We start from the raw sequence: 144,179 nt of genomic DNA, 5'->3' as shown, positions 1-144,179 counted from the left end.
CGAAGTGTAATATCTGTTGGGGCCCCATGACGGGGCAAGAGAGGACAATAATGGAGCGAGGGCGTGGGTTTCTTGTAATAAAAGTACTTTGACCCCGTGCCTCTGGACATAAGCCATGACCTTACGTGCCTTTGTGTAGTTGCTGAGCCCTCTGATATTCCAGGACATCAGCCTAATAGCCATTCAGTAACTATTTAGGGGGATCCGAGTAATGCGTGTCATACCTTGTCAAGTGAGCGTAGGTCACTTGCACAGCAACCAAATGTGTAATACCAAAGGCTGCCGCTATCTTGCCATTTTTGTTTTTATAACATCCCACAACAACCCCTCCCCCTTCCCTCACTGCCATCCCCAACATAACAGTGCCCAAGGACCCACCCAGAGTCACATGGCTTTTGCGCCCAGCCCAACGGGGCTGGACCAGTCCCCAAACCAAACAGGGGAACAGCCACTGAACTAAAGAAGCCAAACAAGGCATTGCAACTGCAGCGGGGGTAGCTGCTGCCGTGAGCCCGGTTAAGATAGTTGAACGGTGGAGTGCACCAAATAGCGTACAGCGGTGCCTAAGTTGAGTTCTTAGAGGAGACTACACAGTAGGATATAGTGAGCAGGGGCTGCATGAAAATGATCCAATTACAGGTACCATATTCAGTAAACCATACAGCAATGTCCCGTGATGCATTTCATGAAGTTTCACCATGAGTTACGACTGTAGGAGATTACACGAGGAAAAGGCTAAATGAGATTACGAGGAAATTGCAAATAACAGGTGCGGTAGTAGTACCGCAATGCCACAAGTAACATGTGCATGACAGGCCGGCTCAGCCCTCCTCAATTGGATCACCCTCGGGGGCCTGGAACAGGAATATGTGACTCAATAAATTTCACTGCCTCTTCAGGGACAGTGAAAAAGTACAGTTTGTTACGGTGGGTGAGCTTCAGCCTAGCAGGCAATAACATGGCATATTCCACCCTCCTCTCTCTGAGCATTTTTTTCACACCGTTGAATTGCCTGCGCTCCAATTGAACATTAACAGAGAAGTCAGGGAAGATGCGGATAACCTGGGACTCAAGTCTCAGTTCTCCTCTTTCACGGGCCAGCCGTAGGATGTGGTCTCTATCTCTAAAGCTGAGAACCTTGGCTATAATCGGTCTAGGGAAGTCGCCCGGCTTGGGGCGAGGGGCCAGTGAGCGATGGGCGCGCTCGATGGTAAAGAACGGGACGAGTTGTGGATCCCCCAGAAGATCCCTCAGAAGGGTCTCGACTGCAGGCTCCATTTTGCCCTTAAGGGCTGTCTCGGGAACCCCTACGATGCGAATATTATTCCTGCGGGATCTGGACTCCAAATCATCACACTTCGCCTTGACCTGCTTCATATCTCGCACCAAGTCAGAGACCGTATTCTGGAGCACATGCACCTCATCCTCGGTGGCCCAATCCTGGTCTCCGCCTCAACCAGCCTAGTGCCATGCTGGTCCAGTTTGGTGCGCAGGGAGGCTACATTGGCATTTATATCATCTAATTTTTCATGAAATGACGCAAAGTTCTTGGCCATAGACTCCATGATTGATGTGAGGTCGGGCTGAGGAGGGCATGCGGATGCATCCGATTCGTCCTGCAGAAGGGCAGCCCCAGCTTGGTCCTGCTTGGCTAGGGCTTTGGCAAACTTGTCCATTGCTCCAGCCTTGTTTGCCCCACGTGCTTTGCCGGACATCTTAGGGGGCGCCTTGATAAGAACAGCGAGTGCTTCGTTGAAAGGCAGCAATTGGGGCCAGGGGGTTTAGAAAGGATCAGGGCCCATAGTCAGTGATGGGTCGGTATCTGCCTGGGAGGAAGAAGCAAAGGTCCACCCCAAACTGATGTGCTCTGGGGGTATGAGCCCACTTCCAGGGGTCGAGCCAAGAATCAGGGTGGGAGTATGGTCCGGGGGGGACAGCACTCAGTAGCGCCCGACCCTGAGCCAGGGGGGTCAGGCAGAGGGGGGCAAGTATTGAAGAGCAGCGTGGTGCGTGGGTAGTAGGCACGTAGATTGAGGAGATGAAGGTAGTGCAAGGCGGCACCAGCAAAAGGAGAGCAGTCGCAGGGGAGCCTGGTTAGCCTGGGGGACGATTACATTTTCATGAAAAGAACAGGCGAAGGCCAGGGATAAGGCAGAGCAGATGGGTGCAGTGCACTGTAGCCAGTTAATACCCACTCCTCACCTCGGGGCCCAACAGACCGCAGAGTGGGTGCACATCCAGTCCAAAGCAGGCTTCCGATCTGCAAAGGTAATATCCTGGACCCCAGCTGGAGCCAGCGACGGGGAGGCCTCGGCACAGCCACCCTTCCCAGCCGCCGCAGGAGAGCTGTGTAGCGGGTGGCGGAGCCGGCGTGCTCTGATGGTATCAGTGCGGGGGGCGTTCCAACGGCCCCCGCAGTGTCCCGGAGTTCTCTATGCCCGCCCGGGGCCTGCACCGTCGCACCCACCCAAGGGCAGGGGGTGGGCAGCGAGAGATCCGCGACAGCCCGGCGTGGGGCACGGCCCACTCCACTGGGGGAGCGGGATGCAGATGAAAGCGCCGCCGACACGGGGAGGGCCCAGTGCAACCCCGGCCCGAGCCGCAAAGGGGGACCAGGAAGAACGGTCGGAGAGGCGGCAAGACAGAGTCCACAGGAGGAGGTAGTGCGGGGGCCGCTCCGGCAGCCCCCACCACGTCCCAGCGCGTCCTCGCCCCCGGGCAGGAGCGGACGGCGAAAGGAGCCGCGCCGGGAGATCTAGAGATCCAAGATCCGACGCTCCTCAAGGGGGGAGCGGGCCGCGGCTGAAAGCGCCGCACAGGAGCCGCCGGCAGTGTAGTCCTGGGAGAGAGGGCGCAGAAGGGGAGCAATGACAGAGCCCCAGGCCGGCGCGCCCAAGCCACAGGCAAGCAACCCTCGCGGCCGATGGGAGGGATGGGCCTCAGATGATGTAGCGCGGCCCACAGGCCGCCAACGGCGGCAGAGTGACCTCCGAGGTCCGTTTTCTCCCGAAAACCGGGCAGGATGCAGCAGAGGCGGTGGGCAGTAGAATGCCTGTGGTCTCGGCTCCCGCAAGCACAAAGCACCGCTGATCATAGTGGATATGTAGCACACCGGCCACGGAGCTTATAAGCTAAGCGGTCATCTTGCTGGCTGCTCAACAGCGCCCCCCATGTCATGTTTCCTGTCAGTGTCATCACCCCCCCCACCCAATTTTCATCTGGTGCTTCACTCTGCATATGTGGCATAGATTTTACTCACCCATTAGCCATGTCCATTGTCCTCTATCCTGGCAGTGTGCTGTTGCATAGGACCATGGAGTTGTGGGTGGAACCTGGGTAGCAGGCACAGAAGTGGGTGATATTGAGGTTAGGGCTGCAAGTCATTTGCACATTGACGGACTGGTAGTGCTTCCAGTTCCTGTATACGGTCTCAAGGGCCTGGGGTGCCATCAACACCACATGGATGCAGTCAATGGCTGCAATGACATTAGGTAGTTGTGTAGTAGCATAGAACCGTGCCTTTATGTTGTTGACCTGGACCAGGGTAATGGGCAGTGAGATATGTTGCTGCAGGAGGGCATCCAGCACCTGGGCCAGGACTGCACAGAATGTGTTCTGTGCCATACCGTGTATCATGGCCATAGAGTGCTGGTTGGTGCCTGTCCCCAGGAACTGCAGGACTGCCACCAGCTTCACCAGTGGGGCACATCTGTCTGGATATTGATCCTGCTCTCTATGTCTACCTGGATTGTGGCCAACAGCTCAGTGATGGTCTTCCTGTTGAGGCAGTAGAGGGTGCCCAACTGGGTATCGCTGAGGCCCAGGGTGATGGCCTGACCCTGGGGATGGGTGCCCGCCATGCTTGGATAGTTCTCCTCCTCCTCCTCTTCCTCCCCCTCTGTACTCTCTGTGCCCTGGCATGGTTGTGCAGCATCTCAAGGTGCGCAGCATCAGCAGCTGCCTGTCCCAGCTCACAGCAAATAATGGCAGCATGCTGGAAACAGTGTTTGGGTTGTCTTATGTTACCGTCTGGTGTGCGTTGTGTGCACCTGTGGCTTCATTTCTGACACCTGGGTTCATTTACCTGCAGCTGGAGGCTGGAGGTAATTCTCGACTGTATTAGCGCCGGTTTTCAGTGCTTATATTGCCGTGAATGCACTTGTGATATGGCTGTAATTGCGCTTTGTGTTGTCGCCGCCATTAGCGCCGGCTGTGATAGCGCCAGCTGTAATAGCACAGGCTGTAATGGCACTGGTACGTTTTATGTCCGGCGATATTTGCCCCGACACGTAATCTGGAAGAGTGGTGTTGGTGGCACTAATTCCATTACCGCCAGACTTAAGGGCTACCACCCAACTCCTGATGAGGCCCTAAGACTAGGGCACACTTTAACCTCATACAACAATGTATTGAAATCATTGGTCTTTTGCAATGAGGCAGTATTTGCCATAGTGCTAAAGTCATGACAAAGTGCACTTACACGAGGGCAAGGTTTCTGTAATATGGCCCCAGCTTGTTTTACGATTGTTACTCAACCAAATTTGACTCACCTTTTTCTGCAGTCTGCAAACATTTAGGAGTTACTTAACGAAAGAAGATTTGTGTAAATCTGGACTGTTCCTGGAAAAATTGTGAATTTGAACGTGCGTGAATTACTTCTGATTCTGAAGTGATAAGATACTGGGACAATCATATATATGTAGTGGTGTTTCAATTCCTTTTGCTTTCAATATGCTGGCACAAAAATCACCACAATGAACTTCATGGAGTTCATATTGCAACTTTGTGATTCCCTGTTCCATGAGATAATAGATTGTATTGATGCTGCTCTATTCTGCTCAGGGGTTGTTGTCTGCATCGTTGATGGTCTGTATCAGATCCAGGACACTCCATAGCCAAATAGCAGTTTCCAATCTGAAAAGTGAATGGTGCATTCATTATGGCACAACTCCCAAAAACGCCATGCTTGTCATTTGCCAAACACAGTAGCTTTGTTGGGGGACTCGTGTCTAGTTTCCACAGTGACGTCAGCTACACAATAAACTGCAGATCTGTCTTCCTTCTACAGGAAGGCAGGCAACCCAGCTTCACTGTAAACTAGTAGGTCAGCATGCCCACACTGGTCTCAATACGTGAATAGGACTTTGCTCATTGCATCCTGCCACCACCTTTATTTTGAGATTTGGGTCCTAATTCACAGACGCGTTTTACAATGCAAAACCCCATTGGAAAACGTTCTGTGAATAAGGGCCCAGGAGTCTAAGGGCTTTATTCACGTATCATTTGTGTTACACAAGTGGAATGTCCAGAATGCATGTGAATAACAGCCCACACTTAAGCAGAGTAACAGTGTGCAGTATCCACAAAGGTGTTGTTCTAATTGTAAATTCAAATATACATAGAATTACAGCAACAACAAAAAAAAAAGACAAAGGGAGCCCCATTGTCAAGGCATGCGCATCTTCAAGAGGGACAATGATGAAGAGATGTGATTGTGCACCTAATTTAGAGGGGTGCATTGACAAACCATAAGGACATGTTTGCAACTCGGATGATGGCGCATTAATATGCAGGCAGAAACCTGTGCACATAACACCATTGTTCATATGTTGTGTGCAAAACGTGTGCACCATTGCCAGATGCGTAGACCTACTGCACACCAACTGCAGGTGAAGAAATAAAGTGTGCATGTGCAAAAGATGCACCTGAAGGGTGTGCATGTCAACAAACAATGCATACAAACTGGTCTTGACCTTGGGAAAAGGGTAGGAATGAGGGCAGGAATGCCCAGGTGAATGCCAAAGGAATAAGAACTTCAAAGTAGACGAGGGTAAGTTGCTGGTGGCATTTGTGGAAGACCGTGACGATGAGCTCTTAAACCTAAGTGGGACATGAACCAACATTTCTGTTGAAACACCCTCTGACATGAGGTGCCACAGAGCATACGTGCCCTGGGTGTATTTAAACGCACACACAGAGGGTATAGCACACGTCGAACAGCATTAAGAGGAAGTGCTTGGCTAGTCAAAAAGAAATGCAGTTGGCACCTGGGAAGGTACAAGCGCAGTACGGACACTGACGCAAGCAGAGGCCGACATGGATGCATGCAGCTCTATGGCCGCTATGACTGCTATTGCAGGAATTAATGCAGCAGACATCAAAATATGTACTTGGCCCTCTGCACCCTGGCACAGCTGTCGAATAAACAACTCAAACAATCAGGTTCGACAACCAAAAATATTCCCAGGTCTTGGGATGGACTGTTAGACAAATGTTTTTAAACCCAAAAGGGAGCCTTTCCATTTGTGTTAGAGAATAGTAGCCCAACAGCCCATTCCACGCTTCCCTTGAGTTTCATCGCGTGGCATTCAAATGCATGTCACTCACTTTCCTGGCGTGGTTGATTTTTTTCTGCTGTCATCATGATTACGATAGAGTCTAGACATAACTTTCCAAACTGAAGCACAGACATCTTATAATCAGAAGCATGCTTAAACAGTGAAAATATGCTCTGTGTAAAGAAATCACTTATCTTGTGCTCATATAAATGATGCTCGCCATTTTCTGACGTCGGAGATTTACTGTGTTATTTGGGAGGCCTCTGTTTACGATACATGCTATCTCTGGAATGCAAGCCCGGCTCAACAAAAGGCTTGTTTAGGCTACAGAATTCTCAGAGTAGAGGGGACATCACAGCACGCCCTGCCCTATTGCAGTGTGGCACGCCGTTGACATCATAGGCTTTTCTGATGAATCTGCCTTTTCTGTTGTCCAATTTGTTGCCTAAGACTCTTAGAGTTCTTATGTCTTCTCATTTTAAGCCTTCCATATCTGCTCAAGTGGCTGAATTGTGTGTTTTAGAAGCTGCAGTCAACGTTTCAGCTTCCAAAACGGTCAATGTGTGCAACAGATTCGTCATACAAATTTGATACTTGTCATGACTTCTATTCTCCATGGGTTATGATATGATATGGCATTTGTAACGCGCCTATACACAAGTGTTTCAAGGCGCGACGAGGCAGGGAGGGGGGAACAAGGGGAAGACAGACAACGATCCTACTAGGCCAGGTGTCATTCAGATCGCGCAAGTGCAGGGGTAGGGGGAAGGGAAAAAGAGCAAGGGGGAAGTGCTGATCAGGGTAAGTAGAATAAAATAAATAAATAATAAATAAGTAGGGGCAGGTGGTGGCAAGTGCAAGGTAAGTGCAGACACGTGCTAGGAGGGGGGAACTGTAGGGATGCAGAGACAGCCCCGCAGTGCAGGGGTTGCCAGGGAGGCAGTGCAAGTGGAGAGTGGCTGGGCCAAGGACCGAGGTCGGTGAGAGTGGCCCAGGTGCAGGTTCAGTGCAGTTTCAGTGAAGAATTTAGCAGGGGAGAGGGGGAGAGAAAGCAGAAGCAAAGAGGAAGGTTTTGAGGTGCTTACGGAACCGAAGATGGTTCTCCTCAAGTTTCAGGGAGGCAGGAAGGCTGTTCCAGAGAGAGGCCCCTGCCGCAGAGAGAGATCTCCCCCCAGCTCGTTGCTTCGAGAAGCGGCTCACCCTGAGGGAGTTGGAGACAGATGAGCGGAGGGCTCGGGAAGGAAGATATTTAGGAAGAAAGAGTTGAAGGTATTTAGGCCCCAGGCCCTAGAAGGCCTTGTGGACAATGCAGAGGGTTTTGAACTTAATCCTCGCAGCCACTGGGAGCCAGTGTAGAGATTTCAGTCCTGGAGAGATGTGGTCCCTGGGCTTGAGGCCAAGGACAAGTCTCGCAGTCCTGTTCTGGATGAGTTGCAGAGGGCGGAGAGTGGAGGCAGGCAGATTAAGATAGAGGCTGTTACAGTAGTCCAGCTTCGAGAGAACCAGGGCTCTGGAGACATTGAGCTTCTGGGGGAAGGAGAGGAAGGGAAGAATACCTCTGAGGAGGTGCAGCTGGTAGTGTGACTTCTTAGAGACGTCAGATATATGAGGAGAGAAGGAGAGTGTTGAGTCGAAGATGACCCCAAGGTTTTTTGCCTTGCAAGTAGGAGCAGGAAGCGGGCCAAGAGAGGCTGGCCAGAGCACAACAGGGAAGGAGGGAGTGGGTGTGCCGATGAGTAGAATCTCAGTCTTACTGGCATTAAGGTAGAGGTCATTGGCGGCACACCATTCCTGGATAGCAGACAGGCAGTCAGAGATGAGGGAAGGAGAGGAGGAGGCCGAGGGTAGCCTGAAAATGAGCTGGGTATCGTCCGCATAGCACTGAAAGCTGGGGCAGAGAGTGGCGATGCGGTGGGCAAGGAGTGCCAGATACTGGTTGAACAGCCAGGGAGAGAGATTAGATCACTGGGGGACACCACAGGTAGAGAAAAAGATGCCAGAGAGGAAGGACCCCAGTTGGACCTGGGAGGGTCGATTGGAAAGGAAAGAGGTCAGCCACGCCAGAGCCTGACCAGTGATACCCAGGTTATCACGGAGACGGTTGAGCAGGATGTGACAGTGTCAAATGCAGAAGAGAGATTGAGCAGAATGAGAACACAAGGAGTGTTGGAGTCGAGGTTCAAGAGAAGGACCTCACAGATGTTCAGGAGAGCAGTTTCCGTGCTCCTGGCAGCTCTGAAGCCAGATTGATGGTCATGAAGACTACCAACAGATTCAGCATGGAGGTTAAGCTGGGAGATGGCCAGTTTCTCCAGGAGCTTGCCCAGGAAGGGAGTGATTGAGATTGGGCGATAGTTAGCTGGACAGGAAGGGTCGGAAGAGGGTTTCTTAAGAAGAGGGTGCACAAGGGAGTGCTTAAGGGGGGATGGGAAGACTCCAGAGGCGAAGGAGTGGTTGCAAAAGTCAGCCAAGGCAGGGGCCAGGGAGTCGATGTGGTCCTTGATAGTTTTGGAGGAGCAGGGGTGAACCTGTTTAGACGAGACTTTCATAGATCGGACTTGTCTGGAAACCTCGTCAGGAGAAAAAAGGGGAAAGGCAGAGAAGAAGGGAGGAGGGGTGGCTGCAGAAGGGCCAGAGGAAGAGCCAGGAGGAGATGGAGGGAGGTGATAGGAGGAGAGTGTGGACAGGATGTCCTAAGTTTTAGAGATGAAGTGAGAGGCCAGTGCAGTGCAGAGGGCCTGGGAGGGTATAGGAGAGGTAGAGACTGCAGCAGGGTTGGCAAGCTCCTTGCAGATTTTAAAGAGTTCGGCCGAGTTGTTAGATGCAGAAGAGATGCGGGCTTGGATAAGGGCTCTCTTCTTGGTGAGAACGGAGAGACGGTATTGCCTTTGGAGCAGGCGGCAGGCCAGTTTGTCAGAGGATGTACATGAAGCACGCCATTTTCTCTCTGCCACCCTGCACTTGCATTTTAGGGTGACGAGATCCGAGTCATACCAGGAGTTACATTTGGCTTTGGGCTTCAGGCGGATTCTCATGACATTAGCAAGGATATCAAGAGTATCAGATATAGCAGAGTGGAGCGTGGAGAGGGCTGTGTCAGGGTGGGAGTCAGCCGAAGGGGGAGGGTTGGGCAAGGTTTCCTGGCTACAACAAGCACACCCATTTAAAGTGCCACAAACGGATTCCAAGTTGGCCGCCGACTGACCCGCAACAGATTGTGCGTCTTTGTCTCCACACAACATAAAATTCAGTGGCACCGAAAGCTAAAAACAAAGAGAGCGTCTCCCTCCATGGAAGTGGTGAGGAAGATGACGTTTGGCGGGCACAAGAGGATATAAGTGCTCCAGTCGCTCCCCAGCCGAACGCCGCTATCAGGAAGAGCGAGGCAGCGACAGAGGAAATAACCCACCCAACAGGTGAGGAAGCACCTGCGGAGACCCGAGGATTGATTTGATTTGGTTTGATTTGAATGATTTATAAAGACACACAATGACAAACCAAATCGTATAGAGGCATAGATGGTACCGTGAGATGAGCACAAGATACATACACAATTGTAAAAGAGGACAAACTGGAAGGAGGTACAAAACAGAGATGGGCATCTAGCAGTGAGCATTATTTAAAAAGGAAGGTTTTCAGAGCTCTACGAAATTTACCGACTGATTCCAAGGACTTGATTTCTGGGGTAATCTAGTCCAGAGCTGAGGGCCATAGACAGAAAATCTCCTGTCAACCGTAGTCACACATCAACCCTAGTCACACATTGAGAACATGGACTATTCAACAACAATTAAACCCCTATATGCAGTGGCCTGGAAAGTTGATGTCGACTTAGCTTATTTACCAAATAGGCTAGGGTAAGCAACTTAAGGCTCATACATATATGAGGCAGGCGATCGTAAACATAATCCTGTCTTTCACTGCCAAAAATGGCGTGCACCAGATACACAATCATATTTTTTCAGGCCACAAGTCAATCTAACTGCTGCATTCTGCACCCTTTGCAATTTCTGGAGTTGTTTGGCAGGAATTCCAGCAAGAAGACTATTACAATACTCCTGATATGAGTTTACCAGTGATTCCACCACCATAGCATGGTCACTGCTTGGAACATATTGCAAGACTTGTAGCATACGCAAGGTGTAAAAAACTGCCTGAACCTTGGCACTAACCTGGCTTTCACTTTTGCCAAATACAACCAATATTTTTTATCTTGGAGGAACATTTAAGAACAGCACCCAAACAAAGGATATCCTGGGGGCAATTCGCTGCCCTGAGAAGATGCTGTGGTCCAAAATGGGCAAACTCTGTCTTGGCTGGATTTAATTGCAGCTGGTTTGGTGACATCCATTGGCTAACCTCCTCTAAACAATGGTTAATCCTAAGAAATGTCTGTTCTACATCCCCATTTTGATGAAGACCTGGGTATCATCGGCGTATGAATGAAAATTGATCCGATGCCTCTTCAGAATATTCATCAACAGTCGCAAGTAGAGATTAAAAAGTAAAGGCGAGAGTGGGATCTGAAAGAAAGACCCTAATTTTCACCTGCTGATAACGATCAGACAGGAAAGAGGCAAACCATTTCAAGGCATGATCGGAAACGTTGCCAATTTCCTTGAGGCGGATGAGCAATATAGAATGGTCAACAGTGTCGAAAGCAGCAGAGAGATCCAACATTACCAGTAGTGAAAGATCTCCATTATCTGCACTGTCTGTTAAGCGACTTCAATTCAGTACTCCAACTAAGTCAGTGTCTAGTCTGGGATGCCCAATGAAGCCCTTATTTATATATTTTTATGACAAGTTCATATATCTGGATGATAAACCCTTGTATAACGCCCCTCTCTTTGAATCCCCCTGACCTCACTGAGCCAAGAAGTAGGTTGGTTTTGCAAATTAAAAGATTTATTTGAAAAATTAAACAAGATATATATCACACTTTTATAAATAAATTAATATTTGATAGCACACTTATGAATATGACAGTGATCAACAATGGATAATATTACACTAGCACACTTTTTTAATTACTTAGGAGTTGGTATAGAGAGGATAAAGTAGCTGAGAATGCTTTTATGGTTTCAAGGAAATGCAATGATGGAAAAGAATGCAGCACAGAAATAACTGAGATGGTTTCCACAAGAGATAATATGATCATTTTTCTTTTGACAATTCACTCCCCCCTATGCAATATAAGGAGATGGAAGGGGAGCACACAATTTTCAGGAATACAATCAAATGCAATACCAATTCAGTTCCCCCTTAGCAAGCTTGGAGCAACCGGTATGCTTTTAAAACATGCCAAAATACTTTTAATGTGATTTACAATGAAGTGAAAATATGCTAAAAATGATTTTAATTCCGTATAGGAGATTCAGGGTAGGTGATAGCTACTTAATATTGGTTCAGGTTAACACTATCAGTGATTCTCAGGTTGAAAACGGATTTCAGCAGTTGCAAGCAAAAGACAGCGATTTTTGACAAGTGGAGAAATTTGATTCAAATTGCAATTCACAGCACTTTTTCCGAGTGCGTCGAGCGCGATTATGGAAAGACTATAAGGAGTAGAAAGTGGAGGTAGATTCTCAAAAATAAAGTAAAGCTCAGAAAGACAAATGACACTTTCATAGGTTTGAAATCCCAGAATGGACACACGATTTCTATGATGCAGTTTTAAATAGGTGGAAATGGTTTGAATTAGATTACTTTAAACTAAGAGATGACTATGCACAGTTCTGTGGGTACTCAGACTATAAATTTGAAATAGGCCGTCAAGATCTGGTCATGTTTGGGCTTCACTCGCAACGGACGGTCTCTGGTACCCGGTTCTGCTCACATCGATCTGGTCTGGGTCTCTGGTTTTGGCAAAAGTTCTGACACTGCACAGCGGTCTGGTCTGGGTCTGGTCTTCTATCGGCATTGCACGGCCGTCTGGATACAGCTCTGCTTTCTGGGTTCTGGCACAGGGTTCTAGGACAGAATCAAACAGCTCGCCCGGCTGTTGAATAGTTTGGTTAGGTTGCTGTATTCTGAGGCATCTGAAGGATTCAGCTTGTGGACTAGGCCTCTCTGCTACAAGTTCTGAAGTCTGGATTCTAAGTTCTGGTTCTGGAGTCTTCTGGATTTGAATTCTGGATTCTAAGTTCTGGTTCTGGAGTCTTCTGGCAAAGCGCTTCGCAGGAAATCAGTTTGAAGTGGGAAGTGAGTGTCCCTACCTGGGTCTCAGTGGCTTTTTTTATGTCTTTTGAAAGTGGGTGTGAAGGCTGACTTTCTATGCCCAACCCTCTGAGGATCCTGATAGGCTATACAATTCTTTGTCGCCTGACTGGGGAACAGAGTTGTGAGTCATCCGGCATCCTTTTTATGGCATACAGAAAGAACACTCCCCTTGTCACTTTGCACACAAATCTATTTTTGACTTAAATGCATATTTATCTATGTACAATTTTTCTAATATTATATGTCCAGTTAACATATTTTCTGTAGCGCCAAACCATCCGATCCCTGTCTTTGTAAGATGCTGTGATCACTCCTGACAGAATTCTGCCCTTTTCATCCAGAACACAACCTCTAAACTTTTCCAGAATTTACACAAACATGCACAAGGAGTATGGGCATCAGATGATGAAGTGTCAGATTTTTAACATACATACATTTGAAGTAATACCCTATTTTCCGCTACTACACCCCAGAACATACCACAGAGTCCTAACACCTCTTAAAATGTGCACACAAAAATCACAGGAATCATGAGATTATTGATATCATTTTGACAATTATGTACTATGAATTATCCATCTTTCTAAAATTATGCTCTGGCCCAGAGGGGTGTGGTTTCCCAAAGCATGTAGGGGATTTCTGGTTTGTCCACTTCCTCCAAGCTCAGCTGGCTCACAGAGGCAGCGCCCGTCCCATTTCCTTCCAAGAGGAAGCCATTTACCAACCCCCTGATTTAGCATTTGCCTGAGCCAAGGAAAGTTCATTGTTCTGTTTCCTGCAGTCCCAGGTATTCCTCGCCTAATTCAATCAAAGAGGTGTGATCTCCTTTTGGTAGGAACAGCAGAAGGCAGCCAGGCCTGTGAATGCAGTTGCTGGGCAGGTTTCAACTCCTGTCGGGGGTAGTTGCGGGCAGAATTCAATCTCTTTAAGCCAGGCTTCAGCCAAATGTCACTTTTGTTCCAGTATTTCTTCATTCAAATCAAACGTACAATTTTGACACATGCAGCTAGAACGCTGATTGTAAGTTCAAAACTATGACATTTAAACAGTTGCAACCTATGTGACACTCCAAAGTAAATCCCTCATTTATTTTAAACATTTCGATTTTAGTGGCTTTAAGTCCAATTTCACGTAAACTGCTGACATCCACAGCTCAGCCAGTTTTGTTATGAACATTATTTTAGGCTCTTCATCTTTCCAGATTTGGTATGCACACAAGACTTCATTCTACCAGACGTCTGCTGGTGTGCAGTAAGATTTTTGAATATCTTGCAATGTTTGAAATAGGTATTTTGAGCTTGCATTTCAGAGAAACAAATGTGATTTCAAAGTGCTTTTTGAGCTAACAGGCACTGCTGTTTTTCCTTTGGCACCACGTTTCACTCATGGCGCTTCTGGCCCATCACGCTCGCTCTGGTGGGTGGCAGGTCAGGCGACCATTTTGGTGTGCGCAAAAACTGCACGGCTTTCCTGGATTCTGGCACAAATGTGGGCTTTTCAGCCATCTTGGATTTTCTAAGCCCACAGCACCAAATGTTGTAGCATAATAGTTCAAACGTGGGTCAAGACACCTGACATGTCAGGAGTGCTGTCTCAGTCCTAAATCTGGGTCTGAAATCTGACTGCAGAGGGTCCAGCAAAAGCTCCTTTTCCACAAAAGTCTGCAATTGGTTGGCAACAACCTTCTCAAATAGTTTACCCGGCCATGGAATAACAGCAATCGGGCAATCATTCTGCAAAACTGATATATCTAGATTTGACTTTCTCAGAAGTGGTGTAATAACTGATGTTTTGAGATCTAGAGGCACACAACCTTGCTCTGGTGATTTATCAATAACATTTGTCATAAAAGGACCAACCTCCATTACCAGACCCTTAGCTGCACAAGCTGGCAGTGAAAACAACAAATCATTAGTCGGTTTTAACTATGTAATCAATGCCAATCTTCATCCTCTGACACTCGTTTATAATCAAAAGGCACTGAGACCTCTAAAGTCATCAAATCTTGCAGGGAATCCTGTTCTACCAGCTCTAGGTTCTTATCAAAGGATAGGAGGCGTATAGAGATATTTCTTTGAATCTTTTCTATCTTCTCCTTGAAAAATGAATTGAATATATTGGCCTGCCTCAATGACGTTTAAGAGAGGAAGAGGTACACCTAGGATGACAAATATTTGAAACAAGTTGATAGAGCTCTCTAGGGTGATTCTTTGCAGCATCCATATTTGCATTGATATAAACTTATTTAGCTAGAAAAACTGCCTGCTTAGATACTTTTAATGACATTTTTTTACCCGAGATTGCCCTCCTGAGTATTAGCCTCTCTCCATTTCCGCTCTGCAATTCTACATTGTCTATGTAAAGGTAGTAAATCCTGAGTGTACAATGGTTTAGTTTTTCTTAATTTAGGGATTTTCAAAGGGGCTGCTACAGAACAAATATGTTCCAGGATAGTAACACTGCAGGCAAATAGGTCATCAAATTGCAATGTTGAACCAACAGTAGCTAATGCTTGCCGTACTTCCACACCCAAAATGTTTGCTAAATCCTGTGCACTGCAAACAAACGTTAAGGGAGTGTCATTGAAATGCCCTAAGTTCTCAACGATATGCTTCAGCACAAATGGCCAAGCATAGTGATCTGACCAGTGAACTGGAATTGTGTCCTTCAGAATCACCATATTCCCACGTAACAATAAAATGTCCAGGCAATGGCCCTTGACATGGGAAGAGGAGGAGGTCTAAGAAAAAAGAGTATGATTATCAATAATCTTCCGCAGTTCCATGGCATCCAAATTAGTTTGATCATCCAGCCAGATATTAAAATCTCCCAAAAACAGAATATCTTTATATTTACTAGGTATAGAAAGGAATTTATCTAGCTATTCCAAAAAGAGTTTGACTGGGCCAGGAGGTCTATAACCAAAAACCACTTTCAGGGAGGAGGAGGAGAAGTCCTTGTGACCAACTGACCCACCTGAGACACCCCAACCCACTCTAAATGGGAAATCTGCAGTGAAGACTTATACACCAGAGCTATGCCTCCACCTCTAGTGCCCTCATGTTATAAAAACTTTATTTATTTATTTATTTATTTAGCGCTAAAGCCCACAGGCATCAGAGCGCATTCCAAAAAGACAGGACAGTGATTACAAAAATGGGACAAGAATAGGCACACAGAAGATTATGGGGAGCTGAGAGAGGTTGCTAATCCAGTTTATTTAAAGAGGAGGGTCTTTAACTTCTTTCTGAAGAGTATGTAGTTGGTTTCTAATTTCAAGGATATGGGCAGTTCATTCCATTTATGGATGCTTCTGTTTGGAAAGGCCTTGCCCAGGCCGTTTTGCTTTTTAGCTGGGATTGTCTGGAGAAGACCTTTGTTGGAGGATCTTAAATTTCTAGATGGTTCATGCCACTTGAAGTGTTTTTTCAAGTACGCTGGGGCTTTGCCATACAAGCATCGGTGGACCATTGTGAGGGATTTAAAAGTAATTCTCTCCTCCATGGCCAGCCAGTGTAGATCTTTCCTATCGCCTGTGATGTGTTCCTTCCTTGGCCTACCCGTGATTGTCCTAACGGCATTATTCTGAATTACCTGGCATTGCTTCAGGCATTTCATATTAGCTCCCAGAAGCAAGGAGTTGCCGTAGTCCAGTCTTGACAGTATAGTTGCTCTGGCTATGGTAATGCTGTTTTTTTGGTTGAGCAAGGGTCTAATTTTTCTCAGGAGTTTTTGATGGTATTGACAGTTCCTTTTTAAGTATGCTGTATGGGCCTCTGCTCCTAGTGAGGCTTGTAAGTAGACTCCCAGTGTCTTTACTTTCTCAGATATAGGAATTTGGGCATTTTTTATACTGAATGCAGAGTATGAAGGAGTTAGTTTTTTCCTGCCGTGTGTGGATCCAAAGATCATTAGTTCCATTTTGGTCCCATTCAAACACATCCAGTTGTCTTCATACAGCCCTCGATGATGTTGTATATAGTCTTAAGTTTTTCACTGTCTTGATTATAGTCTCCACTAAGCTCGAAGACCAATTGAGTATCGTCGGCGAAATTAGTGAAGAATATTCCCAGTTGAGTTAGCATGGTACATAGGCATTGCATATACAGGTTAAACAGTAGGGGGGAGATATTAGCTCCCTGCGGGACTCCACAGTCCACCGGTTTGGTTCGGGAGACCTTGTTTCCCCAGACAATCCTGGATTGTCTGCCTTGTAGAAATGATGATATCCATTCTGTTGCCTCCAGTGAGCAGTTTCCTGAGAGTTCTAGGGCCTCTCGGAGCCTCTTGTGATCGAGCAGATCAAAGGCTGCCGAGAGGTCCAGTAATATCAGGAGACCTGATTTGCCCTTGTCCAATATACCTAGCATCTCGGTCTGCAGATCTAGTAAGGCTGATTCGGTGCTGTGGCCTGTCCTAAAGCCCGACTGTTGAGGGTGCAGTAGGTTGCTCTCATCTACATAGTTCTGGAGATGTTCAGTGGCTACTTTATCTAATATTTTCAACAGGAAATTGCAATTTGTAATAGGTCTTAGATTTGCAGGGTCTTGTTGGTCTAGTTCAGGTTTCTTTGGCAATGGGGTAACCGTGACTGTTTTAATTATAGCAGGTACTGATTGATCCCGGAAAGATGCGTTTACCATTTTTCTAAGGAAGGGAGCGAAAATGTCTGGGTTTTCTAATATTAGTTTAGGTGACAGTACATTTTCTGAGCATGTAGTGCTTCTGATGTTAGAGAGCGTTTTCTTCATCTCTTCGATTGTTATAGGTCTAAACTGAAATTTAGTAGTTTCAGTTTCGACCTTGCTTTCGTTAAGTTTTTCTTGGGTCGGTGGGCTATGACTCTGGCAGTTAAGGATATTCTCTCTGGCCTTAATGATTTTGTTTTGGAAGGCCGTTTGAACCTTCTCACAATCTAATTCTGTCGGCGGAAAGGGTGGGGTGAGTGCCTTAGATTTAACAATGGGTTTGAGGATTTGGAAGAGTTTGCCAGTGGAGTTGGTGGCGGTGTCAATAAGTTCACTGTAGTCATTTTTCTTGAGGTCTATGAGTTTTGTCTTGTATCTGTGATCAGCATTCTTCCATTTCATTTTATTTGTTTCTGTTGGTTCTTTTAACCTTTTCCTTTCTAGGTTCCATTTTTCTTTTTTGAGTTCAATAGCTTCGTTGTTGAACCATTTTTGGTGATTTATATTTGACCTGACCTGTTTATTTTTCAATGGGGCTTGGCGGTCGAGTAATTCTTTCATGCCTCGATTATATGTCGATATGATATTTTCACATGAATCATCATCTTTGATTTCAGTCATGATTGTGTCCATTTTTTCTGCTAGCAATGTACTGGTGATTTTTTTCAGTTTCCTGTCAAGTACTATTTTGGGTGAGTTGTCTATTTTCACCGTTTTGTTAGAGTGAGGAGGATTTCAATTTTATAGTGGTCTGTCCATATACATGGGTAGGTTCCTAGCATCGTCACTTCTGCGTTATTTTTGATTATCCAATCAAGCTGATTCCCAGTGGTAGCAGTGGGACCATTGTTGATTACAGTAAAGGCACAATTAACTAGGTAGGTAGGTATTAAGAAGCCAATGGGAATCATATGTGGAAAGATGCTTGGGAGCTATCTGTAAACAAGGTCTCTGTTATAAACAGAATCTCAAGAGCGTGCTCCTCCATGAACTCATGTGCCATGAGCCATTGCCGACCCGGCATTAATCAAGGCAGCCCTAATAGCTCCACTCACAATGAGTATCATGAGCTGTCCCTCATCCGATCTCAAGATCCCTGGGGCAGAAAAACAAGAGAGATAGACCCCTCTCCAAACCACCAGCATTTCTGGCCGAAGGCCAAAACAGGCTTTGCGTCAGTGTTTCCCGTTGACGCAGGCCTTTTATGGCTGTGGTGTGAAGTGTTTATGCCGCAGGCTGTGCGCCGGCCCAGTCACAGCTGGGAAAGGAAGTCCCACGCCATATCGCAGAGTAGACAAAAGGACAGGAAAATGTTCACACGCAGGTGAACAATCAGTCAAAATGACACAAAAAAGTTAAAATCCCTAAATAGTTGTGCAGTGAAAGACCTAACTATATTTAAAATGCTAAAATAACTAAAAAACTGCAATCTAACATTCAGCGTTAAAAACACAGATTAATATAAGATCCTTTTTTACAATTCAAGTAATAGCGTGCTCAGTCAATTTATGCAACAGAACAACAAAGAAAAAAAAAAGATTGCATGGAGAGGCGGGTGCGAGAGTTTGGTCGGCGACCCGGTGGATGCAATACACTGCAGAAGGTGCAGTGAGAGCAGGGCCAGAGAAGGAAGCACAACTGCTGTGGGCACCAGAGCAGATGCGCTCCGGGTCGTGGATTGAGGTGGGTCAAACGGACCGGGGGAGGAGGAACAAATACTGAGAAGCACCCGTCCAGGGTGGATAACATTGTTGCTCTCAACAGCAATGTACTTGGTGCAAAAGGGCTGGCCAAAGGTGACAGGAGACAGTGTATACCGAACTTGCCAGACCGTAAAGCAGGGGAAAGGATCTCTAAGGACACCATCAACAGGTACAGAACGTCATAGCCCACAGCCTTATTAGTATAGGAGACTGAGTGGTGGCTGAGACCTCCAGTGGGCTGGATCAGACAGTGGGATAGAAACGGGATGTGCACATAGTGATTTGGGGTTGTTTTACCGCGGATGAAATGTTCGAAGGAGAAACGAGAAATTATTTGTTCGAAATAATCTTCAGTAGTTTCTCCCCTGAACATTCCTGATGTGCCCAAACCTCTACCCACACACCCCTACCCACCCCACCAACACACCCCGCCACACCCTCACACCTCACCCCCTTACTTACCTTCAATTCCGTCTCGCTGGTCCCTGTGATGCCAGTTCCCTTTCACTTCTGTGATCGGGAACCATTGCTGCAGGGTCCTTTCTTTTTTTTCTTTTTCTTTTTTTTATTTCTTCGTATCAACTGCGGGAGTGTCCCCCGCAATCCCTGCTCACTATACTGTACAGTATAGTGAGAAGAGTGTTGCGAGGGACACCCCTGCAGCCCACGCAGCCTTTATTTTTGTTGGGTGAGCTCCAGGGGTGTCCCCCACAACCCCTGCTCACTATACCGCAGCCCTTGCAGCCTTTTTTTCTTTTGGACTGCGGGACAGCTGCGTGGGACATCTTTGCAACCCCTGCTCACAGTATAGTAAGCGGGGGTTAGGGGGACACCCCCGCGGCCCCCACAGCCCTAAACCAAATCCAATGGACCTACCCAACCAAACTCGGACTTTTGGTTGGTTAGGTCATTTGGATGCATTCATTTTGGCCAAAACCCACGTAGTCACTACAGTTTCACAACTGCAGGCTAATGTTTGAGAAAACCATAGAATCTCAGATGGTAAAGACAAAGGGGAAAGTCACCCGAGTCAATTATAAACCTCACCCCCTCCCACCCACTCTCTGACTGAAGGACAATTAGAGCGCTGCTGGAAACACAAGACATCTTGCAGTTTAACTCCCCATGAAGAACAATAGCATCGGGAAGAATTTCAGGACATAGTGGGGAACAGATGGTGCTCACTAAAGAAGATCTGATAGGATTCCTCAGGCAGGTCGAGGGAAGAATAACTACCACCTTCCAGGACCAATTCCCTCAACAACTCCCTGGAGGAGGTGACAGATGATTTGAGGAGCTTCGGAGATCCGGTGAAAACCAACGAGCAGGCTCTAACGAAAATGGCAGAGGATGTTAAACAGAGCAATGAGCTATTGGAACAAATAGAAAGAAGAACACTGAATCTGCAACTCAAAGTGGAAGACTTGGAAAATAGATCTAGGTAATCTAATGTCTGCATTAAAGGATTACGTGAGAGTATACTTGATCGAGACCTGCAAGACATGATCCAACATTCCTTTGGGGATCTGCTACTGGATAAGGGCATGGAGATTGATAGAATCCACAGGGTGGGTCCTATTTATTGATTTATTTATTATTCGCTTGTTAGGCGCTTGTACAGGAAGTATATACTGTTTCACAATGTCCACAGGGCAACAGGGAGGGGACAAGTGATGAGAAAACAATTAAAATACATAAAACAAATATTAAGTACAGTGGGGGGCCAGCCCACTAGGCCTTGTGAGTGTTCAGAATGTGCAAGTGCAGAAGGGAGAGGGAACGGGGTAGGTGCTGGGGTGCTCATGGGTAAACAACAGGTGAAGTGCAATGTAAGGTAAGTGTGAGTCTTTAAGGGTGGAGGGTGAGCCGAGCCAAGTGCTGACGATAGACAGAAGCTGGGGGGATTTGGTGTGGGAGGCCAGGGTGCTGAGGATGCATAAGGGCCCTGAGCACCAACCAAGCAACTGTGAGATTAGCAGAGGAGAGTGGGGGGAGGGAGAGGTAAAGTGGCAGGTCTTGACAATCTTCCGGAATTTAAGAAAGTTCTGCTCAAGATGAAGGGGGAGGGGGAGGCTGTTCCAAAGAAGGGAGACAGCTGAGGAAAGCGATCAACCTCCTGCCCTCTGTTTAGCAAGATGCTTTACACACAAGGAGTTGGTGCCAGAGGAGCGCAGAGGTCTAGAGGGGGAATATTTAGTAAGAGAGAGTTGAAAATAGTGTGGTCCCTGGCCCTAGACAGCCTTGTGGGTGATACAGAGATATTTGAATTTAATCCGTGAAGCAACCAGGAACCAATGAAGACTTTTTAGGGCAGAAGAGATGCAGTCCCTGGGCTTGAGGCCAGGGATAAGTCTTGCTGCCATATTCTGGATTAGCTGAAGGGGTCACAGAGAGGAAGAAGGTAGATTCAGGAGGAGGCTATTGAAATAGTCAAGCCTAGAGAGAACCAGGGCTTGGGTAACAATGAGCTTCTGGGGGAAGGTGAGAAAAGGAAGAATTCCGTTGAGATGGAAGATCTGAAAGTGGGATTTCTTGCCAATGTCCTGAGTGTGAGAAAGATAGGAGAGAGAGGAGTCGAAGATTACTTCGAAGTATCTGGCTTCAGAAGAGATAACAAGGGGGGAGCCCATGGAAGAAGGCCAGAGTGAAGGGAAGAAGTCAAGAGCAGGGGTCCCAATTGGAAGGATCTCCGTTTTGCTGGCATTGAGGCAGAGATCATTGAAAGTGCACCAGGGCTGGATGGCAGAATGTCACTCAGGGATGATGGAAGGTGCAAGAGGGTCAGTTGGGGGAGAAGCAGGAGATGGAGGAAGGAGGAGGGTAAGTGGCCAAGGGAGGCAAGGGGTGATGGATGAGTAGGGAGAGTGAGTGACAAGGCTGTTCAGGATATCCTGAGTTTTGGTGGTGAAGTGAGTGGCGAGTGTTTAGGGCCTGAGAAGGAATGGGGGAGGAGGATACTTCAAAAGGGATGGCAAGTTCCCTGCAGATTTTGAAAAGTTCAGCCGTGCTGTTGGCTGTGCCCGATACCCATACCTGAATGGTGGCCCTTTTATGGGTATGGATAGAGAGTCTGTATTGCCTTTGGAGCAGGTGGCAGGCCAGTTTGTCAGAGGGTGAGCTTGAGGTTCACCACTTCAGTTCTGCAGCTCTGCTCTTTCATTTCAGGTCTGCATGTTCAGAGTTGTACCAAGTGTTGTGCTTAGAGGCGAGTTTCAAGCAGAGCCTCCTGACTGGGGAAAGAATGTCAAGGGTGTTGGTGATGGACAGGTGAAAGTTTCTGAGAGCAGTGTCAGTGGCAGAATCTGAGTTGGGAGGGCAAGGGGGGATAACGGTGGAAGCAAAGGCAGCAACTGACACTCATTTCATCGGGCAGATGTTTGTGAAATAGGGTGGCAGGGCCTTTGGAGGAGTGGTAACAAGGCCATAGGGACCCAGTTGAAAGGAGAGAAGAGAGTGGTCAGGCTAAGAGAGAGGGGTGAGCAGGGGAGATGAGAGAGGGAGGTCAGAGTGGATGAGGATGTCCAACAGAGAGGGTTGTACCAGAAGCGAGAATTGAGTGGGATAGAGATGTGCAGAGGCCAATGAAAACAGTGTATGCTGTGCCAGGGGACTCCAATTGGATGTTAAAGTCACCCAGGAGCTGCAGGTTGCAGGAGGTTGAGAGTAAGGAGAATCAGAAGTCAGCCCATTCAGAGAGGAACAGGGAGGTAGCACCTGGAGGCTGGTAAATGGTAGCAATGCTCAGGGTGGAGGAGGGAGAGATAACCAATTTGCATACCAGGCTCTCAAAGGAAGAGTAGAGCTGAGTGGGTAAGACAGAAGAAGGAACCCACTCAGTGCCCGGTTAAAAAAAGAGGCCAGGGTCTCCCAGATGCAATGTGCAAAAGAATTCACAAAATAAGGCAGTCTTATGGGAATTGGGTGATACAATCTAAAGCAGCAAGAGAGCAAATCGATAGTGAAGCAATGCCAATGTGCCTAAAGGATAAGAATTCCAAAGCCTTCTGGCAAATAATTAACTCTAGTGCTGCTCCCCAATTACTGCTCCAAATATATGGGGTCACAGAGTCCAAGTGGGTGTTGCACTTTGGCTGGGTCTTCTGGGATAATGGTGGTTAAAACCGGGATGTGCCTCAACTGGAATGGGTCCAGACTGCAATTGCACACATGGCTTTTGTTGAGGACATGATCCTCAGGGTGATTAAATCTATCCGTTCCTCTAGGGCACCAGGTCCTAACGTACTGGCTAATCTTGTATTAAAATCTGACAGGGTTACTTGGGCAAGGACACTTTCAGTTTTGTTTGCTAACATCCTGGCTTCAGGAGTCTTCCCACCCTCATGGTCGAATGCTTTTATAGTGCCCATCTTTAAACAAGGAGATAGAACCAATTCAGCTTGCTAAGTGGGCGATGGGCAAATCTATAATTCCATCTGTTGATTCCCTGGTATATTTGGGCTTACCAGTATTTGCAAGAGCCTGAACTAAAAATAGATTAATTTGGTTGAATAAAGTCACAGAGAAGTTGATATCTCAAACCCATATTAACAACATACAGTTTGGCATGTTCTCCCTCAAACCAGTTATAAAATATTATGAAGCCAAGGTGATACCAAATTACTGTATCATATTGAAACTCATCTGTTTTCTATCTTGGAACACCTGTCTGTGATTGAGGGGAACATTTTGAAACAAATTTTAAGCATTGCTATGAGTTTCCCTATAGCTGCGATCTGCTATGATTTGGGTTTAGTTTCTCTTAAATCTTGTGGCGAGTGGAGAATTCTATCTCTCCTAAGGAAAATGTTTATGCTGTCCGAGAATTCCCTATATGTTGATTTTAAAGTTCTCTATCTCACACAGTGCTGCCCAAGAATCAGGGCTCTTGAAGCACTTTGCGCTTTAGTATTGGAAAAAATCTTGCTAAACACAAAACTAACTATGAAAAGACATAAGATGATCCCAGCAAGCTTGAGGGTGCATATTTTGTACTGTACAAACCACGAAACACGGGATAACAATCTGCCCGGGGCTAAATGCACTTTGTGACATGTATCTTTGGGAAATGTCTTCATTTGGCTGTGGAATCTGAATTAAATGCACTTTGGCTAACATGTCTGGCGGGGCCGCACCACGTCATTTGTATTTCCTCTTTTATTAGAACACTCAATTTAGAGGATTTTTAGTATGCTTAATAATTGTCGTCCGTTTATTATTGCTGTGGAATGTTGTTGATTTAATATGATTTGTCTATTTGCAAACATGTATTGTGGATTTTAAACTCTGTTTTATTGGATCACGCATTCTATGCTTGAAGTTTTTATTAAAGGTTGATTTTTTTTATCAAACAAGAATAATACAAACTAATAATAATAATAATAATAATAATAATAATAATAATAATAATAATAATAATAAGAATACAGGGTTCATCCCAACTAAGTGTTATGACTGTATTCTTAGAGACACCTGTCATCTGTTTGACATTAACCATTGTTCTGCAAATTAATTATTTGATCCATGGCAAGTCTGATAGGTCCCATCTACATTTGTGGAACAGTCTTTGCTTTTCTGTTTTTGGTGTTGCTTTTGCATTTAATTATGACTTTGTTTTTTGTTATACTTGATCAATCTTTTCCGATATTTAATTTTCAATTTCTAAGACTACTCCAGCTGTAAAGGTAACATATTCATTTGATTTTCATATTCTTTTCATATCTTCACATACTCAAAGGGAGATCTATGACTGCTTTTCCTCTATAAATTACTTTACATTTTACTACTCTGTGTCCTTACACTTTTAGGAACACTATTCACTCTTTGACAGGTTTCACTCTCATCACTGTACTCAACATGATCTACCGCTCATAACGCTTCTAGAAACAACGTCCTATCTTCTAACGTGATGATGCTGTGACATACCCACGTCATTCCACTATTTACCTTCTTAAGTTTTATTTGAAGCAGCCCTTTTTTCCAGATCTCTGCATGGAGTGCTGGCATCCTAGTGGACTACCTTTTGGTTACTACATAGAATTTAACTGAGATCAAGTTGTTTTTAGGTGATAAACTTTTTACATTGTTTTCCTTATTTTGTATCTCATAGATACTTAGCAACCAAGAAAACTAATTTCATTCTAATTAGTGTTTGTCTTTTCAAGACCTACTGACACCATGTGGAAGCAAGTACAACATCGAGCTAATTGCCCGAGAACTAATATGTGTAACTTCTCCTTTCTATCTTTATGGTTTTTACCACAAATACATTGTCAGTAACTTTTACATTTAGGCATTGCCCATTTGTTTATTAATTCAGGTTTAATGTCCTGAATTTATAAAGTAATTCAAAGATTTCAGTACCTACTGACACCACGTGGAAGCAAGTACAACATTGAGCTAATTGCCTGACACCTAATATGTGTAACTTCTTATGGGTATAGCTTTATATCGACCTAATCAGAACATAAAATCACATGAAACATCTTTCAGTGCAAATTTTACCACAGTAAACAAGTAAAATCAAGTATTTCATCTAATCAATTGTCCTAGAGAGCGATGTATTTAGTGACTTATTCCTTATGACCTTTTTACTTTTAATGTCCCACAGGGTATGAATATGTTGCTCCTGAAGAAGGGAATGTTCTTGAGATGCATTGAGCTCTACAGTATATAGTTGTCAGAAGATCTGAATTCTTTTTTTTATTAAACATTATTCTGTTTATTATTAAGTATTCTACAAGTCACTGTTTAATGTTACTGAAGGTCGTTGTTTTCAAATATTCTACTATATATTTCCTGGATATTTTTGTCTACATTTTACTGTTATCAGTATAGAGGTGTGCAGGGAATGGTAGAACCCTAACATTTAGGATACTATTACTGTCTAGTTTATACTTCAACTTGGTGACAGAGTTGATCTACCTCACTGGCACTAGGAAATCTATCTACACGTCCCTTAATCTCTCAAACCTTTTCATATAACATAAGGAGCACACCACCATATCCATATTTTCACCTTTATAAAATATAACACAGACCCCCATCAAAAGAAACATTTTCAAACTCTGAACCCCATCTCCTTCGATAGCTGATTCAGTGAATCTCCTGGACAAATACTAAACCAACATAGTCTGATAACTTGATAGGAGCATTCCAACACAAATTAAAAAATAAAATCTAGTACAGAAAATTAAAGGCCTGTTGACTGCAGAGATATTTTTTATAAAAGACAAATGCTACTGTATTTTATTTGTATTTTGTATTTTATTAATATTTTATAGAGCACATTAAGCCAAAGCGCTGAACATTTAAAACAGGGTACGGTACATTAAAAATGGATAATCAATCAAACAATCAAATCCAGATAACAATCAGTCAGGGATGTTGAAATAGGCATGTATTTAAAGCGGCACACAAAAGACAGTAGACCGTGATAGAATAAAGGGAAAGTGGGAGAGCGTTCTAGTTGAGAGGAGCAAGAAGCTCAAAGGATCGAAAATGAGACTGGACACACGATGGAGGAGTAACCACAAGTCTAAAGAGAGAGGAAGACCGGAGAGAACAAGATGGAGTGTAGAAAGATACGAGCACAGCAAGGTAACTAGGGGCAAGACCATAGAGGGATTTGAAAATGAGACAAAGGTAGTGAAATTCTATTTGAAATTGTAAAGGTAGCCAGCCAAGTGTAGCCAGAGAAGAAGAAATAGAATCTCGATAGGGAAGAAGACACAGTAGACAAATTAAAGACTGATCTTAAAGGGGCAAGATGGGAACATGGAAGACCAAACAGAGTAGTAGAGCAGTAAGAGTCTGGAAAAGATCAGTGAGAAAATTAGACGTTTAGATGCTTGGAAAGTGAGGAAGGGATGAGTTTTGTGGATATTGTGAAGATGGAAATGACAGGAATGAGAGGTGAGAGAAATATGATGAGAATCAGAAAGATTTGAGTCAAAGTGGAGATCAAGCTTATAAGCTGCAGTATAAATTGGGAGGGTAGATGGAAGACAGAGGTCATGTTCTTCCCTGCATACACTCTTCCTCCTCCTCTTTCAACCCAGTTCATATCCTATCCATAGGATAGGATATGAACTGGGTTGAAAGAGGAGGAGGAAGAGTGTATGCAGGGAAGAACATGACCTCTCTCGTCCCTGCTTTAAGGGTGAGAAAATTAGAAGACATCCAAGATTTTATGGCAGTGAGAAAAGCTGTCAGAGTGGGATGAATGTCCAGAGTGAAGGAAGGACAAGATAGAAAAAGTTGAGTATCAGCCACATAGAAATGATGTAAAAGACCAAAAGAGGAGATAATAGCAGCCATCTGTGATGTCTATAATGTGAAAAGAAAAGGGCCTAGGACTGATCCTTGAGGTACCCCGTGGTCAAGGGGGAAAGACGTAGATATCTTACCTGCCCAAGAGACAGAGAAGGTTTGGTTAGTCAAATAGGAGTTAAACCAACATAGAACAGAAACCTTAAGATCAAAAGAAGAAAGTAACGCGAGGAGCAAAGAGTGATCCACAGTGGTGAATGCAGCAGATGAATCAAGAAGGATAAGAAAAGAAGATTTTTTAGAGTAACGAGCTGAGAGAAGGGAATTAAGCACAGAGATCAAAACAGTTTAAGTAGAGTGGAGAGGATGAAAACCAGAGTGAAATCGAGGAAGAAGAGGCAGATCAGTAACAAATGACAAAATCTGAGAATAAACACCACGCTCCAAGAGTTTAGACAGATAGGGTAGGAGAATCAAGGAATTAGCTGTATTACTGAACCAGCTAAGCAAATACGCAAACTGTAAAAGAGATGTGTTGTGTAATGGTGTTTATTAAAAACAAAAAAAAACATTGTATTCATTTTGAAATATGTCTTTATGTATTGCATATTTATATCTAATGGACCATCTTTGGAAATGTGCACCAGTTCCCAGAATACAGTAAATAAGAAATCAGCACTAATAAGTCAAATTTTGAAAAGAAGCAGATGCTCTCTCAGGTACATTTGACCAGTTTGGATAGCCAGACAAATTAATCAGCAAGTCTAGGAAAGGGGCACAATAGGTGGAGACTCCTAGAAGAACGGAGTAATACATCAAAAGATGAAAGGCTGGTCTTTTCAAGCAAATACAGCACTAATCACTGCACATCAAAACAATTATAAACCATCATTGGAAGATTCTGAACAGCCGGTGCAGCAAAATTAGTTCCCCTTTATTCATGTTTTCAAAGCAGCACCCAGAAACAGATCACTACTAGTGATGTGAGAACAAAAGCATGCCAGAGAGCCAATCAGAAGTCCATCTCGCAAGCATATATTTCACCAAAAGTTGGACACTTCCCATGAGTAAGTTGTTCCATGTGTACATTCACTAAAAGAACAAACAAGGTTGATATGGGCCTTAAAACACAGTGGCCCTCATTACGACCCTGGCGGAAATCGCGGTGCAAAATGCACCATGGAGCACAGCGGAAAGCTGCCGATAGCGCCATGGGGGTTGGCGGATTTCCCGCCCCATTCCGACCTTGGCGGGGCGGTAAATCCCCAATCCCCATTTTACCCTTCCCCATTCCCATTTTTGCCCCATAGGGTATAATGGGAGTGGGGAAGGCGTTAATTACGCCACCGTAAAATACGGTGGCGTAATTAACATCAAGGTCCCGTAGCGCCATGGATTTCTCCGCCCGGAAAAACCAGGCGGAAAACGGCTCCATGGCGCTACGGGAACTCGTAGTAGGGCGGACGGGTCCGCCGCGAATAACGCTGGCGTAAACCCACTCCGCCAGGGTCGTAATGAGGCCCAGTGTATCCAGCAATAGATCTGGAACTGTAATATACCACGATGGTGGTGATTAGTGCTCTGTACATTGTCAAGACAAAAACGATAATTAACGCACACATTTGAAAACATAGGAGATTTATCAGGAATTAAATAACTACTGTGCCATTAGTACATAATTGTGTCACTATGCATCATACAGAAGAGGAATTGTCTTCACATTCACTTTGCACTATGGTACTTTGCTTCCAATGTCCATAATGCAGCATTGTACTATTTTTCTTTGACTGATCCTAAGTACCTCAGATAACATACCTGTGGATCAACCTTTCAACTTCTTGAGGTTCCTGGTAGTCTGTCAGTTTACCTATCTCTCAGTTGGATTGTATTCTATACTTTCTCTCTGTGCTCTGTATTGGCTGCATTAATTCTCAGTGGTGAGCCAAACATATAGCATAGAAATTGACTGTCACATGCATAGGCTTGCAACACCTGTCTCAAATCCTCTTCACTGCCTCATGCTCCTTTACCTGGCATTTGCCCTCTCAGATGTTCACCTGGGCACCAGATCAATGAGCTTCACAATATCCCTCTTGGATTGTCAGCCACAAGTCAGACTCCGCTCTGTATTAGCTACTTTCTGGGCTATTCAGCAGTGCAATTCATGCATGAATCTCATCTCTCTGATATCCACAGCAGCGGGCCAGGAACCTTTGCTTTATCCCTTCACAATATTTCTTTACTTTGTGCCACTGAGTCTCAAAATATAAACCCTGAATAACCACAAACCATTTTACTCAATGCACTTAATTCTTCTTTTCTGAACATTATCATTCCAGTTTTTCTTTCGTCAACTTTACCCCCGGTATATTGGTGTACATTCTTCTTTGTATAGGAATCAGTGGGAATGAGAAAGTGAAATCATCAGCGAAGAAGACAGGTTTTGGAATTTGTATTTTGTTTTCTATATTTATGCTCAAACATGATAGGTCATCAAGTGCGATTCACTGAGTATGACATGTCACAGATCCCAGATTCCGAATACCTCAGAAACAACAATTGCATTCCTCATTGGTTCAATGATTATCTCACTCCCTTCTTTGAAACCAAGATTGATTAAATCAGATCCACCACATAGTTAAGCCCCACCAAATCTGCATATTATCATATCCCAGAATGATTAAGTATGACTTACTCACATTCTCCCAAATGCACCTCACATAACTCATAAAAGTCCAACACACAATAAAAAACTTAAAAGCTTCAGTTGTACCAGATCGAGCAGTGTTCCTAAAAATAAAAAATCATGCTCCTCGGATGTGATATAATGGACATGTTATTGCTTCATTCACCTAAGCAATCATTCCTAGTGCACTCAAAATAGCTGATTTTAAAGAAAGCAAGAGTAGACACATCTAACTATTGACACCTGTTCATTTCCACGCAAGATCTTGGAAGTTTAGGCAGATTGCAGCTGCAAATGATTATGTAAGTGTACAGCATACTTCCCCATCAACAGTCAGACTCCAGCAGTGCTTGGCTTGTAAAAAACATAAATGCCAGGACCCAAATATTTTCTATCATGACTGCACCATGTAAAAGTGGGGCACACTCTGCCCACTGTTTCCCCTGTACCCCCAAACACACGGCTGTTCCCCACAGTGTCAGCATATATGGGCTTCACAGCAACAACTATAACTGGGCCATTGGGGGAGATGGATACACTGCCTATAGAATAGGTGTGATTTAGAAATATCAATCAACAGGTGGTGCAAGGTGCAGATGAGAGGCATGCTGCTGCCAAATCAGAGTGAATGAAACGATTTAAAAATGTCAATCAACATATAATATAACTAACTTAACATCATATACCAGTTGGGTCTTGAAATGAGACAGCAAATGTGTAGGTGTCCCTTTTAACACATCGTCTTCATCACCATTACCATTGTTCTCTGATTCTGTGTGTGGCAAGTGGAACATGTCAACCATTTATACACAGAAAATAGAGTAAACATGCTTTCACTGAACAGTTGCACTTGCCTGTGAAACACTGCAGCAAGATCTTGGATAGGTTGGTAGTCAGCATAGGCATTCCCTGGCGGTGGTATTTTCCATGGCCCTGCCCCCATGGTTGTGCTGCTGCTATCTTGTAACTGCCATTCTGTTCTCCTATGTTATTTTATGTTATGTTATGTTATGTTACTTTGCATTTATATAGCGCCTTATGTACCATTGGTATGGTCGCAAGGCGCTGGTGGGTTGAACGCCCTTGGGAACCGAAGTTCAAGCCAGTAGAGAGAATAGAGTGAGTCAAAGGTGAGTGTGAGCACCGGATATGTGTGCAGCTGGTGTGGCATTTGTGTGATAGCTGCTTCTTAGCGGTAGGTGTGGTGGTTGGGAGATCAGGAGTTTGTGTTCGTTCTGGCAGGTTTTTATCCACACCGATTCTGGCTGTGTTAGGCCTGAGGAGAACACCTAGGCTGGAGGGTGTGTGACCAGCAGTGTTTAGTTAGGGTGATGGGGAGTATGAGGTAGATGATGGTATGAGAACAGCTATACCAAATGGTGTCATAGTATCGCTGTGTTCTAGTTGAGTGGTGGTGTAAAGAAGAGAGTAAGCGTGGAGATGTGATATGGTGGTTTACCTTAGGTGTTTGAGATCGGGCCCACTCCAATAGTTCTATGTACTCCATCCGTTCCATGTACTTCTACTGTTCCATGCATTATGAGTGTTTCAAGCACTCAATCTATCTTCAAAGTGACAGAATCCGGGCTGGAAATGTGAGTCATTCGCGAATTACTTCCTGGATTCCGTCAATGCAAGGCTTTCCTGTGGAGGTCAGATATGTCCAAAACAAGAAGAGTCCCCTCGTGCAAGGCCTGGCTGACTTGCATGATTGTGCCAGAGAAAACTGTCTCGAGGACGAAAGTCTTAAAATCAAGGACAACATGGAGGCATACCTTAATTCCCCACACAAAGTCTATGAAGAAAACCAGTGTGAGGGAATGCCCACTGTCTGTGTGGATGGATGCTCCTACCATGTTGACAACAACAGGGAAAAGGAACTTGTGGCCGGCGTAGGGAATGCATGGGTGAATGATGCCCCAGAACCCTCTGCTGGGTGCAAAATCGGTCCACGAAGTAGTCAAGTGGCAGAGCTGATGGCTGTGCATCAAGCCAACCTCACTGCTGTCCAACACCAACTCAACAAACTGGTCATAATCACTGATTGATTATGTACGGAACGGGTTCGTGGAGCACCTGGTAAACTGGAGAAACCAGAGGCATGCTATGTGCTAATAACAAACCATTGAAACATGGAAAATTAATACAAAATATTGATGATCTGGTCACCTCGAATGGGATGACCATCTACTGGAAAAAGATCAAGGGTCATTCTAAAGTAGGGGGACCAGACAAAACTGGAATTGACCTAGCTATTCAGCAGGCCAAATCCGGAGCCACCCAAGGTGATCTACTTGAGATAAAGTCCCTGTTGGGGGAAATCCAGGTCACTGCTGTCACTAGGTCCCAGACAAATGCTCACAATGAACTCTCAACTGCACAACGGAGTAAGGGGACCCCAAATGCTGATTTGAATATGACTCAAAAAGGGGATCCAATGATTGTTACGTTTTATCAACACCTTGAGGACCCTGAGAACTTTCCCCTGATGGATGCCGATTACATAGGGAAAGAGGACCTCAGAGTGTTGATGAAATGTCCAAAAATGTTCCAAATCCAAGATGGTTTGTTGGTGAGGAAATCCATATCTGGCCATGACCAGTGGGTGGTCCCTACCTCATTCTGAAGCCTGATGCTAACTCACGCCCATGATGAGGCCACAGCCGGTCATCGGGGGTTTCATAGGACATTAGAAATCTTGTGAGAGGTTGCATACTGGCCACACATGGGGCAGGACCTCGACCAATACTTGAAGGGGAGTCTTGTGTGTGTACAATTTTGGCCAACATCACTCACACACTGTGCTCCCCTCCAAAAGAGGGGGATGACACTGCCTTGGTCAGATTTCCAAGTTGATTTTATCAGGCCTGTGATTCGTTCCTCTAGGGGGAACAAGTACATGTTGACCGTAACATGCTTATTCACTAAATGGGTGGAATGTCTCCCGGCCCCAAATTGCAAGGCAGAAAAAGCAGCTGCCCTGAAGGTCAACCACATCTTCTCACATTTTGGACTACCCCAAATGATTTAGTCAGACCGAGGTAGCCATTTCACCAGCAAAGTAATGACAAAGATGTGGGAGATATTTGGGGTCAAAAGGAAACTACACATTGCCTACCGGTGAGCCTCTAGTGGTGGATTTGAGAAATACAACAAATCTATTGTGAGCATATTAAAAGATTTTGTGGCAGATTCTGGGCCAAGTTGGGACATTCGATTACCCCTTGCCCTGATGGCCATCAGATCTACCCCTTCTTCTGCAACAAAAATGTCTCAGTTTGAGCTGATGACTGGACGAAGGATGGGGCTAACCTGGCATCTGCTCTATAGAACCCCGGAGCAGACCTTGATAAATGCCTCCACCCTCATGAGTATGTTGAGAATCTGAGAAAACACCTTCAACATGCTTTTGCCCATGCTCAGTGGGATCTAGAAAGATCTGCAGACAGTATGAAGACCCACTATGACCTTAAGGCAACTAAAAAAGAATACCAAGTAGGAGACCGGTTCTACTTGTACAATTTCCAAAGGATCCAAGCTAAAAAGCACAAATTCCTCCCAACTTGGCGGGGTCCTTTTGAAATTATAGACAGAATCTCACTAGTCGACCACAAAATCTGCATCCCCAAGGGCAGTTTGGCAGAAGGGGAAGATAAGTGGGTCCACATAAACCAGCTGATCAGTTGCCATCCCAGGCATACTTTGCAGCAAACAGAGGAGCCAACGGGAAACCCAGAGGGGGACATTCCGGATACCTAAAATAATCCACCTTTTAAAACCCTTAGTAAATACAGGAGGGGAATATTGTAAATTGTGTTTCAATGTATGCATCTGCCTCACTACATGAGTAGTTTGTGGGGAAATGTCCATAACAATGCTCATAGCATTGGAACCAATAATTTCCAATTACCAAGGAGGACCACTCGGGGACCGGGAGGAAAGATCCAGGGAGCCCAGAGTATCGCTTCATACTCCCATCCAGAACCGGCAAGGAGAGCATGTCGATCCAGCATTGATGGGAGAAGCAGACGACTTTCTCCACCTGGACCAAAGAAAGAAAGAACATCCCAATCTCTGACTTCCCTTTGATGGGCGTTCGCAATCAAGTCATGAGGGGGGTCTCTGTGGGATGTTTAACCCACTTCTGCTCTGCTATGCTGCAGCATTGTGTTATGATGGTGCCAGAAATAGCAAAATGGCTGCAAAATCCCTGTGCGCCCCAAAACCTCTGAAAATTGCACTTTGCAACACACAAAAAGATGGCTGCCCAATCTGCCACGCATTTGTCAGAGGTAGGGATGTAACGGTATAACGGTATACCGTTAAAGATACCGTGAACCACTTAATAGACCAATACTAACCGTCACATTGTTTATACCGGTATACCGTTTATACCGTTAAGTGTGCTTTTCAGTCTGAGTTGGAAAGGCTGCAGAAAGCAAGTGCTGCACAGTCTTGGTCTTGCACAAGTAGTTTCAGTTGGAGCAGTTTTTAATGCCATTCCATAAACCACACGTGCCTGACACAATCAATATGTTAGCAATAGGAAGAATACATACAGTGCCAAGAAGGAAAAGGGTTTACTTTGGGATGTCGGCTTTGGGGTTTATGTATTTATAATGGATAATGTTTGCTAAACATATGACAATGGGGGATTTCCCTGGTTCTATCATTGAATTTACATATAATAGGTCACACTGCAAAATTCACACATCTCTGTGGGTATTCACTGCTGCCATACCAAAGGTGACATGTCCGTGTTTACTGAACACCTTTTGGCCCACAAGTAAACTAAAGGCTGTCACATAAAGAGAGAGTGCGTGTGTGTGTTCATGCGCACACGCGTATACTACCATCAGCCTCGATTGATCTGTGGCGTGCAGGTTATCAAGATGGCAACTAGTTCATCTTCACCAGTAGCCAGTGGGGGAGCCAAAAGCCTAAATGACCACATAAGAAAAGCTATTAAGTTTGCTTTGCCAGTCGCAGCAGGGCTCTCCCCTCCTCCTCTCCACACGTTTGTTTGTGTTTGGTGGAAGCAAGGGGTGACATTTCAGTGGAAAGTATGTTTGAAAAGCCCAATTCTGGTCCTGGGTGCCTGGTTTTGTTTGTGATGATAAATCTGACAGTTTATGACCTTTTTAGAAAATATTTGTTAAGATTAGTTAACTTCACCTGCTATACCGCGATAACCATGATATACCGTCATTTGGCAAGAAGGTTATCGTACCGTCATAAAACTAATACCATGACACCCCTAGTCAGAGGTCGAACAGAGATCTCACTCCTGGAATATGTCACTAGGCTCCACAACTAGTAAAAATGGAGTACAGAAGAAAAACACTGTTGCTAAATGATACCCCAAAATCTTGCTTTAAATCCTTTTTTCTTTGGTGCTGAAACTGCAGAATGCCGGTACAAAACACCCTCAAACATTCAAAATTCTTGCTGGGTGCTACCATTCACTTAGTTAACAAAGCTAAACGTTTGTTTAAAGAAGGGAAAATGCAACAGAATTAACAATTAAATCAAGCCTGGCTAAAACCTAACAAGTTGGAATATCAGGTTTCTCCACAGAAGGATGGCCTTTGCCTCCAGCAGGAAATCACACCAAAGCAATAATTATAGGGTTTGGAAAGAACTTGGTCTACAGAGGCAAAAGGGAACAATGAACAGCTGCTGCTAAGGAAATGTGAGGTGTGAGGACAGTCGTAAATGGCCTCTGCAAGGAGCAAACATGGGGGATGGCTCCTGGGCTTCCAGGGAGAGACCAAGGGGTGGAGCTAAAACATCCAGTTGTTGCTTAACAAGGACAAAGAACACATTTTAAAAAGATGAATAACTTACTGTTTAAAATTGTGAAAAATATGAAAATAACAGATTTGTGAATCTAAATTTTGGCTGCACCTTTCAAGAGGCAGCAAAGCAGAAACCCATTGCATAGCTGACCCATTTTCAGCTACGCCTCAAAATCCAGAACCAGAACCCCAGAAAACCTAAGGGGACACATCATACTACAGCCAGCCTGCACTGTACTGCTTGCCTGCTAAAAATCAAATTCATCCTAACCAAGAAGGGCAGATCCAATCCAGTCCTGTGCTGTGACCAGTGCCTTTGCATATCCAGTCCAGTCCCATGCCGTGCTGTGACCAGGGCGCCTTGCTGATTGTAGATCCAATCCGATGTGCCCAGCCGTCTGTCCTAGAACCAGATCCAATTCCCTGACCAGAATCTTGACGAAACAGAATCCTGACGGTTCTGTTTAAAAACATATCTAGTGGGTATCTACAGATAGAACTGTGTCACTAGCATATGTACCTAGCTTAGTTAATCCCTATCTTACACCCCATCCTATCTTGTATTCAGAACCTGTGTTAGGAGTATTTTTGAATTGTTTGAACCCTCTATCCAATCCCTCCTATCTTCCTCTGTACTAGTATTGCTAAAACTATCTTTGCACTGATCTTTACTCATCTGAAAAAGGCGAGTGTCCTCTGCAGGCAGGCAGTGGCTGTGTTCCTGTGTGGTATTCGTTTTGTTCATGGTCATTCTCTAGTGCAAGAAACCCATTTGCCATTTTAAAAGTGTATTTCTGTTTTCCCTTCTTGCGCCTATCTCGAGAAAAACGACCTCCACTAAAACATCCATAACTCCCTCAGTTTCTGTTCTAGAAACAACATTTCAACTTCTGCTTGTAGTTAACATCCACAGCTTTAAATTGATTCTGCAACCGCATTCCAAATTCATATGGTACTCCCGTTATCGGGATTATCGCGCAGTGAAAAGTTTGCCACAAATGTTGTTGTTGGGAAATTCTGACACGTGTAAAACAGCTTTTGATTGCTTCCATAAGAATTATACCAATTTCATCAATTTTGACCATATTTAGTATTTTAGCCAGTCCATTCTAAGATAAATTTAAAAGCCATTCTGACAGCTTGACAGTCAATTCCGTTTTCTCTTGTGTTTGATAGGGGAAAGTGGGATTGATATTTTGTTTGAATGTTGCCATTCCTGAATACCTGCTCTCTCCTCCTATCTCTTTACATTGCCTATTGGGGGTTTAGGGGTGTGCAGGGGGACCCTTTAACCACAGTGCTATCTGATCTGAACACAAAAGTATTATTTCTGTGCTGAATTGTTTTGCTCACTATTACTACTTGTGTATTAAAAGAGATTATTCAGTGTTACATCACCCCATTGGTGATTATTTTGTACCCATTAAAACATAGTGTGATTAAATTGTAAATACATAAATAAATATTTTAACTTTGCAAACCACCTTTAGACAAAAATAAATGAGGATTTCAGTTGTGCATTACATGCTACGCGTTGACTTGGATGTGTGCCAGATTGAAATCACTTACAATACATCATTCAATTAGAACACAGCTATACCCTGATTAATTCGGCCAAGCTCTCCACATACGACCACGACCCCATGAACACGTCATCACCCTATAAAACGCAGCTCGCTGAGCACATTCCAATTAATTGCTCACATATGTGTCCTTCAGGCCCAACGCAGGCAGAGCCCAGTCTCGGTGTCCACCTGCTAGGTAAGATTTCCACAGAGCTGGTAAATCTTTCTTTCCTGTTTCAACTTCAGAACTTTTTGTTTTTCTAGTGGGATATTTTTCATTAATACATCAGTGAGTGGGAACCTTTTTCCACACTCACCTGTCTTTAACTCTTTTTATGGGTGTCATTTTTAAGACTCTCCATGGTGTCTTTTTAAAGTTATCATGTCTAACAACTTATTAGTGCCTGTTGCTGCTGGGTTGCCCTAGAGGTTCCCATTTAACTTTCTTGTGCTAACCTTGAGTGAACTACAGTTCCCAAGGGTAGAAAGGATCTTTGGATCCCTTTTACATTTTATTATGTGAAACCAGCACACCCCACCTTATGTGGAGTGCTGGGGAGATACAATGTATCCCTTTTCACATTAAAACTGTAACAATTCTGTTACAGTGACAAGCTTACCTTTAATGGCTGGTGGCAGTGATACTTTTACTAATTTGGTGCACCTTTACCGCGGGCTGTAATCACAGCTGCAGTAAAGACACCTAAGGGTGCTCGTTTTACCAAAATGGCCCCTGTCTTCTTTTTCTGCCATTTTAGTGTTTCTTGTCATTTCTTGTTCCTTCCCCTGACATCCAAGGTGGGAAATTCCTTTGTTTGAGTTTTGTCTTTGGCGGCAGTCCCCTGGACACCCCACCCAGGATCCAGTCAGTCTGTAAGCACAGGAAGTGGGGGAGGAGTCCAAAACTTCCCCCTCCTTTGTCTTACGCCTTCCTTCAACTGGGACAAATCCCAGTGGGGGGTTGGCTGTCCTGATTGGACAGCCAGACGCCCCTTTCTTATAAAATGTGGGGAGAGAATGCAGAGGTTATGTTGTAGTTCCTGATAAATACTGGAAACCTGGAAGCTGAAGTCATGTCGACCACTGGAACAGAAAACTGAGGAGGGTGACGAAGGAAAAGTGGCGGGAATGATTTCCAGCGACCGGAGAGCCTGCTGTGTAACCAGAACTTGCTGCAGGCCTTCCTTCTGATCAACCTGGGGTCTCCGAAAATGACAACCCAAACCCAGAGCCTGGTGAGACCCACTAGACTCAAGACGACCTGCATTTTGAGCCATCCCACAGGTTGCTGTGACCTTGCGTTCTTGCAATACCCCAATAACCTGGGACCTCCAGCCACTGTGCGGTGCATGGTCTCCTGAATTCCGAATCTCGCTGAAACTTCGTGGGCATCCTGGTGTATCTGCAGAGACAGGAAACCAGTCTGACAAGTCCCCTCACAAGAGTGCTGGACCTTTGTATCAACGAGAATTCAACCACGATTTTCTGTCTTCTTCTTTGCTCCTTGAAAAGGCGCCAAACCCACAGAAACACATTCAGCCATGAGAGAAATCTTGCCTAGAGCCTTCTTCAGCGATCCCTGCTGCAAAGTCCCTTCTGAGGTCTTGTGTTCAGTCTCCAGGACAAGGAATCCACTGACCGGGTATTTGGCTGCAGTCCCTGAAGTTCTCCTGCTGCAATCTCTTCTTCATTGCTGAGGTACTGTGTTGGCTTGGGTATATACTTACTTCACGCGTGTTGGGATTTCTGTGTAGCTTTGAGGTGTTTTCTGTAATTGGGAGGTCCCTCATCCAGTACACCCAGTCCCACTGCTAGAATCCTGCTGGGGTGTCTTCTGCGAAGCCCCTGGACCCTCTTCTAACCCTAGAAGTAAAGTACTCACCTGTTTGCCCAGTTTTCCTAAGGAACTCTGACTTTTGCTACTAAAGAATTTATTCTAATACTGCCTGTTGGTCAGTAGACCTAGTGACCCCCCTTCTACCACTGAGAACACTCATGCTCTAAGGGAAAGACTTTGAAGGGATTGGGACTTCTGCCTAGAAAAGATATCACATGTTTTACTTACTTGTAAAGAGTTGGTGGGTAACTTTAATTCTCAGAGTGAACAATTACAAAAGATCTTACTGATCTTGAATGTGTGATGCACTATTCTTAAAAGTATGGTTAACATCTTTCCTTCCTTAGCCACTGTTTTGCCAGTCTAAAAGAAAGCAGATGTGAAGGTATTTTACTCTCCTGTGATTAGGTTGTGCCTCTTTACAAAAGTAATGTGTTGGTTTCACCAGATTATTCCTGTGGGTAATTGTATGAGTGTCCTCCAACTGTTGGTAACACCAGGTTAGTCCTGTTAGGATAACTGTATGAGTGCCCCCCTTGCTTCCCCTGACTTGCTGCTAGCCTGTCCTTAATAAGTCTACATTAGGTTGTTGCGTACCTTGAATAATTATTCAGTAAAGTGTGACATTGGGTTTTACTTTCCCCTTCATTGTGAAGTTAAAGTATGTGGGTTTTACTTACCTTGTTTTAGCTGTGTGCCATCCAAAACAAGTTACCAGAGTTATTGCTTACCTCCATCTGGGGTTCCCTGATTTCCAAAGCATCTGTAATTGTATATTACATCCTGAGGTTTTACTCACCTGGTATAACTGTGTGTTATGACAAAAGTAGTTATAGGTTTCTACTGCACCTAGAATAAGTGTTTCACTATTCACCAAAAGTATTTTGTCCAGTTGACTGTTTATGTGATTTGTTCCAAGAGTCACTGTACAACTGGAAGGGCCTACTGTCCTTGTATTACCAAAAGTAATCTAAAAGTAACCATTGGTCTTTTACTCCCAAAGAATAGGCTTGGCCTATACTAAATGTGTATAACCAGGCTTTGACTTCCCTAGAACTACTGTTAGGTGTTCCAAATAAGGTCTATACTTGGGTATGTGTACTTTCAAGTATAGTGTTGTGTTTTATATTGTGATTTCATATAATGTGTTAGTACTTACTTAGCCCCTAGATTTATCTGGGCCTACCTGTATTTAAATAAATCCTTTATTTTTACAATACATAGGGCCTCATTACACGGAAGGCGGTGGTCCAGGGTGCTATTAGCACCCTGGACCATGCCGGTAAATTACCGGCACCGCCTTGGCGGAAAGGGGATTTACCGCCCCATTCCAAGGTTGGTGGGGCGGTAAATCCCCCTTCCGCCATTGCCCTTCCCCATTCCCATTTCTGCCCCATAGGGCTCTATGGGAATGGGGAAGGCGCTAATTACGGCACCGCAATTTTGCGGTGCCGTAATTAGCTCCGAGGTCCCTTAGCGGGTTGGTTTTTAACGCCTGCAAAAAGCAGGCGTTAAAACACCAACCCGCTAAGGGACCTCGTAGTAAGGCGGTAATGGTTAACGGCCACCGTTACCATTAACGGTGGCCGTTAACCATTACCGCCTTCCGTGTAATGAGGCCCATAGTGTTTCAGTGTTTCTTTGGATCATTTGTATGACAATTTCATTTGTACTGTATCTACTGCCCTCTCTCCCTCCTACAATAAGCCTGGCTCCTCTGTCCACGCTACCCCGAACTCAGGTGGTAAAGCCTTATACTAAGAGTGGAGTCTTGTACTGCCTCAGTTGAATCGTTTTAAAGAAGCCCTTAGTTGGACTTCAGAAAAACTGTCCTAACTCCGCCCACTAGACTGCACACATCTGATATCTTCAGCACCACACCTTAACGCTAGGATGCAGCTACCATCCAGCAATTACACCAGTTGCTCAAATATCTGGTGCACCCACGCAGCCTATGACACTCTCTCTCTACTGACCAGAACTACGGTTCCCGAGGGCGTTCAACCTATTAGCGATTTAAGGTCATACTAATGACATATAGAGCGCTATATAAATGCCAAGTAACATAACTTGAAATCACATTTACTTTCAAAGTTTAAAAATAGGGAGTAAAATACTCCAACCCCAAAATCTTATGTGGAGCACTGGGTGGGGGTTTAAGCAGCTGGAGTGTTTATCTGCCTTAGACACTCTTTAGGCCACAAGGGGTTTCCTCTTGCCCTCCCATCCACACTTAGCTGCCACATGCTGGTGTAGACTTGATGTTCCAATTTTAAGAAGAAAATGCTATATATTCTACGTGGAGAAAAACCAGGAGACTCCCTCAGCCTAGGAGCACTGTCATATTCCTCAAATTCCTTCCTGAGGTAAGCCCCTTTCATCAGCACTGACTGTTGGTTCACCTACCACACTACGTTCCCTGCAGCCTTATGATTGACCGGTTCCCCGCTCTTCTTTTTTAGTATTTGTTGCTACAGATTTGCATGACAGCACCATTTCCACAACCCGCGACCCTATTATTCCACACAAGCTCAAGATTCACACAAAACTAAACAGAGCGGTAAGGAGGTCTGCCTCCCGATAGTAGTAGCATTGATGTACGGTCATAATCCGTCTGCATTAACTCATTGTTTTTTTTGGCCTGTTTTGGGTTGTTTTTCCCTTTAGGTCCCGTCCACTCATTGAAGGGATCTTTGTCCTCCCTGACTGACTGGGCACACCGTGCAGGAGCCTTCACTAGTGCCCCACGAGGTACCACTTTTTCCGTTAATTTCATGGTCCATCTCAGTTTCCAAGAAGGGTCCAATATAACATTTTCGTGACACCAGAACTGCTATTTTTCTATCTTGCAGTTGGAATCTTGATTGTGTTACAGCAAACAGCTAGAGACCAGATGACAGCGCGGTCTACATGCACATGACCTAGCGCTCCACTACTCAAACCCACCAGCTACCTTATTCTTGGTTCACTTACCTTTCAGGTGAGTGGGCTGAGTCGCCGCCCCAATGGCACATGTTAATGGCACTGTTTTTGAGTACTTTAGAAAAGCTGAGCCTTCTGCTTTTTGCAGTTGTGGCAACCAAGGACCCATGTAATAGTCCGACCTTATGCATGAAGCGATGTGCACCCACAAGAACCTTCCAAGGTAATTTCTTACACTTGTAGCTAGGTTCCGAGTTCGAGTTAATGAACATCGTGTGGAATTCTAGTTAGTAATTAGTTTTCTCCTATCTCTTAAATCTAGAGGTTGCATGTGATTCTTCTTTCTCCACTTGGAGTTTCTGAATAGGATCTTGCCCCTGAATACTCTTCTCCTGACAAATGTTCCCTACTAATTTGAAAAGAACAGAAACAGGGTGAGACCCCTCTGCTCCAGATGTTAGCAGAGAGAACTAACATTTTATGATTGCGATTAAGTCGGTTCATGTATACAATGATTGAAATGCATTGAGATACTGCAAATTGATTTTTCGTTACAAAAATCATTGAGTTTGACGTTTTCCAATGTTACCGGTTTTTAGACTCACTACTGATGCTAGTTAGCCTCGGTGCTAACCCACATATATCTAATACTTTTTTTAAGCAATGTTTCAGAACTATTAAAAATATCTTTATTTTGGAATTGGATATGAATGCACTACTTTTGTTTACAGTAAACACTGCTTCCTGTTACTCTATACTCTCTCATTTATCCAAAATTGACTCCCTCAGTCTCAACACGCAGTTAGAATCTCAAGGGAATGGGAGGGATTAGTCTCTGGCTATTCATGGCCCCATTGGTCTGGACCAGAACCACCCAGAACAAGGGTGTTCGGGTACAAATATACGTTTTTTCTTGCTTCTAGCAAGGAAAATCAATAGGTAAGCGAGGATTCCCAGCCTAAGCGAATATTCATAGCATGTGAATCTATGAAAGATCCAATGCTGGCGAAGGACAATGACAGTGGAGATGGTGGCAAAAATCTGTCCAATAAGGCTTTGGTAAGTATTTAGGCTGCGGATGCAAAATAAGTCTGGAAAGTTAAAGGCTCAATTTTTCAAGGCCTCCCAACACTTGGAGCATTGACTGTGAAGGGAACTCCACACGCAAGTATAAGACCAAGGGAGCCCACTGAACTGGCACACACTCGGGGGGATCACTGGCACAGAGGCATCTGTGTGAAGATGTACTAGCATCTCCTGGATGCTCGGAACCACAGACAGCTGATGAATGCAACCAGACCCGATAATGCAAAATCCTACTTTGACAGTTCTTTTAATATGGTGAGACCAGTCCCTTAGAACAGCAACTGCAATGTCCGTACCTATGCTTTTGTTTTACTATAGTTGGACTCAAGTGGTGCTAAATAGGAAGAGCAGCTTTTAGCCAGCTACATGCAGGCAAATCGCAGCAGTGCAAATTGGCAGATTCATAGATATAACCTGAAGCCCTGCAAGCTAAGCGGGCCTCAGAGAGTTAAAGACAGTCAAGTTAACAATTTAGTGGACAAGGGCAAACCCAGCGGGGCTCCAAGAGTCTTCCACTTAAATAGACAGAAGTTTTTCATCCCAAGAGTTTAAGTGGGAACCCTACTTTTGATTTCCAGCATGAACCTTTACCTTTTCCAAAGTAACCCTACAGTTGGTTCCACTGAGAGTGAACATCGCTCATCTGCTGACCTTAGTGCAATAGTAGGAATACCATTTTTTGGTTTCCCCTCTGCTTTCACTTACTCTAGGAATGCCACCTTGTTGCAAGCTTGACAACGATAATTGGGAAGTTTCCCAATAAAACTAAAGTAATAGCCTGTCAGACAAGATCAGGTCTTGCATCAAGTCTGAGGTCAACAAGATGCTGGACCTAGGGATGAGGCACTCTTCTACTCCTTGGTCCAGCCATGTTGCAATGTTTCCCAAAGCAGATTGTCAGGACTCTAGATTCTGTGAGGACTACAGGGGACTGAATGCTGTCACCAAGACAGGTGCTCAATCCATGAAAGTTTAAAGATAAATTAGATACGGCCAAGTACTGTATCACTTTTGATCTCACTAGATAATATTGGCAAATATCCCTCAGAGGGCAATTTGCCTCATCTGCATAGGGAAACATTTCAAGTTGCAGCTACTACCCAGCCGTAAGAAAATCTCTTTCCATCTTAATTCAACAAATACAGAGCATTCGATTTCTCACTCGTCAATAGTCAGCTATCAATAGCTAATGCATAGTGAACATTTTGCACCCCATTTTCTGGATTTTTCACTTGGGAAGGTCATGCTTCTCAGCTTGTGTTGCAGGTTCTATAAAGGCAAAGTGTTAAACATATCGGGGTTCTCCGAATCAAAGCTCTCCGATCTCAATGGCCTACCATTGGTGCGGAGGAATATTCCTTTTTGTAACTTTCCCACTATAATGAAACCCAAAAATGATCTATGATTTAGGATCCAGGCTGCTTTTGAGATGAGGCCCTTTTAGCCTCCCACCTGCTCAACTCACTTTTTGGGGTCTTTGGTGGGTCACTGTTAGGGCGGATTTTCTATACTCTGGAATGGGGGACAAATGTATAGGAGGCCAACCTATATAGTGACAGGGAAACATGTGGGAGCTATAGCCAAACCAGTTCATGGTAGCAGTGATGAGTGGTCAAGAGGTGGTGACCTTGGAAAGGGTCCCCAATGGTCGTTACAAATTACACTTACAGTATGTCTAAAAATAGGGTTATTTAGTGGCCAAACACTATGAAAAATGACTAACAGGTAGAAGTATCAAACACTAAGAGTACATATATACAGTCACTAGAGTAGGCCATAATATAGATCAAACCCCTGCAAAGGAAAGTGTTGATTAGCTTATGCACTACTAACATGCACTACTACTATGTGCTTGCTGCGGCTATGCCCCACTAGTGGCATTGGTTACTGCGTGGTGTAATTTGCAGTTAAATGTTTTCATGTATTTAAGACTGTGAATTAGTGGCCTAGCGCATGTCTGCAACATTGGAGACCCCATGCTGGTCTCAGCCATGAAGGGAAAAAAGGCACTGGCCCTCATTACGAGTTCGGCGGGAACCATGCCGCTATTGGCGGCATGGCTGCCGCCGAAATCACGTCGGGGTCCGGGTCCTCGGAATGAGGACTTACCGGGCCATTCCGAGGTCGGAAGGCCCGGTAATTCCTCCCTCCGAGGACCCGGACCCGGTTCTTCCCCATTCCCATTTCAGCCCTTATAGGGCTGAATGGGAATGGGAGAGGGAGCAAACAATGGGCCATTACAAGTTGGCCTGTTGTTTGCTCCCTCTTCCCCTTGCGGGACCCGCTCTGCACGTCTGGTGAGACCAGACGTGCAGAGCGGGTCCCGCGAGGGGAACTCGGAATCGGGCGGTACGTGGTTGACGGCACCGGCACCTTTACCGGTGCTGTTAACCCTGTACCGCCCGACTCGTAATGAGGCCCACTGTATATACAGAGTGAGACCAATGTCATGCAGGACACAGGAGAAGTGTGCGGAGAAAGCCATTATGAGAGCTCACCATTGTCACCTTCCAACACATTGTTATTCATGAAAATGGCAAACTAGCACAGTAGGACCAGTGTGCGTCATCAGTTTACGGATAATAATGAACCAGTCTGGGAGGCAGAGATACGTGACCTGGGCACACTGTTGTTGCTTGATATCGTTCTATGACAGAAAGATACAATAATAAAGTTGCCAAAATACTGCATCATTATTAAAACCATTGTTGTGTCCTACTCTGGGGGCACCCGAGCAGGACACTCAGCAGCTGGAATGTACCGAACACTTCAGCGGCACCCTGCTGATGTCGGGAGCAGCCGACGTTGACACTGAACTGGGGGCACCCATTGCAAGTGGTCCTCGGCACTGTGGTGACACAGGCCGAGGATCCCCTATGGGCCGTGAGCGCATGGCTACCTGACACACAAGAAAAACAGAGAGTCAGGGTTGCCACTTTCTGGGTCTCTGCTGCAGTGCCTGCATGTGCGCACAGGGGCCTTTTTATTATCTCGAGTCATGATGAGGTCATGACAAGGATTTCTTAAACTGGCAATACGCCCAAGTTAAACGGGCCACACCACACTCCTCCTTTAACTTAACCAAACACAACAAAAACAGCAATACTGGCCCTGCAACGGAGCCGTACAGCTTTGGTGCATTCCAGTCAGCAAACTTTGGTGCTTTCCAGTACACATACCCTCACAGTTAAAATCTTCATGAACCCCAACAACCCACTCGACCATGGCAATCCTACATGCCTGGATCAAACTGTTTGTCTCGGGGACCCATGCTCCGGTCTTCCCGCATTTGCTGGCGATGCCCCTGGTCACTTTTCTGGTTGCTGGACTTGAAGAATACCTTCTCGTTGTTGTCATCCACGACATAGTGAAACTGCCTTCTCCATTGCTCTGCCAGCTGCAACACTGCTGTTTTGGGTGGTAACTTTCCCATTGCTTGCCTCATGTCTTCCTTTGAGGCACTCCCTGCCGCTGGCGCCACTAGGCTGGCTGGTGCTGGGGCGGGGCAGACCCTTGCGAAATGGTCTTCTTTCCCGCACCTCCTGCAAGTATGTCCTTTGGCTGGACACTCATGTGCGTGCAGCAGGCCGCATCCACACTGCGGGCATAACCTTGCGCCCGTCTCCTTTTGTGACCACTCCCCTTTTCTTGCCAGCGTATTCCCTTCCACTTGCCCACGACACACACCTCCAGTTTCACCCATTGCATGGGGGCTTCCAGCTTGAACTGCTGCCTGGAGATGTCCATGGCGGGTGTTCATACCTCTGCCAGCTCCTGGACTCGTCCCAATTCCAGGATTCTTTCAAAGGCTAATCCTGGCTCCCTGATGACCTGCTTCCTCAGCTCGACAGAGCTACAGCCATAAATTATCTGAGCCCTAATCTCATCATCATCAAAGTTGCCCAAAACGCAGGAACGTGCAATGTTCTGAATTTTGTCATTTAATGCATCCAAGCTCTCCCCTTCTTGTCTCGCACATCTCATCCTGAAACGTTCATAGTCACGGCTGATAATGGGCATGAAGTATTCATCCAGTGTTGCAATAGCTACGGCATATGTTTGATCCCTATGCTGCAACGTCTTGAACAACTTTTGCACTGCAGGGTCTACTGCATATAGGAAAGTTGGCCGTTTTGCCCTTTCCTTGATCTTCACCACCTCAAAATACAGTTTCAAGGTTCTCCACCCATGCCGTTCAACAGGGTCCTAGACTGGCAGGTTCTGGCAGGTTCCCCTACCACATCAAATGTGCACAGTGGCGCAAGCTGTCCATGTTGACAATAAGCCAATACGCCACTTGGACGTCATCCTACGCATCTCCCATGACGGGTGCCTGAGGTGAGCTAACCTGAGCACATGCTGGCAGGTGTGCCACCGTAAGTCACAGGGTGTATTTCCAAGAGGGCCGTATGTTGGAATTAGCAATAGATTGGTTGGCTTTTAGATATATTGGTAATTGAAAGGCTGGAACTATTTGCCTTGAGGTACCTGCACATGTGGGTTCTATGTATGGTTCATTTATGTACAATTGTGAGCAATCAATGGTCACTCGTGTGCTCTGCAGACTACAATGGTCTTGATGCTGCTGCTCCCACAGTCTATCAACAACACTAATTGCATGTTCCTTCCTTTAACCACATACCCCTTGCAAGCAAACCCTGTAGTAGATCCAATACAGCTTCTTCACAGATTATCAAGACTGAGGGGATCGTGTTCACCAACAGATACTTCTCGGTCTGGATGAAGAAATGGGGAATTTGATTGTGTTCTCTGTTTCATCCCAAAACCAATAACAGTAAGAATAACAAACAAAAAAGCAAACAATAAAATGTAAACACATTAAGCTGGCCCATTTTAAATCAAAAAGAACATAACATTATAAAAACAGAAATCCTTCACTTTGTCTCTGTTAGTCTCTCTCATCCGCACTTCTATTGTAAAGAGTCATTCCAATAGCTCCCACTTAAGGCAAAAAACAAACCTACATAGGAAGTATATATTTTGTTTGTTTTATACTTTTCCATATATGGGAATATACTCATCAGAATGTGTATTTCAACTCCCCCTGTCAAGAGAATCTGATCTATCATCATGCCAACTGAATGTCAACATTTCTTCTTGATCTTGCCTGAAAGCCCAAAATAGGTTCAGAGAATGTGTTTGATACAGTTCTAAGGGGAATTTTGCAATGCATATTGACTTACAAATAATGGTCACCAGTTACCCAGATGAGACTTTTAACATCTCCATTAATAGCTAATTGATATTCATCCATTGCAAATCCTAATCCTAAGGCAATATATGTAGCTACAAGGGTTCTGATAAATGCATGGTGAACAAGTTTAGTAACAAAACAAACCACCAATGTTTTATGGTTATAGGTCATACACATTTTTCAAACTTTTCCAGAGATTTAGCTCACACATCCTAAAGGGCCCTATAACATGCCTTGCTGCTTTCATGGGGTTTGGAAGTACCTGGTAGGACAGACGACATGTCAAACCTTTATGGTGTTTCCAGTACCCTTGCACAGGAAATCGAAAAACGTGTAAACCTTGGCATGTTCATGAGATTGAGATAACCTAGGTAGATGTGACTGTTGGGGGAAGAGGATACAAAGATGATTTGGGGAATTTAGGGGTGGCATTCTCCAACCCAAATGCGACCCACCATTATGTGTGGGTCACCAAATGGGTGGGTCACCAAATGTTTGGATTGTTGTCTTGTATATTCACAAGCCTTGCGAGGTTTGCTTTGCCTTACATCTGATAACGTAGATATATATACCAATACTGCAAGAAGTAACTTGTGCTTTAGAGTGAAATACCATTTATGAAACTTTACAGTCTCAGAAGTTTATAGTAAGTATTCATACTTTCAGCCAAAACCCTGACATTTATTTTTTAATTCTGAGTCACAGCAGTGATCAAGCTGCTCACATGCCAAACAACGAAACAGATTCTCAGATGCAGTTGGTGTGAAATGACTAAAATGCTAATCAGACTATGTTGTTTTGAATGGTCTTTGGCACAACATGTAGTCAGAAGAGCGGGTTCTGTACAGTAAGTTATGCATTAGCTAGATGCAAAGTCTGTACTGGTGTTTAAAAGATAAGGACGTCTATTTTAATAACATTAAAAATTGGGTACCAGGTTTGCTGCTCAGTCAGTATGGGATCACAGAGATCCAATGCTGCCTTTTAAATATCTCATAATGCATGGTGCCAAAGCTGTTGGAACACTTTCCCTATTTCTTATTCATTAATGGGATTCAATCAAATAGCTGAATAGTTTTAGTGTAAACAGGTGTATACAATATGCAGCCGTTTTCCTTCCTTAAAACATGTATTGGGCAATTCAGTGAATATAGAAAATGAATATGACCGATAAGCAGTAAACATTAAGTCGCATACAGGAGGTAATAACACATATAGCCATTAGTGTGTCAAAATGAATCTATTGATGATTGTTATCAAACCAGATAACTAATTTAGCTCCTGATATCATTAGATTTAGGAGGTAGCCGTGCATTTCCGGCTACCTCCTAAATCTAAAACAGAACTTGTTTGCTGCTACCAAAATCATCAGACTCTGCTTTGTATACTTATGACGTTGAAGTGCAAATTAAAATGAGGACAGCTGAACGAGTAGGCAGGTAGGCTTGTCTGTAATAAGAAAAGACAGTTCATCATTATGAAAATATTTTCACTACAAGAGAATCAATGGGAGGAATGTATAATTGAATAAGAAAGAGGAGAGAGGTAGAACTACTTAGCGTGCATCCACACTATAACAAGGACAGGGTGACAGACTTTACCAGGGCTAGAAGGCAGACAAAAAGATACAATTGTCCACACAGCTATTCATAAAAAACATACACTTCATGTACATACTGGAAATATATACATATTATTATTTTACACATGTAGTTTCCTATCAGTTCAAATGAGTACATAATAAACAGTATTAAAAAATACCCAGTATAAGAATAGAAACTATTATGGGCCTCATTTACAAAATGTCTAGCGCAGCGCAGAATGACTTTGCGCTGTAGAATTACACCCTGCGCCACACTAAAAAACAATTTCTGATTCCAAGATCGGACTGGCCCTTCCCACTTAGCGCTTTGCGCTAGCACTTTGAGCGTGAGGTGCAGGAAGGGCCAGCACAAAGAATAGAAAGGGGGCTGAACATGCAAAATCCTCATTAAACGAGGTAAATGAGGATGAACATGGGCGTGGGGATGGAGGCACCATGCAAACAAACACACCCCATCAAGTGCTAAGTAAACCCTATCCACAGAAGCTATCACGCAATCATTTTGACTCCAAAGGAGTACGATCATCCTGCCATTTTCCCGCCACCTGTTACCCACAGCACAACAAAAGCTCACGCTTAAAAGCGAAATGCAGCCACAAGGAGGTAGCACTGGTATTACCACAAGGAAAATGTAAAGAATCCAAAATGCTGTGGCCTGCCTGATCATCAGCCCAACACTAATATTCCTCCATTGGCTCCCTATTGGTCACACACTACTTTAAAAGCCATCTGCATTACTCACTGCACCATCCTCAACACCAGCCCAGAATTTCTCCAAGACAAAGTCACTCGCTACCACCCCTCAATGACACTCAGATCTGGCACAGCATCCCACCCAGATGTGCCATATTACAACTACACCAGACTGGGTGGATCCTCCTCTCCGTCCAAGCACTGATCATCTGGAACTCTCTGCCTGTCATGGTCACTGGACAAGGGCCCATGTTTTTGCCACCTACAGGGTCCAAATGGACCCAGTCCTGGCACCTCTGGTACCAGGCTCATACAAAAGTGTGCTTTGCACACTTTGTGCCTAAGGCACATGCATCTAGGCCGGGGGTGGCCATAGGAGAACATTGGGGAGCATGTGCAAGAACCTCTGGGAGTGGAAAGGGGGAGCCACAAGGCGGGGCCAAAGGGAGGAGCCAGGGCCAGCCTATTTAAGGACAACCCACCCGACTATTGGCACTTCACGTTAGTCTGCTTTCTGCTGCATAACGCTTACCACTGCCTGCAGAGTTCTTACCTATTTTCCAGCTCATCACCTCGACGCGCATCCTCTGGGTCCCAGTCCATCGCGGAGAGCGCATCTTAACTGGCTCCAGCTACACCATCTCGGAGAGCGCATCTTACCTGGCTCCAGCTACACCATCGCAGGAAGCTCATCTTACCTGGCTCCAGCTACACCATCTCTGTAAGCACACCTTACCTGTCTCCTGTACTCCATCGCCTGCAGCGCATTGCATCTTACCTGATCCCCATAGTCATTGGAGTTGGAGCGCATCCTCACCTGTCCCAACATCCAGTTAGAATAAGCAAGAATAAGCAAACTCACTGTTCACTGATGTACGTGTATGCAATAGACACAAAGCAAGTATGCACTCAACATAAAGAAACTCAGCCACTAGGTTAAATATGCATATATACATGAATAATATTGCTTACAACCATAAAGACATGGAAGCTAAAACTGCTCAATTTATGAAAACACAGACCGGTGCAGGGCAATAGCTGCACAGACACAGCCAATTTTACTGAGAAATTAGGGAGGGTTTGAACGGCTCAGAAAGAACACAAGATAATAATTCCCATGGCACAAGACATATTTCGCTGAGATTAGGTAAAGAACAAACAGCTGCAGGAAAATGTTGTGCCCAAACCGTTATAAAGAATGTGTCGACTATGTCACGAGTGGTTGAGAAAGTAATAACACTTGCACTTACATTAGCTAAAATCTCAATAAGTGATGGTGAAATAATTCAGAACATGGTCCTCTTACATTTGACACATAATTCAAGAACAGTGTCTATTCCTTAGCTGCAGACACAGATAGGCACCTGCTTCAATGCCTTTCATATCAGGAGATGATAAAAAAGAAGGTTACCTCACCAGGTAATGAGAAGATGGACGTATGCTATTTGTAGTGTATTGATATGTGTAGTGTTTGCTAGCACCAGCTGTAGGCTGTAAAATGGTTTAGCTTTGTAAAAAGTGCATTTTTGCATATATTGCTATAGATTGTGGAGGACGTGAAGCTGTGGTTTGGACAAAAAGTGTGTGGTTCAGAGTGTGGGTGGCATTTGTGGTACTTGCCTGGGTAGTTGTTTTGATGTTGAAGGTGTGGTGTTGGGGAGAGACATAGAAGTATTAAGAGCAAAGGGAATGATTGTTGAGGAAAGTGTGAAGAAGGGGTGAATAGAGAGTAAGTGAAACCATCATAAAGTTTTGGTAAGTATTGGCAGACTAAATTGTGTTGTGCAATCATGGGAGATACCCCCCTTATCCATATATGTAACACATTACCCTCATACAAGGGCAAAATTACCCAGTACCACACCCAGTGGGTGAAGCGAACTGCATGGAAGATGCTTATGCCTTGACCGCAGGAAGGCACACTTTCGACATTAGTACTGCAACACATGACAACATGTTTACAATCCACATACAAAGGGAAGAAGTTAGAAAAATGATTAGCCATTCTAGAACTGTGGAAAATGTATGGGGAAGAGACAGAAGAGCCACCTGCTGTAAGAGGATTCAATTCAACACTACAGCTAAGTCAATGCCTAGTCTGGGATACTGAATGGAAACCCTTATTGATATATCTTTATGTCCAGTTCATGCGTTCTGGATGACTACCCCTATATAACACCCCTCTCTTAGAATCCCCCTGACCCCACTGAGCCAAGAAGTAGGTTTGTTTTGCAAATTTAAAAGATTTATTTGAAAAAAATTAAACAATGTATAGATATATCACACTTTGATTATAAATTAATAATTGGATATCGCACTTAATCTGATATGATAAAGATTAACAACGGAGAATCTGGCACTAGCACACTTGTGAATAGGAACAGAAGAAGAAGGTGGTAGAGAATGCTTTATATAAGTTCAGATGGATGTAATGTTGAATGAAAATGCAATACAGAAAATACTCAATATGATTTCAACAAAACAATGTAATCACTTTTCTCTGGCAATCCCCTCCCCCCTTTATGCAATGCAAGGAAATGGAAGGAAGGCACACAGTTCTCAGAAATGCAATCAAATGTGATTCAGTTCACCCCAGCAAGCTTAGACTACAGATCGGAGTTTTAAACACAGGCCCAAAATGCTTTTATATGTGCTGGCAATGAAGTGAAAAATATACTAAACTGCTTTTAATTCCCTCTAGGAGGTTCAGGGTGAGTGAAATATACTTGGGATGAGTTCAGGCTCACTTTAGCAATGCTCTATAATGGTTGTCAGGTTGCAAACGAATTTTTTCTTTAAAGGAAGGCAAGCAGCAGCAGATTTTTACACGTGGAGAAACTTGCAAATCGCGGCAAAATGTCAAATCGCGGCAGATTTTTCCGAGTGCGCCGGGCGCGATTACAGAGGAACTACAAGGAAGATCAATATCGTTTCGGGGTCCTAGGACAGCCTAGGATCTCAGCTTCCAGATGAAAGTTACTGCAAGTCTCTAGGACAAACGGTCATGGAGATATGAGCGAATAAATAAAGGTCGTTTTTCAGATTTGAAATTTTAAAGTTCAAAAAGACAAGTGACAGCTAGCAACTAGAAAATGGCAGGTGACAGGAGGCAGTTCTACTTAGATTAAAATAGAATTTAATTATATTATTTTAACTAAGAGATTGGTTCTGCACAGTTCTACTAGGTACTCACACTATATTCTTGAATTAGAATGGGCCTCGCCACGGATCTGGTCAGGTTTTCTTCACTCGCCCCAGACGGTCTCTGCGCACAGCGTCTGGGTCAGCTCTACTCTGCTGGTCTGGTCTGGGTCTCTGGTTCTGCTAACAGTGATCTGGGTCAGATCTGCTCTCTCTCTGGTTCTGGAAATTTGATAGATTTGAAGTCTCTATGTCTGCTCTCTGAAGGTTGAGGGAGGGAAAGTATGGATTTTCCCGGCAGAGCTTCCAGCTGCAAATGGATTTGAAGGTCCCTATCTGTCCTGTCTGTCTGCTTTTATCTGTTTTTAAAATGGGTGTGTGTGCAGCATCACTAGACCCTACCCCTCTCCACTTGTCATTGGCCAAGCTTTCATTTCTCCCCTGATTGGGGGAGCTAAGTTGTGTCAGAGTGATGTCATTTTACAGCCTGCAGAAAGTCCACTCCTCCTGTCAACTTGCACACAAATCTAGATTTGAACCAAATACATATTTGCAGAGGTACATATTGTTTTAAAATCATATGCACCCATCATGCATTACAGGAGGTATACCCTGTCCAAATCTGCTCTTTCTGGGGGCTTGCATTCAGAAATGGCAACATTTGCACTTTTTAACTGATTTTGCAATTTCGGACATTAACCCAAATTTACACACATGTGCGCAAGGAGTATGGACATTAGGTGATGAAGAGTCAGATTTTTCACATGCACACATTTTGAGTAATATCCTCTTTTCCGCTAAAACCCCCCTGAACATACCACCGGGTCCTAACACGTCTTAAAATGTGGGCAGAAAAATCACAAGAATTATGGTATCATTTAAATAATTTTCACAAGTCCGCTCTATGAGTTATTCATCTTTTTAGAGTTATGTTCTGGCCCCAAAGGGGTGTGGTTTCCCCCCAGCACAAGGTTGAATTTCTGGTTTTTCCAGTTCTGCCAAGCCAGCTTGCTCTCACAGGCAGTGCCCCTCCCCTGTCCTTCCAGGAGGAAGCTCCATTTACGACTCCCGCCAATAAAACATTTGCTTGAGTCAGGACAGGAAAGAGACTCTAGCTCTTTGTTCAGAGCTCCTGTATTCTGTGGGGGCTCCCCTTAATTCAATTATCAGAGAGATGGCATATCCTTAGTGTGGCCAGCAAAAGGCAGATAGGCCTGGGAACACAGCTGTGACTCAAGTTTCACTCCTGATGGGGGGTAGTTGCCAGGCAAAATTGGAATCTCTTTAAGCCAGTTTTTAGCTACATGTCATTTCTGTTCCCCAATTTTCTGCATTCAAATAAAACTAAACATTTTTACATATGCAGCTAGAATGCTGATTCTAAGTTTAAAACTATGACATTTAAACAATTGCAGCCTATGTGACACTCAAAAGTAGGTCACTCATTTATTTTAAACATTTAGATTTTTAGTGTCTTTCAGTCCAAATTTACTTAAACTGCTGAAATCCACAGCTCAGCCAGTCTTGTTATAACCTTCAAGTCACTTCAGAATATAACTTTACATTGGATCCACCTCTCAGTAAGTCTTTCTTTGGCCTGCTTTGTGTTCATTTATTCAGTTTTACACAAAAAAGTAAAATCTGGTGTTGTTTTAAAACGCCGGCTTTCTGATAGTGGTGAGTACTGGTACTGCACCCCTTTTTGGGATTTTAGAAAATGAATTCCCAACAGTTATGGGTTTGCTTTTGGCAATCAGCATTGCCATTCCCAATGGTTTCAGACTACTGTGTGGGTAGTCCAATGGTGGTTTTAGGCAGTGTCCTTCTGTGCCCATAACATCGGCAAAAATGAGTGGCAGCCTATTCTTCATGCATTTCCCTGGGCATTTTCTGGGAAGCTCTGGCCATCATGATGTTTTCCATGTCAGTACTGCACAGTTTTGAGGTAGGGCTTGGATGCGTGGATAAAAACATCCCACACTGCGAAAGAGTGGATCATTAATCAGCATGAAGGGGAGGTCACAGTGCTCTCGGCTCCTGCTCCTCCTCCTCCTCAGAGCACAGATCCATCTCCCGAAACACAGGGACTGATCCCATAACAACAATATGTAGATTTAATTTTGGTGCGCAGTGAGACAGAGGAACAGTGCAGGAAAAACTCAATACAGTTGATGACAGTCTTGGCAGAGAAGGGGTATAAAGTAGACAAGTTAAAATAACAATATTACCAGTAAGTCGTCATGTATGCAGGTCAGTTAATAACTCAAGAAGGAAGAAAAGTGACCTTTGAGAGAGCAGAATCAATAATCATATTTGGGCTTTTGCAATTACTGTAGGGTAGGGGGTCTTCGATTACAGTATGCATGTCAGACAACCTTTATAAAAACACAAGGAAGCACAGAAGGACAACAGTGTCATAGCCTGAACCGGTGAAATGACAGAGGTGTTTGCCTAGTTAAAAATGGCAATAAGCACAGCACCCATGTTAGGGATCCCTGATTATAGTGCAGAATTGTTCTTAATCTCCCATTGAAATGGGGTAGTAATGACAGTGGTCCTTGCACACACAACTACCATGGGACGCAATCCACAAGGTTTTTACAGTGGGATTTTCGATTCAGTAATGAGAGGTCATTACCCATACAAAGAAGCATTGGCGGCAGCAGCCTTTGCAATTGAAGTGTCTGATGACATTACAGGCTGTACAGTAACATTATATGATGAGCATGCCCTATTTGCAATTCTTGAAAATCCTAAAAGCACATTAACCATACAAAGAGACTCTAGCTCTGAGACAATTATATCAAACCCATTGCTCAAACCAATTGCTCTTTCTTTTGTTTATATCTTTATTAATATGTGATTTTAATTTTTCTTGGTATATTTTACCAACACTCTGAACCTATTTGAAAAAAAGATGATTTCAAAATTACTACTCGAGTTTGAAATCCTACGTGATGACTGTGTTCTTAGAGGTTATGGATACTAGACATGATATCATGGTTAGATACATGCCCTTTATGAAAATGAACATATATTGAACATTGAATTATTCTTTTTACAGCGTGGACTATATATACCTTTTGTGATAACTTGGATACACTACCTCCCGGTCTCATTGTTCCTTGATTTCAAGAAATAATGTATTATTTTTTCTTTGTATTTCTATTATATATGTAGTTATTTAATTTGTTTTGGTAGTTTGCTAATTCATCTTTAGCCATCCTAAATGTTCTATTTCCTTTAACAATCATTTGCAATCATGCTGCTTATTGATTTTTTTAATGTCTCCATAAGGAACTAATATGACTGAAACCCTATATTAGGGCCAACTTCAAATGCATATTAATATATGTTCAATCATTGTGTCTTGATATACATTGAAACATTAAAATGAATGAATAAATGAATCTATTTTACCAGGAGGCAGCTACTCTTCAAACACATTGGTCAATACTACATGGGCTGAGCATGGATTGAGTTACATTTAGTGGACTCATTACAACCTTGCAGGTAACCTGGCTGTAGAGCTGCCAGGATACCGACAAAGGCTGTTATCATTTCGGGCACCCAGTCCAGTGACATTACAGCTGGATTATGGGTGCCAATAGAGCGGTGTACATCGCTGCCATTACCACCACGGGCAATGCTGGTGGCCATAACATGGTCTTCTTAAGCTTCTCAGTTCATAATCAGCTTCCCGTTCCCCAAGTTCAAAACAGTTCACATCGCACCAGGGTTCCCTTTGCCAAGAGTTCAAATCTTCCAGCTTTTCAAAATCAACAGAGTTACTTTGGACTCTTCCCAGCTCTTTTGATATCAGTACTTTGTACAAGTTCAGATAGGCAGTTCAATATCTACAGATCAGCTTCTTAACTTGAAATCACAAAAGAGGCTGTTGTAAAAAACAAGATTCTTTATGGCTACTTTCAGTGGTTTTTCCAGAGAGGGGCACTCTGTCTAGGCTCAGTTGTTGGATCACACTGTCCACCCATTACAGGCCACCCAACCAATACCCCTTCTTGACTGCTTTCCATCAGCAATGTGACCGCAATGTTTGGTTTATTCACCTGTGTCACATGCTTCTGACACTGTACCATGGCTTGGTTGGCCATCATGCATTTGTTGCACTCTCTTGTATTCTCCTGGCTCTTGCCCATGTAGGTTTTCCTCATAAAATGCAGTTCCTTGAACTATTTTGGCTGTTACCAAGACTTGTTTTCTCATATATTGCAATTCCTTGAAATCTCTTGATTTGGCTAATGCCTGGCTTCTCATACCCTTCTTGGTGTTCTAATAACTTTGCCAACAGTTGTGCCGAATTCACCAACTTTCTTTCACTCCACTCCATATTCACTAGTGCCCAATACTTGGTTTTACTTTGTTTGGTATTCAAAAGTATTTAAAATGCCTTTAATTTCATTCAGTATTCAAAAGTACTTTGTCATTCAAAACAATGTTCATTGCCTTGTTTGCATATTTGCCTGCCAGCCCGGTGGTTCCCCTTCCCTGCACACTCACCGGTCAGAGATTACGGTGTTGCAAGTCCTCTGCCGCCACGGGTTCTTGTCTTCCCGTGCAATGCCTCAACTTTTCTCCCAGAATTGCTTCCCCAGACATGCTCTAGATGCAGGTCAGGATTCTTGCGACCACTTCGCACGGTCATGCCAGTCTCGCGGTCTGCTAATGGCCTCCAGTCTCCTACAGCTTTGCTTCCTGCTGCACAAACTCCAACTTTACACCCATCTTGAGTGCTCTGTCTGCACACTGCTGCCTCCATTTCTGTAATGATTCTGTCTTTTAAAGTTCCTGCCATCATGATTGAAGCAAACAGGACTAGATCGCTCAATTCTGAAGCAGTAGTCCTGTCTTGCTCTGGCGGTCCGCTTCCACATCTCAGTACTCAGTTGAGCTCTATATCAGCGTGCATTATTAAAATGAGGGTGTGTTGCTCTAGTTGGTCTCTCCTGCCTCCTAGTAGAGTATTGTGTGTCTTGGGGAATGTTTTAGGGGAAGAACGGTGACAGTGTTAACAATAGCCTATGAAGTCTTGTGTGATGGAGGGTTCATTATGAAAAGGAAATGGGGGATACCATGTCTCAACTAAGGACATCCTCTCCCCACATCCCAAGTTCCCTCCACCCAGGTGATCCTCCCTCGCATATCCACCCCCAGGGTCAGGATCCAAAAGTGATAGCCTGTTCCTGGCCATTCGAGAGGAGGATACAGGGGGGAAAAGAAGTGAGGACACCCTTAGGTTCCTCACAATACACAAAATACTATCTCTGAGGGTGATAAAATATATGTTTGTTATATTTTCCACATCATGTTCTACCACTAATTATGTTTTTCTTTTCTTTACAGATGTACTGAAAATTATGTTAGCAGTGCACCTTTATCAGTGAAATCAAAACTGTGGGCCTCATTCTGAGTATGGCGGTAGGGGATTAACAGCACCGGTAAGGATGTCAGTGCCGTTAACCCCCTACCGCCACATTCAGAGGTCGCTTAGCGGGTCCCACCAGGAACGGCTGGACTAACCAGCTGTTCTTAGCGGGACCCGTTAAGGGACCAGAGATCAAATAACGGGCCCGCTATTTGCTTCTTCCCCATTCCCATTGAGCCCTATGGGAATGGGGAAGGGTTTTCTGAATGGGGACTTACCGGGTCCTCATAGGTTGGAATGACCCTGGTAACACCATGGCTACCTCCAAACTCGGAATGACCCCCTGAGACTACAACTTGAAGATGTGTGCAGACAGCAATCACATCATCATCATCAGTGTTGTAAAATATCAAACATTCCAACCAAGAACTTCAAACTTTCGCTACACCCAAACCAAAAACTAGAGCACGGAAAGGAAGGGAAAGGAAGGTCTAGCCCCTGCCCGGCAACTACACTCGAAACCCACTTTTGTGGGTTTCGAGTGTAGTTGCTGGCCCTGATTATAACAAATCCATATCAGAGCCCAGCCAATTTACTTTGTAGAAAGAAAGTGCTCATTTACACTTGCATATCCCCTACTCTCTGCTTCCGCTATGCTTATCTTACAATTCTATTCGAGCTTACGCCAAAAGCCCTCTTATGCAGCTTGGGCTATTTGGTTAGCTATTTTGCAACTCACAACCCGAATCTAAACCTATTCGCCAAAAACATTCCCAATCATGTATGGATGAGCAATACAGTGAACGTCACGCACTGCTTTAACTATTTGGGTTTACGAAAAATGGTAGCTGGGAATCCCATTTAGCAATGTTAGAAAATAAGCTATGAATGGGACTGGTGGGTCTGGCAAGATTTTATTCTAAGTTTTGGGCCATTGGTTAGACAATACCTTGAGGTTTTGCAGGCCAAAATAAATGCCATGTTCTATATGGCTGTGGATTATGGGGCCATTCGGACTTTGCAGTATTAGATCCCATACAGAATGGCTTCCTAAGGAGGATACTTGCGCTCGGGCTCATTATGCTGGGGGGAGGCCCTGCGTTTGGAATTGGGAGTACCCAGTATTAGGATTTTAGTGCAAAAAAATATTTACAATTTGCCATAAAGCTATTCACCTGAAGCTCAGCAAATCTAAATATTATAAATGTAATGTGAGAAATGATGTCCTGGCTCACACAAGTAAAGTATCAGTGGCTCAAAAACTGTATAGCTTTGTGCAAGAGCTGGCGTTGGGATTTTATGGAGCATGCTACTGGTAAAATAAATATGCTGGACTTAAAAAGAGACGTAGGGACCTTGACCATGACATTGTGATAAGGCTTATCTTGACAAAGCTAAAAGAAAGAGGTGATGCTGGAAGGTTTAGAATTAATCTGAACCTCTGCCATTGCTCAGGGCAACCCTCCAGACCATCGTTCCTCACTTGCCAAGCAATTACAGAAGGGAAAAAGGATATGCAAATCAGGTTTGGTCCCATCCCAAAAAGAGCAGTCCAGCCTGAACAACTAGGTCACATGCCAGAGCAATGTCAGAGGTTAGGATTAATTCCAAACCTTCCAGCCATCACCTCCTTTGTTTTGCATAAATCACCCTGAGTGGGACGGGTATGCCCAGACATGGGTCCTGTACCTGCTGGGCCTAAAAACACAAGCTACTTCCACCTGATGAGGCTGAAACATGTTTGGGAATGCTTGTGGTCTCATGCAGAAAGGATGTGACCAAGAAATTTGGGCTGGACGGCCCCTTTTGGGGTGGAACAAATCCTGCTTTGCATACAGCTGTTCCCCTTTCCTAATGGCTTGGCAGGCAAAGAACGATGGTCTGGAGGGTTACCCAGAGCAGAGGCAGAGATTAGGGTTAATTACAAACCTTCCAGCGATCACCTCTTTTGTTTTTCATAAATCATATATTGAACCTATGTTCTCTAAAGAACTTGGTGGCCTCTCACCGGGTCAGGTTTATTTATGTATTTATTGGACATTTGTATGGTGCCTATACACAAGTGTTTCCAGGCACCACAAGACAAGATGGGGGGCATGGGAATCACGAAAGTAGAACAACAAAAAACAGTTATATTGGCCTTGTGACAATCCTACCGTGCAATGGCTTGAAAAGGGAGTAAGTGCAAGGGAGCTGGTAGAGGGAGAAGTGCAGGAGTGGCGTGCCCCCAGGGAAGGGGGGCTGGGAAGTGCTGGGTGGGCCTAGATGGCAAGTGCCAGGGCAAAAGAGGGAAAGGGAAAATGAGTGCAGTGGAAATCGCGGACCAGGTTGGGCTAGTCAGTGAAAGTTAGCCCAAGGACAAGTGCTGGCAACGAATGCTGGGAGACTGGTAGGGCTCGGTCTGGTCCCTGTATGACTCTGAAGGTACCCGGACCCAGTCACAGTGACAGATATAGAGATAGCATGGGAGGGGCAGAGGGAAGGAAGAGGAGAAAAGGAAAGTCTTCAGAAGTTTCTAAAATGTTAGAAGATGCGGCGGGAGGGGGGAGGAAAACCATTTCAGAGGGAGGAGCCAATCAAGGAAAGGGATCAGCCTCCCCCTCTCTGCTTGGAGAAACATTTGACCTGCAGAGAGTTGGAGCCAGGGGATCAAAGGACTCTACCAGGAGGTATTTAGGGAGGCAAAGCTGGATGTAAAGAGGTCCCAGGCCCCAGACAGCCTTGTGAATGATGCAAACGGTCTTCAATTTGATCCTTGTGGTCAATGGGAGCCAGTGGATAGATTTTAGTGCTGGAGAGATGTGGTCCCTGGGCTTGAGGCCAAGGCCATGGATTAGTCTCACAGTGCTAATATGGATTAGTTGAAGTGGGCAAAAGGAGGAAAGAGGCAGATTGAGGAAGAGGCTGTTGCAGTAGTCAAGCTTAGCGAGAACCAGGTCTCTGGAGACTTTGAGCTTCTGGGTGAAGGTGAGGAAAGGTAGAATGCCCCTCAGAATGAGAATCTGAAAATTGGACTTCTTGGAAAGGTCTGTGATGTGTGGAGAGAAAGAGAGTGAGGAGTCAAAGATAATCCCAAGGTTTTTTGCCTCACAGGTGTGTGAGGGGAGGGGACCCAAAGTTTCTGGCCAGAGAGTGGAGGGGAAACAAGGAGCAGCAATGCCAATGAGTAGGATCTCTGTTTTACTGGCATTAAGGCAGAGATCATTGGCAGAACACCATGTCTGTTGATAATATTATTTTAAAACTAGGGTCACCCGAACACAGAAGAATTATTTCAATGGCAGGACGGAATGTTCTACCCCTGAGGGAGCACATCGGTTGGTAAGCCAGTACTAGGCTCTGTTCCTATGGATCGGGGACCATTGAAAATGTGCTTCACTTTATGTTGATCTGCATCTGCTTGTTTCATATTAGGAGACTGTAGTTCAGGGGCCATTTTATTAGCTATAATATTAGAATAACAGCAGAGGCAATGAAGTTCTTACTGCGTATTAATGATATTAATGCTTTAATGGACATTTGTGAATTTGTTAAAACTATGCTTGGGAGACTCGATAGTAAATTTGAATGTATGCTATAATGTTTTATACATTGTGATTAAATATTTGTTTGTACATTGTCTTATGTGTTGTACAATGTGCTTTTTATTGTTTGTCTGACTTCTTAATGTTGAAAGTTGAATGAAAAAGGATATCTCGCTCGGCTTCTGCAGTCATAGCCTGTATTAACCACCACCAGGGAACAACACATAGTATAGTTTAGTTTATTATTTGATAATGCGCTCCAAACCCAGGGGTAGCCGGGCGCAGCAGTCACAAGAATACTTAAGCTGAGGTTACATAAATAGGATACATACAGAAGATACAAAAGATACATTACATGTGTTTTTAATGTATTTGCAATACAGGTATACAAAATATGCAAGCTGTGAATACAAGATAGAAGATACACATGCTCACTAAAGAAACATTACCGTACCACGAATCACATATACAAACAGCATTTCAAAACATGTACTATCTGTTCTGCTTAATCACGTAGACAGATTCACTACACCACAATCACATGCATGCACATATTAATATATTTGCAAATGCTGCTCATGATGCATTACAAGAACAGCAGCAGCACCTCCTCTCAAGTTTCCAGCTCACCTAAAGATCCTGCATTTTAATTTTGAAATTTTGAAATGCTTTTGCGCAATACATTTGACATCAAGTAGGTAATGTAAAAAAGCCCATGACAATCGCACGTCCCTGGGCCACCTTAACATTATGTATGTTCAGAGAAATAAGAGCCCACTTTTCCCTGGACCTAATTATTACAAAACCCACACCAACTACAAAACCAGACAAACAATATTCAGGACCTGCTCTACACCCACACTCCAAGCCCACTTTTCACTAGACAGTATTATAACAAACAGCACAGCATAAACAAATTCACAGGAAATAGGACCAACATACTTTGTAGCTGCAAAGTGCTAATTTACTCTATACCTATTGACTACCACCAGGGAACAGCTAAAAGTATCCATATAATATCTACAAAAACACCACCCTGCTACAAATAACGATATCCGTAAAAATTGTTACAAAACAAAGGGGAGAAAATGATGAATAGGGCATTGATAAAAAAAAAAGAATGCCAAAAATGTCGATCAAGGGGAGTGGGAGCTGCGTGGTGTCCCCTGCTTCCCTTGATTGACATTCCGGGACATTAGGGGTGTCGGCGGTGTCCCCCGCTTTCCGAAAAAGGAAAGCTGGGGACAAGTAAAGTAGAAAAAAAAGCTATGGACCCTGGAGCACTGATTCCCTTCCATGTGCGTAAAGGGAACCGACAGGCATCGCAGAGGGATGGCGAGGAGGCGGGACACTTTGCTGTGTGCTGCCAGAAGGTAGGTAAGTGGGTAGGGGGGAGCGGGTTGTCTGAAATATGACTGTGGGAGGAAAACACAATAGTTTATTTCAAAAAAATGACTTTCGGCTATTTCTCCCTCAGTCATTTCGTATTTGATTATATCATGGTCATCCACAAATTACATATACAAATTTGCTTCATGAGTGAAGTAAATGCTGCCCATCATATCCAAACAAAAAATTCATGTCACCTAATAGTTTAAATTGCACCCTAATATATTGGCATATGGTACTCATATTAGGTTGCACAAACATCAGCACAACCCTTTTTCACGTTACCAGACTAGCTAAAGATCACATCTGCTCATATGTTAGACAAGGTAATGCTTCAATTCACATAAATAAATGATTTACATAAAAGAAATTACCACAGGTGGTGCATCTTGTTGCCAGTGTAGTGTATCTGCAGGCACAAACACATAGCCTCAGATGTAAAACCAGACCACAAACACCATAGAATAAAAAATGTTGAGTGTTCTGTTATTCAAAATAGATATTCTGCTATACCTACCCACACCTCTCCTCACCAGCGATTCTTACATGAGCAATACAAGTGTAATTGGGCGTTTTTAGATGTTTTCAAACCATAGTGCTCGCAGACCATGACCAACAGGGCCGCCATTTCAAAATATTTCACGTATCACAGGCTTCTCAGTTGAACAATCAGTTCATTCACATGAGGTCCACGAATGTCGCACAGCTCTCCTATTGGTCCAGAGGTGTCTATGGGCAACAAATCAGGAAGTGGGTCTGCAGACCCAACATAGATATTGCACATTTGTTTGGCCAGCTTTTTGGAATTTTAGAAAAAATCTGCTTGAAGGATAATCACCAAATTTTGAAAAGCACACTTTTGCAACCAGACTATGATAAGATATGATAGGTTATTTATAACGTGCTTAATACCCAGAGGTTTCTAAGCGTGGACCAGGGGATCGAACCTGTGGTGCTCTGTGTCGTCTTGCTTCCAAGGCAAGCATGTTGCCCCTGAGTTATCACTCCTCGCACACGTTTGGTGCAGATTCAAGTTTATCCTTGACATACATTATGCAAAATCAGATAATTTAGGAGTATCTCCATAAGAATTAAGAGCTTTCCCTCCTAAAATTATTGGAAAATTAACACCATGGATACTTTATGCAAATGACATCGTCTTTTTGGACTTAACCCCAGTAGGCCTACAAAGGAGACTTATGTGTTTCCAACAATGGTGGTAATTACGGGTTTGGAGGCAGCCATGGCGCTATTAGTGTCATGGCTGCCTCCAAACCCGGGTCCTGTCCGGTCTGGTTGAATGGGGACTTACCAGGACATTCTGACCTGTGCAGACCTGGTAAATCCCCATTCAACCAACCATTCCCCATTCCCATTTGAGCCTCCATAGGCTCAATGGGAATGGGGAAGGCGCTAATTACGGGCCCACAAATAGCGGGCCCGTAATTAGCGTCCTGGTCCCTTAGCGGGACCCACAAAGGACGTGTGGTCAGACCACATGTCCTTTGCGGGTCCCGCAAAGGGACCTCGGAATTGGGCAGTAAGGGCACCGGGTTCCTTAACCCTTACCGCCTCCTTACAGTCCAACTCGGAATAAAGCCCAATATCTCGCATTAAATGACATGAAAATTAACGTTCATAAATCCAAAATCTTGATAACAAATCTTGAATATGATATCAGCTGGAGGCCGAAGTGAAAGGAGCAAATCTGGTGGATAAATGATGTGAAGATGGAAGTTGTAGATACAATGGTGTATTTGGAAGTATTGATAAACAAAAACTGCGACGAAAATGCTCACTATTATGCTCTCCGATTAAAAACCAAATGCTTAGAAGCCCAAGGTACAAGACTACTTCAAAAATACAGAAGGTATTCCCTTATATCGCTTGTTTCGTTCTATCGCCAGAAGGTCGCTGCCACCTTGAAATATGGCTCAGAGGGAATGTTATGTCTACCCTGGAAAATCTGGACCCTTTTAGAAGGTCTATTCTGGTGGAAACGTTTGCGTTTACCTAATGCCCTCTGAATGGCGGTAATTAGCCAGGAACTTAGACTACAATAATTTGAGAGCATTGTGCAATGGAAGTCTATCAAACTTTATCGAAAAACCAAACTAGCAGAATCAGAATCTCCTTTGGAAATCTTCAATTGTCAAGAAGAAACCAAAAATATAACGCTGCAGAAATGTTGGGCAAATATATCGAAAATAATGAAAGATTTTGACCTATGCGAAAAAAGAACTTCTCTATAATCACATGAAAATCAAAAATAAGGTAATAGTGCGATATTGGGTTGAAACATAGCATATGAGAAATCTTGATATGAGAAGACCTGCTCAAGAAAAGGATAAAAAGGGCTAAATGTGCTGCCTTTATACCTGAAAAAATGTCCCTCACCAATTTATAGAGATCTTTTGTTGAGAGTGAGATTGAACATCATTGACACTAGAGAGGTAGCCGTAGAGAGAAGATTAATATCTCTAGGTGAAGCAAACTGAGATTTTGTGGATCGGAGGGAAAGGTGGAAACTCTTGTTCACTGGTTAACTACTTGCCCTAAGCTAGCAACCCTATGTACTACACATCTAAAGAATACTCAAAAGATTGGCTACATTGAACTAGATCAGCATTGGTGGGAGTGGATGCTTATGGGGGAGAGCACCAGCCTATGTCTTGAAGTTCTCAAGTTTGTTGAAGCAATGTTAGCAAAGGCTAGAGAAGAGTAATCTTTGCCAAATAAGGAACAAGAGGTTGACCTGGACTTTTAAATTAATTAATGGAACTTGGACCTGATCCCTCCCTTTTTCCATCTACATTGTTTTATTCTCTCTCTCTCAGCTTGCCTCATCTTTGTTACTCACTCAGTAAAAATCCATAGCAATATATACCCTTCTTCTCTCTTTCTTCTTTTTAACCCTTTCACGTCTGTATGGAATGAATGTAAATGGTAAATTTAACTTGTTAAGCTAATTTGTAAACTATCTAAGTTTAACCAATAAACATATTAAAAACAAAATTATGCAAAATCAGATATATATTTTGGTGCTGTTTGAAGAATTTGCACAGAATTGTCATAATAACGTATTGACTGTTTCTGAATTTTTGGGGAACATTTGGTGTGTTTTTTATCTAGCAGAATAATTATGGTCCTGATTAAATGGAATTGGAAACATTTTCTGTTGAACTTACAGCCATAGTCAATGGCTGAATGTTTGCCAAATTAAGGCTAGGAGCCAAGGTCTGGTCTGAAAATGAGATTTTGCAAGCTTGGTGAAATCCGTCCAGCAGGTTTTTTTATAATGTCCCAGAAGTGGACCAAACAATAAGTGTTATCTCACTGTATGTGGATGCATTTTGAGCAATCAAGGAAAGTCTTTCTGTTCATGAACATCAGCAAAGTGCACAGATTGATTTGTTAAGGAACATGAGGAATGACAAAAAAATATGAAAGCGGCACCATGTTGGATCCGAAGCCTATTCAATATTAAAATTTCGAGTTTTAAAAATGTAATATTGTAGTGAGTGTGTGTACTGTACAAGTTCAGGTCGGTTAAGGGTATGTCAGTGTTTAGTGGCATATGTTTACAATGGTTCAAATGAAGAAGCCCATATCATGATGATGTTCATGGTTAAAACAGCTAGACCATAAATATTGCACAGTTCACATTGGACGATGTTTTTATGACCATATTAAAATGATTGAAACTGTCTGGGAGGGTGAGTGCTAATTACTATTACTATGGGTCTGTAGTTATGGCTGAAACATATAAAAGAAGCAGTATTTTTCTTGTGTTTTCCATAATCACCTTCTTGTGTACGTGGACAGATATGGTACAGTGAGCTCAGGCCAGTGATGATGGATAATAATCAGTACAATAAGTAGGGTAATATATGCCCTGCCTGCTGTGATCCTACTGTGGAGTGGGTAGAGGATTTATGGGGGATTTATGTGGGTAGACGCTTCTCCAGTCAGAGAGTAGGGGGTAGATACCTCTCCTCTGCAGGTGCCTCCCTCTGAAATTGCCTCTCTGCCCCTCTCAATCTTGAGCCGGACAACCTGAAGTTCTGGAAGCAGTTCAAAATATTACCCTTCTCCTGTGCTTTCTCTCTCTCTCTCCCCTGCTGACCTACCTGACCTACCTGTCTGCTGTACCGACTGGTTGCTTGGCTACCCTCAGAGTCTCAGTGGGTACCAGGCTCTTCTTTTGATCAGTCACCATTGCACTGCCCCCGGGCCTAGCACGTACTTAGGGGCTGTAACTGTAACCCTACAGTCCCTTGTTCTCCTTGCGCTACCCACAGCTGTGCTGCCCTGGCTGCGCTTACTCAGAGCATTGCTGCCCTGTTTTCCCCTCCCCTCTTCTCCCTTGCACTCCCCCCCCTACATTTCTCCTTGCACATCTCATTCTCGCACAATTTGAATGGCACAAGGTCTAGTAAGATTGTTTGTCTTGTCCTCCCTCTGATATCCCTCCCCTGTCTTGTCACGCCTAGAAACACTTGTGTACAGGTCCATTATTAATGACTTATCATATCATATGTCCAAGTCTCCCAGGGGGTTGGCTTGGTATGTAGGAGCCTGTCACGGACAGGAAGGAAATAAGGGCTGAATGAATTCAACCATTGACTTTCTCCTCTACAAAAAGAAACAGTACTTGGTATGTACATTGCCTCTGTGAGTGAGGGGCCTAGTGATGGCCCTTGTGAGATGCTTGCTGAGGGAGTGCCGCTTAAGTCCCTAGCAGGAATTATGCTCTCATTGTATTTTGCAAAGAAAGCGAGGCTCTGACTTTGTAGATATAGGACATAAAGTAGCCTTGGGACACAGATGATGTTCCAAATCATGATACTCTGTTGTTTGTGAAGATGTTTACATTTTGTCCCTCTTATTACAAGTATTAATGTTACATTTATTGGTGTTTGTGTACATTTAACATTTAAGCTTTGACCTGGCTAGAGACCAAACCAAGGGTCTAAATGTCCCTGGCACTGATGCTTCATCTGTTGTCCATGTACACACTGGGGGAAAAATATACTTTCTAAACTGTGCAAACATGAGATTTTCGGAAGGGGCCAATGCAGGATTAAGGATTGGTGAGGCTTCGTGATCCTGACGTTTTGAGAGGTAGGGTGGTTCCTTTCTCTAGTTCCTTGACTAGCAGTGCAGGAAGCAAGGACAGACAACACTGCCAATGTCAGCCTCTGCCTCCAGTAAGAGGATCAGTGGAGCAGAGGCGCTGAGTTGCAGATGAGCTGAGCAGTATCACTTTTTTTTGCTCCAGGGAAATGCTGCGTGACTGCCCGCAACAGTCCCTTTGCTATACTCCACGGACCGCCCTGTTGGGGGGCTCGGTAGAAATTGCAGCTAGCCGAGGCAGAGGCTAAGGTTGTGGCTTTGTTTGTTGTGGCCAATTAGCCAATTCACATATTTTATTCCATGCATGCCACATTAAGCCTCATCCGATCCTTGAAATAATGTAATGCTTGCTTGATGCCGCGACTCTTTCATTATACTGCTTCATCCATAAACCAGTACACAGTGACTATGGGGACTCTTATATTAGGGCACCCTTGCAGCCATGTGTGCTGCATGAATAGATTGCCTAGGTAGAGGGTAAGGCAGTGTGTAGTTTAAGCGGTCAAAGCAGTTGCTATTCGAGGCTGCTGTACATTATTGTGTTATAGGATCTGAAAGTGGATTAGAGAAATTGTACCCTTAATCTGTCTGGATTTTCACTTATAAGGGTCTTCCTAACTGTGTTTAACATCTGGCAAGTGTAGGTAAACTCCTAACATATAATCTTTCGTGAGAATCTATGCCAGCTAAAAAGAAATCTGCAAAGAGAACATGACTCCTAAATGGACCCCATTGGAGAAAAACACTTGAACTCATTGCAGACGCAGGTGAACGGTCCTGGTACTAAGATCACAACACACTTCCCTGTGGTGGATGTGGGCAATTTAAATCAAATTAGCACAATGGAAGTAATGGGCTCAGATGAGACCAGCCCTCATGATAGTTGAAAGCTGCACCCATTGATAATAACCACTCCTTATTAAATGTGTGCTATTTGTTACAGAGCAATGTGTTTTTTTTTTCTTCTGAAAAGACCTTGGTTGTTCCAGGGACAATTGTTTCAAAATTGGGAGCAGAATTGGAGGGTCACGATGGCTCCTGCCTCTCTGGTATGCCAGATATATTTGGGCAGAGAGCTGATGAAGATACTGGAATGGAAAAGGCTGACACTACTCTAATCAAAGCGGGAAATCTCGAGGCAGTACCGTTTGCACTAAAAATGCTGGAAGATAAATGAGACCAATACATTGCACAGATACAATTTATGTAACATAGAAAAGGGCCACATGGATCAACCACCTTTAGGCAACCTGAAATATCCTCAGATCAGAATGCTGCCCGGAATGGTACATAAGCAGCGGATCCTCTCAAGATTCTTAATGCCTCGAAGGAAGAGCTGCTACACTCGGGCAGTCCAGATATGGAATCAAACAAAGTAGAACCTTTGATTATACACAATGGGGATCCTGACCATTCAGAGGAGTATGTAATCAAACAGGAGCAACAGCACCTTATGAGGCTGAAAAGAATAAAAGCTAAGACCGGCAGCCGAGGGAAAGCATTGTTGGAACAGACTATCACAGTAGCACCAAAGCCTGCAGTAGACACAGCTCCCTCTGAATAAAGGTTTTCAATTCAGAAAGCTAAGTGCAACAAAAAGAGAAAATAGAAAAGGTGCTCTGGCCAAAAGGGAATGCTAACAAGCTGGATAATTAAACCAGCTCCTCAGGCGGGCACTGAGAATCTGGCAGGCAACGAGGCTGAAGAGGCCTTAGAAATCTCTGGAACTGAGGCACCTGATCATAGGTTGGTTTTGCATCAAGAAGATCATCATTCCACGCAGGTGGTGGTGGAAGCTGCCATGAAAACCTGCTCTATCTAATTGACATTTCAAGTTAATGTTTTGGAATACTCAAGGCCATAAACAGTATACTGCCTCAAAATAGATCGTGATCTGATAAGGAGTGCAATATATTCTGTATTCAGGAGTGTTGGTTAACATCTCAAATACACTGTAATTCAGAGGAAAAAAATAGAGAAAGGTATATTTATATGTTATACTTTTCACACCATGGAACCTACCCAAATGCCACATTTCAGGTTTGTAGCATGTTGGGAAGTATGTGGAACATTTCAAACAGACACACATATATATCCAAAAATTGCTGACTGCTTAAAAAAAAAAGGCTAACAAATAAAAATTAGAAAAAATGTATATGTTATACTTTTTACATTGTCAACACCATGGAGCCTGCCCACATGCCAACATTTCAGGTTTGTAGCATGTTGAGAAGTATGCTGAACATTTTGAACAGACACACATACATGTCAAAACATGGTAGAACACTTAAAAAAACAGCTTAAAACATAAATAAGAAACATGCATATGTTATACTTTTTTACATTGTCTACATCATGGAACCTACCCACATGCTACATGTCAGGTTTGTAGCATGTTGGGAAGTATGCTGAACCTTTCGAACAGACACACACATGTATACACACATTTCCCTTCGATTACAGCCCCTATTTTGGGAATAGGTAGGCAGCTCACACCTCTGGTCGCTATTCACAGCATTGTCGCTCCAGCCACAGGTCTCTCTCAGATAGGTCTCCAGCTTCCAGGCAGAAGTCCCCAGCAAGTGTCCCACTGTCTCCTTTTTGTCAGCTCTCTGTTGTTGTCAGTCTCAGTTTATCAATCTGCTCTCTTCTTTGTGTCCTTCTGTCCCTCTTTCGAAGGAAAACTGATATTATATAGTGCTGATGACGCTTATATATATTATGAATATTCTCACGCTACTGATTGGACACCTCTCGTCCTCCCCCCCCACCAATCCGCCGACTGCCAGCTGATAGGACAAGGAGTTTAGGAGGGCTGGATTATGGATAATAGGAGGAGGATAAAAATGCATCATTTAAAAAATGACATGGTTTTCTCAGAATGTCACTACATGGCAACTAGCTGTATTTTTCAGATAACTGCATAAACAGGCACATTTTTTAATTCTGCCTTTTATGGCAAAACAGAGAATACAAGTTCTATTGTGGTACAACCTTCCTGGGAGGAGCTATAATTTTTTGTGGTTTATTCCTGAGCTAAATTAGTTATAAATATCAAACTCTACAAACACACACTCATCTTTCTTTCTATCAGCTCACCAACTTTCAAGTTCCACTGAATTATGAGATGGCAGAGATCATGTTTTTCTTCTTAACTCAAATTCTATTCATCACATAAAATTAAGAGATACATATAACTGAAGTGTCTTATGACCTTCGAGATGAGTCCGGAATGTACCCATCACGATGTGCAGTTCTACTGTTATGAATAAAACAGCATAAAATGTTATTTCAATTGTAATACATTCACATGGAAAGTTGTAGTTTCATATTCCAAGCAGAACCACACAGTTCTGATTTCCTCAGAAGCATGTGACCTGAACATCTGTTTATCAATAAAGGCTGGTTCTACACAGTCTATAAAGATCCATTGGTGGCTCTGAGAAGCAATTAATTGGGGTCAAGACAGTCCTGGAAGGTCATTTCTGTTGGCTGCCTTATCTGAACCTTCCAATATTTTGATTTAACAGTTTTATTTATTTTTTCCATTTTAACATGAAAGGCAGACCTGTTTTCTTGGTGAGCCCAACCCAATGGTCAAATTTCAGAGGAACAGGCCTTTCAGTTTAGTGGGGAAAACAAGTTGCATCCACAATTCTGAAAGGATAGCATTTTAAATCAACACAATGGGCCTCATTACGAGGTTGGAGGTAGCCTTGAGGGTTATACCTACAAACTCGCATCCGGGTCCGGCATCCGCGAAAGGGGAATGACTGGGTCATTCTGACCTCGGCAGACCCGGTAATTCTCCTTGCGCAGGTGCCGGACCCAGTACATCCCCATCCCCATTCCCATTTGAGCTGCCATAGGGCTCAATGGGAATGGGCAGGGTGGTAGCAATAGTACCGTCAATAATGGTACCGTTGCAACCATCAAGTTCTGCTCGTGGATGCCGGTACGGACACCTGGTCACACCTGGTGGCTGCAAGGGCACCCGCGAGCAGAACCCTTAGTATGGCGGTACAGTACCAACGGTGCCGGTAGCGATACTGGCACTGTTGTTGCCTTACCGCCATACTCGTAATGAGGCCCAATGTGTTTAACATGTAACATTTTGCATTTCATCTGGGCCTGCTGTCCATGAATACAGTCTTTCTTTGATACAATAGTTGAAAAAGAGTGTCACTTTCAGTATTATTTACAGTTAAGATAGTAAATCAGTTTTAACTTCTACAACAAGTAGGCCTCTCCTTTTAAATGTATTTCTGGGTCAAAGTCTTGTGCTGCATTGGCATCACTGTAACATGCTGCTTATCTGTTTCTTTAAGTGAAATTGAAGCTTTTTCATATTTTTGTAAACAGCATTTTCAGCCACACATGTCTTCTGCAATGCATTGGGCACATCCAGCAGTTTTAAGTTCTCAGTCACATTTTACTTCACTTGAGAGCCTGCACATTGTGGTAAAGTTGAAAGAATCACATTTCTGTTCATTCACTAGGCCTTATATTGGAAAACAATGTTTTGAACTGGCCTGCATATTCCAATGGGCCTCAACATCAGCCAGCTTCATTCTCACAGATATAGGTTGTAATATTGATGACGGTGTAAGGGAGTTTGGGAACCAGAGATTCTTGGAGGGTGCCAAAATCCCTTAAAATGTCCATGGGTGTAAGAAGAGGGGAGTGAAAGCATATAGCAGGGTACACAAGCAGATAGTAGTGCAGGAGCTGAGAGAACAGACCACAGGATCAGACTAATACAAGAAAAAGAATGGCCTAGGAGAAGAATATTGAGGGGGATGCAGTGAGAGGGGGCACCAGGGATGAAGAGGGCAGAAGTAACAGGGAGTGGGAAAGAGCACAGAGAGCAGGCAAGTCTGGAGTACACAGTTGCTGGCAATCAGAGATACTCTGGAAGCAGTAGAATGAGGTGTAATGATAATCTTGCCTTTGTATATATTGCTTCATATCACATTCCTCCCACCCCTAACCAGTGTCGTGATTTAATATTGATCAGTTGACCTATGAAGAATGAAGGGACCTGCCTGGAATTGTAACGTGCACCTGGTTGGCTGAACACAGATGTATGATGTGAGTTCTTATCTCATTGACCTATGTTGCTGCAGAGCAAGTGGCAGGAGAAATTAGTGATTTTGAGAGATAAAGGATAAAACAACAGCCAGATGTGTGGGGAGACAGTGATCCAAGTGCATGTTGTATGATTTTCATCTTTGCAGCCATAGTTTCTTGAAGTAGTAAAATTATACTGACTCATGTCCTCTAATGACCCTGCTGCCCTCACTATAACTAAAGCCTGGCTCCACTCTTTGAGAAACTTTAATAGGGGTCATTGGCTTTACATAAATGTGTGTCTTTCTACTGCAACCAATGGTGCACCAATCCTAACTCTGGACTGTACTCCAAGAGGAAAGCTGATAGCGATCAAAAAAACACATATACAAGCAAAAAAAAGTTGTCTCAGGACTCGCGTTTTGAGTTTCTTATGCTTGCACGAATGTGTTTTCTTCTTTGAGCTTTTCTCCTAGTATTTCCCTTACTTCCTATTGCTTTCAATACCCTGTTCAGTAGATTTACTACAGATCTCAACTTGAATGGAGAGCATGAGGCATTGATTTTATTCACAAGAGCCAGTGCACTGCTGTGCACCTCTCTGCTTTGAAAAGTGCCAGTCTCTGTTTTGTTGCCACAACCTGAATATAAAAAGGGGCTTAGAGCTATTGTGCTACAGATTTTCAATAAATAGGTATTCCCCTTTCATGTTTCAGTGCTATGAACCAATTTGGTGGGTATGCAGATAACTATCAATTCACACTATCTTACCCATCACCACCATGTACGTTAATTAGCCCTACGTGTGATGTGTGCAAATGTGTGTTTTTCGGGTGAATGGAGGCTTCATTATGAATCATTTAAAATGCCACTACACCTCCAGGAACCACCTCTTCCACCAACACCCACTGTTGCCCAGTCTCTAACTGGGACCCCTGAGGGTCTTATAAACACATTGTAGGCTCTGGCTGCCTAACACTCAATTAGGCTGAGAGGCTGAGAGAAAGGGCAAAGCTTGAAAGAGATGACAGCTGCCAAACCTGGCCACATCCATGAGCTCCAATTCTGGACAGTAGAGTGTAAGGGATAAGGATAGCTGGAACTTCAAGGATGAGAGATGTGGTCCAGGCATTTCTGTTTCTTTTCTGGAATGCATTATGTGTAAACACTGTGCACCAGTGACATATTTGCAAGCTGGAACTGTGAAGCTATTTGATCAACTGTCTGAAGTGGAGATGAGGCTCAAATCATAGCTTCACCTTGTAACTTAATTGTGCATTGTGTGAACATGATTTGAACACACTGTGCCAAATCTCTCAAAATTGGCACGTCAGGTATCTAACTTATGTTTTAAGAGGACAGTGAGTCACAATTCCACATATGGAAAATTGTGCTTTAAAGCACACTGTTTTTAGCCAGTATATTAATGGTGTCTTCGAAGTGTGACTCGAGCTATGTTGCTATGCTTGCTCAGTGCAAAATCGGGGCCACTTTGAAAATAATGTCGATGGTCACGGTTGTTTTCTAGTTCACTCTGGAAGGGGGACATGGTCCTCTTACACTACTATCTTTACAAAGCTACACAATAGACACCAGTAGTTAGGAATGATACACAATAGACATCACTGAAAGAATGGTTCCCTCTCCACTGGCAGCTATAAGGGTGCAACACTGAACAGAATGAGTTAAGCTCGGCTATTATCTACGCATGGCATCACTTCCACTACCACCCAAACCCGTGGCTCCAATTGCAATGGACAGGGGTTGTCATAGAAGGGTACTTCAATTCCCGTTGAATTTCAGCTCCTTTAAGATTTAGTTTGTGCCAGAAAGCAATTAGTCACACATCTTTCAAGATTAATTCAATAATACTCTGTGATTGTTTTAACAGTTGTCACAGCACTCGTAATGCTAACACTGCAGCAGTGAACGCTATGTTGAAATTCCCTGCTATTATACAGGAAACCCTCAACTGAACGAGTGCCATGAGAATTTGATGTGAAGCAGTTAAAAATGTTGTAATGTAATAATTAGCAACTATATTATCAAAGTGCGGTCCCCCTCCCAAATGAATACTCAGCATTGCATCTTTCACGGCTATGACTAAGTTCCACGAACAATCACAGCTAAATCTGCTGTGCTCCGATATCGCTCCATATTGGGAAAATACATGTTGTTTCTTCCGGGCACTGTAATTCACCCATTATTACATTTATCTTTTTACTGTTGTGTAGCCGATTATAATTCAGTCAAAGCAGCCTCAAATGTTGTGCAGTATGTGTCTCTTTTGAAAACAAAGTCCCACACCCAACAATTATGTCAACAGCCTTGTGTCAATACAATACTGACTTTGCAAATAATTGAGGTTGGTTAGTGATGCCTGGTAAATAATTCTCCATGTGTACCATTGGTCATTATTTCACTACATGATTTCTGTAAATTGTTTTGTGATAGCTCCATATGTTGCTATGTAGATTAGGAGGTTGAAACAGACGCCACCATTTATAATGAATGGAAAGGTGATCAGTACTGGTGATATGTCAAAGAGTTTCGGGAGTGTAAGCATCTAGCAACTTGATTGTGGGCCGGAAGATTACCAATATGGATGCACAAAAATGGATTGGCAAAATGGTAAGAACGGAGATCCATTATCATGTCCCTGTGAAGCACTGCATATTGCAAAGAGCAGACAGTTTGGGACATTGTTGGGTTTGGTGTGGATTAAAAATACTCCGATCACAGAGTCCTCAAATGGGGGCTTTATGCATCAAATGAGGTTCTCCAACTGGAGGTATTGGCACAGGCTTACGTTGGATATTTGTGTTATGTGTTGAGGGTGGAAATGTAGATATCATATACATTAATGATGGGGGACTAATACTGGAGAAATATTGGACTAATTATTACAATAGAAATAATACAGCAAAAGAGACATGGAAAGAAGGGTGGAAAATGAATTTAAATAAAAATAAACTGATTTTATGTTCAAAATGACAGTAGTACATTTCAGTGATAAAAAGATCTGGGATTCACCATCCTTCATCTAAGACAATGGGGCTAATTACACGTATGCCAGTCTGGAAACTTACCGACACCATTGTTTCCGGACTGGCATACTACAGTTCTGTCTGCCGGAGCTGCCATGCCCAATAGGTCTGGCCCTGCCGGGCACAGCGGCCACGGTGGGCAGACCGTCACGAAAGGACTGGCACCATTATTAACTGTGCTGGTGCTTCTGTGGTCCCCTCTCGCAAAGAGTCATATAGAACTCTATGGGAATGGAGAACAACATTTAACCGGTGCCTGACTTTCCGGACCACCAGGGTTGTAATCCCCCAGTGTTACCGGGATGTTGGGTGCCGGTAAATATTTACGGGTCTGGTGGCAACCCGCCAGTAGCACTGGCACGGTTACCGCTGGACCCATTATGAGCCCCAATGGGCCTCATTCTAAGTGAGCCGGTCTGGAAACAACCGTGCCGGTAAGCTTACCGGCGCGGTTGTTTCCAGACCGGCACACTACAACTCTGTGGGCAAGTGCAGGAGCACCGACACCGGTAGCAATGGTGCCGGTGCTCCTGTGTCCCCATTCCCATAGAGTCCTATGGGTCTCTTATGGGAATGGGGACTAACATAATTAGCGGTGCCTGACTTCCCAGGTGCCGGACTTGGAATAGCCCAGTGGCACCGGGAAGTTAGGCGCCAGTAATTCTTTGCGGTTCTGGCAGCAACCCGCCGGTAGCACTGGTAGGATTACTGCCGGACCCGTAAAGAGGCCCAATGTTTAGGAAAAATGCCACTTCCGGAATGTGGTTACACCATATTACAAGGCCACAAGTGGAAGACAGTATTATTTTATTTATACGATTAGAATCTTTTAGATAGGAAAAATAATCTGATTGGCAATGTTCATTAAGTTATTTGTCATCCATCCTAGATCCATGAACCTCTTCTACTAGTGGATCTAAATGTTGTTTATCTTCCTTTTGGTTCTTTTTTCCATGTTGGTGTTAAAACTTTAAACAATCACATTAAACTAAATATAATTCACTGCCACAAATAATGCACATTTATCATCTGTATATGATCACTGACAAGGCTGCTGACTCAGTAGCTTTGCACATATCGCATTCTCATGCAAATACTTTTAAAAGACACCTAAGATGAACAGGCATTTTTTATACTCACCAGACGAACATGAAGGTATGGAGAAACGAGGGGATAGAGCAGATGTTGACATCTAACATGTCTCATAGTGACTTTACACTATAATTTGTAGACAATTTGTATACCATTTCAAGATCCATATACTTCCAGGTAGCTCTCCCATGTCTTACTGTATCCACGTCATTGGTTCATAAGAAGATCACTCAGCCAGGTTTATATGCTGGGGTTATGTCTGGTCATTGATTGCCTCAACATCTATCTATTCACAAATAATACCGTCCTCCGTATCCACTTCATGTTTACAGAGGTGTTGTTTTTCTTTGCAAGTAGCAGACACGTGTATTGCAAATGTGCATCCATTCTGATTGGACCACCAATCATTACATATTTCCTCATGTTCTTCCAGAGATCTGAGACATTGATACAATCCCATATCGGTGCTACCGGTCTATCTGGGGGCCACTTCAGTGTTGATAGCTACCCACTCTGATGGAGAAATTGGTTCACTCTGCTTCTTCTCCCACTGAGAGGGTCTTTATGAGTTTGACTTTGGTAATACCACCAGCCAGAATTACTGTTACTAGACACAGGGCCGCATTACGAGTTTGGTGGTAGCCATGCCCTGCCGCCAAACTCGGGTCCGGGTCTGGGTTCCTTAAATGAGGAATTACTGGGCCATTCCAACCTTGGAGGATCCGGTAATTCCTCATTCAGTGTAACCATCCCATTCCCATTTGAACCACCATAGGGTTCAACGGGAATGGGGAGAGAGCTAACAATGGGTCCTTTAATAACGGGCCCGTTGTTAGCTCCCTGGTCCCCTTGCGGGACCTGCAAAGGACGTCTGGTCTGACCAGACGTGCAGAGCGGGTCCCGCAAGGGGACCTCGTAATAGGGCGGAATGAGTTTAACGGCTCCGGTACCTTTACCGGTGCCGTTAAACCCATTCCGCCAGGGTCCATAGTAAGCATGTTGTAATCAGAAGTCTCCCCATGATTTAGAGTTATCCAATCCCTTAGATTTTGGAGTCCTTTGGACTCCATTAGGTACATGCAGTATGACTATATGCCATAATCCAACATTGGCAATGCTGTTGTGTTGAGGAATTTTCCTCAACACTATACCAAACCAAAAAGGAGAGTTACTGTACTTCAGTACTAACAATTGTATGTGGGGCTTATGCCACTTTGTTCATTCTGTCTAGGGTCCACTATCCTCTGAATATAGTCTTTTGTGGTATTATCCTTACGTGTGGGTGTTTTGATTCTCTCTTGATATCCTTTAAGGTTGTCACCCACCCTGATTTAGACATCTCAACTTCTCCTTCCCACTTAGAGGGTCATTATGAGTTTGACAGTATTACCTCTAGCAATACCACCTACAAGAATGATTGTTACTTCATGAAATGTGCATTAAGTAATGAAGTAATGAGAAGAGTCCCCATGATTTAGAGTCAGGTAATCCCTACTGTTATTTCCCATTTGGAGCGCTTAGGACTCCTTTGGGGACATCCAGTATTACCAAATGTCTTAACAGCACATGGGTAAAGCTCTTGTGTGGAGCAATTTTCATCAACACAATACCAACCAGAAAAGGAAAGTTCTGGTACAGAACTCAGAATTTGACAGAGCTGTATATTTCCAAATACCACATGTTTAACCACTACTACCAAACTTGTGATGGGCACCTTAGTGCTTATGTGCATTAGGTTTTTCTCTGTTCGTTGCAACAGTCATTTGCATACCCAGGGCAGTTGCTCATTACTATTGGCAGTCTATTCCATCATTTGTCCAATCAAACTAATTCTACTTACCTCACCGATTTCTGACTGTGCACTACAATTGACTAGTTCAAGTGCTAGTGTTTATGTTCTCTTTGGTAAAGGTATTTACTTTTGACCAGGTTCCAGGGTGCCATTGACATTCCTTTGAGTAGTTCTCCATATCATTAGGCTTTTCTCATTGCCCAACAACTCTTTAATGCCATTATCTGAAGCTTCACTATTATATTCCAGTAGTGATCAGAGATTTGCATTATACAACAGTCAGGAGTGAGCAATCATCTCAAACTTGTCCACTCTTCTCCACAGTGGGAGAGATAGTTTTTTCCATCTGTCTACCTCGACATTAAGTTTCTCAGTCACAACATGAAGGTCTATTCCTATTATTTTCCCTAAGTCTCTCAAGGAGTAAAGGAGTGGCATGATCGAATTCCCCTTTCAAGGGCCACTTTTCTAGGTGCACACTGTGACGGACTCCAGAGATAGCGAGGACAACACATTTTTCTTGATTGCCCATTTATCCTGATCAGCATTCAAAATAGCTCAGAAACTGAGCTCTCTAGGTAATACCTCTATTGTCTGTACTCATTCTTATTGATTTTACCAATGAAACATGTGCCAGGTCAAATAGTAGGAGGGACAACATACAGCACTGACATGCTCCAGGTCTTAATCCAAAGCAGGGAGATTTGCTGTCATTCACATATACACATGCCTCTGGTTCTATGTGTAGAGCAGGTCCCATGCCATACTTACAGAAGGCAGTGAACATGAGCTCCCAGTTTACTCTGCCAAATGCTTTTTCTGCATCCATTTATAGTGTGACCTACGGCTCAGGATTATCTCTACATATTCATTTGCTATATAGGGAATGTTGGGAGTTGTGATACCCTTCACTTCCTTTTAAAAATGCCAACCTGCTCTTCTTTGAAAAGATGACCCAGAACCTTTTGTAGTCTGCTTGCAATGACCCATCTCTATAATTAATGTTGCATCTATATTCAGAAGGGCATTGTTCTATAGCTTGCACATTCATTCTCTGGTTTATCTTTCCTTCTGAATCACTGTTATCCATACCTGTTTCTGAGAGCTAGTCATTTCCTTCCTGTGCCCATTCTCTCAGAAGGCTCATCCCATAGGTTTTACCCTTTTGTTCTTAAAGTGTATGTGGAATTGCAGTAAACCAAGACTCCTACTGTGTTGCATTACTCTCAATGCACTCAGTATCACTCATTGGCCTTCCCAGGACCTCAGTATGTTGGGAAAAGTATGTTGGGAAAAGGTTCGATTTAACGCAAGTGTATTCAGAAACTGTTTCATATGTTTCTTCACTGCCCAGTAAAGATGCTTGTGAAATCTCCTTAACTCTGGGAAAATCTCTGCTCAGGCAAAAAACAACTGTACCCTTGGTGGTTGTCAGCACTTTTACTTGGTTCGCTAACCTTCATTGTTTTAAGCAGTAAGTAAGGAGTTTCAAGATTTTACCTACATGTTCCCAAAAGCCATGATTCAGTCTATTTTAACAAGCTTTCGCTCTCTGTATGGATTTTCATTCGAGTGTTATTTCATCCTCAATAGATTTTGAAGGCTATCCTAAAATGGATTGGGATCCCCCCCCAAAAGCACCCAGTCAGCATTTTAGAGTCTGTGCCAAACTTTTCCCAAGTTTTCTTTATTCTATTATACTAGCTAATGAAATGGCCCCTGAGAAAGATCTTCATTATGTCCTAAATTGTTCCCACTTCATCAACACAGCCCTTATTTGTTTCCAGAAACCGGTCAAACAGTCTTTCAGTTTGTTTAGTAAAGTTGTTGGCCAGAAGCAGATTGCTGTTGAAAGAATGCTTTCTCCGCTGTCACACAGTGTCTGCAGTGCTGAGAGATAGGCTCATGATGGCATGAATGCTACATTGTGTATAATGCAATAATGTTGACAGTCAAGATGAGCCCCACCACCCATTCTGAATGTTTTCAAATACTGCACATCCTTCTCATGTGAATGGTATCCATCTACCACCCTCTACTATCACAACCTTAACTGTGATCCCAAATATTGGGAACACATGTGACGTGACAATAACAGTCCTAAGAGGCCTATACTTCCAAACAATTCTTCCAATTCAATCTGTGTTAAACTTTAGCTTGGAAACAGTTGCCTAGATTTTACCAGCCACAATTCTCCTTCCTAGACTGACCTTAAATGTTTCATTGCAACCTATAAATGCAGAGACACACATTTCTGTACACATTTCAGTGTGTACCAAGTGTTTTCTTTGTATGTTGTCATGATTTGAGTGTAATTGGTTTCAATATTTCTTTTACTGTACCTTTTTTTCATTCCATTTGTATTTATTGTTTTTATAGCACCTTAATCCATATTTATATACCACAACAAAGTTTCGACCACTGATGCATTTTACCATTCCAGAATAATATATTTAATTAACCCAGTAAAAGGTATGAAAACCTGGACTTTGTGTGATTTTGAAACTTGTCTAACAGGGTGTCAGACTTTTCTTTGCTTTCAGCAATACAAAGGCCACATGTTCCTCTTGCCCAATCATGTACACAAACTGGCAATTCGCATACACACATTGTTACTATGAGAACCCTATCCCTGATGTAAGAGAAATTATATGAATACCCAAACTACATTTTTCAGCATGATTGTTAATTGATATACATTGTGTGTTTAATTCTGAATGTTCTGTTTAAATACTGATACAAATAGCCAGTAAACAATGAGACCCCATTTCACCAAATACGCACCGTTCTTTAGAAAGAAAATAACTAATCAAGTAAATGTAGGGCTGCCAAATCATATCTATGGACAGCACGCCATCGCTTCTGTAAGAAGATTCAATTCAACACTACAGCTAAGTCAATGCCTAGTCTGGGATACTGAATGGAAACCCTTATTGATATATCTTTATGTCCAGTTCATGAGTTCTGGATGACTACCCCTATATAACACCCCTCTCTTAGAATCCCCCTGACCCCACTGAGCCAAGAAGTAGTTCTGTTTTGCAAGTTTAAAAGGTTTATTTGAAAATAAATTAACAGTATAGATATATATCACACTTTTATAATGAATTAATAATTAATATCACACTTAAAACATGAGCAGTGATCAACAGTGAATATTGTCCTACTAGTAACTGATTTGGTTACCCAGGAGTAGTATAAGGATGAGGTAGCACACTTGTGAATAGGAACAGAAGAATAAGGTGGTAGAGAATGCTTTATATAAGTTCAGATGGATGCAATGTTGAATGAAATTGCAGTACAGAAAATACTCAATATGATTTCAACAAAACAATTAAATCACTTATCTCTGGCAATCCACTCCCCCCCTTATGCAATGTAAGGAAATGAAGAGTAGCACACAGTTCTCAGACATGCAATCAAATGTAATTCAGTTCACCCCAGCAAGCTTAGACTACGGATAGAAGTTGAAACACAGGCCCAAAATGCTTTTATATGTGCTGACAATGACGTGAGGAATATGCTGAAAATGGTTTTAATTCCCTTTAGGAGGTTCAGGGTGAGTGAAAGATACTTGGGATGAGCTCAGGCTCCCTTTAACAATGCTCTAGGAGTAACTAGCAGGTTAAACGAATTTTTGGCAAAGGAAAGCAACCAAGCTGCTGTTTTCACACGTGGCTGGATTTTTAACCAAATCGCGAATCGCGGCAAAATTCGTGAATGCGTGAATCACGATTACGCGAGTCGGTTCTAGGTTCGTTGAAAAGCTAAGATTCTAAGCTTTCAGAGGAAAGTTAAACCAAGTTTCTAGCCCAAACGGTTCCAAGGATATGAACGATTTTGTAAAGGTCGTTTTTTTTTCGAATTTAAAGTAACTCAAATTGACAGGTGACAGCTTTTAAAAATGACAGGTGACAGCTATGCGGCTGCAGAATTGACAAGTGACAGTTAGGAGGCAGTTCTACTTAGATTAAATAGATTTAATTATATCACTGGAAACTAAGAGATTTGGTTTCACACCGTCCAAGCTGTACTCACAATGTATTTGGAAGGTCTAGGTCTCACGGATCGGGTCAAGATGGCTTCGGTTCTGGTTTCGCCCCGAACGGTCTCTGCGTACAACGTCTGGTCTCTGCTCTGCTGGTCTGGTCTGACACTGCTCCTGGCCCGGCTCCTGGATCTCTGGGTACAGCGTCTGTGCACAGCTCCTGGATCTTTCTGTACAGCTTTCTCTGGACACAGCGCTGATCTGCACGGCTCCTGGATGCTGCTACCGCTGTTAGGTTTGCTGGATGCTGAGGCCTTCTGAGAAGAGTTCTCAGTTTGTGGGTTTAGGCCCTTGCTTTGAGTTCTGAATCAAGTTCTTTGGAGTTTTAAAGTCTAAGTGTTGGATCTGGTATCTTCTGGATGTTGTGTGGTCCGGCAGAGCGCGTTGCAGCAACTGGATTTGAATGTCTCTACCTGTCCCAGCAGTCTCTTTTTATGTGTTTTGAAAGTGGGTGTGTGCACAGCATCACTAAGCCAGCCCCTCTCTCCATTTATCATTGGTCAAGCTTTCCTTTCTCTCTTGATTGGGGGAAAGAAGTGGAGTGTCAGAGCGATGTCATTAAATGGCCTGCAGAAAGGACACTCCCCTGTCAAATTGCACACAAATCTATATTTGATCAAAATACACATTTCTCAAATATATAGTGGTTTGTCATTGCATGTACATATTACCTATCACATGAGGTAGTCTCTGTCCCAAATCTGCTCCTCCTGAGGGCTTGCATTCAAAAATGGCAACTTATTTTCGATTTTAGTGGGTTATGCAGCCTTGGTTCTTCATTAAAAGTTATACACATATACACAGGCTGTCCATACCTACTCCAGTAAATTCCCATATCTCTAGCTCAAAAACAGAGTATGTGGTGTCAATAAATAGCAGGGTTTTGCCACAGAACATCACACAAATTGGAGTTTGGGCTTGAATCGAAGGTACATTTTTTAAATTAAGGCTCTCAAAGTTATACATTCCTGTCATTTGATTACAAAGAGTTATCAGTATTTTTATAAACTGTATTTTTTGCTTTCAATTCAGTTCTCAGAATGTTGGAGTCCGCCTCCAAGACTTGGGTGGGTCAGAAACCATGCCTCTGCTGGCAGGCAGGCCTTTGTTGACAGGAAACAGTCAAAGTCAACATATTCTATTCAAGTGCAAGAGCCTATTGTGTGGTCTCCAGGAGGCTGAGGTCAGCAGACCAGGGGGTCACTTTGCATTTGGTTATTATGACCATGTGATATCCTGGGCTGTGGTGTGAATCTCTTGAGGTGAGAGGATTTCCCAGGCTTCTGGCCTCTGGGAACAGCAGGTGGCTAAATTTTTGATTAAAATGCAGCCTTTGAAGTTAGCTGAGTCAAATTCCTTTGTCAGCAACTGCACTCAGTTCTCCTGTCAAAGTTTAGACCGCTAGCGCCGCCTTGAGGATTTTGTTGGTACTGCATCCATTTTTGGGATCTTTCTTGGATTAATGCATTCCAAACAGGAATGGTTCTTACATGGTAGTAAATAATCCTTGCTTAACATTGTTTTGATGGGGCTCCTTACAGTAAAATGGTTATGTGGAACCCCACAAAAGGGTTGAATCTTTAAAGTGGTCCAATGAGCCACGATTTCAGCAACTTTTTGACATCAGTAACAGTGGATTTTGTTAACAAAGATCTTTCTTTACACTGGTGGGTGGCAAGTTAGGTAACCATTTTGGTGTGCGCACAAACTGCGTGGTTCTCCTGGATTCTGGCGCACATGTGGGCTTTTTGGCCATCTTGGATTTTCTAAGCCCACAGCACCAAATGTTGCAGCATGATAGCTCAAACGTGGGTCAGGACACCCAACAAGGCCCCCCCACCCGACTGCACTTTAAATCTGAGTTGATGGGGAGTCGGGTGCAAAGAGTGTTTTGACCCACGTACTGGTATGTCCGCATAATCTTCTCCCAATTCTGCAAATGGCACAGTTCAGCATCTTTTCCTCCATCCGGTACTGATCGATCGGTTCTCCTTGCCGGTCCACATGGGAATATTGGGTGGTACACCGGGCCCCTTGGGTCTCTGCTCCCAGTCTCCGGATCGTCCTCCCTGGCCAGTCTCCAGGTTTTCTTTCTCCTAGGACGACAAAGGAAAAGCGGCAATACCTATTCATGGACATTTCTGGACATTTCTCCCCCACCATTGACATAGTGGGGTGGCATATATATTTTAGAACTCAACATTTATGAACATGCACATTTTTTTAAATTAAGAGACAGGAACACATAAACTTGAGAAACACAGAATTTGATAGGCTAAATGTAGGATCTTTTAGGGTTGGAATTGAATTACTCTGGAGCGGTACCCTCTGGGATTACAGAGGACTCCTCCAGTTGCTGCAAAGTGTGCCTGGGATGGCAACACTTCAACTGGTTTATGTGGACCCACTTGTCTTCCCCCTCTGCCAAACCGCCTTTGGGGATGCGGATCTGTAGTCCACAGGGGAGATCTTGTCTATAATCTCAAACGGTCCCTTCCATGTAGGCAAGAATTTTTGCTGTTTGGCCTGGTTCCTTTGGAAATTGTATAGATAGGCCCGATCACCCACCTTATATTCCTTTCGGGTAGTTTTTAAATCATAGTGGGTCTTCATGCTCTCGGCTGATCTTTCTAGATTCCGCTGAGCATAGGCAAAAGCATGCTGAAGGTGTTTCCTTAAATTCTCCACATACTCATGAGTTGTGGAGGCATTAATCAATGTTTGCTCTTGGGTTCTGTAGAGCAAATGCTGGGGAAGCACCATCTTGCGTCCAGTCATCAACTCAAATGGTGACATTTTGTTTGCAGATGAATGGGTAGATCTGATGGCCATTAGGACCAGAGGTAATCGGATATCCCAACTTGGCCCAGAATCTGCCACAAACTTTTTTAAGATGCTCACAATTGTCCGGTTGTAGCGTTCCACTGCTCCAGAAGAAGCTGGCCTGTAAGCAATGTGTAGCTTTCACTTGACCCCCAGTATCTCCCACATCTTTGTCATCACTTCACTGGTGAAGTGGCTACCTCTGTCTGACTCAATCCTTTGAGGTAGACCAAAACGGGAAAAGATGTGGTCAATCATCAGGGCAGCTGCTGTTTCTGCCTTGCAATTTGGGGCTGGGAGACATTCCACCCACTTGGTAAACAAGCATGTAACGGTCAACATGTACTTGTTTCCTCTAGATGAGCGAATCACAGGGCCTACAAAGTCGATTTGCAAATCTGACCATGGCAGTGTCATCCCCCTCTTTTGAAGAGGCGCACGGTGTGTGAGGGATGATGGCTGAAATTGTGCACACACAAGACACCCCTTCAAGTATTGGTCGAGGTCCTGCCCCATGCGTGGCCAGTATGCAACCTCTCTTTTCAGTGTTGTGTGAAACCCCCTATGACCGGCGGTGGCCGCCTCATGGGCGTGACTTAACATCAGGCTTTGGAATGAGGTAGGAACCACCCACTGATCGTGGCCAGCTTTGGATTTCCTTACCAGCAAACCGTCTTGGATTCGGAACATTTTTGGACATTTCATCAACACTCTTAGGTCCTCTTTCCCAATGTAATCGGTATCCGTCAGGGGAAAGTTCTCAGGGTCCTCAAGGTGTTGGTAAAACTTACCAATAATTGGATCCCCCTTCTGAGCTGTAATTAAATCAGCATCAGGGGTCTCCTTACTCCATTGTGCAGTTGAAAGATCATTGTGAGCACTTGTCTGGGACCTAGTGATAGCGGTGACCTGGATTTCCCCCAACAGGGACTCTATTTCTATTAGATCCCCTTGGATGGCCCCGGTTTTGGCCAGCTGATCCGCTAAGTCATTTCCAGTTTTGTCTGGTCCCTCTACTTTGGAATGACCCTTGATCTTTTTCCAGTAGATGGTCATCCCATTCGATGTGACCAGATCATCAATGTTTTGGATTAACTTCCCATGTTTCAAGGGTTTGTTGTTAGCACATAACATGCCTCTGGTTTTCCAGTTAACCAGGTGCTCCACGAACCCGTTCCGTAGATAATCCGAATCTGTGATTATGACCAGTTCGTGGAGTTGATGCTGGACAGCAGTGACGATGGCCTGATGCACAGCCATCAATTCTGCCACCTGACTACTTCAGGGACCAATTTTGTATCCAGCGGAAGGTTCTGGAAACTCCTTCACCCATGCATTCCCTACGCCAGCCACCAGTTCTTTCTCCCCGTCGTTGTCAACATGGTAAGAGCATCCATCCACATAGACAGTGGGCATTCCCTCACACTTGTCTTCTTCAAAGACTTTGTGTGGGGAATTAAGGTAAGCCTCTGTGTTGTCCTTGATTTTTAGACTTTCGTCCTCGAGACAGTTTTCTCTGGCACAATCATGCAAGTCAGCCAGACCTTGCGCGAGGGGACTCTTCTTGTTTTGGCCATATCTGACCTCCACAGGAAAGCCTTGCATTGACAGAATCCAGGAAGTAATTCGGGAATTACTCACATTTCCGGCCCGGATTCTGTCACTTTGGAGATATTGCAGGGGCTGGTGTGGAGTCTCCACTATGATGTGTTCCCCCTGGATAAACGGGCGGTAATTCTTCAATGCCCACACCGTTGCCAGGAGTGCCTTCTCACAATCGTTGAATTTTTCCTCCACAGAGGATAAAGTTTTGCTCGCATAGGATATTACTTTATTGACCTTGTCATGCTTTTGGTATAATACTGCCGTCAAGCACGTATTAGAGAACCCCGTCTCCAGGAAGAACTCCTTGTTTCTGACAGGGTAAGCTAGGCAAGGCGCTTGTGAGAGGCTTCTTTTGAGTTGTCTTACCGCCTTGTTCAGGACCCCATTCCCACTTGACCCCCCCTTCAGGAGATGAATCAGGGGTCTGGTGATCTCTGCGTAGCCCTCAATGAACTTTCTTCTGTAATTAGTCAGTCCAAGGAGGCTCCTTAGTTCCCGCAGAGTTGTGGGGTCTTCCACTTTTTTTTCCTGGGGACAGAGACCCTGAGGAGTAATCTCATGCCCCAAGAAATTAACACGGGTTCTACACCACTGTGCTTTCTGAAAGGAAAGTTTTGCTCCGGCGGCCCTCAACTGGGTCAGAATATAACGGATCTCCGCTATGTGTTCCTCCACAGATGAACTTTTGATGAGGACATCATCTACATAAGCCAGGTTACACCTTGCGCCCAGGTCGGGCATGGCCTTGTGTAGGAAAATGTTGAATTCATTGCCGGAGTTGAGGTATCCGAAGGGAGTCCGGGTCCATGTGTACTGCTGGCCCCCAAAGGTAAAAGCCAGCTTGTATTGGTCCTCCCTACTGACAGGCACAGTCCAGTATCCATTGGTCAGGTCTATTGCAGTGAATACCTGTGACCCCTGGATCTGGGCCAGCCCTTGGTCAATGTAAGGCAGAGGCCATCGGGAAGTATGGGCCCGTTTGTTGAGCTCCCTGAGGTCGGCGCAGAGTCTCCACTGGCCGTTTGGCTTCAATATTCCCTGCACCGGGTTATTGAAGGTGCTCTGAACTGGACAGATTATTCCCCGGGACTCCAGGTTCTTAATTAGTTCAGTAAGGGACTCCATGGATGCGAGAGGCAAACAATATTGCTTCACAAACACTGGAGTCATTCCAGGGTCCGTGGGAATTGTTGTTGTGTGGATGTCGGTGCGACCACAGTCATATGAGTCTACCGCAAAGAGATCTTGGAAATCCAAGAAAACTTGTTTCAACTTTTGCTTTTGTTCCAGAGTCACACAAGCATCAGCTCGTTTGACTCTCTCTTCCACCATCTGCCTGAAGCCTGGAAAGACTTCTGGTTTGGCTATCTCAGCGGCCTCCTCCAGCTGGGTGGAGAAGTCCCTGGTCAGAGTGCTGATTTGGACTCGAGGCCTCAGGTGGGAAAGGCAACCCTCATGGACCTGGAAAATCACCTCATCCCTCCTGAAGTCACAAGTCACATCTTCCTTACCATAGGGGCAGGAAGTGTACACCAGGAAGTTCCCCCCATGCCGGGTAAAAATCCTGTCTGGTGTTGTATTGTCATCACTGTCACCGTCAAAACAGTCCTTGGGGATTGGTCCTAACAGTTAATTTCCTAGATCAAAGGAGAAATGTCGGTCATCAACCGCCATTCCAATAATGATGCCTGCGGCTAGAGTAATACTCTTTAAGTCGCTGTTATCCACCTCTATTGGAATGGTGTCATGTTCTAGGTTGACTAATGGAGTTGGGGTTACCCCCAACCCTTGCTGTTGGAGAGAAGCATTTAGATGTATATAAGCATCAGGGCTTTGCAATTTTTGTCCTCTTTTAACTTTCACTTCCAGGGAGAATTGTCGGGTCCTTTCTGGGATGGTGACTTCCTCTTTGATCTGAATTTCAACTGCATAAGGTAGCAATTGAGCGGACCTAAATGCTTTTTCTGGATCATCAAAGCCCATGGGATTATCCGCTAATCGGGACCAAGCTTTGAAGTTTATTAGGTCCAAACTAATGGCAAAGCGATTGAGAATGTCACTGCCTAAGTAAAAGGCGGCAGTGACGTCTCGCACGACCCAACAATTATGGACTATGCTCTTGTTGCCAATGGAGATTTTGAGCATACACCTGCTTGGCAGGAGATGTTTGGAATTAGGTGCTTCCAGGTCCATTTCCCATTTGTCTATCAGTTTGAATGTGGGAACGGCTGGATCTTTTGGGAGTTGGCGGAACATGGCTTCGCTGATGAAGCTCTTACCGTTGTTCACACACACTCGAGCGAGAACAGAGTCCTTCCCATCATTTAACTGAACAGGGATGAACAACTGCTCTCCAATTTGCTGAATATCCGCCAGGCTCTGAGCTGATTTCACATCTTTCTGGACTATAGGAGTGGGAGTTTCTGATTGTGGATTGGTGAAGAATTTCAGAGTGTTTCCTTCCAGTGTGGAATACCACCTTAAACTGGAAGGAAGGTTGATTTTCAGAAATAGAGAGGACCCCCCATCACCAGTCTGTTGTCCTACTGCTATTACTGTCACGTCTGGAGTTTGGTTGTTCTGGAAGTGAAATTCTACGTGGTCAGATTTTTGTTCAACCATGTGGCAGGTGCCGTTTAAACTAACATGGTTGACACTCTGTTTTAATTTTATTGGTCGGCTAGTCTGGGTCCAGAGGACCTTGTTTACACAATCTATTAGGGGTGACAACCTTCTCAGGAGGTCATTCCCTAGTAAACAAGGGGTGCCCTCTGGAGTCACTACTATGACCGGGTGTTTCACCTTGCGTCGCCCAATTTTAATGTCCAAGTCTGCATTCCCCTCAACGGGAATTTCCTTCCCGTCAAAGTTCTGCAGTTGTCCAGGAAGAGAGGTGAGAGGAATTTGGTAATTCTCCCCCATTCCTGCATTTAGTTCCTCAAAGGCCCTTTTGGACAGAAGGGTAGCTTGGGATCCGGTGTCCACCAGTGCCAAAATTGTACCCTGTCCCTGTACTTGTACCGGGGCATAGTATCTTCCCTCCTTCTCCTCAAGGGGGCACAGATAATGCACATTTTTGGACAACTGGTGGGCTAACATTCTGGTTTTGGACATTGCTAGAGAAGAGATTTGGGCAGAATTCTGTGGAGAGTCTTGGGAATCTGAAAGAAAAAGTTGGCAACTGGAGATCAGGGCCATTGTGGGTTCCCCTGGTTCCGGTTCTGGGCTTCCCCTCCCCTTTTTGGAGGCAATCACCAGGATGGGTTTGAACCAGGGGATTTCGGTATTGTGGGTTCTGGGATGAGATGATGGGCGGCGGTAGCTCAGTCTCCATATCTCCCCAGTCTGGATTGGAATCCCTTGGGACCCATTTTTATTTGGGAGGAGTTCCCCCATCTCTGAAGGAGAAGATCCTTTCCCCAGGATCCTCTGAGGATCCCTCTCCCTCAAATTGGAAGAGCTGTACTTCCTCCACAAAGTGGGTCTGTTTGGGTCCTTTGTTTCTCCTACCCCCCCTCTGCTCCTTGGGAGGCAGGCATTCAGGGGCAGGAGATTTTGTTTCCGGTTCCTGGTTTTCCAGGGGCTGTTTACAAGTTGGGAAGGAAGCTTCCTCCAAGGCTTTACACCCCCCTTCCACTTGTGCCTCCTCCCTGGGAACCGGTGGGTTATCGGGGTGCTGCCCCCGTCATTGTTCTGGAGCACCAGGTCCAGAGTTTGGGGCATTCTGCGGTGGCATGCTCATCTGAGGGTTCTGTTGAGCCCTCAGTATGTGACCCAGATCCCGTGCCATATTTTGGACCTGGCACTCTAACTGGGAAACCCGCTCAGGCTGATGCGGGGCTCTATTTTCTCCCCTGGGCTGATCCCGGGAAGGGTCGCTATCCCTTCTCTGGTAGTACCCCTGGTTGGGAAGATGTTGCTACCCCTCCACCATTGGCCTCCCCTCTCCCGGATTAGGTTGTCTGGGCTCAGGGAATTGGGGAAAGAAGGATGGATGGTTTTGGGGTTGGAAATTGGGTGGATACCTGGGGAAAAAGTTCTGCCCAGGATTTGGAGAATTTCTGCCCTCCTGTGGGAAGTTGGGAGGGAAGTCCCCTGGGTTAGGTGCTTGGCTGGATCCCCCCCCCCTTGGGATGGAGGAGTCCACACATAACCCAGGATTGGTCGGTTTCCCTTATAGTGGGGACTTACATAGTCAGGGGAGCGGGGGACCCCATTTGTGGGACTACCTCCTCGACTCCCTGTCTGTGACTGGCCCGAGGGCCTTCTGGGCTGTGAATTATTTGGTGCAGCCAGGTTTTTAGGCCCCCTCATCTCCAAATCTAAAACGGGGGCAACCTTTACCTCTGCCACCTTGGCAGCAGCAGGGGTGCTGTTGGTTTTGGGGTTTTTCTGCGCATTACTTTTATTTTATATGGGTTTCTGCACCTCATAGATCCGGGTAGCCTGTTCAATGACCCAGTCTAAAGATCTTTTCTCATGAAAATCTCTCACGAGCTGGGTCATTATGTATTTGGGTAAGGCATGGAAAAAAGTATTGATAAATTCTCTGCTATCCGTGCGCACCCTTCTGGTGGTCTGCGCAAAAACACGTTTTAATTCTTGCACAAACTCTTGTGGGGCCTGATTGCAAATTGTAGGCTGCCTTGCGAGCTTCTTGAGGATTTCTGTGAACAGAAAAATGTTTCAAGTTGACCGCCTTGTAGGTGGACCATCTTAAATGATTTTGGTCCTCCAGCCCCGCAAAGAAACTGGAGTATTCTGGGGAGAATGTCCATTTGACGTACTGGATGCAGCTACTGCTGTCCTTCAAATGGAAAGTCTCCATCATTTGCTCATAGAGCTCCAACTGTTCCCATACGGAATACTTGGCGTTCTTATGATAAGGCGTGATAACACTCCTTATTGCCTTTATTTGCTTCAATGGGTCCTTAAGCAAGGCCCTTTTTGCCTTATTGGCATTTTTGGTTCGGGTAACCCTGGTCCATTCATCCTCTGACTCAGAGGCACTGCTCCCAGAGGTTCCTGTCTGATCTTCCAGGTTTTCCCGGATTCTGCAAGCCTGGGAATGGCTGGCAGAATGTGGGGACCTGGTCTCCTGTGTCCTGTGCCGTCCAGGGGAGTCTTCAGATTCCTCTTTGCTGCCAGGATTTGATGGGTACCCCCCCCACTGACCTAACTGGGCAGAAGTTTTCAGGATGCCCTTAATGGGCCTACTCTCCTGGGGTTCCCCTCTAAATTGCACTGTGCTTGGGTGCCCATACCCGGATGCCCACCCCTCCATTCCTGGGTGGTACTGGCCTATGAGCCCCTTACTTTTAGCTGGATAGTAATCTGCCATCCCTGTTGCGCCAGGCAGCATGGGGGTGGCAGAGTCCAGGGACTGGGAGAGATGAAGGCCTCTGGTACTAGGGCTCCTGAGGTTATGCTCAGGAGTTTCTCTTTCCCAGCGAACCTCATCTCTATCCGCCCCTGTTCCCTGTTGCAATGCAGTTCCTCAGTTAAGGCCTTACTAGACTCTATCAGTCTCTCCTGCATCGCTACCTGTTGCTGGAGCCTATCATTGTGCTGACAGAGAGCCTCATTCTCTCTCTGTGCCTCCTGATTGGTCCTGGAGCACTGGGCCAGTCTTTGCTGCAGGAGGCTTACCTCCTGAGCTGTGTCCCTATTGGCCTGCTCCTTTCTTGCCAGAGCATCCTCCACCCTCCTGGTGTGCTCTAACAAGTTCTGGTGTTCTTTTTGGAGGTCACCCAGTCCCTGGAGGGCCAGGTGATTTTCTTCCATTTTCCTTTTTAAGTGGCAGACTTCCTGGTCTAAGGTATCCCTTTCCTGACCAAGAGCCTGCATTTGTGACGCCAGGTTGTCCCTCTGCCTTTGAAAGGCACCAGCTTTCTGGCGTTCTTCATCAAACTCTGCCTGGGTATCCAGGTCTTTTAGAATCAATTTATTGCTCTCCTCTTTCTCTCTGTCTACTTGGATTTGCAGGGTGGCTACCTGCTCTGTGCATGCCCTGTTGAAATTGATCTGTTGCTCCAGCTTTTTCTGGCACTGCAGTAAGGAGTCCAAACTGTCTTGGTGCTCCTTCTGCAAAGCCAGAATTCTGGTATCCTGGTCAGCCTTTTCCTGTTGCAGCACATCCATGTCCTCCTTTATTTTATTGATGTACTGTCTGCTGTCCTTTTCTGACTCCTGGCTCCTGAGCAGCCTCTGCTCAGAAGAGTCCAGATCAGATTGGACCTTCTCTAACGCCATCTGTCACCTATTTGCCAGATCTTGGCTTTCAGTACATTTATCCTGCATGTGTCCCATATATAGGTACAGGTATGCCGCTATCCTGGCAATCTTATTGTGTTCATCTTTGGCTTTAGGAGCCATATATAGTTCACTCAGGGCCACATGTAATGGACCCTGATCTCTCCATTTGTCTGACCCTGTTTCAGTGACCTGTTGCGCGATGGCCTGCAACCAGACCGTTTGGTCCTGGTGAGTCCACTCACCTCTCACAAGTAGCTTATGTAAGAGGTGCTCCCTCGCTATTTTCATGTCTACCAAGGTCGTCATTCTAGAGATTGATCTCTGTCCTGACTTACAGAAATTAGTATTTTATTTTTGCAAAACAGACCTTTTTCTTAGAGTGTCCCTTTGAAGCGTGCTTTACAGCATAAAACAGCGTGGTGATCCGACCGGATGTATGTATCCCGTCAGTTAGCACACTGTATTAAGCTGCACAAGTGATAGGTCTAACCCAGACGTCCGGCTCGAGCCCCCAATTTGTAAGAAGATTCAATTCAACACTACAGCTAAGTCAACGCCTAGTCTGGGTTACTGAATGGAAACCCTTATTGATATATCTTTATGTCCAGTTCATGAGTTCTGGATGACTACCCCTATATAACACCCCTCTCTTAGAATCCCCCTGACCCCACTGAGCCAAGAAGTAGTTCTGTTTTGCAAGTTTAAAAGGTTTATTTGAAAAAAAATTAACAGTATAGATTTATCACACTTTTATAATGAATTAATAATTAATATCACACTTAAAACATGAGCAGTGATCAACAGTGAATAATGTCCTACTAGTAAACTGATTTGGTTACCCAGGAGTAGTATAAGGATGAGATAGCACACTTGTGAATAGGAACAGAAGAATAAGGTGGTAGAGAATGCTTTATATAAGTTCAGATGGATGCAATGTTGAATGAAATTGCAGTACAGAAAATACTCAATATGATTTCAACAAAACAATGTAATCACTTTTCTCTGGCAATCCACTCCCCCCCCCCTTATGCAATGTAAGGAAATGAAGAGTAGCACACAGTTCTCAGACATGCAATCAAATGTAATTCAGTTCACCCCAGCAAGCTTAGACTACGGATAGAAGTTGAAACACAGGCCCAAAATGCTTTTATATGTGCTGGCAATGACGTGAGGAATATGCTGAAAATGGTTTTAATTCCCTTTAGGAGGTTCAGGGTGAGTGAAAGATACTTGGGATGAGCTCAGGCTCCCTTTAACAATGCTCTAGGAGTAACTAGCAGGTTAAACGAATTTTTGGCAAAGGAAAGCAAGGAAGCTGCTGTTTTCACACGTGGCTGGATTTTTAACCAAATTGCGAATCACAGCAAAATTTGCGAATGCGTGAATCACGATTACGGCAAAAGTATAAGGAGTAGCAAGTCGGTTCTAGGTTTGTTGAAAAGCTAAGATTCGAAGCTTTCAGAGGAAAGTTAAAGTTTCTAGCCGAAACGGTTCCAAAGATATGAATGATTTTGTAAAGGTCGTTTTTCGAATTTAAAGTAACTCAAATTGACAGGTGACAGCTTTTAAAAATGACATGTGACAGCTATGCGGCTGCAGAATTGACAAGTGACAGTTAGGAGGCAGTTCTACTTAGATTAAATAGATTGAATTATATCACTGGAAACTAAAAGATTTGATTTCACACCATCCTAGCTGTACTCACAATGTATTTGGAAGGTCTAGGTCTCACGGATCGGGTCAAGATGGCTTCGGTTCTGGTTTCGCCCGGAACGCTCTCTGCGCACAACGTCTGGTCTCTGCTCTGCTGGTCTGGTCTGACACTGCTCCTGGCCCGGCTCCTGGATCTCTGGGTACAGCGTCTGTGCACAGCTCCTGGATCTTTCTGCACAGCTTTCTCTGGACACAAGGCTGATCTGCACGGCTCCTGGATGCTGCTACCGCTGTTAGGTTTGCTGGATGCTGAGGCCTGCTGAGAAGAGTTCTCAGTTTGTGGGTTTAGGCCCTTGCTTTGAGTTCTGAATCAAGTTCTTTGGAGTTTTAAAGTCTAAGTGTTGGATCTGGTATCTTCTGGATGTTGTGTGGTCCGGCAGAGCGCGTTGCAGCAACTGGATTTGAATGTCTCTACCTGTCCCAGCAGTCTCTTTTTATGTGTTTTGAAAGTGGGTGTGTGTGCAGCATCACTAAGCCAGCCCCCCCTCTCTCCATTTATCATTGGTCAAGCTTTCCTTTCTCTCTTGATTGGGGGAAAGAAGTGGAGTGTCAGAGCGATGTCATTATATGGCCTGCAGAAAGGACACTCCCCTGTCAAATTGCACACAAATCTATATTTGATCAAAATACACATTTCTCAAATACATAGTGGTTTATCATTGCATGTCATATTACCTATCACATGAGGTAGTCTCTGTCCCACATCTGCTCTTCCTGAGGGCTTGCATTCAAAAATGGCAACTTATTTTCGATTTTAGTGGATTATGCAACCTTGGTTCTTCATTAAAAGTTATACACATATACACAGGCTGTCTATACCTACTCCAGTAAATTCCCATATCTCTAGCTTAAATACAGAGTATGTGGTGTCAATAAATAGCGGGGTTTTGCCCCAGAACATCACACAAATTGGAGTTTGGGCTTGAATCGAAGGTACATTTTTTAAATTAAGGCTCTCAAAGTTATACATTCCTGTCATTTGATTACAAAGAGTTATCAGTATTTTTATAAACTGTATTTTTTTGCTTTCATTTCAGTTCTCAGAATGTTGGAGTCCGCCTCCAAGACTTGGGTGGGTCAGAAACCATGCCTCTGCTGGCAGGCAGGCCTATGTTGACAGGAAACAGTCAAAATCAACATATTCTATTCAAGTGCAAGAGCCTATTGTGTGGTCTCCAGGAGGCTGAGGTCAGCAGACCAGGGGGTCACTTTGCATTTGGTTATTATGACCATGTGATATCCTGGGCTGTGGTGTGAATCTCTTGAGGTGAGAGGGTTAAAATGCAGCCTTTGAAGTCAGCTGAGTCAAATTCCTTTGTCAGCAACTGCACTCAGTTCTCCTGTCAGAGTTTAGACCGCTAGCGCCGCCTTGAGGATTTTGTTGGTACTGCATCCATTTTTCGGATCTTTCTTGGATTAATGCATTCCAAACAGGAATGGTTCTTACATGGTAGTAAATAATCCTTGCTTAACATTGTTTTGATGGGGCTCCTTACAGTAAAATGGTTATGTGGAACCCCACAAAAGGGTTGAATCTTTAAAGTGGTCCGATGAGCCACAATTTCAGCAACTTTTTGACATCAGTAACAGCGGATTTTGTTAACAAAGATCTTTCTTTACACTGGTGGGTGGCAAGTAAGGTAACCATTTTGGTGTGCGCACAAACTGCGTGGTTCTCCTGGATTCTGGTGCACATGTGGGCTTTTTGGCCATCTTGGATTTTCTAAGCCCACAGCACCAAATGTTGCAGCATGATAGCTCAAACGTGGGTCAGGACACCCAACACTTCCATGCTGAACACATTAGAGACATGGCACTGGTTTCCCTTACAGTTAAAACCTGGCCATTCGGTCATGAATATGGACCTGCAAGTTGAACGTTCTTCTCACAATTAAATCTTTTTTGGAAAATAAAGCAACTATTAAATATTGACAAGACATTTTGGAGATGCAGCCATACTCTACAACATAGAGGCATCACTTTCATTTTGTGATGGCATAAATATCCTTGATCTCATGTGGTTCAATTTCCATGTCTGTTTAAGCGAGTACTTGGCTGGAGAACCCAAGTAGAGACAGCTCATTAAAGGGCCAGGTACTTCCCGATGGTAGAAACTGTCAGGGCTGGTAGAGAGCTGACTGACAGCAATGTAAAAGGAATATTAAAACCATAAATGTAAGAAGAAGAATGAAAAAGAGAGACACAAACTGTTGTGGCCCTTTGGAAAAGGACGTGGGACCAGATAGGGTGACATGTTTGTGTATCTCCCTTCTAACATAATCAAGAGGAAAGGACATTCAATACAAGTAAGAGATTTGTTAACTAAGACTATTTGGTAAATCAGGATTCAAATGGACATGTCAAATAATTAAAAATGCACAGATTAGTTAGACATATATAAGCATTATTCATTTAAATAATACTCCATTATGTGTTTGATATTTTAGATTGGTTATTGCCTTCAATCCGCACTTCCCCAAGGATCTTGCAGACACTCTGGTGTCACTTAAATCGACCATGAACAATGATGACACTCCCCCTGTTTCTATCCCGAAGCAGATCAAGGGGGCAACCTTAACTTGCCTTCTCGCAGTAACAAATGCCTTGTCGAAATAGAAAGTATATCGTGCCTCCTATTGTAATAAATATATTAATATTGGCCTATGCCAAGCTGCTCGAAAGTCGCTTGCGAAAGAAATCTGTGTTGCAAGGTCCCGACCTTAAATCCATGTAAGCTGCTATTTTAGGTCAAACCGCCATTTTAGGATTCGTTGTGTAAAAGTCACCCTGTGAGCTACAATGGTGGACAAAGTCATTCCAGAATACAACATGGCCGTCTTGACCTCTGTACATAGCTAATGTGTAATTTGCCTGCAGGCCACTTGTTGAGGTTGTGAACTGACACCTTGTCCTTCATTGACCTATGTGTAGAAGGATTACTCGTGCAATGAAACTAATCCACAAGCATATGTTGAGACAATGTATTCAAATACTGAACGAAGAACATCTGTTTAACTACATTGTATTAATGTTTAAGAAGTCCTGCATGGAAAACATTAGAATACAAAGTTGTTGCATACGCTTGTTGATACATGTATTAAAGGCAAACCAGTTATATGCGGTTATTTGAGACTTGGCACAAATGCTAGATTGGTGATGTATTAAAAGGAATATTAACCCAAAGTGGGGCTGGACATCGCGCGCACCAAATGTATAAAAAGCAAATGCATTCTAATGTACAGCGTCTCTCACTGAACACACTGAACCACGCTGGAGTTTGTTGTGTTGTACTGAGGACCGATAGCTATCTGATTTTGTTCTGTTTTTTTAACTGGATTCAGTATAAAATAAAGTACTTTGTATGTTCTTGTAACCCGTGTTCGGTGTATTTCATGTTGGGGTACTCAGCCTCGATATTTTATTTCTGTTTTCAGAGTTGGTGCCCGAATAGGGACCCTCAAGATTGATGCTGGATTGTTGAAGATTGACGCAGGTTATCGGACCGGGATTGGATGGTGTGACATAAGGGGCCACCTGAACGAGATGCGACACCTCAGCAGCGCTGCACGACCCAATCCTTGGACGATAAGCGTGTGGTCCGAGACGGCATCTTGACGAGGGTCCACTTATCGAGGCGGGCAGATTTGCCAAAATCACCATACACGAGGTAAGATTAGTAAGGTAAGATTCTTAGAAGTACCGATCGGTCCTAATTAGATTTGGTCAGGTGAGTCGTGACCCGATTCTTAATTTAACCCTAACAATTTGAATTTTGGCGCATTGTATCTGCAGACACAATTATTGACCAGGTAACACCAAGAATTTGAGATATGCCTGGGTAATTGTCTACCTGCGTAAGGGAATTATTCCGCAGTGATAGACAATCCTTGGAATTTAGCCGTCCCGCACCACAGGAGGGGTCGCCGGCATGTGTTATGTACTGTAAGCATGGCCGTGGAAGTATAGTATTTAATGATATTTGGCACAGACAAACCAGACATGCCTCCGAACTTCAGTGGCCAATCAATGGTAGATTTGAGATCCCTCGTATTGAATATTTGGAGTCAGTCTTGTTAAAGAAAAAGGCTAGACCCTCAGTATTTGATGTTTTGCAGAATTGAAAAAAAGAAGCGTTGCAACAACTTAAAGGTAGAGAGAAACATGCACGTCGTCATAAAACAAACACTGAAAAAGCGTTGTTATATGACCAAGACAAACAGTCTGAGGTGACTAAAAATATGGATAGGGCTTTCTCACTTGGAATTCAGAAAATCTATCCTTCTAAAGATCTTCATATTTCTAATGAGTTTATTGACAAAATATTAAATGAACAAAGGCCTGGTGCCTCTGCGCCACCTCCGTATCTTCCTCTTCCTACTGCTGTACCTCTTCCTGCTGTTATTCCTGCTCTTCCTGCTCTTCCTGCTCAACCTGCTGTTCCTGTTCTTTTTATCGCACCAGTTATAGTACCTCCATCGAATTTGCCTGCTCCCTCTCTTCCAAGTGGTCCTGAGCCGCTTGTAATTGATCGAGGTACAGGAACAAAATGTATCACTCGCAATACTGTACCGCCGGAGAAGAAACGTGAGTTAATTACATGGGCTAAGCATTGTATGGAGAAGGATGATCAAGCTAGCGTTGTAATACGGATAATTTTCCTGAGAAAAATGTTTTTATTGAAGGTTTAGGGATTCAGTTATCTATAATGTGGGGAAGATTAAATAATGCAGATGTTCCGCAAGAGTTAAGGGATCTAAACGCGCTTTTTAGAGTCACTCTGGAGCATGTCGAGAGGTTATTTGGGTATAGAAAGGAGTTAGAAAAGTTACAGAATGAGGATGATGAAGAGGAAAATATGTATGTACAGAAACGGTTCCTTCCGTGTCGTAAACCGATATCGGAGGAAATGCGAGTTTGTAAGAAAGTCGCAATTAGATGGATTTCAGACATATCGATAACTTCAGTTGAGGTACATGACACATATAGTCAATATACATTAGAAATGGAGAGGAAAGTGATACAGGTAATGGTAGAATACCTGCAGGATGAATGTGTAAAAAGGAAGATTAGTTGTCCCACAGAGTTATTGAGCATTTATAAGAGAGCTTTTTTACTTGACAATTCTTCGACTGCTTTAACGCTCGACTTGGCTCTGTTGCTTAGGAAGCGTTCGGAGTCACCTATTTCTCAGTTGCCTATGAGAGAGGTTCCTCCGACATTTGTCCCGAAGGTTGAGGTTGCGGCCGATGCTGTAAATAATATAGTCGCTGTGAACATTCCTGCACATTATGTATCGCAGTTCGTTCACGTCCCGTTCTCAAGACAGGAAGTGAATACTATTAGGCAATCTATTCCTGATATTAGGAAAAATCTGACAGGGTTCTATAAAGAGATAGAATCCGTTTTGCAGTCCTCAGTGTTCACCTTAGGTGACATTGATTTGTTGTTTCCTGTACTCCTGCCCGTAGATTTATGGAAACAAGTTAGAACTATTGACGATGTACCCGAGTTGGGAGATACATGGGCGAATATAACTAGACTCGATGGGGAAAGGCCAGCTGGTGAAAGACCGCAACAGGTGATATTAATTCTGCCTGATAGAATCGTTGCTAAATTAAAAACCATAATTCCCGAAAAGAGAATTATTTGGGACAAGCTTACGGCCTGTGTCCAAGGAAAGTCTGAACGTGCTACCGAGTTCTTTAATCGGTTCGAACAGGTATTCTCGGATTTCAGTGGACAAGACTTAGGCACAGAGTCTGGGAAAAGATTATTTGTGGACAAATTTGTACTTGGATTGCTGCCTGACATCCAGTCACAATTTATGTCTACTGAGAGCGCTTGGCAGGCAAAATCACAATCAGAAGTACTGCACATGGCTCAGTACTATGAGAACCGTGTCAATAATGAAAAAGATAGGATTGATAAATGGAAAGGTGATTTAAAAACTAGAGTGCTATTACAGCAAATTGTTAGGGGCCCCAGAGGGGTAGTTCTCAGGTTAGAAGTCAGTATGTCCCGCAGGGGAATGTGCCCTTGGGTCCTGTGAACATTAACCAGTGTGCTTATTGTCGTCGAGAGGGTCATTGGTGAGCACAATGGCCCGTCCTTCAACAAAGGTCGAATAATACATTTGGTAATATGGGTAGGTGATCCAGAGGTCGCCCGGGCGTAGGGGGCCCTGGTAGATGTCAGTTTACACAGGACCCTCAGCAACCTTTTTCGCAGGACAATCAGACTCCGAGTGTGGACACCAGGAATATATTTGATCATCCTTCCGCTGCATATTTATCTGAAGAGCTTCCTTTTGATGATATTCTGTTTCGTTAGGATTGCCCGAAGCAGGGTTTGGAACCTACACCTATTCCCGTCAATCATAAAGGTCCCTACGTTGAAATGGTGGTGGGAAATAGGAAACATCAGTTTTTGATAGACACTGGAGCACAGAAGTGTTCCATTGATCATTTGCGGGTTCCAAACATTCCACTGTCAGGGCAAACCAATGTTTCTGTAGGGTTTTCTGGTACACCAGTTGTTTGTCCGGTTTCTATGCCGGTACCTATTTCTTTGGGTCCCTTTACGGACCAGTGTCCATTTCTGTTGACTTCGGATTGTGGAGAGAACTTGCTGGGGTTGAATTTGTTAAAAGAATTGAATGCAGTGATTTATTGTTCTTCTGATGGAGTGTGGTTGACGATTTCACCATAGCAATTTTCTGCCTCACAATTCTTGACTAGACCTTTGCCTCCAGAATTCATTAATGTACCAGAAAGCTTGTGGGCTGTCGATGACAATGATGTCAGTGTTTTACAGATTGAGCCTGCCAAAATAGTTTTGAAACATGGAATTGAGCTGCCACGCATTCCCCAGTATAAGATTTCGGTTGAGGGCGAGTGAGCTTTGAAATGTATTGTTTCTGATTTTGTGCATCGTGGGGTGATTGAAGAAATTTCAGGAAGTTTGTGTAATGGTCCGATTTTACCCGTGTACAAGAAAGGCGATAATGTAATTCCATTCCGTTTTATAATTGATTTATGTGCCATTAATAAAGTTGTGGCACCACAATTTCCAATTGTTCCTGATGTAACGACAATCCTAACCATGATTCCAGCTACAGCTACTTACTTTACTGTTGTGGACTTAAAGAATGTGTTCTTTAGTATTCCTATACACAAGGATAGTAGATATTTGTTTGCGTTCACCTTAGGGGGACGCTTGTTTACATTTACTCATGCAGCTCAAGGGAACACAGAGAGTCCTAGTATTTATAGTAGGGCTTTGAAAGAACAACTTAATACCCTTGAATTGCCCTCTACCTGTACTTTGCTTCAGTACGTTGACGATTTGCTTCTAGCTGCTGACTCTGAGAGTGCCTGTAAGAAGGGCACTGTGTTATTACTTATTCATCTAGCTAAGCATGGTCACAAAGCTTCGCTTAAAAAATCTCAATATTGTTGTCAGGAGGTCGCCTATTTAGGCTATCTCCTGTCAAAGGAAGGAAGAAGATTGACACCTGAAAGAATAAAACACATTTCTGGCATGTCTGTCCCAAATACACAGAAGGAAGTTAGGGCCTTGATAGGTATGGCTTCTTACTGTAGGTTGTGGATCCCACATTTTTCACTAGTGATCAAACCGATGTTGGCTTTGACGAAGAAGGGCATTTCTTCGCCATTGCCATGGAACGCAGTACACCAGCAGTTGTTTGACTTACTTAAGACTGCATTATGCTCTGCACCATTTATGGGCACACCAAGCCATGAAAAGGCCTTTGTGTTGTTTTGCATGAATGTGATGGATGTGCTTTGGCTGTATTAACGCAGGCGCATGGAGGGAAGAATAGGCCGTGCGGTTACTATTCTTCCGCCCTTGATCCTGTAGCATGCACTTTGCCAAGATGTTTGCATGCTGTCGCTGCTGCTGCCGCATCTGTAAAACAGAGTGAGGGAATGGTCCTAGGCCATGATCTAACCCTGATGGTGCCTCACTCTGTAGATGTTCTATTGAACCGAACTCAAACGCAACACCTCACTTCTGCAACGTGACAAGATATGAATTGATCTGGTTTGCTCCTCACATTCAAATTAAGAGTTGTTGTGTCCTTAATCCGGCTGAACTCCTACCTTTTCTGCAAGATACTACTTGCGGCGATGAAGTACCACATGATTGTTTGTAAACGACCGAACAAGAAACAAAGGGTAGAATTGATTTGAAAGATACTCCTTTGGATAATCCGCAAGGAGAGCTGTTTTGTGATGGCTCCTGGTTTAGGCTTCCGGATGGTACATCCACAGCCGCTTATGCAATCACTACATTGAGCACGGTTGTGGAAACTAAGAGAATCACGCATAATTCTGCGCAGGCCGCAGAGATTATAGCATTGACCCGAGCTTGTGAACTTTCCGAAGGGCTTGCAGTAAATATATATACTAATAGTCAGTATGCCTTTGGGGTGGTTCACAACTTTGGGAGACTTTGGTCAGAGAGAAGGTTCCCAACTTCGCATGGCACCAAAATTCAACATGGCTCCCTAGTAGTACAACTACTCTCAGCGCTTGCGCTCCCTACTCAGTTAGCAGTTATGAAATGTGCAGCACATCAAAAGATTGTAGATGATATTGGAAAAGGGAATGCTTTCGCTGATCAGATAGCTAGACAAACTGCCACAGATCTCTTCACGGAGATGTATGTTTCAAGGGAGACTGTAGATGCCTATGTAATGGATGAGGGTGTTGGGTCTGTACGGGATATCCAAGCTGATGCCACAATGGAAGAGTCTAAGAGGTGGGCTGAAGACTTGGGGAAACTTGATGATGATGGGTGTTGGGTGGACATTGTCGAAGGGAAATGGCTGTTACCTGATGCCTATGTCATGATGATCGTTGTCATGGCACACGGCCCTACACATGTTTGTGCCCAGCAGGTTACGAAAAATGTTAGAAAAAGTTTGGCCAAATGACAAGATTTCGAAAATTGCCCAGCGCTATGTCCAGAACTGCATGATTTGCCTAAACACAATGTGGGCAAGGGGGCATCAACTCCAAGGGGAAGTGTTGGGCCACCTTCTGTCCCCTTCGAAGTTATTCACTTTGATGTCCTTGAAATGGAACGATGCAACAATCTAAAGTATGTCCTCGTGGTCATTTGTGTCTTCAGTAAATGGGTTGAGGCTTTCCCTGTTAAAGATGCAACAGCCATGACCACTGCGAAAACCATGTTAAAAGAATACTTCCCCCAGTTCGGTTTGCCGAGAGTTATCTGGTCGGACAATGGTCCACATTTTGTCACCGCTGTAATTCTACATATATGTACAGCATTACGAATTGACAAACGGTTCCATTGGGCCAGACATGCTCAGAGCGCCGGACTAGTAGAAAGACACACCGGTATCATCAAGAACAAGCTCGCTAAGACGTGTGCCGGCACCAAACTAAAATGGCCGGATGCCTTGCCGATCATGTTACTAGCCATGCATACAACCCCTCAAACTAAGACTGGGCTCTCTCCATTTGAGGTCGTAATGGGGAGACCTGCCAATATCTGGAACCTTCCAAAATGTCGAACTTTAAAGAATGTTGAAAATGTACTACTTTCAGATTATTATAGCCAATTGACTAAAAACCTGTATTTGATTTATCACCAGGTACGAGAAGCTTTACCTGTGCGATACGAGGGCCCAGGCCACAACATACGGCCTGGGAGTTGGGTGCTCATCAAATCATTTGAGCGCACCTCCTGCCTCGTGCCTCGCTGGTGTGGGCCATTCCAAGTCCTGTTGGTAACCCAGACAGCGGTGCGGGTCGCTGGACGAAAGAACTGATCCACGCGTCACACATCAAGAAACTTCCTCACCCTGTGCCACACACTACAGAAGAAACAGAACCCCTCGCTGATACTGCAACCAATGATCCTAAAGCACTAAGCAGCACCGAGAGTGTGTCAGAGAATATCTCTGAGCCCGGGAGGCTTGGGGAAGCTTCCATTTTGTCTCCACACTCTCCACAAATTTTGCATCCGGAAACAGCTGTTTCAAATTCAGCCCCTTCACTTGCCTCCGACACGTTGCTTCCAGCAGGAAGTGACGACATATTGTTTCCGGATCAATCAGTACCAGGAAAAGTACGATATAACCTACGACCATGAAGATAGACTTACAGCACGGTTTTGCTGTGTATCTGATAGACTTACGGCACGGTTCGGCTGTGCATTCGGAGAAGGAAAAGAGCCATCAAGGGCTTGCTTTTTGCCCAAATTTAAGAAAGGGGATTCTGTTGGCTGGGGTGGTGGAAGGACTAAGAAGTCGCTCGACCGGGAGGTCGCCAGCAACAAACTTTGGAGTGACGTTTGAAGACTACGATGCCCGCCACCGCTACCACTCGTATGGAACTTGTAAATAAAGGGGTGACCAACCGGGAAGATGGACAAAATGCCTGGGCCCCGAAAATGTATTGCTGTATTCTTATAATGATGTTTGGTTTTTTAATAGTTGCTGCCTTAGGATTATGGTACCTCGAAGAAACTCACTCTTTAGAACTTTTGTTGCCTACTGAAAGTGCACCCATTGTTCCTACTCCCTTTGTACATTTGCATAGTTTATCCCCTCGGGATTCCCAGCACAAACAAAGGTACCACAATAACACTCTACTACTTATCATGAATGCTACACATGCCATTTTTAATAAATCCAACTGCTGGCTCTGCTCACATTTACCGCAACACGGGGATAAGGGGCTAGGTTGGTATATTCATGCTTTACCGTTGACAACTGCTTGCTATGCTTCTCTTAGAGTACTGTTCTTTGGCCGATGGAATGATAGCATCTCAGGGAACTTTGATGGCACCAATTTGAATAGTTTTGAGAAGCGTGCTTTGACTCTTCTGGGATGCTCGCTTTTTGCAAAAAGGAGTAAACCGAATGTTGCTTCTGTTAGGCCTTCTGATAAACGGTCTCGTCCCTTCCAATCTTTGATTTCCTTTAAAATGGCTCCTATAGGCAATAAGGATGCCATTCCCCCTTCTTACACTGTTAACCATAGCCCCGATTCAGTTTCTTTTTGCATACAGAGGAATGGAACTCAGTCAATGGGAAATTTTCTAGGTTGTGCCAACGTTGCAAATTTGACTGGGGAGAACAGACCTTTGTATCTAGGCAAACCTGTCTACTTTGTCTGCAGTAATGTAGCATTCCCATGGTTGCCCAGGGATTGGCAGGGAACCTTTTATTTAGGGATCCTGTTACCTGGGGTGTTTATAGCTATTACAAAAGAAGTTTTGAAGGCTCGTCCACGGTGGGATGGGAATGGAGACACCCCAGCACAAGTCTTGGGAGATATAGCTAAATCAGTTGTGCCATTTTGGGGGCAGATAGCAAATTCATAAGATATCAGAAAACTAGCGAGAGTACTGGAGAGAACCATCAACCGGACCACGGACATACTCTATAATATGACGTTAGAACAAAAGGCGATAAGATTAGTAGCTCTTCAAAATCGAATGGCATTAGATGTCATTCTAGCTGAGCGTGGTGGAGTATGCAAATTAGTGGGGTCCGCTTGCTGTATTTTCGCACCAGATTCCTCCCCAACTATCTTCAAGGCAATACAGAATCTGCACGTCCTTAGTTCCGAAGTGCATGTTCCCGAGGGAAACTGGGATCAGAGTACTTGGTTCTGGGACTTCTTGCGATCTTGGGGTTGGAAGGTACTTTCGGTCTTATTAATTATTTTGGGAAAACTGTTGTTTCTTTGTTGCTGTATTCAGTGTCTGCCTGGTATGTGTTTGATGCTAGGGGGATGTTGCGCACAAGCGATAGGTTCGATAGGACATAAAGTGTATGCCCCAGATAAAACTTCCAAAGAATATGTATTGAAGGATATTTTAGCAAAAGACCTAATGGCAATAGATATTTCCGATAGTGATTCAGGGTGCATGGACAATGATGCATGGAGTTATTTGCAAGGAGATCCAAAGTAGTTTTTAGCACTTGGCATAGGCCAAAAGGAGGGTTTATAGAAATAGAAAGTATATCGTGCCTCCTATTGTAATAAATATATTAATATTGGCCTACGCCAAGCTGCTCGAAAGTCGCTTGCGATAGAAATCTGTGTTGCAAGGTCCTGACCTTAAATCCATGTAAGCCGCCATTTTAGGTCAAACCGCCATTTTAGGATTTGTTGTGTAAAAGTCACCCTGTGAGCTAAAATGGTGGACAATGTCATTCCAGAATACAACATGGCTGTCTTGTCCTCTGTATATAGCTAATGTGTAATTTGCCTTCAGGCCACTTGTTGAGGTCGTGAACTGAGACCTTGTCCTTCGTTGATCTATGTGTAGAAGGATTACTCGTGCAATGAAACTAATCCACAAGCATATGTTAAGACAATGTATTCAAATACTGAACGAAGAACATCTGTTTAACTACATTGTATTATTGTTTAAGAAGGCCTGCATGGAAAACTTTAGAATACACAGTTGTTGCATGCGCTCGTTGATACATGTATTAAAGGCAAACCAGTTATATGCGGTTATTTGAGACTTGGCACAAACCCTAGATCGGTGATGTATTAAAAGGAATATTAACCCGAAGTGGGGCTGGACATCGCGCCCACCAAATGTATAAGAAGCGAATGCATTCTAATGTACAGCGTCTCTCACTGAACACACTGAACCACACTGGAGTTTGTTGTGTTGTACTGAGGGCCGATAGCTATCTGATTTTGTTCTGTTTTTGTAACTGGATTCAGTATAAAATAAAGTACTTTGTATGTTCCTTTGTAACCCGTGTTCGGTGTATTTCCTTTTGGGGTACTCAGCCTCGATAGTTTATTTCTGTTTTCACAGCCTCTCTCATGGAAGTCATCCTCCTAAACTGTGTAAATACAGTACCATCCCACAATCTCCCCAAAACACCCACCTTGGAACCAACCAATGTAGAAAACTACTAACCAATCACTAGCCTCCTAAAAAATCATTGAGAAGGCAGTTGCCAACTTACTCCATGATCAGGGTAACCAACATGGTCTGCTCCACAATTAACAATGTGGTTACACACCAAAATATAGTACTTAAACAGCCACCATCCAATTCATAGATGATGTTCTTCAAATCATACACAACTGTGACTCATGCCTTCTGGTCCTCTTTGACTTCTCTGTCATGTTCAAAATGGTTGACCACCTCACACTGGCAAGCTATTCGCAAACAGAATAGGCATTGGGGGGCCAGCTTCAAAACTGGTTTGCACCTTCCATCTCTGAGAGGTACCAAGCAACAGGCAACATTAGGTCAGACTGCTGGCCAGTTTATATAGTCCAGCAAGATGCAAACTCTCTCAGGTGATCTTTAATCTATATGTGGATCCATTGGGGTAATTTCTCAATGACATTAACATCTCACTCCATGATAATACCCAATTATACATAAATGTTATTGGTACTCAGGACATCTCATACCTCATGAATTGCTTTTCCTACTACCATGCCGGGATGACAAGCACAAACTTCAACCTCAATCGAACAAAGGTGAACATTTCCATACTCTGTCATGTATCTAAAAATGATTATTTTCAAACTTAATCAAACTCATAGATTTCGACAGTTTCATACCTCACATGGCACCTACTGCCAACTTACTTAGGTTTGTCATAGAAAGCACTCAGTCCTTCCGACAATGTATCAACAATTCCAAACCTTCATGGTAATAATGAATCCTCCTCCTGAAGGTAAAACACTTATTTTTCCACAACCTTCCAGCCCATCCTCTATCCATGAACTCACTGCTGACTTTCATGAATAAGCTTAAAAACTTTCACTTCTCCAAATCTACCTGTTAATTTCTTCATCTTTTGCATTTTCCAGTCATTATCTGAGACCAGATACGGTTAACCCAGCTTGGTAGTTTAATGGAGTTATGCACCATATGAAGCAATTAAATTCCAATCAAATCAAGCACATACTAACAATTCAATAGGCTAACAATGGGAAAAATGAAGTGTTTACCACCTTACCCGTATTAACTGCTTCTTCTAATATCAACGTGCTGCCCCCGAGCTAGAACATTGTGGCTACCTTTATATCTACCCCTGTTATGTTTATCAATGGTTCTTCTCGACCCTCAGGGTTCAATGTGATTCTCTCACTGATACATCGTGTCCATTTTGGGGGTTTAACTTGGGCAGTGCTCCCACACATTGTGCTGTGTCACTGCATTTGTCAAATGTGCATTTGCCGGTAAAACACTATTCTTAGTTTAGACAGATAAACCATGGGAATGGTATTTACTTGTCTCTTGGTGCTCTTTTGACAAACTGAAACTACTTTCTAGTTTTTTGAACATAGGACTGTATAGCCTGGTATTAATCTCTGAAATTTCTTGTCTGATGTGCTCAGTATTGTTTCGTGGTCTCTGTAGTTTAACAGTTTCATGATCATTGGCCTTGGCATGTTCCAGGTTTAGGCGTGGGCCCAGAGTACTGGGCACGCCTTCCACTACTGGGGGCCAGTAATTTAATGGCAATTCCACCCAACTAATTCGAACCACCTAGAGCCTCTTCTAAGGCTTAAAAATATCATTCTGATGAGGTAGTGCTTGTTGGATTATGAAACACTACCTTGTGTTGCTGCGGGAACACACTATCTCATTGGCAAGGGCACCCATTCTCCCTCTATACTTATGTTAGACCAGTGTCGGACCCAGTTCTTAATTTCTTGTCTTTATTATTTTGTTGGCTGTGTCTGGATGTCTAATGTATGCCTACTTTTAAATGTTTTCAGGAATGTTGTACTTTCTATTTAGTGCCAAGATGCCAGCTGGAGAATGCATGCTCTGTAATATAATACATGCAACATAATTACAACGGATGGTCTAGGAACATTACTCTCCTGTTTGTTTTATGTCTATTTGCACACTATTGTCTTACATACAATATTAAATATCAATATTTATTTAGCGAATATCCAGATATTTAATTCAGATTGTCATGGTTATTAAGCATGTACAATGTCATACGGAATAGTTCCTCCAAAGCATAGCACATTTGTGTGTTAATATTCAGAAAGGAAGCATCGTTGGTGATGTCTAGTTCTTTAATTTTCATTCTAATACAAAAGAGGATAGATCTTTGAAATGAAAACATCATTAATAATTCACATATCTATTACAGAAATCCACACATTCCATTCTGTGGAATATTCTGCATTTAAAAGAAAAACACAGAGACATATATAGCATGGTAACATTCGACAAAAATGAGCACCCATGACAGTGCCATTTCAATTTATTCTGCCTTTAACAGAGAACATACATTCTTTCTTTGCTCCTTTTATTACGCAGTTTCAGAAGATGATGTATTTTCTTTATCCCAAATGTCCCAAGGAACAGCAATATTTCTTCCAGACACAAGTAATCACACAAGCAAAGGTTGATATTTGGGAGATGATTGGCCTGCAGAATTTTGTGACAGTGCACTGAAAACATTTGCTGCGATGGATAAAGGAAAAAAAAAGATCAAATCATGAAGTATATTTCAAGATAGAATCAGTCCTGCACTCTATGCCATAAGGACATTGTTATGATTCACAGTGTTTTCAAATGTAATGCAATTAACATGTTTATTTTCATCAAACAAGAACAGTGTTTTCCCCACTGATAGCAACGGGGAGACAGGGAGACAGCAACCACATTGAAAGCAATGTTCCCTTCCTAATTCTGCTTTAACCTACATTTTCTGATGTATTATTTGATATTCGTATAGTGCCTACTGCCATTGTTATGATCTCGAACCGCAGTGGGGTGGAAGGCCCTTCAGAAGAACGTAGTCTGTGCAAACATGATATGATATGTTAAGTTATTTATAACGCACCTCTACTCAAGTGTTTCTAGACAAGATAAGGAAGGGAAAACAGAGGGAGGACAAGACAAATGATCTTAGTAGGCCTTGTGTCATTCCCATTGTGCCAGCGCGATTAGGAGAAGTACAAGGGGACAGGGAGGGGAAAGTGCAAGGGGGCGGGGAAAACAGGACCGCAATGCTCTGAGTAAGTGCAGCCAGGGCAGCACAGCTCTGGGTATTGCAAGGAGAACAAGGGCATTTAGCGTTACAGTTACAGCCCTTAAGCGAATGGTAGGCCTGGGGCAGTGCAAGGGTGACTGATCAAGAAAGAGCCTGGTACTCAGTGAGACTCTGAGGGTAGCCAAGCAATCAGTCGGTACAGCAGACAGGTATTAAAATAAAAGAGGACTAGATTGCATGTGAACAATAATTAGAATTTCAGTGACTATTCAATTACTAGCAGAGATGATTAGTTTAAAGACATTATAAAAGCCATGCCAAGCAATGCGTTCAGGCACAGAGAGGACAGCTATATAAGTGACTATGTGAATGCTGGACACATTTCTCAAGGAACTCCACTGTATTCTATGGGTTGCGGTGCAAATGAGGTAAGCATGCTCTTATATCTGTTTCTTGCACTAAAGTCCTGTTAAAAAAAGTACAAACTAAGACAAACGTTTGGGTCTTATATAATGTAATGCAAGTGATCTTGTATTGCACCAATTTGCTACTATTGGTGGCCTTGCTGCGCTTGGCTCTGTAAGGGAAATACGCAGAGTGGTATTCTTTTGTGGGCAGTGGGAAAGTTTGAACAATGCCACAATGAATTAATTAAAAAACTATAAAAATGAATATAACTATAAATGAACTATAAAAATGTATATAAATTCATTATTTCATTTCCAGTTATGTGAAAATATCCCACCTACCCAACAGTGATGCCTGCATTTCTTTCACTTTAAGAAATATTTTTAATTCAGTCAGACCACTCCCACTGAGAACATGCTCATTTGGTTTTTAAGACAAAGTGGGAAAAGTATGGCAAATACGGCTATTCAAAATACCATGTATAATGCATTACCGCCAATGCAATATTAATCCACAAATCCCACGTTATCCTAGCTACGTGATATTATCAGATTGGATATCTAAGGATTAGCTAAGGATTAGTTCGATTAAACAAAGGATATATTCCACAGCATGTACTACCACCTTAACCAAGAAGAACTCAAAATAAGACTTACTGCATGTTAGGGAGAATTCTCAAAATGTGCTAATTCCTCTCTACCTTAGAGACCCCCAGCTCTTTTGCTGAACTTTGGGACTCTGTACTTTTTAATTCTGTTTGTTTTCTGTTTATTTATTTTGTTTATTAGGTTTTAGACAACTCCATAGGCATCATCTTTTCATGTGTGTCACACAGCACCCTCAGTGCAGTGACACAGGGAAGCCTTTTAGGCTCTCCCAAGGTTTAAATAAATTCTCTGGGATAAACTACTGTTTCCCAGAGAATGTAAAGTTAAATTGACTTTACTAGTCTTTTTAAATTACTAGACCCAGCACACCCTATCTTCCTATATAGTGCTGGAGGGGTTACCTAGTATCCCCTGTGTCTAGTAACTCATGTAGCAGTCAAATGCTACCCTTTCCTATCGAAATGGCTGGTGGCAGTGGTTTTACAACAAACTACCATGATGTTTCATGACCGCAAGCACCGGTAGCTAAAAATCGCGGGAGCCATGTTTTTCAAGATGGCGCCTTAAACCCCTTTGTTTAAACAGGGCCTGGTCTTCTTTTTTCGCCATTTCTTTTTGGAAAGGTCCTTCTAGAGTTTGTCTCTGCGTGCCAAACTAGGTTTGGTCCCTTTGTTTCTATGCCTTTGGCGGGCTTCAGGACTGAAGACCGCCTCTGGTGTCTGAGTGTCTGAGGTGGGCAGGAAGTGAGGGAGGTGCCCGAAGCTCCCTGTGCTTAGTCTCCTATGAGACCAAAATGCACTCTGGTGTGATTGGCTGGCTGACTGTCCGCAAGGACAGCCACCCTGCTGGGTGAGTGACAGCTAGGCTGGAATGAAACAGAGAAAACTGTTTAAAAGGCGAGTCTATTGGACTGGAAAGCAGAGTCGACCACTGGAACAAAAGAACCGAAGATGAGCTGGAAGAGGACTACTGCTGCAACTCCTGGACCGTTGGTTTGTCCGGTGAAGCCCTGCTGCAGGTCCGAATTGCCAACTTCATCTCGACAGACAAGCCCCTTCAAGGACGATTTCTCCCTTTGAGTTGGTGGACCAATCAACTCATAAGCCACCTGGATACCATTCTCAGAGCTGGTTAGGTTTAACCAGGGGGAAGGACACCAGCTTGTGTGCTTGACTAAAGGTACTCGAACCGAAGATATTCCATTTGCCAGCTTCTTTGACCAGTCCCCATGCAGTGCAGGCTTCCAGCGACATCCTCCCTCTTGTCCCATGACTGAGGCTCAGGAACAGTGAGATCTGCAGGAACTGCAAGGAATCAACGGCTTCAGCTGCATCTTTTCTTCATAGTAAGGTACTGTGCCAACCCGATTGAGAGAATTTACCTCTCGCTGTGAAAGTTTGTGAAACGTTCCCAACTTGCAGGCCTAGTCAGCTTGTGACCCAACATATGATTCTTTTTTATACAAACTACTTCTGAGAACTTTGGAAAAGACTTTACCATTTACTAAAAGAACTGCTCTGTCCTATCCAAGACACTAGCCCATTGACCAGCCCATTGACTATAGCCTATACCTATTGAACTGAATCGAGTCCTCTAGTGAACTGAAATCATTTGCACTGCCTAAGAAAGTGTTTGTGATCTATTTTATTAACTTGAGCCTGTATACTCTGATTTAAAGTGACTGAAATCCCATTTTGTTCCTATTTCAGGGAAGCCTAATTTACTCAGAAACTTATTGGTTTGGTACTGAAGTATATTTGTGTATGACATTAAGTTGCTTCCTTCTAGTCAATGTTTTCTAAGTCACTGTGTAATAAATTAATTAGTGTTTTACCAAGAAAACCTGAATGTAAGTACCTACTTGAACCACTGTGATTGTAAGACATCTGTGTAACCTCTTTTTCTGCTCACATACCCTTTTGAGATAAGCCTGGCTGCTCAAAGGGTGCTGCATACAATTCTGCCTAAAAGCGCACAATTTGCAAAAGTGTTGGGTTGTGCTTGGGAAAACAAAAGTGTTTGCTGCAGTATGTAGAGTCCTTTTTTACTTGATAATCTGTTTGTCATATTGATTAAAAATATATCCACTATTTAACATTGTGAAGATGTCCCTTGTTCTTTTCCAACATAATCCAGGGAAAACATGTAAAAATGTATTTTACAATACAGAAGTTATAATACATACATATTAAACACACCCATGTTTAATGTTCATGCTTGTATTTACACAGAAAAAACGTTGATTTAAAATGATATGAAAAGGTGCCACTCCCTCCTAATTTGTTCCTATTTGAATAATGTATTAGTTGTACACATGGTCTGCCTGACTTGATTTTTTTTTTATTTTAAATTCAGAATTCTAGGACATATGAACGAACATTTTGACAAATCACAGCTCATTCACTGATTGATTATGCAAGGCCAAGTGTAACAACATATTGCTTACTAATATCTTGTATTTGTTTACACATTATTGGTTAGCCGTCGCTGCCCTATAGTTAAAGTAAAACAGAATTGCATATGAAATTGAATAAATGAATTGCTAGTAACTTTTGACTCATGCAACAGATTTGGCTGAAGATTTAGAGAAGAAAAAAAGGTTGTCACGCCGGCCTGCCGTGCCCTGCCCCCCGCCCCTTATCCCACCAGACTGGAAGGTTTTGGAAATATTCTGTAAAAATAAAAAGTTATTAAGAAAACAAAAAAAAGCAGTTTCGACCTAGTCCTTATTGAATTTCCCATTGACAGAAAAGGTCAATTTTTGCCAGACCGCACAACCAAAACCACTGAACAGATTTAGACTAGGTCCAAAACAACTTGATATACTTTTAAACATCTACCTTTGTGGGTTTTTTTTTTTTTTTTTTACAAAAAATAAAATAGCCAATCCGAAGTTTAAAAGTTTCGAACCAGAGTCTTACATCTCGAAAAACTCTCAAACTCAAACTGCCATGCACCTCCGGGAGTGCCATAGTCCTGACCCTATCCCATGCTCCAATGCGGTGATAGGTCATCCTATAAGAACCCTACTGTCCCTACTGTCCCGGGTCCTTTCCTCTTTCTTTCTTGCCTTGAAAATCCTTTCAAACAAATCCAACTCTGTTCTGAACTGTCAACAACCAACTTACAACTTATAACTGAAACAGTGTTCTTGGAACCAAACGCAGCTGCTTCTCAGACAACATGGAGCACTTCACCGGTCCCGTGATTGAGATCATGCTGCTTTCTGATCATCTCCTAGAAAAACAGAAACATATTCTTTTTTAAGGGCAGGTGATAAGACAAAGTTGAACATGCGATATCAACATTATAAAATCAACTTTCGAGTCTTTCCGGGTGGGATATAATGCTCGCCTCCTTGTCTTTAATAGAATGAAGACTTCCTGAGCTGTCAGCGTTGGTAATCTTTATTCTTTGACAAGACAGGAGACTCGCATTATGCTTCTTCAAAGCTAGCCACAACTCTATTTCCCAAATCTGACACTGGCTTGAAATAAAAAGTCTTAAAAGTAGACTCGGAGGACAAGTCGGCCGCTTTCATTATGTCTTGGAGTTGCACTCCCACTGCAAATGCTCTAGAAGCCATCGCCCCTATAGCTGAATGCGCCCCAAACTGTGACAAGTCTATGCCTGCCCATTGCATTATCTCACGTACCCATCTCGCAATTGTCGCTGTTGCTACTGCATGAAAAGGTTTTGTACGCGCTATTAGCAGCTGCGTTACGCCTCGCGGTCTCAGCAGTACTGTGGCTGTTTCATAATCTTTAATACATTGGTCTACGCACAGTTTCTTATTTTCTGTAAAATAGGGGTATGAAATCACTCGAGTGTCTGTTTTTGTTCTTTAAGCTATTGAAAATGCTACTCCCTCTGGATAGAATACCTTCCTGTTTATCTCTAGCGCCTTTACGTCGGAAACTCTTCGGCATGCTGTGAGACATAACAACATTGCCAGCTTGCCAGAGAGTTGCGATCGAGATAGATCTTTATTGTCTGGCCATGCTAGAAACAGCTGAAAAACTTCCCTGACATCCCATAATGTCAAATACTTAGGTTCTGAGGGCTTTCTTAATTTCATTCCTCTCAAAAGACGCAAGTCTGACGGATGTTCTCCTATAGCTTTACTATCTACCATGTCATGACCTGCAGAGATCGCGGACCGCAGTACACCTATCATCCTGAATGCACTACCTTCTTGGAATTTCATTGCTAGGAAGTTCAATAATTGTACTACAGGGGCAGAAACGGGATCCAAACTATGCTATGTGCACCAGTAAGCCCAACTCTTCCATGCTGCGTTATATCTCCAGACGGTGGAAGGCGCCCATGAATCTCTGATACAGTCTGCAGCGAGTCGCGAAATGCCTGGCAATTCCCACTTTCTCCTGAAACCTTGCAAGCTATCAATCGCAGGATGCCTGTCGATACTAGGGGGTGAATTCTCCCAATTGGGTCTAGAAGAAGGTCCTGCTGCTGTGGAACTATCCTCGGAAAATCCATAGAAAGTTCCATCGCTACTGGAAACCAAGGCTGCGATCTCCAGAGGGGAAGGACTATTTAATAGGTCTGCTCGCGCCCTGCGCACTTTTGCTACTGCTTTTGAGATCATGAGAAACGGAGGGAAGGCATAATTCAGTGTTCCGTTCCAAGGTTGGAGGAAGGCGTCTGTGCCCACTGCCTCTGGGTCTAATCTCCAACTGAAATAAGTCTGCGTTTGAGCGTTCAGTCTGGACGCAAATAGATCTATATGAACGGGACCCCAGAGGTTCTGCAATCTCTTGAACACACTCGGGTGTAGTTTCCAATCGCTTGTATCTACAAGATATTGTGAATTCCAGTCCGCTCTCTCGTTGAGTGTCCCTGGCAGATACTCTGCTGTGACTGCTACTTGATTCTGAAGGCAGTAGTGCCAAAAATCTTTCGCTAGTTCTGCTAGCAGCCTTGATCTCGTTCCTCCCAGCTTGTTGATATAACGCACTGCTGAAATGTTGTCCATTTTGAGCAGAACGCAACACCGAACTTTGTCCTTCGTAAATGCTTGCACTGCAAAGGACCCTGCCAAAAGTTCGAGACAGTTTATGTGCATTTCTAGTTCCTATTCCCACCACTTCCCCCCTGTCTCTAAGTTCTCGCATCTGGCTCCCCATCCGGACCTGCTTTCATCTGATTCTATGACGATGTCCGGTGAGTCTCTGAAAATCGCATGGCCATTCCAGGCCTCCATGTTGGCGAGCCACCAGTGGAGTTCCGAGATTGCTTCTGGGTCTAGGGTCACTAGCTGGTGATATCCTACCCCCTCTTGTAAGTGTCTTATCTTGAGCCTCTGTCGAGCTTGATAATGGAGCGGACCCGGAAAAATTGCTTGGATCGAAGCCGCTGGCAGGCCAACTACCCTTGTGAGAGCTCGAAGAGATATGACTTTCTTTGCTATAACTGTTCTGAGCTCTTTCTTTATAGCCTTCACTTTGTGATGTGGTACCTCTAGGGTTGCTTTGTTTGTGTCTATAATGAAACCCAGGAATTCTATATTTTGCACTGGCACCAGCTGAGATTTGTCTAAATTTACTAGGAATCCTAGCGAGGTCAAGAGTGTGAATATCCATTGGACGTTCTTGGGAAGCGTGACTTTGTCTGTACCTATGACGAGAATGTCATCTAGGTAAACGATTATGCGAATGCCTCGCTCTCTTATGGCTGCTGCAACGGGTTTCATCAACTTGGTGAATGCCCAAGGCGCTGATGCTAGTCCGAACGGAAGACACGTGAAGTGCCATATCTCTCCTTCCCACCGAAACCTCAGATATTTCCAAAACTCTTGAGTTATCGGAATCGTTAGATACGCGTCTTTGAGGTCTAATCGCACTAACCAGTCTCCTGTTCGGAGGAGATCTCGGAGTAGAAGAATGCCCTCCATCTTGAAATGATTGTAAACCACCCATCCGTTCAGTTTCTTCAGATTTATGACATGGCGTACTTTGTCCCTCCTGTGAACAAGAAATAAATTGCTGAGGAAGCTTGGCCCTCCTTGCGTATCTTTTTCTATAGCATTTTTGTCTGCTAATTGGAGAATTTCGCTGCTCAACAACCTTGCCTGTTCTCGAGGCATCTGTATAAAATGGGGTTCTGATCTCTGAACTGGGTTCCCCACAAATTCTAGCTGTAGTCCTGCTACTGCTTGCAGTACCCATGCATCGCTTGATAATGCTTGCCATGCGCTTAGAAACTGGAGGGTTCTCCCTCCTACTCGAACTCTCATTGCACTCACCTCCTGAGGCATTTGGTTGCCGGTATGCACCTCTCCCTCTTCGTCCTCTGGGAAATCTGGACCTGGCCGGGAAGAATGTGACTTGTTGTCTTCCTTCCCAATATTGGGCGCACGGTCCCTGGGGTCTTCGATGATGGTTAAAGCGACCGGACGTACGACCCCTATAACGTCCGGTCTCGGAAAAAACTTGAGTGGGAAAAATATTTTTGATTGAGCTTTGTGCTCAGCTGAATAAGTTCCCACGAACTGTGCCATCTCCTTAGCGAATGCCTCGCCGAAAAGTAGGCCTCTTGCTCCTTCACCTGCCTCGTACGACGCCAAGTCGCTTAGCTTACTGTCGATCTTAAGAAGAACACCTCTTCTTCTCTCGGCTGATAGTGCGCAATTCGCATTTTTCAAGATGCATCAGCTCTCTGAGCCCAACTGGCTAACATGGAAGCATCTACAGGAGTACCTGTGTCCTTCGCTTTCTCTGCGAGATCCATTATCTTTGCCAATGGGCCGGCTAGGTCGAGGAGCTTATCTTGGCAACCGAGCCAGGCTCGGTCTACGCCCTTACATATGTCTTTTGCCGTCTTTGTAACGAAGGTGACCATTTTGGGGTCAAGTGCCGGAGTGTCGGCCAGCTTGCCTGGCAACTCCGGTCTAGGGCATTCTGGCCGCATCCGCGATCTTATTTCTCTATCCAGTGGCTTGCGTATATGTTGAGCCATGTAGGCTGCCACTCTGGGTGATGGGACCCACTCTAATGACTTAGGGTGTCTGATAGCCTCCGGGTCAAACATATCTGTTGAACTCTCAGGTTCTTGAGGATTTATCGCCTCTTCGTAAAGGTGATCCTCTTCTACTTCATCACTCTCATCATCCGGCATGTAGCCTTCATCGTTGTCCCCTGGATTACTCACCCCTGGGCTAGGTGGTCTGTCCTGGCTTCTTTTCTTCTCCAGGAAGGCTCTTTTAAGCCTGGCGACGGGGTCGCTATTCTCTTGGGAAGTGGAATCCTCCATATTCCGATTGCTCGGGGGGGTCACAGAGTGTTCACCCTTGCAAACCGCTTTCCTCCCCCTGGGTTCAACCCCATCTTCGGGGTGTCTGGCTGACAGCTCTTTATCTTGGCATTCTGCCTTTCTCTTTTTTGCAAGCAGAGCTTGCTGCTCTTTAAAAAAAGCTTCCAGGATATCCAGCCTTTGGGTAATAGGCTGCACTCCTTGAGACACCGCTGTGGTCAAGGAATCTCCTAGTACTTGCTTGAAGCTCTGTGACAGGTCCTGTTGGTAAGGCCTTTCTTCCCACTCCTCTTCTGACCATTCTGGTGAGGTAGAGGGAGTAGCACCGGGACCTTTGTAAAGAGCCATAGTGTTAGCAAGGCTAACTGCTGTGCTGTCAGCAAGGGATTAAAGTTAGTCACCTTTGAAAATTCTAGTCTGAATCCCTTTTTTCTCCGGTGGAAAATTTGATTATACTTTCTTTTTTAATTTTTTTTTTTTTTAAGACCGTGTCACTCCGCTTTCTCTTCACTCGGCATACGCAACGCAATGAAAACTTTGCGCTGTCAGTGGAAGACCTCCTAGGGGATGACGGGAATTCAGCTCCTCTTGCTCCCCTGGGTCCTGTCGCACGTCGTGTTCGACTGCGCGGAACCGAGGAGCGGGGCAGGGAGCCTGAGGCGAGCGCGTTCGCTCGCGGCGCCTGCCCCGCCTTCTCTTCACCCAAATATCTTGCGGCGCTCGACGCAAACGCGTGAGAGAAAACGAAACGAACGCACTGAAGTACACTTTAGTTCACTGTAAGAATTGTATTTACATTCTGATAAATAGTTTACATTTGCGCGGCTTACGCGCTTCTCATACAGAGTTCTATACTACGCTGCTGCTATCGCTATTAACTTAAACAAGAGAGTGAATTATGATGTACTTATCTCATGGCCGCAAAAAGAAAGAGGAAAGGACCTGGGACAGTAGGGTTCTTATAGGATGACCTATCACCTCATTGGAGCATGGCATAGGGTCAGGACTACGGCACTCCCGGAGGTGCATGGGAGTTTGAGTTTGAGAGTTTTTTGAGATGTAAGACTCTGGTTTGAAACTTTTAAACTTCGGATTGGCTATTTTTTTTTGTAAAAAAAAAAAGCACAAAGGTAGATGTTTAAAAGTATCCGTTGAAAAGATGTTGTGGCAGTATTAAAGAAAGATAAAGCATAATGCAAGCCTCCTGTCTTGTCATAGAATACAGCGTTGACTCACAATCCTTTTGCGGTTTGGGTTTATTCCGACCAGTACTTTTTGGGGTATTTGACGGAGAAGGGGGTGCTCCCTTCTCCAAAATAGATAGCTATATCTCGGGTAAATTGCCATGAAACTGCATTTTTATAAATGAATAGCCGCCATCATTTTTTTTTTCTCGATGCAAGAGATAGCCACTGCTATAGACTTGGATAGCCGACAATGAAAAAGCAAGAAAATGCTGTTTCCAGGTGAAAAATCAGGGAAATGCCTTTAGAGGTGCGGGAGGTAATAGGACACCAAGTAAAATTTGGGAGTTGGAGGAGGTGTAGGGACTGAGTTTGCAACACAAACCTTTTCTGTAACTTTGGCTATTTGACAGAATAGCTGTTGTTACCTGACATCTTAACTAAAAGTGTGTCATAGAAATGACGAGTGTTATAGGGGGAATAAGAGAGGGTAGTGGAGGTGAGGAGGCCATCAGGGGAATGGGGGAACTGGCATAGATGTGGGGGCACTTGGTGAGGGCCTGGGAGAGCAGGAAAGCATTTTTACCACCATTTTTCCCAATAACCACTGCCATGACAAACAGAAACATGTAGTTTCTTCACTACTGCACCGGCTTTAACCTGGGTTATAACCATGGCTAGCCGACCTTTTGACTGAAACTACATCACAGAAACATCAAGTGTTGTAGGGTGAATGGGAGAAGGCAGGGGAAGTGAGGAGGCCATCAGGCAAGTAGAGGGAGCTGACACAGATGTGGGGGGGGGGGCATTTTTTGTGCTGTTTCTCCCGATAACCACAGATATGTTAAATAGAAATAACTGGTTTCATTGGGTGTTGGCATATGCACGTGTATGGAGCATTGCGTCAGCTATAACCTGTGGTATACCCACGTCTAGCCAACATTTGAGTGAAACTGCATCACAGGAACAATCTGGGGTGTGGGGGGCTGGCACAGATGTGGGGGCACTTGGTGAGGGCCTGCGAGTGCAGGAAAGTATTTGTTTGTCTCTCTTTTTCCTGATAGCTGTGGCTACGGCAAACAGAAGCAAGTAGTTTCATTGGTTGTTGGCATATGTGTGGGTATTCAGCATTGCCCCATGCATAAGTAGCCACATTAATTTACCACGTCAGTTGATTAGTTGCTATTGTACACATGGCTATTTAAAAGAGCCGCATGTATTAAGCAATACATTTCAATTTTGTTTAATCTTGCATAATTGTTATAATAAGCAATGTTTTTGGGTGTAGTCAATAACTGCGGCTACACCCATCAACCAATCAGGTGGCGCGGATTGTATTCTCAGTACGAAAGCATTCCACCTGTAACCTCGCCTACAGCGTCATCGAGTAGAAATCAGGATGTGTCAACGGGGCTATGAATCATGCGTCACCACATTACCACAGAGCACAATCTGATTGGCCAATGGCATACGTGCAGGTACGCCGTTGAGCCTGGTTCATAGCTGCATTAATGCACCACATCAAAGCCATGTGTAGGCGTGTGAACACAGCATGCAATCGGATTGGCTGTTGTGGTTGATGCAGCTATGACTCATTTGTGCATGCATCACCACATTGTGCAATTGAATTGACCAATTGTATGTATGCGGGTACATCATTGCACCTGCGCATAGCCGTGTTAATGAACCATGAGGCCTGATTGGCTAGTCCTGTTGATGTGGCTATATAGTGCATGCAAACAGATTGGTCAGCGCAAATGTGTGTAGTCATGTTAAATCCCCGCACTGCACAAATTGCTAGTCCTGTTGATGTGGCTATGAGTCAAGTGTAGGTATGTAAGCGCAGCACACAATCTGATTGCTCGATGGTGTAGGCGCAAATAAGTCACTGCGTCTGGGCATAGGCACAGGTGTGGAAGTCACGCTCTGACTTTTCATTGTTTTCTCATTGTTTTTTGTCTTTTGGTGGGTGAACTTTTAACACACATGTTTCCATTGCTTTCCTACCATTTCTTGTTCCTATACCTTTGTGTTTTGTCCTGTCATTTGTAGTTTGTGTTTTTTTTTATTTTAGCTTGTTACATATATTTTTTAAAGGATGTGTTTTTTCTTACAGTTTTGTTTTTTCCTCCCCGTGCCCACACTTAAGCTTGTCTGGTCCCAGTAGTGGTGAGGAGGTGGTTTGGGTGTCTTCTCCCTCACTGAGGCAGAATAAGCAGTGCGCCCAGAAAACTGTTGCTGATAGCTTCCAGTATTTTTGTGTAAAGGAGCTTTGAAGTAAGAAGGAGATTGCGTTCAGTGTGTTAGCTGTGAGAAGGTGTTGCAGAGGGGACCTTCCTATGAACCATTGCAAAGTTAGTGCACCTCCACTTTGATTCAGCACCTCGTCCGTGTATATTGGGACATGGAGAAACCCTACAAGAAGGTTCATTTCCATAAAAAAGGTCAGAGCCCATGGTCCACCATCTGCGCACCAGCATCTGCTAGTAAAAGAACATTGGTGCCACTGTCTTCCACTTCTGTAGCTTCCTCTGTTCCATTCACCACCACCCAGCCTCATCCCATCCTGCCTGCACCTAATCTGCAGGACTGCAAAGTAATATGTTTGACGACATGCCACAAATGGATCGTGGCGGGAAATCCCACCGTAGATGGTTGGGGACAGCCCATTTCAGAACACCAGGGCAAATTCTGCCGCTAGGAATATATATATTTATAAATATATATATATATGTTTTTATTTTTTAACCCCCCTTTAAAAGAAACACAAACTAAGAAAACAAAAAATGCAAAGACAAATAGATGTTCCCTTTCTTTTTACCCATTGTTATATGTATGAATCCTCATGTTCTACCTTCCCAATTCCACCCTCCACCTTGCCTCTCTCCCAAAACATCCAAGTTTTCAGTTATAAAAGTAGACAGTAAAAAACATACACTCTATAAATAGATCAATACCCTTATATAATCTATTTTATCCAGTAGCCACGGTTATGATGGGCACCCTGCTGTGTATCTGTGGCTATAAGCCGACAGTAAAAAATGGGTTGTTTCTTTCTCCGTAACCATGAAATATATATTTACACCTTCTTCTAGCACCCTCCAGGCCAAAATAAGCTGCCCCTCCCCATGATGTGCACTACCCTTCTTGTTCAAGCACAGTCTCTTTTTCTCTGATGTAGTTTAAATACACCCATTCCCGGTGCTTGTAGTACAGTAATGACAGTATCCATGGCTACAGTGTATTTCTATCTGTCCTGTAAATATGTACATATGTATAAATGTGTGTAGTAGGTAGTCCTGGAAGGTTGTATTCTGAGCTATATTAAGTGTAGTATTTGTGCAAACTTACAGTAACACTTTAATGACTTTCTCTTATCAGTAACATATATAACTGTAAACTTTTTTTTAAAGTTAAATAAGTATTGAAACAAAGTTTTTTGTAAAAATATTTATTGGGTGGTAGTGGTTGTGGGATTTCTTTTTCTTTTAGTATTTACATATGATAGATTTTCTGTCTGCATTTTTACTATTTTTCATTTCAGGTCTTTTAAGTCCTTTCTCAGTGATTCCAAATCATTTTGAAGATTAATTAAAATGTCTTTAATTTCTTTTAAATTATCCATGATTGTATTTGTAGGGAATGTGTCAGGTGGCTGGTGCTTAATCTGTCTAGATACTTTAATCACTTCTTCATCTGTTTGAACATATTTAAAATATGTTTAAACAATTGAAGACAATTTACTACAAAATACTTTTGCTGGTAGCATAGACATTAAAAACAGTAAATTATGGTATACATATATGCTGAATAATATATATATTAATTACACATATTATTGATTTTCACATTTTACATAAACATAAAGAATACGTTCACAAAATCTTGAATGTTGTGCACTTCTTGTCGCTGCTTCTCTTCAGCATCTTCCTTTAGTATTTCCTCTTCTTGTGATAACTTTCTTCTAGCAACTCCTTGTAGTTGTCCATTGTAGTGTGGGAGAAAAAAACAGTGCCTGTCACCTCACTTGTTAGAATGAACAATCGAAAAACATTACCTGATTGAGGAAGGTGGAATTCTCTGCATTTACTTCCTGTTTGGGTCTATATTGTTTCTATAGTGTTCAGTTGCCAATAGGACGTTGTCAAGTACCTCAGCTGCTCTTCAGCTATTGAACCTACAAGACAAGACAATGTCATTCTTTGATTGATTTTTATATGTTACAATTAAACTGGAATTTCTATTGCATAATCTTAAGTGTTTTTCTTTGTAATAAGGTGGTATTTCCTGAGAGAGGTGTGTTTCTAGCAGATTGTGACGTTAAAGAGGCTATAGATATTGTTTTAGCTGAATATTTCAGAAAGGGAGGCAGTTTCAGAAGGAGATTGTGTCAATACATTATGCAGAGTTTCGTTTGATGAATCTCATTGCTCAGAAGATTGTGAAGGAATAGATAATTTTGAGAATGTGACTAATAGTGATGTTGAGAACATAGGTGGTGTGCATCAAAAGCATTGGCGTAGTATGTTTTTCTGGTACTATAATATTACTTTGGATGGAGTATTTGAAATGAGAGGTTTGTGCGCAAATTGTGGAGAAACATTTTTGACTTGGAGCACAGGATTTTTTCCCTTTAGAAAAAGATAAATAATTAGTCATCTAATGAAAGCGCACCAAAGACATTTTGCAAATTGTAATAGGGGAGAGGAGTAGTTGTCTGAATGAAAGGGTATTTTTTGGTTATATATTGGCATAAAAACACAAAGGCTCTTTTCAGAGCCTCCCATAGAAGTTATCAAATATTATTGGAAATGAAAATGTTCTCTGTTGCCTATTTTTCTATAGCCGCAGGTATACCCGCTCCTATAGTTGTAGATACTATGACATTTTAATTAAATGAACGTATTCATTTTTGAATGTTGGGAGTCGAAATTTCACATATCATTGATGTTATGCCTTCTCACCTCTAGACTTACGTTATTTAAAGTTTAAAGTCTAAGCAAATATGTGTTTTCGGTTATGTTCAAATTTCCACATACCCACAGCTGCAGATGGGGTCTGTTATGCTCATGTCTAAAGTCCAGCCAATTAAATGTTGTGCCCTCTCAGAGGATGCTATGGCAGCATGTATCAACAAACCAATAGGACATTGTGCGTTTTGGCGGGTCTATGTAGCCACGGTTATAGCTGCTGTGAAATAATATGATTACTGCACGAGAATGTGTATCATAATCCTGCAGCCGGTATCATGATACACATTCTTGTGCAGTAATCATATTATTTCAAGGATGTAACAGCACAAAATTTCACATGCCTTTCTGATTCCATGCCCTCACCCTTGTGTCTTTTGAACTTTGAAACCTTGGCAATATGTGTTTTTGAGTATGTAAAAAATGTGTGTGTACTGGTGGTTGTAAGGGGTTGTTCGTAGCCACAGGTAGAATAAATGCAGCTATAAAAAAAGATTAAAAAAAAAGATTTGTATGTTATTATATGTCTGCATATGTATGTAATAGCTAGTCCTTAAAAGGACTGTTTCGGGGGCCACGGAGTGTAGTATTTGAAGTGCTGCTTGGATGTTATCAATGAACACAGCATTTCCTTCATCAGGTATGTGTACTCTCTCGTGTCTATATAGGTTAGACATGTAGAACTGGATCTTTGATTTCCATAATTGTGTTCGGTCTCTGATGAAAACTGAAACTAACATTTCTCTGTAATTATTAAATTTTGGAATTCATGCTGGTGGTCTATTTGGTTTTATTATTGCCTCTCATTCAGAATGGAAAAGATGAATGTGAGGAAAAAGTTCCATTAGTTTTTCAAAGTCCTGTTTCATCATTAAAGCAAGAGACATACCTTGTACATTACCCAAATGATTGACTCCACAATGAATCAGTATGATTTCTAGCTGTCCTGTGCTTCTCAGACTGACTGAACAAGTTAAGAAGATCTTGGGACCAATGGATTCCTAGCAATCCACACAATTTAATTTTAAAATGAATGAAACCCAGGTCCATGTTAATATTTAGGGCCTCATTACGAGGTCGGCGGTAAGGGGTTAACGGCGCCGGTAAGGATGCCTGTGCCGTTAAACCCTTACCGCCACATTACGAGCTCCCTTAGTGGGTCCCACTAAGGCCGGCTGGGAAAACCAGCCGTCCTTAGCGGGAGCCGCTAAAGGACCAGCGAGCTAACAACGGGCCCGTTATTAACGGGCCCGTTGTTAGCTCCGTCCCAATTCCCATTGAACCCTACGGGGGCTCAAATGGGAATGGGGATAGGTTCCCTGAATAGGGACTTACCGGGTCCTCCAAGGTTGGATTGACCAATGTAAGTCCCCATTCAGGAAACCCAGAGTTTGGAGGCAGCCATGCTGCAAATAGCAGCATGGCTACCTCCAAACTCGTACTGACCGCCTTAGTGTCTCACAAAAAATCAGTAAACAATAGAGGCAATTGTCTTCAATAATGTATGCATTTATTTCAGCGCACAAAACCCTAAGGCATCTAGGCGCTAGTTACAGAAAGTACAGAGCGCAAGGGTACACATATGGTTTACATCGTGTCTGTATACATATTGGCTCAGCCTCAACACTTGCTGCGAGGGACTGTTTCAAACCATCACAAAGGATTGAAAGTTAAATACATGGTGGGACAGCCTCACCTCATGGTGCGGTGGGGGCTGCTTGATGCATGCAAATGGGAAAAAGGTAGTATGAGTGAATCTGTCGCACAGATCGCTGGTGGCAGGACGGGAGAGCGAGGTGGAAAAGGCTGCAAGTTTACAGGTTACACTCCTGGCTGCCGGTTACAATCGATGGCTGCAGGTTTACAAGTTGCAAGTTGTGGGATGTATAATGCATACAGTTTTAAACCCAGTCATTATATTTGCATTCCTTCTCTGTTTGAAGGTGAGTACAAGTAATACTTACATATTTGATTTTTAAAGGAGGGTTTTATGGCCAATGTGTGTGTTAAAGGAGAGTAATCCAGCAGCAGTCTGTTATGCTATGGTTATCTGTGACATAACATTGACTACATTTATAACTTCTTTCTCATTGCTGAGCCTTTTAATTGATAATATGTTGTGAATGGGGTTTGGCAAGTTTATTTTAATATCTTACTGATATTTCTGCAAATATACTGGTACTTTTGAATATCCAAAAATTGTGTGGCACCATTTGCACAGGCGTTGAAAACAGTTGCTAGTAGTTTTTGATTTACAAAAAACTGATTTTAATTTGGAGAAGTAGGATGTACATTGAGGCGCATGCTGTAGAAACATTGAGTGTACTCGGTGCAGTCAAAATCTATAAATGCTCACAGAGCAGTAGAAATTTGATTTTTCTGAGAAGTTGTTTATGCCCACGTTTGGTGTTTTAAATAGAGTGTATTATTGGCACTCAGAACATGCATGTGTTTTAAAATTAGTATCTATATTTGTAATGCTTAATCAAAGGAGCCTGCTGTACATTTAAACACGTGGAGAAGTGTTTTCCCGTAAAAAAAAACCTTCTTTACATTTTGCAAATATAATTTTGCCTCTTATGCAAAGTCTACATTTGTGGTTGACTACTTTGGTTTTTACACTGTAGAGTAGGTCACAACTGCAATCTTAATCTCAATTGTATCGTGTCCAGTAAGTGTTGTGTCCTTCCCCAATGAAATGAATACCTATATATGCCTGTATAGTACTGTTCTATGGGCAATTATAGATTTTGAGTGTTCCTGTAAAAGTCAGGCTTTCTGCAGCATTCATGTCGCTTTTCCAATCCTAAATGTGATCTACCAGTTACTTATATACCAAGAAACTGTTTTTTTTCTTTTTAGTCAACCACATTGTATTTGATTCCTGTGTTTCCTAGGACATCTGTTCTGTCTCTTATAAATATTGCCATCTGTTCAAAACTTACTTTTCTGCTACCAGTTGATTTTCATGATATAGACATGCTTTCGAGAGAGAATTATAAAGCTGTGCAAATGTGTGAACAGAACTCCTCTGTGTATATTTGAACATTTAGGGAGGGTTGTAGTGCAGTGAAGCCATTCTTTACACTTAGGAAATGTAATGTTGCACCACATGCAAACTCAACCTTTTTGGTGAAGCTGTTTTTACTTCTCACTCAAAGTGCTTTAAGTGAAAGCAGATCACTGAAGTTACAAATCAAGAGCATGTATGGGGATTGTTCGTCAGGTTCTGGAATCACAACACAGCCATTAATACATGTGAGTCACATTCCGTGCCTGGGAATCATATAAAGGGGTCTATGTTACAAGGGAAAAAAGGTGATTATGCAAAATGTTTAGATATGGAAAATAGGTCAGGTTTTCATGGTTGCACCCTGGCAGATGTGCCGAAATGCTGAACATGAGTGAGTGTTGTGCAGTGAAGCATTGGGCCTCATTGCGAGCATGGCGGTAGCCGTGCCTGTATCACAGGCACGGCTATCGCCATGATTGCAACCGGCACCTCCTCCCGCGAATGGTCAATAACTGGCCCATTACGAGATGAGTGGGCTGGTAATTGCCCATTCGTAGGAGGCGGTAATGCTGGGCTCACAATCCCCATTCTGCCCCATAGGGCAGAATGGAGGTGGGGAACATTGTTGCACTGGCACCGTTGATAATGGTGCCGGTGCAATCACGAGTTCTCCTAACGGGTGCTGCACAGTCCATCAGGTAAGACCTGGTGGGCTGTCAGGAACCCGCGAGCAGAACACGTAATGTGGCGGCCCGGTATGAACGGTGCTGGTGCCTCACAGGCACCAGTCATACTGTGGCCGCCACTGTTATAATGAAGCCAATTATCTTCTTTTGAAGTGTAATACTGGGGCTGAGCTGCACGCCCATCAGTCGTCTCTCCTGTATATTTTAACGGGGCAGTAGCCATGGCTTTCGGACATGCTCACTGTATATATTCATACACGAATGGACACTTAGCAATGGCCTTCAATTATTGTCAGTGGTCATTATCCTTTGCCATGTCCACTGTATAATTTTCAACATTAACTGGCCACTAGGTATGGACTTTAGCCATAGCCATTGGTCACAGCTTTAGGATGTTCCCACTGTATATTTTAACACAGTAATGGGCACTATCTATGACTGTTGGCTATTGCCAGTGCCCACAGCCTTGGGTCATGCCCACTGCATGTTTTACAACACTAACCAGTCTTGGCCACGGCAAAGGCCACAGACCATGCCACAGCCCAAATTGTTGTTTAATTAATGAAAGCTTCTATTAGCTACATCCTAAATGATGTTATGTCTGATGTCATCACGTAGATGATGTAATTAGTTATGTTACCAGTGATCTTATCAAGGATGTCATTAGGGAAGTCATCTGTAATGTCATCACTGTGGTCATAGGCTGCTCAACACGGGGGGGCACACAATAAAGGAGAATTTGGCTGAATTTCAGGGGGTTTTTTGCAGTATGTTTTAACCTCAACATCCCTACAACTAAAGATTTTCCCTGAATGTGATACATTTAAATTGCTTATTGATTGAACAGGAGTGCTGAATACTTGGCCTCTTTTTCATTCAACATGCAATGAGATCTATTAAGATCAAGATGCTCTGCCATTGCTTATTATTGATAAAGTATAGACTTCCTTTCATCATCTTGTATGAGAGATATGTCAGCAGCATGCCTGTATTCATCTTTTAAAAAAGCATTTGTGAATATTTCCAGACCTGGCCCTAAAAATGTGGGTGGCGAGCGAATATATGCAACTGCCTTGGGTTCCCAAATTATTCTAGATTTCCATCCAAACTGCATTTTTTGTTTTGGCAAATGTTTTGGCCAAAGCAATGCTACCAGAAAACACATGACAAACCACTGCCCATTTCCCTCATCTAGCCTTACTGCTGCCATCAAATGCAGAAACAGAGCTCTGAGTTGACAGTCTGGCTTATCAAAACACTGTTTAGCATTACTTCACTTAGGCCTCATTATGAGTTAGGGGGTACGGTAAAAAGGTGGTGGAAATTCCGTAGACCACCACTTTTTTTGTGATTAAAAGAATCACTGCCACTTTCATAACATGGACGAATTCCGAGTTTAGAGTAACAGTGGAGGATCCATCTCCAGCATGATGCTGGTGGTGAATCCTCCACTTTACCTCCAAGAAATGCTGGATTTTCTGCATCAGAATTTCCTTTTGCAAAATCCCAATGAACTCCTATAAACTCCAAAACCAGTGATTACACTGTCTTACCACCACTTGTAATACCACAGTAAATCCACATGGCCGAGTGGTTTAACATTAATTCTGCAGATTAACTGCTGAACTACTATGAGGCCTATGGCGTTATCATATTTTAGATGTGAAACTGCTAGTACCGGAATGCAATATGGTGTGAGTCTAAATACAGAACTCATTTCAGGATAGGGCAAGTTTATTTCCCACCTGACATTAGGGAACTTGAAGTCTCTGTAAACTTTCTTTTGGGTTGTAGTAATTTCAATAATTAAAAGCGGTTCACAATAGTTAATTGATTTAGCCATTGTTTGACACATGCAAGTTGCATGTGACTATGAATATCCAGTACCAGGGAAACGTGCAGACCCATTTTGGTGTCTCGAACAAGTAGAAAACATGGTTTAGGCCAGACCGCATTGCCACATTTTAACCTCAGGATTATGTAGTGATTCATTGTATTTTTGATAAGGCAACAACTGATGAAAACTTGAGGCAATTGCGATAACTCGATAGAAGCCCAGAGCACACGAGCAAAGATTTGTTTACAATTGATAGATTATCACTATGTCAAAGAATCTCTTATAATTTCATGACCACTTATTGTAACTCCCTATATTAATCCTGTGAACTCAGCAAACACTGAGCTAAATGAGGAATATCAGCCAATTTAGAAAACATCTCCTTTAAAATAGCAATTAGGGCAATTGTCAAAGATAGTTGTCTGCCCCTCAATGATCTTTGCCATAAATTCTGGGAGATAACCACTGAGATAGAATTGACACATCTCCCTAGGAAAATAATTCTCGACTGCATTAAAGATCGACATTCCATAACTAGGTGGCATAAAGTGTCTAAGTAGTTCAGCTTACACTGTCTACAAGTACACCTTTCTATGGACAGTCAATTTTGAGGGCATATCAAATCTAAGTTGTAGAGACAATTCAACCTACATATTAGGATCCACATTCTAATGCTCTTAGATGGGAGTTTACTTAAATAAGGCTTCAAAGATTTTAAACAGCTGAGAATAACCATCATTTCTTTGTAGAGTTTTAATTTGGATAAGCACTCCACAGATTCTATATTATCTCAGTCCCTCAACCTTTTTCTCCATTCTGTCTTGGGGAAATCCACATCAATTCCTACGTTGGTCAAAACGACTTCACAAGACCTCATTAACTCATTTAGAGAGTCATCGCTCTCTGACTGTAAAAAATCTCCCAGATTAGAAAATAGAGTCATCTTTCCCATCATTTAGCTTAAAAAAGAACCTGCATGTATTCCTCTTGTACACCAACCATTAACTAATACTACGTTGATGTCTAATGGCTATGATGGGCAGTGTAGGCAGGACGCCCAACACTGACCTCCAAATTTTACCGTCAAGGGTATCGAGCCATTTTCTGCTCGTTAGTATAAGAAGCTCCAGCCCATACAATACTGAATGAGTAACTTTTATTTCATAGCATTCTAACAGTGGACATAGGGAATAGCTACAGTATTTTGTCTGGAGTATCTTCATCAGGGAGATATAGGAATCAATCATAGCCCCAATTTCTTCTTTAATAAAATTAAAATGGGACTTGTTGGCAAAAAAACATCCCAAATTTACAAACATGTATACCTCCTCAATCTGATTGTTTTGAATGGCCCACCTAAAGTTTTTATACTCCATGTTTTTATTAAAGGACATCATTCTTGATCAGTCTGCATTAATGTCAAGGCTATTTTCTCTTGTGTATAACGTCACCAAGTCTATGCTCCTCTAAAGGCTGTTGGAGGTCTGATCCAACAGAATCAGATCATCGGCATACGCCATCCACCCAACCCTCATGAAACCCAACTTAGGTGGACAGAGAAAAGATTTTCAAAGCATTATCCAGAGATTTGAAATGCACAGGTTGAAAAGTGTGGGTGCCAAAACACATCCCTGCTTTAAACCCTTCTCAACCGGTACCACCCTTGACTGGTACCATTCAGAGTTCAAACATAATCTCACACTATTATCCGAGTGGCAAAGGAGCAGCATATTTAACAGGCCTCCTCAATACCCCACAGAACCAGTTTCGCCCAAGAGCTATATCCACCCTATCAAAAGCGGCTGATAGATCCAAGCAGGACGAGTACAGGGATTCATCCTTTCCCTTACCTATGTGTGTCAAACAGTGTGTATATGTCAATCGATTCAGTAAAGTCCCCATTCCCTTTCGAAACCCTGTTTAGAAGATGCAGTTCCATGTGCTAAAATCGTGGCAAAAATGGCCGTGAACACAAAATATTGTGGCAAAAAGGCTGTGGTTTTGCCGGCGCAATCCATGTAAAGAATGCAGGGCACACCCCGCAATCCACAGACCAATTATACCATTTAAGGGGAGCAGGGGACACCCCAGCAACCTCGACTTCCCTTAAATGGTGTAATGGGGTATACCTTTAAATGGTAAAACTATGGCAATTATTTGTTCAGGCGACATTTTTGCCGCAATTTTGGCACTGCATACCGAAGATGCTTAGCCTCTTTGTAATAGGAATCCATCTAACCAGATTCTTTAACACAAAACCTGCCAGAACCTTATTGCAGGTGTCAATTTATGAGATCGGCCTGTAACTGATAGGAGACATCCTTTTACCCTTTAAAAAAATAGGTACTATAATCTCCTCAGCACAAGACCTTGGAACAATCAGGTCTGAAGCGAACTGTGCAAACAGAGTATAGAAGATATTGGCTTACCCTTTAGAACTTTGTTAGACACACCATCTAGGCCACACACACTAGACTTCTTTAGTTTAGCAAGAACTAATTCCAAATCCTCCAACGCAAAGTTCAACTTTCAAGAGGACTGTGAAAGCCTAACCGTATCGATCCTATTACGTCCACCATTTAAAGCAGGGTCGAGAACTGTTGCACCCAAGAGGATTCAAAGACACAATTGGCTTGATAAAAAATATATTTACCTTTTTGGTTGTTTAATAATGGCCAGATACCCCTACATTTATTCTCAATTACTAATTTAATCATATCTTGGTTTATGTGTATTTGATTATGTATTTAAACAGATTTAAGCCAATTCTTATAGCTCTATCTGATCCTCTTGACTTGCAAAACCCTCTCTACCATAGTCAAGGTATCCTCCAGCCTGACTTTTCGAATGCCCGATCTCATTTAACTTTTAGAATTCCTGATACCTACATCAAAGGCAGATGATGATTTCAGCTTTCCAGTGAAGGGAGAGACGAGCCATTTTTGTATTTTATAAATATAAGCAGTATGCAACCAATTACACTGTTTCTCGAAAGGCAACCAGTTATACAAACACATTTCAATAATCTAATTTATTTTCCTGTGGTTAGACCATTCCTGTAGCAGCCTGTTTCCTGTATTATTGACATAAATATCCTTATACCCGGACTTAGCCCCAATTTCTCTCCCCGGCTCATTCTAAATTATAGAGTCAACATTGCATGATCACTATACAACACTGCAAAAGAAATAATGTCACTTATAATGACTTTACAGACATGAATGTAGTCTAATATTGAATGGAAAACCGGGCCATACCAAGTGGGTTCACTCAGAGAGTGACCTGGAAAAAGTGCATTTATTTTATAAAATGCCCATCTAGCCAAACATTGTGCGCAAGAAAGACCTCTTGCCTTGCCTCGCTCTTAACCAGAGACTCAGCTGAAACTAACAAAGGAATATAGTCCTAGTAGATCCCTGGGACGTAAACCTGGGATGGCAATCGCCATAAAGAGGAGTTCCTTTGACCGTACTCAGTGTTAACGTCCGAAAGCCCTCTGAACTCATCATTTCGACTATATTATTAACAAATGCTGATCGTTATTGACCTCCTCTCAGCAAATCAGATTTTTCAGGATGCAGTCAATAAGTAACACAGGTTTGATTCCCCGGTCGTGCTTAGAAACCTCTGGGTATTAAGTGTGAAATAAACACGCAACTAAGAGACATATTCCTGTAACAGTGCCTCGATGCCCCTGGGCTGTGTGAGCGCTTTAAAAATGCAAATAAATATATAAAGAAAGCTGCTTGAGGAACGCCCACAACATGCCCCCACGCACACCAAAAAGCAAGCTAAAGGACTAACACGGCTCAATCATCTGTGCCACCCTTGTCACAGCATCCGGTACCCCAGCAAAAGCGCGCGCCTCACCTCACAATTCCCAGGCTGCACCCCAAAGAAAATGCGCACCCTTCCTCGCAAGCCGAGGCCGCACCCACCGAAATCACGCGCCTCACCTCGCAAACCCAGGCCGCACCCCAGAACCTATACCTGCCATAGGGCCTCATTCCGAGTATGGCGGTAAGGGATAGCGGCCACCGCTAACGAGAGCGGTGGCGGTAATCCCTTACCGCCATACTCCGAGTTCCCTTAGCGCCATGGTGCTTTTAACACCTGCTTTTAGCAGGCGTTAAATACCATGGCGCTAAGGGACCTTGATGTTAATTACGCCACCGTAATTTACGGTGGCGTAATTGACGCCTTCCCCACTCCCATTATGCCCTATGGGGCAAGAATGGGAATGGGGAAGGGTAAATGGGGATTGGGGAATTACCGCCCCGCCAACCTTGGAATGGGGCGGTAATTCCGCCAACCACCAAGGCGCTGCCGGTCCGGGTACGGCGTCAACCAAGGCGTTAATAGCGCCATTGGTTAGCGCCGTACTCGGAATGAGGCCCATAGACCTGGTTATCAGGCATCCCCAAAAAGGCTGGTCCTTGGGTGGAAAATCCAGGCCCTGGCCATCCTCCTCCTCCTGCGGTGTACCAAGATGACTGCTGCAAAGAATGGTGCATTCATCATGGCTGCATACGTGAGTTTGTTGATTGTGCATGCTTTTTATGCATGGATTAGTGTGCACGTTGACGTTTATGCCTGCTATCGCGTGGCGTAGGTGTTTCCGATTTGTGCCCGGTTGTTCGTGCACCGGCATTCCCTGTTCAATTCCATGAATACATTTGTTTTGAGCGCATGTGGGTGGTGCGATTGTTTGACGGTGGAACGTCCCTCATAATGCCCATATTTTCGCTTGTTCTTCCTCATTCCACTTGTTTGCCCCCCTGTTTAGGCCCAGCCAGCCCTTCCATTGGAGTCTGGCGCAAGGCGTTTGTCAACTCGCAGTGACGTATTGGACTGGCGCAGATTCCTCGCAAGTCCCTGGTAAGCCCTGCACATTGTGTTCCATGAGTCCACAAACGGGAACTTGCTTGCGATTTTGTGCGCCAAGTCACGTTTTTTTAGTGCAGATTATTCCATGAATCAGGCCCATAGAGTTCAATGCCTAGAGTTGCCCTGAAACCTTCCGAACATGTTTGAGATGCTCAAGCATGAGCTACATTGAGTGCCAATGATATTCTCTGAATATATGAGAAGTGATAGAGGTAGGAAACTCCCACTGTAATTTCTTTGTTGAATTTCATGATCGGTAATGAAAGGTCACCGGCTTTCAGGGCTATTTTACTTTGGGTGGTTTGTGCTTCCAGCTAACCGTTTCACTGCTTATTTCCTGGTCTGAGCCAGGGGCCTGGCTTTCACGCTGTACAGCATGTGCTACATGGTATTATAGATAGGGTTTACCATTTCTCATGTGCATATGGATACCTCATATGTTGTAGCATTGGCAATTATTCCAGGTTTGTTGTTGTTTGGGGAAAAAGGCCTATTCATGTGGCAAACATATTGTTAATTAATCTGTGTATTTAGTAAAATCACTTGCATGTGAAATTCCAAGACATTTTTTTTGTTTTAGAAATTGCAAAAAAAAAAAAAAATAGAAAAGAAATAGCACAACTAGAAATGAGGTTAAATGATGGTCAAATATCTTGTCTATTTACAATTCCTAATAAGAAGTGAGTTATGCATATTATGTTAGATTTATATTGTTCTTTCCGATAGGTGTGAAGGAACGAGAACAACCAAATTAAATGATAAATCATGTGTTATTTGAAGAGCATTACAACATTTCTGAAATAAGGGGGCAGCCTGCCTGAGGTGTTTCTTTTGTTTTCCTTTCTACTGTTACGTGTTTGTTTTAATGTAATGGATGGGCTCTCTGCCCTTATTGCCTGCCAGGTATGCCTAGCGTATTCTCCTGGATAGGATGGGGCATAGGATGTCGGTGCTTTCGAAATAATCAACTCTGTCTTGAAGGTAATAGCTCTTTGGAGGGGAAACCAGTGGTGCATTTCAAGAATAGAAGAGTGATGTGGTCTGTCTTTGATGAGGGATGCTCTTGATTATTTCATGTTTTCAGAGGTGCTTGAGTTGAGGAAGGGAGGCCTCCAGGTTGGCATTTCCACTTTCTAGATAGACAACAGTTTCTGAACTTCTAACTGCACATCCAGATTCCACAATTTCATCACAGTTGAGTTTACTATAACCATATGAATAATACACCAAACATAGATTACACTTAAATATTATGTATGTACATTCTGGCCACCATGAAACATGAGCAAAGGCTCAATAAACGATCCCTGCTGATGCTCCACCCCTTCCATCTCCCTTGACAACAGCTAAAGAAGTCATAGATGGGGACACTAGGGGACGCGGAGTGTGACCTCATCTATTGCCTTTTTGCAGCTAGATTCAAGACCTCTTTATTATCTGGAAGCATTTAGGGATTCAGAACTGTCAAAGGATATCCTGAGAAACTGTATTTCAGAACACTTTGATGACAATAGTGTACTGGCAATACTGTAATTCTGACATTAAAGAGACAAATAAACCACATACTAGATAAATGCTGAACATGTCAAAGAATCAGCTCCCGCAGTTGAATCAGCCTCGAGCAATGATGTGAGTGAATAGAGTTTGGCAAAGAGTTAATGTACGATGTATGCCCCCGGGCCTGATGGTTTGCGCGTTATAAATAAACAAAATACAAAATGCACAGTATTGCTTGTCAGTCTGTGCAGAACACATTCTGTTTATAAACTTAGCCAAAACTTGGGGCAGTGCATTTATGGTAACTGACAGGGCTGTACGTTTTGGGCAGTACAAGTGAGTTAAGTTATTGGCAAGAGTTGCCCTTAATAAGTGTTGTTTGTTACATTTCTATTGTTTTCTCTGTGGTTCAGTGTTCTGTTTAATCCTGATTCCGGTTAACCAGAACCCCACATGTTCCACTCAAGAAAACCGTAGTCCCACTTTCCCATCAACTGTTCTGCAGCCCAATGACTACAGCTACATAGGATGTTCCAAGGGGGCGGCTTGGCAGATAGTGCTTCAGTTATGTGCTTGATGCAAGTGTAACAATCCTCATATGGCAACTGATAGTGTTAGTGTGTGTGGGTACTCTTCCATTGGCTGCCAGTCACATGGCATTAAGATCAATGGGTAGCCTGCAGTTGATCTCTTATTTCTGGCAAATTCATTTTGACCCACAATTGATTCCCTGATTCTAGAGGGATATTCATTATCATCCCTTTGTATTGATATTGTTTTGTCCTCTTGATTTACTTTTTCAGTGTTCTGAGATGTTATTTGTAGTATGTTTCTAAAACTATAAGTTCATGTTTCTATGACTTTAACGTTTTACCATCTTGCCATTGCTGCCAATTGTTTTTGCAAGTATATGTTGGACCATAATATTTCATTAATGCAACATCGCTAACAGTGCCTGTCTTGTAATCACAAGTAATATAAACAAAAAATGTTTTTATTTTTTGCCCTTAGTTGAGTATTTTAGGATCCTCGTGACTACCTGTACCCACAGGTGTGTTTGATGTTTCATGCACACAGGGACGGTATGCTATGGAGGCGAGGTTACCCTTGCACTACGGCTTTTTTGGAGGGTGCAAGGAAAAATAGATTTAAAAATACATGTGTCTATTGTGATTATTACAACATGTGTATACTGCTATGACAAGTGAAAAAGTGTCCATTTTATTTTGTCCAATGTCATGCAGTATAAGTGGTAAAAAAAAGTGCTGCCGGTACTTCCTATATCTAGTTAGATGCACCACCGGCAAATGACCAAGCTGTCTCCGTTAGAATCCCCTTTTGTAGCAACACAAAGTCCAGAACTCTATTTGTTCTCAGTGTCGGGTAACATATGGAGTATCATAGAAGATTACAAGAAATCCCCTTTGGGAGTTCTCATCGCAAAGTAAATCCTCGGCCACTTTTCCAGTGTGCTTTTCAATTCCTTTTTCTTTGGCCGAGTGAGGGCCTACCGGTTTCAGTGGTGAAAAAGAAAGTATACCACTTTCATCAGGGCCAGAAAGGTGAGAAGCAGACAAATCTTTAGAGGCTGCTCCGATGTGGATTAAACGTAGGCTGCTTGTGATTGTTGAAGTTCCCCACCATTACTTATGGACCTTCCCGCTTCTCCACAAACTTGTAAAGAGGTGCGACTTCGCCTGAAAATTGTATTGTAATGTTGGGCGCTGTTAGTGAGGTGTTTCAACAGAGGACTGCGCAGAGGAAGAAAGGTGTGTTCCTCAAACAGGTACCAAGTATTATTGCAGTGTGGTTACCTCGCTTGAGCCTCTGCAGCGCGTCAGGATTGCAAAGTACAGGGACCTGCAGCCTCGCGTTTTCCGGTTTCCGCGAGGCTGCAGCTTCCTGTATTCCAATAGCGATGGCCTTTTCCTCACCACCTGTGCACAGGATCCAAGGTGTCTAGCTGTGAGAATAACCCCAGGTTTCTCACACTTGGCCCACTTTTAAAATTTGACAAAATGCATGTTTTTATACCTTTTATTTGTCTACCTGACAGTGGCAATTTGGTAGGATCCCAGGAAATGTCTACAGTTCTCATGGGTAGTGATATCTTACATGTTCAACTAGTTGACCTAGATTTAACCCCATGGTGTTTTATAAAGCTTTTACAGCCTCTAGCAAGTTTTCTAAGGTCGACAGTCTTATGTTTACTAACAAAACAAGACAACATTCTAAAAATGGCTAGGAGGAGTCAGCAGACATCATTCCCTATGCAGTTGCGAGTGAACAACTTCTATTGGCTGAGTATAAGTATCAACTGGGAAAAGCAGAAATGGTCCCAGACCAACATTTACATTTCTGGGTATTCTAGTAACCTACAGGAAATCAATATTGAACCTTATTATGATATAGGGGTGGCAGGGCTCATCAACAAGGAACTGAAGAGGCTAAATACTCTTGCAGTCATTTCCTACCAATATATAGAATGGATACTAGTTGCAGTGCACTAACATATTCTCCAAAGACGATCAATATGAGATTTAAGGAAATGATTGCTCAAACCGGTCGCTTTCTTCCATAAATGAAAGGGCATAATATGATTGGAGGATTGAAATATGGAAGCATGGAATGGCAGAACAATTTCTGCTTCTGTCCAGGATCTGTGCTTAGAATCAAATGCACCCTTTATAGGGTGGAGTCAGTATGCTGAAACATCTGTTTAGACATGTGTACAGGGTCTATTTTTGTTTGCATTCTTGCAGAATATAATTCCCTGTGTGAAGTGAGGCTTTATGAACACTTTATCAGCAAGCACAACATCAACAAGTTCAGGGGAACAAGGTTCAAGATCCTTTCAGACCTGCTGAAATTCTCTGAATGTTGACTTGCCTGAAATTTCAGAAAAAGGTGTAGGCTGACTACGTTATGGCATCCCATGATCTTGTAGCCAACTGATGTGCACATCATTGGATTGATTGTAGCATCTAGAAAATGTTTATCAAAACACAATTGAGCAAGGTTCTGGAACCCAAAGAGGAAAACACAAGATCCTGACTGTCAATACGCAAATAAATGATAGTAGTGACTGCAACTTTGGATCAAGATGTAATACATCAGAAGCATATGATATATATTAGAGGTAAAATATAGGACACTCAATCAAAAACATAAAAACGTACAAAAAATGATGCATGAATGTTCGTCCCAAAGAGGTTTTTGGGATAGAATTAACAACACCAAGCCTATTATCTCCTACTCAACTGATTTACAGGCTGATATCAGGTAAGAGCTTCCCCATCTACATTGACTTGTTACACATAGAGTTCAGATGTAATTTGTTCCTCATGGACTCCTTTTTGGTCATTATCCACAGATTTGACCCCTACTGGAAATTTAATTTCTTATTTCTGATGATTTGGACCCTCCGATTGTTGCCCTTTCACAACTCATTACGGTAAGACCTGTGATTGTGCAGACTCCAGTGAGAGACATACAAGGATAGCATGTATTGCCTTTATAGTAACTATACTGACCTTGAACCCTACACTCTCCTGACCTCCTCTTCTGTCCATTTTTCAGACAGATCACATAGGATCTCTCATGTGTCCAATTTTCCCGTCCTGGTGAAGGCCGGCCAAATGACAGCTACACAAGTATAGCTTTGAGGCCGAAACGCAGTTGTGTTGCCTTTCTTGTCTCAATAGTTCACCAATGCACAGTTTAGTTGAGTGACCTCCAGACCATGTATCACAATTGCACTTTTGTCGCTTATGTTGTACCTACCAAAAGACTATAGAGAATGTAATTGTTGTTAATTCTAATCCAAAAACCTGTTTGGGATGAACATTCATGCATCAATTTTTGTACGTTTTTATGTATTTGATTGAGTGTCCTATGTTTTACCTATTGTAATATATAACATATGCTTCTGATGTATTAAATCTTGATCCAAAGTAGCAGTCACTACTATCATTTATGTGCGTATTGACAGTCAGGATCTAGCGTTGTCCTCTGTGGGTTCCAGGACCTTGCTCAATTGTGTTTTGATAAATGTTTACCTACCTGGGTAGAGCAGGGCCGTAACCAGGTGCCCATCTTTTTCAAGTTAGCATCTAGAAAACGAACAGGTCATGCATCCACATACGCAGCAGTTTTCGGTGCCATTCTAGATAGATTGTTTTGCCTCAAGGTACAACTATCAACTTCCTGGTGCTGAGGACAGGGAACAGAGATTGCATTTCCCTTTTTTGCATTGATAGACTAGTGTCTGCTGCATGTCCAAAAGGATGCTAGTAAATCTTTTGTGACTGTTCAGACCTGCTTCCACTGGCAATGATACAGGACTCTCCAATCAAATCACTGGTATTCAAGGGATATGCCTACGAACTACCAGCTTTCACACCATCCAATGGTTGGGTCAGGTTTTGTTCAGCACATACATGGCTCATCTTGGGGTCAGATTGTCTGCAGTGAGAAATCTGAACAACCTCAAGCTTAATATCAAGTTCATGGATGTGTATCAACATCAAGGCATATAATGCTGCCAGGGAACTTGAATGTGTGTGTGTGCAAGGACAGTGTTTGGACCATATACCTGCAGATCTCATACAGATGGTAAACTTTCTGACTGAAATTATCACACTTTGAATCCGTACATATTAGCCATCTCATCCTTGCATAATTTGGTAGATGTTTTGTGGATTGGCTTGCCACGTTTGGTATGTCATCCCCTAAGAGGAATTTAAATTTCAATTTCTCCTTGACTTAGGAACTCATGGATTTAGGATTTCAATTTAGCTTTTGCCATTGTTCATGGAATGCATGAAGAATGGATTATCTTTTAATAAAAACACCTGTTTTAGAAATGTTCTTTCTTTTTGTGTGAGAAACCCAAGAATGTGTTCCATTCAGGTGTTCCATTTCTGTTGTGCGCTCCATTGCCCACTTTCGTCTTCTTCCCTGACTACCGGTGAAAGAAAGGTTATGTTTTTGTCTAAAATAGATTTCTTGACTATTTTGGCCATTTTGTGTAGAGGGGTTTTGGCATCCAAGACTTTATGATTGGGCCAAGCTATGGGACATTTTTAGATTAACTGACTGATTTCAAGAGACAGGGCCTCATTACGACCCTGGCGCTAAGCGAAAAACGATGGCGGTAAATGC

Source organism: Ambystoma mexicanum, chromosome 6q, assembly GCF_040938575.1.
Source record: "Ambystoma mexicanum isolate Mex_15411 chromosome 6q, UKY_AmexF1_1, whole genome shotgun sequence".
Lineage (NCBI taxonomy): Eukaryota > Metazoa > Chordata > Amphibia > Caudata > Ambystomatidae > Ambystoma > Ambystoma mexicanum.
This window is presented reverse-complemented; position numbering follows the sequence as displayed.